Source organism: Dermacentor andersoni, chromosome 2, assembly GCF_023375885.2.
Source record: "Dermacentor andersoni chromosome 2, qqDerAnde1_hic_scaffold, whole genome shotgun sequence".
Lineage (NCBI taxonomy): Eukaryota > Metazoa > Arthropoda > Arachnida > Ixodida > Ixodidae > Dermacentor > Dermacentor andersoni.
In genome coordinates, this window is record NC_092815.1 from 240,736,725 (window position 1) to 240,880,903 (window position 144,179).

Below are 144,179 nucleotides of genomic sequence, written 5' to 3' on the forward strand. Positions count from 1 at the left end.
TCACGCCTTTTTTGAATGTGCTTTTTACCGTCCCCTTTCCGTTTCAGTGAACTTTCTTTCTCTTTCTTTATTATTATCATCATAGGTGTTACAGTGCATACGCAAAAGTCTTTTGGATCCAATAGCCGTAGGCTAGCTGATGGGTCCGGATATGCGAAATATAATAGACATTCCGTACAAGCCTAGGGTGATCAATACAAAGGACGAATGCAACACATTTGCGCATTAAAAACAGAAGAAAAATTTTTACAGCATGCATAAACATTATCACCAGTTACATAAATTATCAAACCGCCAAGAACAGAACGCCAAGCAAGGACACAGACACCAAATCAGGAGTTTATAGCTAATAAATAGTACTTTGCCGAAATTTTGTGTTTCTTTTGTTTTGGAGGATATGTTATTCCATGTCTTAACTCCAACAAATTCGAGTAGTCTTTTGCCATAATCATTATGTACCAAAGGCAGCTTGAAATGGTTGAAAAACGTTATGATGGAAAAAATATGGCCACAGGGAAAGGATGATTACATTTCACAACAGTGTTTCCGTAGGTAGCTGTTTTATACTCACGCATAAGATCGGTTGGCAATATGTTCAGTTGAGTGAACAGCGGCCTGTTAGCTGCATCAGTTCTCGAGTGCGCCATGATTCTTAATGCCTGCTTTTGTATGCGACCAAATGGAGCATAACAGAATGAAGCTTCAATGCAGCCGGGCCCCCGTCGCTGTAGTGTAGATGTTAAATTGCCGGGCTCCGTCAGTGCAGTGCAGATGTTAAAGTGCCGGACCCCGTCACTGTAGTCACTACCTTTCGCAAAAGTCAAATTGATGTTGCATGACATGGCGCTGGGCCGCCATTGCGCATATTTTCCGCCATAATTTGTGGTGTGACGATCCGCGCAAATTTTGCTAATGAGTGGCCATACGCATTGGCGGCTCAGAGCCATGCGTGTCGCCGCATTTTCCCCGTCATTTGTGGTCAGGAAAATATTTTGTTAATAACGCGTGCTTATAGCATTTGCATCGCTCTCGGCTAAAGTTGAAATTTGTGCATTGAGGTATCATTTTCTTTTTAAAAAGAGCCTTTATTATAAACATAAAAATATTACAAAACCTCTGCGACTTGCGCTTTTCACAGCAGAATTCGTAATGTAATCAAGATTGATGGCGTCACATCGTCAGAAGTTAGAACAAAGGCGCCTTTTTAATTTATAAAAAGAAATGTACGCAAGGCGGCCCCTTGCACTTTCCTCACGCGGTGCGAGTAAGCAGCGAAGTGAACAAGAGATGGCAGCACCGGTGCATGTGTCGCACTGGGGTGCGCCAACGCTATGGGTAATATTCGGCTTCTTCTCAGCCAGCCGTGTCGGCCGGCTGAGTCACTTGCGTTTCACTAGATAGTGATACCGTGGCCTAGAACGTGCGCTCACGCTGTCTAAAGGTAGGAAATGGTGTTAGGCTGCTGAGCACGAGGTCGCGGGATCGGATCCCGGCCACGGCGGCCGCATTTCGATGGGGGCGAAAATATCCGTGTACTTCGATTTAGGTGCACGTTAAAGAACCCCAGGTGGTCGAAATTTCTGGAGTCCCCCACTACGGCGTGCCTCATAATCAGAAAGTGGTTTTGGCACGTAAAACCCCATACTTTTTTTTTAAAGGTAGGAAGCAAGCGCGCTGGCGCCAATATACGATGACTCATTCCGTTTCTCGGGGACACGCATCCTGGCTAATGAAGGAGACAATGGCTTGTACGCAGCAGACGACAAAAGTGTCAAGCGTTTACGGCGGAATAGTCGTGCGCCTTGAGTTAGCTGCTTTATTTTTACTGATGAGGAAAACTGTTTTGCTTTATCAAGAACGTTAGGTTCAGTGTCTGCATTACACTTTCTTAGTCGAAACGTCAAATTTGCGTCACGTTACGAAAGCAAGTCGGGGCCATCGGCGTCATTTTGTACGCGTCGCGCCTATGTCACGTCTCGAAGAAAATGGCGGAATGTCCTGAATAGAGTCGCTGGCTGAACCAACTCGCTCAGCGCTCCCGTAGACACTAGACCTAGAGTTCCCCCTTGTATGATTATTGTATGAAACTGCATGGTCAGCCAGCCTGCTTGTTCTGCTAAAATTTTCTGAAATGCTTGTGAAAGGTGTGGCGCCTCAATAGAAACATTGCAAGTGAATGAAGTTGTGACCTTTGCGGTGGATGAACATAAAGTTTGCATTAGATTACCTACATGCGACGAAAGTAAACACCATTGTGCGCATCGCCGCTGTGAACCATTGCGTTGGATCTGCTCAAATTATTTATTTGTCCTCCTTTTCTCTTTGGGTAAAGGGCATAGTCTTTGCCCGCTTCTCGTTTGCTTGCAGAGTTCATTCACTAGGCTTCTGACCAACCACGGTTCCGTAGTTGCCGCACGGAGCCGGGGAAAAAAGACGAAGCCGTTGTTCCTCGCGGGGTGCCACGCTCGGGCGCGAGAATTCGGGAACATCACTGCTACGCCTGGCTCTGCATCCCCGCTGCTTCTGCCGCCGCCTCTGTGAGTGTTTCTGGCCTCGCAATTGTCTGCGCATTCGTCGCGGCACGTTGTCATTGCCTTAGCGGTCGCGCGTCCTTGTCCTGAGTCGAGCCATGCACGTATCTCTTGCTTCGCTCATAAGCGGACAGCAACAACTGCATGCGCACTGTATAGGCAAGCCAGGGGCATGTATCCATGAAAGGCTCTTACGATACAATTGTCTGTGAGAGAAAATGTCAGCCAGTCCAGATGAAGCACTATCCGAAATAACATCTTTGTGAATTCGGCCTCAGTTTCTTAACAGAACATACTTGGGCGATGCAGCGAATCTGCGGAAGGCGAGAGAGCGAGAACTCGAGTTCCCCAAATTTTCAGCCTATAGCAAATTGCTAGTGATGGCTTTGGTGGCGACGGGTATGTTCAAGATGCACCTTGCTTCGAGAACAACAGTTGTGATCCGAAATGGAAACAGTGTACGATACTGTAAATAGCACCAAGCCGATCACATTACGTGTACCCTCCGAGTTAGTGAACAGGTTACGCATCCGTCGCTAAAGTACTTTATGATGCGAAAGCGTCGCGTTTTATTTCTTGTTTATATTCCCCGTCTCTCGGCCAAGTACACGATACTCTGACTACGGCGAAGGGGAGCTGCCGTCGCCTTTTTTTATGTCAGGAGGCAATGGGGCGGAAAGTGAGAGTGGCATAAAAGGAGAGGTGGCTCGACCTGGCACCACTCGCAGGTAGAAGTAGAAAAAAAAAGGGGTATTTTGGAAAGAATAGATAGTTGCAGGAAAAGTGGGAAACGTTAGGAGGGTGGGATGGAGATAAGAGGGTCACGTCATTACATGAATTAAAATATACCGCCGTGAGGATTGCTTCAAGTGGTCGTTTTAGGCATTTATTTTCGCCTGAATTTAGCCCCCCTGTAATTTCGTTGATCGGTGGTCAGACGCCGTCTGCCACGCGCCTATAGGCACTAGTGCAACCAACACAAGTAAGCTGGCACCCAGCAACATTCAATAAATATAATTTTCCTCTGCTACTTAATAAACCGGTGTATAATCTAAAAAAATGAACCGCCTCAAATAAAAAAAATTGTGCTCTCGATCGTAACTTACTGTTTTTGTGCATGAGTATAGCTTAATATATAAACTGACCCTTTCTAGTGTTGTTTTTTTATTAATCATGGGACATAATGACATGGTATTCACAACCCGTATGACCCTCAGCATGACGTATAATGTCGAAATACGTAATTTGCAGGGCCTTTTATAGTACAGATGCCTTATCTCATGCTATCACTTCGTTCAAGTATATATGTGCGTGCATCACCCACAGTACTCTGGGTTGGCCCCGACCTATGGAAGTAAATGGAGCACTGTGTTGCGTGGCAAAACGCGCTACAGCAATGGTAGTTATTGTCGAAATTCTTGTGACCTGGAAATGCTTATCCCACTAGACGCCTTATTACATTTTCCTCCCACAGCGCTGTGCATAAAGAAGAAGCCGTCCAAATTCCCGCAAGGCCGGCTTTCAAGCAATGGTGAGTGGACCACCAACTCTTCTTCTCAATTTTCCTCCGCGTTAGCTCTAATCTAGCATATACATGTGTGTCTGTTTGTGCTGCGTGCGTGCGTGTGCGTGTGTGTGCGCGCGCGCGCGCGCGCGCGCGTGTGTGTGTGTGTGTGTGTGTGTGTGTGTGTGTGTGTGTGTGTGTGTGTGTGTGTGTGTGTGTGTGTGTGTGTGTGTGTGTGTGTGTGTGTGTGTGTGTGTGTGTGTGTGTGTGTGTGTGTGTGTGTGTGTGTGTGTGTGTGTGTGTGTGTGTGTGTGTGTGAGAGAGAGAGAGAGAGAGAGAGAGAGAGAGAGAACAGGAACAACACCCGTGCATTGGGTCGGCACTTCTATTCTGAGGCTTCGTCGCACTCCCAGCGCCAGCTCAGGAGCTTCATTGCCGCTGTTCGTCGTTAGACTCGGCCAGGCTGCGACTGGTGATCCTCTGCAAGATGAACACACGGCGGTACTTTAGATTTATCGAATCACGCCGCTCTTAATATGCGACAGATGCACAGTAAAGCTGTTCCGCTTTCTTTTGTCTGTGCGCGAGTAAGAGGCCGGTGACCGTCCACGTCAAGTGTACTCACCCACGCCTTCGGTAATAATCAAAGGTCCCTCCTACTTTGAGCACGATTTGTTTGAAGAGGACGGTGTACCTCGCTGCGCCCACACCTCGTCGCCGATATTGTATCGCGGTCCCAGACTGCGCCAGCGGTTGTAGTACCGTTTCCGGGCCTGTTGGGCGTGTGCAATTCTCTTGCGCGCCACTGCTCGCAAGTCGGGGAGAAGCGTCTGTCGTGCAATGGTGCGTCCCAAATTTTACAAGCGGGTACAAGCCGAATGTAGCGCCTACTTTTGGTAGTTGGCGGTACACAAACTCTTATGGGGACATTCCTGTAGAGCTCTGCAACGCCGTGGTAACTGCTCATGCAGCCGCTCTAGGATGTTCATCCCAATCGGCTTCACCTGGCTTATTTTTACAATACGGCGCGAGTCGAGCTTGGATGATCTGGTTCGATCTCTCGATCAGACCGTTTGCTTGTGGATGATAGGTTGACGCGAAGTGGAGCTCAATTCCCGCTAGTCATAAATATGTATAGAGCTCGCGACTGCGGAAAGTGGTCGATCTATTGGACGTCAGCTTCTAGAGAGGCAGTGTGTCTTCATTCGAAGCGATGTCGTAAGAATCCTATGACGTAGCTGGCGCCAAGCAAAGGCACGGCCTCGACATCTATCAGCTTCGACAAGTAGTCCACAGCTACTACTTGTCGCTGTGTCCAACGTAAATGTGTCCAGCAGTAAAGCTGGTTCACGTCCGAACAAAAGGTACGAGGGAGGGTATCCAGCAGAGCCTTGGCGGGAGGAATTGTACGCGAACGTCACGTATGGCTGTGCAAGGTCCCAATCACGATGGTCAGCCGAGACTGAGAGCATTTCTCTCTGAGAGCATTTTTGTTAAAGCCCGATCCAAGCGCTCGGTGAGCCCGTTGATCTGGGGATGGGGATCTTGTTACGCCGAAGCACAGTAGGGAAACTATTTACAGGGCGCGTTTACACGAGTATATATAGTAAGCGCTGACCAACATGAAAGCCAGCCGGCATCAATCAAGGCACGTCGCGTCTTCAGATCCGCCAGAGGCCGCTTATGGGTACGTCCCACTAAATCCAAAGGTGCATATAATCTTCGAGTAGCGCGTAGCGTAACTCCGGCGGCAGAAGCGTCAGTCCGCTGCCACTGAGGACCCACAGAAGAGTAAGGATGGTAACGCTTGAGTCTGGAAACGTGGACGACATCGCTGGACAACGGAACAGAAGATGCAGTGGGACTGGCGGACGCAATGTCGTACCCGACGTCAGTCACTTTCGAAGGACGCAGTATGGGCCCGTGTAGCGAAGAAGGAGCTTTTAACAACGGCCCACACGTCTGGAGGGGGTCCAAAGTAGAACAAGGGCACCTGGAGGAAAACATCCGTCGCGGTTTGGCTGGACCTAAAGGTGCTTCTGATTGTCTTACGAAGCAGTAAGTATACTACGGGCCATTTGCCGCGCAGAGTCCACCCGTGCAATGGCGTCGCGTGCATATTCACTAGTCGAAGTTGCAGGGGAAGGAAGAAATGTGTCCAATGGTAAAGCTGGTTCCTGTCCGAACAAAAGGTACAAGGGAGGGTATCCAGCAGAGCCATGGCGGAAGGAATTGTACGCGACCGTCACGTATGGCAGTGCAAGGTCCCAATCACGGTGGTCAGCCGGCACGTACTCTGAGAGCATTTCTGTTAAGGCCCGATCCAAGCGCTCAGTGAGCCCTTTGAACTAGGGAGGGTATGTCACGGGGATACTGTGCTGCGCGGAGCAGCAGCGCAGGATATCGTCGATGGCTTTAGACAGCAAAGTACGGTCTCGGCCAGTCAGCAATTGACGTGGGGCATTCTGTGCTAAAATTACGTCACGGATGAGAAAGTCGGCCACGCCTGTATCCCAGCTGGTCGCCAGCGTTCGTGTCATTGCGTAGCGCGTCGCGTAATTGGTAGCGACGGCAATCCATTTTTTCCTGAAGCAGATGTAGGAGAGGGTCCGAGAATATCCAAACCGACCCGGTAGAAGGGCTCAGGTGCGATTTCAATGAGCTGATGATAGTCAGCAGGAAGAGTATAGGGTTTCTTTCGGCGTTGACACAGCTCGCAAGCGCTCACATAACGCAGCACTGAGCGGGCTAGGCCACGCCAACAGAAGCGATGGCGCACGCAGTCTTGTGTGCGAGTAACACCAAGGTGGCCGGTGGTTGAGGCGTCGTGAAGCTCAAGAAGTACTGTGGAGTGCAGGCGCGATGGGTATAACTACAAGAATATCAGGACCGTCAGAGTGCACGTTAAGCCTATATAACGTATCTTTCCGGGTGAACACTCCCACAGAGGCGTCGCTGGGAGATTCCAAGCGCTCGATTATTTCTCTTAAGTAGGCATCCTGACACTGTTCGTCCACAATGTTAAGCAATTGACTCACGAAAAGATGCAATCGAGGTATTCAGTGCACGAAGTGTCACATTTGGTCAGAGGGTAGCGGGTCAAGCAATCCGCATCTTTGGCAGATTCCTTGTCTTGTTCACGACTATGTATAGTGTACTATGGCAGGCTCAGAGCACATCGTGCGAGACTGCCTGTTGAATCTTTCAAAGAGGCGAGCCAACAGAGGACGTGGTTGTCGGAAACTCCTGTAAACGGTCTGCCGAACAGATAAGGACGAAATTTTGCAACTGCCTATACAAGACCGGAGCACTCACGTTCGCTAATTGAATAATTTCGCTCCGATGTGGACAGCAGCCTGCTGGCATAAGCGATGACACAGATCGCTCTGCGTTGACGTAGCGCCAAGACAGCGCCTATCGCGCAACAATTCGCGTCAGCGCGGACTTCGTTTTGGGCTCATGGGTCCAGATGGGCCAAAATGGGAGGCATTGTAAAGAGTGTGGTTAACTCGGAAAACGCCGCCGCTTGTGCAGGGCCCCAGGTAAAAGAGGCGTCTTTTTTAAGATGATGTGTGAGCGGTTTAGTAATCACTGCAAAATTCTTCACAAACCCGCGAAAATAGGAGCAGAGCCCCACAAAGCTGTGAACATCTTTGGCAGACTTAGTCACAATGAAATTCCTTTGGCGTATTCTCGAGTCGTATCGAGAAATTACCGACTTCGGTAATCGGCCTTTGAGCCATACGTCCGTTGTCGTCTGAGGGAAGCGTCATCGAGCAGGAAGTCAACAAGATGCTTGCAAAAGACATTATCGAGCCATCCTCTGGTGACTGGATTTCCCTTGCTGCTTTAGTTAAATATAAGGATGTATCCTGGCGCTTTTGTGTCGACTACCCCGCATCTTCAACAATTAAATGTTACGTGGAAGCACAGCAGGGGAACTATTTACAAAATGTATTTACAAGAGATAGCAGGCACTCGCCAACATGGAAGCCAGACAACATCACGCAAGGCACGTTTTCGTCCTCAGATCAGCCAATAGTCGCTTATTGGTACGTCCCACTAAATCCAAGGGTCGACATCTGTAGTGCAAGTAGCCTATATATATGCACTCAGACGTGGGTTTGTATCCCACCTACGGCCAGTAGTTTTAGTGCGAAAGCACTACTTCGCTCACTGGGCGTTCTGTCCGTGTCAGGCGGTGATGGTACACTTAATGGTAAGAAAGCTAAAATGTAACTATAGTACGTATGAGATCGGTGTAGAGTATAGGTAAAGGTCATAATGCGTTGAAAGTGGTTACTTAGACGTATATCCAGGTATACTAAATTGAGAGATCTGAAAAGCAAACTCGCAATGCGTTTGCCAGTAGGCATTTGCGTTGCCAACATTCGCCAGTGCGTTTTCCAGTTACCATGTCATTAATCATGTTATCCAGAAATCCGCAGAGTACAATAAGCATCTCTATATGGCTTTCATAGATTACGAAAACGCATTTGATCCAGTAGAGACACCAGCAGTCATAGAGACATTACGTGATCAAAGAGTACAGGACGCTTAGGTAGATATCTGCAGAGGTTCCACAGCTACCTTAATTCTACCTAAGGAAAGCAGGAGGATACCTATAAAGAAAGGGGTCAGACAGGGAGGCACAATCTCTCCAGTGTTATTGTTCACTGCGTGCTTGGAAGAAGTATTCAAGCTCATACGCGAAGAGCTCCAAGCGTGTGGCCTGCTCAGTCCTCCCGTTCTCCAGCCACAGCCTTCGGTTCCTGGCCTGGGCGACATCATCAAAGAGGAGCTGTCCTCCGTGACCTGCGCTGCGAGCTGTGGCCCTCCTTCACCATCCACCTCGTATGCTCAAGTTGCGGATATGCAATCAGCGTTCGTTCGGACAGCGCCTCCTGCTCCTGCTACTGCCTCCAACCATCTGGCGACTCTACCACCCCGTCCGCCTGCCACAGGATTTTACACTACCCGGTCTACGCCCCACCCCATTTGTTATTATTGAGGTATTCGCGGGCACATATCGCGTTTTTGCCGAAGACGACAACAGCACGAACGCCGTGGCTACGACATTTATGAGAGAGACCCGTTGCTTCCTCCGAGTCCTTACCAGCGCCTGCTCTTCCCACGCTCACCTTCTCCACCTCCCGAAGCGCCTCGCAACTACCATCCAGGGCGCCGCCGCTCGCCCTCCCCTCTCCGACGCTCGACATCACGCCCTGCAACCGGCCACCCGCACTCCTGACTACCGATCGGAAAACTAGATGGTGCAGTTTTTGGAGGGAAAGCTGCATGGCTCGCACAGACTGCAATTCCTCCAGCGTGCCCGGCCAATACTTTATTGGTGGGTGTAGGTGTACCAGTTCTAGCATTGGTTGATACGGGAGCAGCTATTTCTATTATACACGCTGGCTTGTGCTCTCGTCTACGGAAAGTTGCTACACCTTACAGTGGAGCTCTTCTTCGTGGTGCAAATATTGTTGTGATTCGGCCATCGGCGCAATACACCGTTAGAGTTTCGGTCGACTGGATACGCCACCATATCCAGTTCGCAGTGTTGACTTCCTGTGCTTACATGCTTATACTAGGGTGGGACTTTCTCTCTTGGGCGTCTGCTCTCATCTCGTGCCGTCAACGCCTCGTTAACTTGACAAAGACCGACAATTCCGATGACGTGCACGAACCACGCCTTCGCTTACGAACTGCTGACGATTGTATGGTGCCCCCTGGTCGCGAACAACTCCTTGCAGTTAACTCTGACATCACCGATGGTGACGTTTTAGTTGTACCGTCAGCCCGTTGCTCTGGCACCCAGCCTTGTTCGCTCCACCAACGGCAAGGCCACTTTGGCTGTACTCAACACAACCAATGAGCCAGTCCTGCTTTCCAAAGGCGCCGTTCTCATGTGCGTCTTGGACACTCAGCCTGTCTCTGTGCTTACCTCGACTACTGCTGTTTCACAACCACCCACAGCTATGGATCCGGCCCCTGCTTCTGATCTCGCTAGTACCATCAGCTCCGATCTAACGCCTCAGCAGACGGGCGAGTTACTGGCGTTGTTATCCAAGCATAAAGACTCCTTCGACGTCCACTCTCCTCTTCTGGGACAGACTTCTGCATGCGACGTTGCGAAGCTTGTGCATATCATCCCGCCGGTTAGACTCACTTACGCGGTCATAATTGTCCAGCCAGTCATCAACGTGGTCACTACGGAGGCCAGCGAACATGGTGGCATCGCGCTGCCGCGTGCTGACGGTCCATTAAGGAACGGCCGACGGAGCAGAGACGGTGACGCCAGAGGCTCCTGGAGGATCTTCTTGGGGCATCCTGGCGGAAAGGTGGAGCAAGCGGCGGCCTGAACGAAGCATCAGGGAAACTTGAAGGCGTAGAAGACCAAGGGATCGAAAGCAGCCTCCACCACTTGCGAGACAGCTGTTAAGCCTCAAGGGTTTATTTCGCAGGTCACGCACTGAAGACGATGACGCTCGCCATGATGATGAATATATACAGCTCAAGACGATGAAGCGGTAAAGTAATGCTCACAAAGCTATTAAACTCGGAGGGCTTATGTAGTAAGGATCGACGGCGAATATATCTGCAACCTTCGATTTGCGGATGACATTGTTCTATTTAGCAACGATGTAGACGAGTTACAAAAAATGATTGAGGACCCAAACAGAGAGAGTGTACGAGTAAGGTTGAAGATTAATATGCAGAAGACAAAGATAATGATGAATAGATTGGCAAAGGAACAATAGTTCAGGATCGCCAGTCAGCCTCTAGAGTCTGTGAAGGAGTATGTCTACTTAGGTCAACTAATCACGGCGAACCCTGATCCTGAGAAGGAAATTCATAGAAGAATAAAAATGGATTGAATCGCATACGGCGTACATTGTCAGCTCCTGACTGGAAGCTTACCTTTATCGTTGAAAAAGAAGGTGTACAATCACTGCATTTTACCGATGCTGACATATGGGGCAGAGACTTGGAGACCGACAAAGAAGCTTGCGATCAAGTTAAGGACCGCGCAAAGAGCGATGGTACGAAGGTTGCTAGGCATAACGTTAAGAGACAGAAAAAGAGCGGTTTGGATTAAAGAGCAAACGCGTATAGACGATGTTCTGATTGACATCAAGAGAAAAAAGTGGAGCTGCGCAGGTGATGTAATGCGTCGGTTAGATAACCGTTGGACCATTAGGGTTACAGAATGGGTTCCAAGAAAAGGGAAATGCAGTCGAGCATGGCAGAAGACTAGGTGGAGCGATGAAATTAGGAAATTCGCGGGCGCTAGTTGGAATCTGTTGGCGCAGGACAGGAGTAATTGGAGATCGCAGGCAGGGGCCTTCGTCCTGCAGTGGACATAAAACAAGATGATGATGATGATGGGTTCGAGCCAAGGCCACTGCGAGGAAGATTCGCAGTGAGAGCCAGAGACGTTACCTCAGCTCCACACCAGCAGAATTATCGACAAGGCGAAAGAGCGCCTAGCGGTTCGTGACGTCACAGGGGAGGGCTCGCCACTTGCATATAAAAGGACACGCTCGTTGGTATGCCTCGATTGCGTGTTGCAAAATGGATCCAGGAGCATCTACCTCGGCGGCGCCTGCGATGCCACGTGGTCGACCGCGAAAGTACGCCTCGGAAGAAGCACGCGCCCAGCGCAGCGCGGCTCGGCGTGCAATGCAAATGTCAGGCACTCACATTTCTAAAGTATGCATCCACGTGTTTTACGGACCATAAGATAATGTTTGTTGGCGTTGAACCTCCACCACCAGGAAAGACACCGGCACTTCGTTTGTCAATAAAGAAGAGATTGTGATGGTTCTGAATGTGTGTGTTTCCATTAAAATATTCGGCAGCCCGCAACGCTTCCGGGGTCTACTGCGAAAGCACTAAAGAGCACACATTTTAGGACTACACGGGGTACTACTTTGGGAAAGTGCATTAGGAAACACATTAGGAAAGTGCGTCATAATAGTTTCCCAAAGTAGTCCCCCGTGTAGTCCTACAATATGCTCACTTTAGTGCCTTCGCAGTAGACCTCGGAAGCGTTGCGGGCCCCCCAATTTTTTTTGTCGTCCATGGTCATTTTCATATATTTAAAATTTCTATATTTCAAATAAATAAACAATGAATTCCCCCTGTGTTTTTATGCGATTTTATGTGGGCTTCATGCTGTTGTGGCTTAATAATATATCGGGCCAATCGGTTCCCCTTCTTCTGGTTCCTCATATATCATCATCGTCATAGAAAGCGTATTTAGCGCCAGCGAACATGACAGTATGGCATGCCGAGTATGGCGTGGTTGCTTTTCGAAATTCAGCCGATTTATCCGTTCAGTGCTTTTTAGATAAGCTTAGTTACGTTCACTCGACGTGTACAGCATGGAATGACGAAATATTCATTCAAAAGCAGGGTGTCTGCATCGGTTCATGTTTGGCGCCTATATTAAGCGACATTTTTCTAGCCCACTATAACAAAAACCTGTCGCGTACCTTGTCGGAGCCCAGGGGAGTTAAAATTGTCAGGTACGTTGATGACTATCCAGTCCTTTTTGAACTAGACGCACGTTCTACTAAATTAACAATTATGGGGTTTTACATGCCAAAACCACTTTCCAATTATGAGGCACGCCATAGTGGAGTACTCCGGAAATTTCGACCACCTGGGGTTCTTTAACGTGCACCTAAATCAAAGTACCACGGGTGTTTTCGTATTTCGCCCCCATCGAAATGCAGCTGCCGTGGCTGGGATTAGATCCCGCGACCTCGTGCTTAGAAGCCCAACACCATAGCCGCTGAGCAACTACGGCGGGTTCACGTTCTACTGTAGGCAAGCATTACGAAGTTTTTTTCTGCTAGCCTTAGCCCACTTATTCTTACGCTTGAAGAGCCGACTGATAACGCGCTGCGTTTGTTAGATATTCAGCTCGAGCTCACGGAACGGCACACGTGTTGGGAGTATAAACCTAGGGCTAATAAGCCCCTGTTGGCGTATCGGTCCGCCCACTAGAAGCTCGTCAAGAGGAGCATTGCCAACTTGTGCTTTGGAAATGCATTAAAGAAATCTTGCCACCATAAGATCTATACGAGTCTTATGGATCAGTCGGGAAGGTTGTCAGCAGCAGGGTTTCCGGAGTCACTGCCGGTTTCGGTCGTAGAGGGGCTGCTAAAAATATGCGGGTCAGACAGCACAACTCGGGACGAGGCAAATCAACGGACGGAACGAAGAAAGTGCCCTATCTGCATAGTCCTGAGAAAATGGCTAGCCGGGTGGACACAAAAGTGGTCTTTTCCGCGCCAGAAAAACTTGCGAAATATGTCGGTTAACAGACCGGTACCGTAAGCCAGCAGTCGGATGCTCTACGATTCATCGTAAAGCACCACTGGGTCGCGTAGAAGCTGTTGTTTATGAGCTTCCGCTGTCCTCCGGCAAAAATATACATCGGACAGACAGGAAGGTGTCTTAATGACCGGTTACGAGAACATAGTATAAACGTGAGAAATAAGCGATACGGTCATCTGTCAACTCATTGTTAGGGATGCGGCTGTGCACCGGTGTACGGGTCCTGCCGTGTTCTTGCGAAGTACAAAAATAAAGATGTGCGAGAGATTACTGAGGCTCAGGCTATCTGTCGGAATAGTGATACGCGTGTTAGTGCCCCTTCGGTCGACTTGTTAGATAAGGAGACGGCTTTTTTGGACGGTTAAAATTTGGGTGAGGTGGCGCCACGGTGCATGGGCAGCTGTTTCCTGAAAATCAAGTTGTTGAAGTTAGTGCAATGTGGTGTCGTCTCCCTTCTGTCCTTGTTCGCTGGTGCTAAATATGATTTCCAAGTCAGTTTACCAACACGCCCAACGAATGGCAACGCATCATCATCAGCAGCTGCCTCTTCTTTTTCAATGTCCTCCGCAGCACGAAAGCCTCTCCCAGCAATCTCCAATTGGCCCTGTCTGTCTTGCGCGCTGATGCTAACTTGCGGCTACAAATTTCCTCATTTCATCACTCCACCTAATGTTCTGCTGTCCTCAACAGAGCTTCCCTTCCGTTAGCGCCCATTCTGTGACACTAATGGTCCAGCGGTCGTCTACTCTACGAATTACATGGCCAGCCCAGCTCCATTTCTTTCTCTTAATGTTAACTAGAATATCGGCTATCTCCCTTTTTCTCTCTGATCCCCACCGCTGTCTTCCTGTCTCTTAACGTTACGCCTAATAACTTCGTTCCATCGGTCTTTGCGCTGTCCTTACTTTGTTCTCGAGCTCCTTTGTTGACCTCAAGTTTCTTCTCCGTAAGTTAGCAGCCATAGTATGCAATAATTGTAAGCTTTTTCGTCTGAACGACAGTGGCAAGCTCCGAGTCAGGACTTAGTAATGCCTGACGTGCCAACCCATTTTTAATTCTTCTGTAAATATCTTTTTCATGGTCAGGGTCCCCTGTCAGTGCTAGATAAACATACTCCTGCACAGACTCTAGAGGCTAAATGGCAATCATGAATTTTTTTTTCCTTGGCAGGCTATTCAATATTTACCCTTTTCTTGAGCATATTGATCGTCAGACCCACTCGTGCACTTTCTATATTAAGGTCCTCAATTATTTTGTTCAGTTTGCCCCAGTGTTGCTGAACAGGCCAATGTCATCTGCGGACCGAATGTTGCCGAGATATTCGCCGTTGACCCTCCCTCCTAAGCGTTCCCAGTTTAATATCTTCAACACTTCTTCCAAGCACGCAGTGAACAGCATTGGAGAGATTGTGTTTCCTTGTCTGAACCGTATCTTTATAGATATATTCCAACTTTGCTTGCAGAAACTTAGGGTAGCTGGGAAATCTCTGTAGATATTTTCCAATATATTTACGTAAGTGTCCTGTACTCCTTGATTACGTAATGCCTCCATCACTGCTGGCATCTCTAGTGAATCAAACGCCTTTTCGTAATCTATGAAAGCCATATCGCGAGGCTGTGCCTTGCGGATTTTTCAGTTACCTTTTTGCTGACATATGGACGTAATTAACTGTAGAATATCCCTTCCTGAAACCAGCCTGTCCTATTGGTTGGCTAAAGTCAAATGGTGCCCTGATTCTATAAGAAATTAGCTTGGTGAATATGTTATACAAGACTGAAAGCGGGGTAACACGCCTGTAATGCTTCAATTCTTGAACGTCTCCCATGTGGATTAGTGTTGGCACTGTTGCGACTTTGGGATGGTCCCGTAGCGCTCGTCACCCGGTGCGTGACAGAGCGTTGCCAGCTCTCTAGTCGGTAGCGAAGACTCCGAGTCAGGCGTCGGTGAGAATAACAAAAGGGACTTTATACACTATATACAGGTCATTACACAGGACAAGATCGGACCGGCACTGGGGCCGAGAGCTAACAGCAAACGCGACTGTTCCCGCACGGCGACGTCCGGCGAGACTCCAACGCGCAACACATCTCACTCCACTCGATAGCGACACTCCGCTCACCGTGGTTCGGTGGATCCGTTTCTCCAGGCGGCAGCGTTGGGGCTTATAAAGCCCCGAGAAAGGATTGTCACTCAGACGGCCCAGTACAAAGCCGGCGCTCGACGATCGTCCGAGAGGTCCAACCAGCGACCGCGCTGGCCACCCGCTTCAAATTTGCCGCGCGCGGTGACCTCAAGGGGAAAGGAAATACGGCGCCGGGCTGTCTAGCACTTTGTTGCATGTTTGGACATGTCGCTCGCCGATGCTCCTCCACAGGACGCCGATGCCTGGCGGCGCAGCATCTTGACTTGTCAAGGGAGCGTTAGGGCGCTGTGCCTTTCGGCGCAACCCCGGGTTTGTCCAAAGGGCGTTCGCAGGATAAATTCTTCATCTTGGAGATTCAGAATCCGGGCTGGTTGTACGGGCACAACAGCATCCCCGCCATCAGATAAGGCGCCGGGAAGACGAGCTGCCTCCACGTGGCTCGGATGCCAGGCGCGCACGTTCGTCAGGCTCGTCCAAGTTCACGTCCAGTGTCCGGACGCCACGTAACTTCACGTGCTCAGGTCCCACTAGCCGGGACAGGAGTCCTGCTCACAGCGTTGTCGCCAAGGCACCTCCACCAGCTCCGCTCGGGTTGTTATGATACCCTTGCTTCTCGCCACTGGTCCTGGTTGGTCGTTCTGCAGCTTGCAAAACCGACCGGCAAAAGGCAACACCCAACACGAGCAAGTGCCCTCTGTCTCCCGTCAAACACCAGACAAGGCCATAATCCAAATAAACCTAACTAAATTGCTATCCCCTTTTTTGCTCCCGCTGCAACAAGAGGCAGGTGCACGATCTGATACACAAAGCTCAAACAACCGTTTTTCAAATTAACAACACACCAAAATATTAGGAACAACTAATAATCATCAATAATAATGAAAATAGAATGGTCCCCTTGAAATCACTTGGACCGAAAACATACTACTGAGGAAGCAAATGGGGTCCTTAAATTTTTTTTTTTTTCGGTGATATTTTCGAGGATTCAGAAGCTGCTCATATTTGCGACCCTGCTTATCCGTGTAGCGGCGGTACAATGAGCCAGATTCCTCGTAAAATGAAACACTCTTTTTTTTTCACTCCCCGTTTGACGCTCTTCAGATCGGCTATTGAACAGTCTTCCTGTCGCTCTCGAATCAGAGTTTCCCTTTCAAGTGCAGCCAGTTCCTGCCAGCTGGCGGAAACCGGAGCGAGTGTGGAGCCCGCGTCGCCTAACTGCGGCGTCGTGTCCATATCGCGGCTAGCACTGCACGTGTCCCTCCCAGTCACTTCCAGGACACGCTCGCCCAGGCCAGACTCCGAGCTCTGCCTCTCCCGTGCCTGTTCGCCACTCAAGTTACCTTGATCGGTCCGTGTGCCGCACCGCTGTTCGCGTACCGACGCAAAGTCAAGTTCCTTCGACAGCTGGCGCGCTTTGGATCGCGTGAGGGCCATGTACGCCACGTCGGCAAAGAATGATTTGCCCTGATCCTTCAGCAGCTGCTCCGAGCTATTTGAGAAGAGGTAGGAAAAGTGCTCCGGGAGGGTGGCAGACACAGCGGCTTCTGTGTTAAGTTTCCCAAACTCTCCTTCAATGATAACCGTTGCGATCGGTAAACAGACACTCTCCTCCTTGGCTTCAATGATAACCGTTGCGATCGGTAAACAGACACTCTCCTCCTTGGCCACTTGCCGAATCCAAGCGCACTCTCCCGTAAAATCACTCGAGGAGACGAAAGACGGGTGGACAACGTCCATAGCTGCTGCAGAGTCCCGAAGTGCTCGGCAATTCTTGCCGTTTACCTTAATTTCCTGCATATATGGCTCCAATAGTCCTATGTTCTTGTGAGTTTCCTGTATTGTTGCAAAAGCAACTTTTCTCTTGGCAGTTCGCAGCGATGTGCCTTTGCGTTTTGCAATTGTAGCAGGTTAACGGTTTCCATTTTTCAAAAGAACGCGTCGTATCGTTTCGCTGCTTGGGATCATCGTTATCATTCTGAGATGCATTCTGTCCTTCCCTTACAGTTTCTTTGGTAAGGCACTCGTCTTCCCGAAACTCGCGACACGTGATTTGCTTCCGTTCGTCGGGCTTCCCGGAAAAACCATCTCTCCTATCTGCTTTTTCTACGCGCACTGCGTTGCTGTGCAAGCTGCGGCGGCTGTAATACTCTTCCGCTAACTCTGCTGCCTTGTTTAGCTTAACCTCCTTTAGCCTGTCTTGCAGCCAGAGCCTGACATCCTCATCAATGCAACGGTAGAACTGCTCCAACGCGATGCATTCGACGATTTTGTCGCAGTCATCGTAAACCTCTCCCCCTTCAGCCATTCCACCAGGTCGGCTATTAGACGAAACGCAAAGTCAGTATTCGACTCCCTGCCCTTTTCTGCATACCGGAAACTCTGCCGGAAAGCTTAGGGCGACAATTTGTACTTCCGCAGTAGCGCTTCTTTCACATCACTGTAGCTCTCAAACGCCTCTTTCGATCAGCAAGTTATTACCTCGGATGCATCCCCAGGAAGCAAGGCTAACAGATTCTGTGCCCAGAGGGATCGCTCAATGCCATTCCGTTCGCACACGTGCTCAAATTGCACGAGGTATTTGGCCATATCCTCTTCGACGACAAAGGGTGGAAGTTGATCGCGTATTCTGGGACCGTTAGAAGTGAGACTAGGCGCCGGCGAGCTATTTCGGGTCTCCAACTCTTTCATTTTAAGCTCGTGCTCGCGACGTTCCTTCTCTTTCCTTTCCTCCTCGCTACGTTCCTTCTCCATCTGCTCCCGACGTTCATTATATCCGCCCAGGCCTCTCCGGCTTCCTCAGCCGTTACGTCCCCAGTCCTCATGACCTCAAGGATCGCATTCTTTCTTTTTGTTGAGCCCAACTCAACGCCCAACTCCTCACAAATTTGGAGAAGTTCCTTGACCTTGTACTTCTCCATCGTTCACGCTGTCCTCCTGCTGTTAACCCTTTTTGAATACACCTGCCGTACGCTACTATAACGCTACTAGTAAGACATCCGCAAGTATTTTACACACTGCCCTGTTTACCCCCTCAGCATCCCCTGGTTTTCAAACACTCTCACTAGGCTTGAAACACGCAAGGTTAACACAATGCAACACCAAATCCTTCCCTAAGCTACTATAACCTGTGTCAGAGAAAGTCTGGTGTTTGAGGTAAACTTCAGGCACTCACCGCGCCGAGGCAGCCGATGCCGGTCAACCCCGCAGCTGCCATCCATTGTTGCGACTTTGGCGTGGTCCCGTAGCGCTCGTAACCTTTTTCGTGACAGAGCGTTGCCAGCTCTCTAGTCGGTAGCGAACACTCCGAGTCAGGCGTCGATGAGCATAACAAAAGGGACTTTATACACTATATACAGGTCATTACACAGGACAAGATCGGACCGGCACTAGGGCCGAGAGCTAACAGCAAACGCGACTGTTCCCACACGGCGACGTCCGGCGAGACTCCAACGCGCAACACATCTCGCTCTACTCGATAGCGACACTCCGCTCACCGTGGTTCGGTGGATCCGGTTCTCCAGGCGGCAGCGTTGGGGCTCATAAAGCCCCGAGAAACGATTGTCACTAAAACGGCCCAATACAAAGCCGGCACTCGACGGTCGTCCGAGAGGTCCAACCAGCGACCGCGCTGGCCACCCGCTTCAAGTTTGCCCCACGCGGTGACCTCCAGGGGATAGGAAATACGGCGCCGGGCTGTCTAGCACTTTGTTGCACGTTTGGACATGTCGCTCGCCGATGCTCCTCCACAGGACGCCGCTGCCTGGCAGCGCAGCATCTTGACTTGTCAAGGGAGCGTTAGGGCGCTGTGCCTTTCGGCGCAGCCCCGGGTTTGTCGAACGGGCGTTCGCAGGATAAATTGTGCATCTTGTAGATTCGGAATCCGGGCTAGTTGTACTGGCACAACAGCATTCTGCCAGCTCTCTGGTACACTTGAAGTCGTGAGGCACTACGTATAAAATGACGCAGTAAACTATAGGCATTACACTGAGACAAGAAGTGCACAGGACGATGCTCGACTATCAATTGACTTCATTATTTACAGAAACCCGCAAGATTCACCATAAGAACATGCGCCAGCACAGGATGACACCGTACAACCACATGTTTTATTTTTCCGCATGCCATTGACACATGCTACACAAATAAGATTTCTAGGTATGAAAATTCCTTCTCAGTCAGGGTGAGCGAAGGTACACTAATACAAAGGCCATTGTGCGTTCTAATCTGAAAAGCTTCAAAAATTTTCCTCACGTTCGCGTTTCCCTTCGGCCAAGAATCGTTACCGACCTAAACGAGGCAACACAGGTGTGTGTGTGTAAGTGTGTAAGCTGAGGCATAGGCGGAAAGGTAACACTATATACAACGTTTCTCTCTTTCTCTTTCTATGTATATTTTTTTTCCATTTGGTCTATCTAGAATTGTGGTCTCACGTGCAACCAACCCAGAACGCCGAGTGACAGCGGCGCTGCGCGGTATCTCAACACTTGCATTAAACAAATTGTAAAGCAATTTGGTGATGATGAACATGTAGGTGCCCACTGAAGTGTGAGTGAATTCTTTCCTCGCCGAGACTTCGCATGAATCCGCCTGAACTGTGCCGCGAGCCGGCCCACGGTGTTCTTTAACGCGCAGAAAATACTAGACGGACATTTGAGTGCGGCGTGGCCGCTTCACTACATGAAAGCTTGTTGTTTGGCTAGGTGGTAAACGATGGTAAGAACAAAAACAGCGCGAGAAACGGGACAAGGAAGACAGACAAATGTTGTGTTTGTCTGTCTTCATTGTCCCGTTTCTCGGGCTGTTTCATTCTTTTCCACTGTCGGTTGGCACCCCGCCAGCTCTTTTCAATTCAATCAAGAGGGAAAGTCTCGGGAAAAAAGGGTGGAAAATTATTGGATAAAAATACGATAATTATCATAATGCTAGGAACTCGCATTTAAATTAAGCAACTGTGCGCCTAGTAACTGTAACTATAGCCCGCGCAAGGGAACATCCATAAACTGCACTTCGGTATAGCGCAGCGTGTCGCACAGGCATACGACACGTGCGATCAATCACACCGGACAACGTGTGGTCGTCCCAAGCAAAACTATCCAGCACACCTCCAGTCATGCACGCGTGCGTGCGTATTTTTTTAGCGCGAGGAACTGCCGCATTTCCTGGTTCTTTGGCCGTCGCAAATTGGTACTGCTCAGCCCGTCCGCGCGTTCGACGATTCAAACGCGACGCTCTGACCTCACGGCGGCCGGCGCCTTTCGCGCCATCGGTGGGCGCTGACCTCATGCATCGCGGTACACGATGACAGTGAGAACCTCTGCACTTGGTCTCCCGGTCATTAACGCTGCAACGCTCAGCGGTGGCGCGAAAAGGCGCCGGTCGCCATGCGGTGCGAACATTGAGTTTGAATCGTCATGCACTGTGCCAGGACCCGCCGTGGTTGCTCAGTGGCTATGGTGTTAGGCTGCTGAGCACGAGGTCGCGGGATCGAATCCCGGCCACGCCGCATTTCGATGGGGGCGAAATGCGAAAACACCCGTGTACTTAGATTTAGGTGCACGTTAAAGAACCCCAGGTGGTCGAAATTTCCGGAGTCCTCCACTATGGCGTGCGTCATAATCAGAAAGTGGTTTTGGCACGTAAAACCCCAAATTTAATTTTTTTTTATGCACTGTGCCAGAAGAAAGGCAACGCTGCTCGCAATGTTTGTTTTTGGCACCGACACTGCCCATGTCGAACGTGTGCAGTCGAGCGCGATTTGAAGGTTATCGTGCGAGGGTCGACCGGGAACGTGAACAGCGCCATGGCCCAGAATTCTCTGCCGAGGCGAGGGTGGTATCAGGCCAGCTTCCCTCACTCTTTTTGCTGTTCCTTCAGCAGCCGTCACTCCCTGCTGGGCTACCAATTTCCTTTTTTTTTTGGTTCTGCGAACAGGCAGTGATCGCGGTGCGCACGACGTAATCGTCGGTATTATCTGAAATTGGACGCTACGAAGCTGTATCTACCCTATGTAACGCCATTGCTGCTGAGCCAGGAAGAATGGGTGACCAAGAACATTAGCTTAAGCCCGCGATGCGTCCGTTATGTGCGGCCTCCCTCCACTTTCTTTTTCTTTTATTTTCGAAGGCTCCAACCAAGAAAAACGACGAAGGACGCGGAAAGTAAAAACGCCAGTTTGGATAAAATGCTCGATATCTCTATTATTTTTCCTAGCTTTCGCGCCGCCAATTGTACTACGACGAAATATTGTAGCCAGGTATGTCCTAAACATGTTAAAAATGAATATGTTTTATGTGCGGTCGTCGAGAACTGTCTGATTGTCCCGGCGCAGCACGATTTTCTTGTGTTTCTGACTACAGCACGATCCATCTTATTATCAGTGTTGCAAGGAGCGACCAGAGGATGAGTGCACCCGTTGGTTAAAAACGACAAACGGCAATCGTGGGAATGAACCTTGCGGTTGATATTCTCAGTTTCAACTTTTCCTGCAGTTGCTGTAACATTTGTCTGCGGAAGTTCGGAATCAACGACAGCGCAATGATTTTGCTTTTCGCGAATGCATCCTAATACATTGAAGAGTTCTATAAAGTTCCGAAATTCTTCGTGTGTGCGTGCGCGTGTGTGCGTGTGTGTGTGTGTGTGTGTGTGTGTGTGTGTGTGTGTGTGTGCGTGCGTGCGTGTGCGCGTGCGTGTGTGCGAGTGTGATAGATGTGGAATTGATGAACTATTAAGGCCCAAGGGATGACAATGTCAGGGCGTTCACTGTAATTACTGAAGAAGTCTTTCCGTTAGGTTAAAAAACAGTTAAGGACGCAGAATTCAAAAAAAAGTTACGGGGTTTTACGTGCCAATACCACTCTCTGATTATGAGGCACGCCGTAGTGGGGGACTCCGGAGATTTTGACCACCTGGGGTTCTTTTAACGTGCACCTAAATCTAAGTACACGGGTGTTATCGCATTTCGCCCCCATCGAAATGCGGCCGCCGTGGCCGGGATTCGATCCCGCGACCTCGTGCTCAGCAGCCCAACACCATAGCCACTGAGCAACCACGGCGGGTCAAGGACGCAGAATAATGATTTGTATAACTGCACTAAATATGGATAGATTTTATGCATAAATAAGAAAAATAGACCTAATTATGATGTTCCTTCCAAAGCTCTGTAGTTACACACGTGCGAAGCAGAGTGAAGTCATCACCGATGAAAGTATCCACATGTGCAAGCTGGTCTCTGAGGCCGAGATCAGACAATGCGGTCGGGATTAGAATGTGTGCTGGCGTTTGAATTCCGATAAACGCTAACCGTTTTCATATCTGTTCAGGCTGCTATGGTCTCTAAATGGTGCTGCGAATTTCAGTGATGGTTGTGTAAAGAATTATATCATTTTCGACGTCAGTGGCATCGTATAGGGAGAGGGCTAAGCAACGAAGTACCTCCGAATATGGCCGTGTCATCGATGCTTAGCCATTAATGTTCATTAGGCGCTAATTCATTTAAATCCTTCTTTTTGGCTTCCAAAGGAGACTAATGCTTCTTATGCATTATCCCAGGCTTAACCATTTGACCTCGGTCCTAATACTTTAACGCGGCGCCCATTCTTTCTTTCACGTCCTTCATCCTTTTCGGGATGGAAGCGAACAGAGATTCTGCCAGTTCTGGGTCCTGTCGGAGGACATTCCACTCCCTTTCAACGGCTGCCCACAGCGTGTCTGCGTCAGTGTTCGTCAAGGTGGAGCGAGCCAACCGTGCCTTCATTAAAGCCCAAACAATTTCGATTATGTTCAGGTCGGGGCTCTTTGGCGGCCAGAGGAGTTGCGCAATTCCAGACTTGTCCAGATTTTCCTGCACTGAGGATGCAGTGTGAACAGGGCAGCCGTCGTGTTGGAAATAAAAACACCCGTCAGGGAAAGGTCCATTCACGGCGAAAGGAAGGAGAACAGTGTCGACAATCTCCTAGTAGACTTAGGTCGTGAGCCTCCCTGGGATGCGGAAGAGCGGACCCAGACCGGTGTAGGTTATTGCACCCCAGACATTCACCGAGACACGCCCGCTTGCTGCCACATCGCGGACGTTTTCATCGTCATAGCTGCAATAAAATTGATGCATCGAATTTAATAACCAAAACACTCACAGGGCAGTTACCACTATATAATGAGAAACTGAGCGAAAGCTGCTAAGGTATTTGCAGCTCGTGATATACCGAGATGAACAATTTCAGAGCGACGTGTATATTTTCTAGCTAGAGGCTACAGATTTTAGGTTGGCACACATACTCGCACTTCGACTGAAACTCCGCCATGGTATGCCGGTCCTAAAGCCACGCTTGGTGCATGCTTGTGCGGTTACTCAATCTCTGTTGGCTGCAATAAACTTCATTACCCTGTCTTTCACTCTGGTAAATTAAAAAACGACACCGTACCAACTTTCCAAAATCTCCCTTATTTTGCAGCAAACACGAGTTAAGAGGAAGCTTTAGCTCGGGCCCAACTCCGACGCGGCCTATTCAAATACATGTAAAACGCAAAAACGTTTTTCTGAGATAGCCGCTGGACAGACTTTAATAAAATTTGTTGCATTTGAGAGAGAAAGTTCTAGTGACTGTTGGAAGTGGAATTTCGATTTAGGGCCTGAACTTTGTTAAAAAGATTTTGAAATATTCGACCATTTGAAAAAAAATAGAACCACGAAGTTTATAAATTCATAGCTCTGCATCAAGAACAGATATCGCGGTTCTGTAAACAGCATCCATGAGATCATTCAAAGCGCACGAATTGGATATGTCATTTTACATCTTACGTGAATTTGTTACGTTGGCTACAAGGTTTCTACAAAAGCTGTATTTGCATATTACTAAATTTTTTTTATATTCATGTGTAACATATAAATTTTCTCCGCTTTAGATGTACTATTAGATGCAATTCACAGAATTTTATTACCCTTTTTCGTTGTTTAGTTACAGAGTTGTAAACTTGATAGTTTCGTCTATTGAAAATTTTTGATTTTTGCCAATTTTTAATAAAAAATTGACGACCTAACTCAAAAATACGAAACCAACAGTCACTAGATTTTAAGTTGTTCTTTTAAATGCAACAAACCTCGTCTAATTTCGTGCAGTGGTTACCGAGAAAAACGAATTCTCCTTTTACATGTATTTAGATAGGAGTACCCGAGCTAAAGCTTCCTCTTAAGAGGAAGCTTTAGCTCGGGTGTACATGTATTGCTTCCTCTTAAGAGGAAGCAATACATGTAAAAGGAGAATTCGTTTTTCTCGGTTTCTCGGAAGGCAAGACAACCAATGGTCATTAAGGGATGGGTAACGGGCTGGACTTTAAGGGAAGGAAAGCGTAGCAGGCGGCAGCAGAAAGTTAGGTGGAAAGCTAGGTGCGAAATGATATGCAAGAAAAGTAAATCTCACCGGCAGCCATCGACTCTCCAAACACGGAGTCGCATTTTCCAGCAGGTAGCGAATGTCGCTTCGTCACTAAACATGACGTGTTGCCAGTCCTCAGAGCTCCATGTCTCGTGCCGATGCGCAAATTCTAGACGCTTCCTGCGATGTTCGCTGGTCAAAAGTGGCTTTCTCGCAGCCACGCGACTTTTAAGACTCGCAGCGTTAAGTCTCTTTCGGGTGGACGAAAGGCTTAGGCGAAGGCCAAGTTCTACTTTGGTTTTCTTCGCTGTCATGAATGGATCGTTGACGGCGGCAGCTATTATCAGAGCGTCTTCCTTCTCAGTTGTTCCTCTAGGCCTCCTTTGATGCGGGGCATCTTCCAAGCGGTTCTCCCGGTGAAACGCTCGAAGAATGCGGTTTACTGTCTTCTGAGGACGGTTCACCTGCCGGGATATCTCTCGCTGGGACATGAACTTTCCGAATGAAACAATTTCTTGGCGCTCCCCTGCCGTAAGTCGTCCTGGCATTTTTCTTGCGACAAGTGGTCTGGGATCGCATCGATCATTGCAGCAGTTATATACCCTTATGAAAAAAATGTTTTGCCGAAATTTATTCGTAAACAAAGGCGATATGACGAGGCGATGCTGCGTTGATATATTTTTTCTAACTTCAAAGTCGTTGAAATCAAGAAGGGCCAAGCACTGGCTTTACCAGATCTTTCCCACCAATTGTGTTATCGCCCGCGAAGATACGAGGTAACCAAGTCCACACTTATCGCAACAAATGGAAAGCTTAGAATAGAGAGAAAGGGCGGTGAGTTTGTCGCGGGGGTGATGGTTTTTGTATGGAACAGCGAACGAGGGAGAGAAGAGTGCGAAATCATGATTTTTCCTGTTCCAAAACCGGCCGCCAGGTGCCTGGAGTGCTAGGCTGGTCGACGCTCGCGCGATAACCTTCAAATCACGCTCGATTGTACTACACGCTATATACGCAGTCGAACGATGTGTGGATCCGGACTCACGGACGATGTGCTTGGGAAGCCTGCCGCTGTGGCGTGTATTTGCCGAAAATCGTGAATAGGAACTTTCTGTATACGCAGCCCGAAAACGTATCTAGTCGCGAGCAAAAGCCGTTCAAGTGCTGACTTCACAATTGTGTACGCCAAAGCCGCATCAAAAGGAAAAGTATAGATGAAATGGAGGACATTTAAAACATGTCGCACGCGTCTTAAAACTCTTGCGATTGAATCTGTGATGCAAGTTTGAATTGGTTTAGTAAGTCGAGTTATAAGGTAGGTAGCTCGCCGTTTGCTCTCGATGTCTCTATGACGCCATGTAGTGGGTTCACTCGTTTATTTGTTTTTCCTAATCTGGAATACTTATTGAAGTGCCTGCACATGATGGGCTCCCGTAGATAGTCATTGCACGGAGTTTACATTCTGTACGCTTGACCAACTCACTGAAGAATTTAGAATTCCTAATGCCTTTTAGAGCTGCACGCTTGCTCGTGATTCTGAAATGAAAGAAACGTGGTTAAACTGAATTTTCAACGGTCAGATTTAATTTGCGCTTGTAATGGCTAGCAAGCGCGGCATCTGTGATTCTTCTTTCCGGCACAGCCGTGCAAGCTGGCATATTGTCTAGCACTGCACGGTCGAGCAGTCACGTGTTCAGCACGGCGCTCACCCGCAGGCCACGCCACCGCCCCTGACGCACCCGCACGAGTCAGAGCCGAAGCTGGTCAAGACACCCGACGCGCACATCTCGAACGGGGCCTCCAAGGAGGGCATCCCCGACTACGAGGACTCGCAGCACAGCGCGCACGTGAGTTGCAGCCGACCTGCTGCGCAGTTCGGAGATTTTTATTTATTTATATTATTATTTATTTATTTATGTCAGATACCCTCATAGCCCACAGGGCAGTATTGAGGGTAGTGGTACACAGATTTAAATAAATTTGTTACAAAAGGAGACAACTATATATATATATATATGTATATATACCAGAACAAACACATAATTCACAACCCGGAACATGAAGTGAGTTCAAAATTTTACAATTACCGAGAAACGCTAAATCACATAAAGAAAAGTTGCAAATTGCAAAGCGCCACCATTCGCACAAATATGAACACAGCAAATCTGGGAAAAAATACATAAGAATGCGCATGATTACGAGGAAGAAGGAAATGGAACCAAAGCTATGGCAAGCAATAATGTGTTGCTAATTTCTTAAATTCATCAAAGTCATTCGAAAGTGCCATATCCCGTGGTAGCTGGTTCCAGTCCGACGATGTTTTTGGAATGAATGAATTCCTGCAGGATGTTGTACGGCACTGTGAAACACCAACTTTGCATGGATGATCTAAGCGGGATGAAACATACGTTGGCGGCGTGAGTAATGTATCTTTAAGGGTGGAATTCACGTGGTAAATTTTAAAAAAACAGGCACAGGCGTGATATTTTCCTGCGCATTGAGAGAGGGGTTAGTGACAACGCGTTTTTCATTTCAGTGACACTGGACAAACGATCATAGTTACGGAAGATGAAACGTGCTGCTCTGTTCTGTAGGGATTCGAGGGCGTCGATAAGAGAGTTAGTGAAAGGGTCCCATAGTGAGTTACCATATTCTAATTTGGAGTGGACAGGCGATTTGTACAGAAGTTTAACAGGTGTCGGGGCTAAGGAAAAATTCCGTTTCAGATATCCAAGCATGCGGTTAACGGACGCGATCATAGAAATGATATGTGCCTTCCAAGCTAGGTTTGACGTTATAATGACGCCGAAGTATTTGTGAGATGTTACCGGTGTTAGCAGGGAAAAACAAATAGTGTGAGGAGCGGGGAACGGATTGACGCGACGCGAAAAACGCATTACTTTGCATTTAGTCTCGTTAAGGGTCACCTTCCATTGGGAACACCAGTAGCTAAGTCTTCCTGGAGTAGTGAAGTGTCATTAGTATTTTTTATTTCCCGGTAAACCACACAGTAATCCGCAAAAAGTCGCACTGTGGATGCTACGTTGTTAGGCGAGTCATTAATATATACCAGAAAGAGCAAGGGACCGATAACAGAACCTTGTGCGACGCCTGAGGTCACAGAAACCGATGATGAGTTAATGCCGTTAGCGTGCACGTACTGGAACCGGTTCGACAAAAAGCCTTCAATCCATCGTAGTACATTTTTGTCGATGTTAAGTTAACTTAGTCTGTGAAGAAGCAAGCTGTGGGAGACTTCGTCGAATGCTTTGGAAAAATCTAAATAGATGCAGTTAACCTCACTGCCACGATCACGTATGAAGTTAATATCATTTGTAAAATTTATTAGCTGTGTTTCACAAGAAAAGTGCTTTCTAAAACCATGCTGTGCACGAGTAAAAAAGGATGATGACTCAAGAAAGTTCGCTGGGGATGACAAGATAACATGTTACATTATCTCGCAAGGATTGCTGGTTAGTGATACTGGCCGATAGTTGAGGGATAGGTGCTTGTCGCCTGATTTATGGAGTGGAACCACCTTAGCCAATTTCCAGTCGTCTGGGAGGTCACAAGTTTGAAGAGAGTGCTCAAATATTTTCGATAGTATGACGGAAGCATATACTTTAGTGTTTTTCAGGATTTTAGTGCTGATATCATGGGACCACATGAAGAGGATAACTTTAAACCATCTATCATACTTATAATGCCTTCAAAGTCAAAACGAATGGGATCCATTGGAAATATGATATCGGGAGTATAGTCTGGTAGTGATGCGCTAAAAGGGACAGAAAATGCATTAGCAAAAGTCTCATTAAGTACATTAGCACTCTCACTGTTAAGGATGGGATTTGATTGAGTATCCAGGAGAGATTGATGGCTGATCTGACCCATTAACAACGTTCCAGAATTTTTTAGTATCAGTTAAAAGAAATGATTTCAGTGTGACATTAAAGAAATGTTGTTTAGCATCCTTTAACAATTTTTATAAGTGCCAACTGCGGCTCTTAGAGCTGACGAATGCTCCGATTTTCCGGACGACCTTGCCCTGACATATAACCGCCTTTTTCTGTTCCCGAGGCGTTTTAAGGAACGAGTGAACCATGGGGACCTACTACGATTAGTCGTGATGATCTTACGAGGGACGTGCAATTCGATTATTTCATGCAATTTTTTTTAAACATGCTCCAGTTGTCGTTAACGTATCGTTCAGCGCATGCCAGGACGAAATCGTCGTGGAAAAGCTGGAGGCCATCATTAATTCAAGAAAAATTTGCTTTAGCATAATTGTGAATGGTTTTCGTTTTAGTTGGCGTTTTATTCGACGGTAAATGCAACGTGATGTGCAGTAAACGATCATCACTTAATCCTGGCAAGTATTTTACCTCGGAAACAAAATCTGGGGCGCTCGTTAGCAAAAGGTCTAATACGTTAGAACTGGTAGCTGTCGTCCTTGTCGGCTGGGTAGCCATTTGTGTTAGCGAGAAGAAAGAGCAGAGGGCTGAAATACTTGCCGCGTCAAAAGATCCGTCACCGTCTACTGCAGGGCTAGACCAGTAATTATTCGGGAAATTGAAGTCACCAAAAATAAAAATAGGACGATCAGGAAACATTGTTTGAATTATGTTCAGAATATCATGAAGGTCGTTAGAAAAGCCGACGGGCGTAGATGGTGAGCGATAGCATGCACAGAATAAAAGAGCCTTATTGTTAATTGTAAGCTGTACACACTTGAACTCCAGTGTAGTATCAACACCAACTTCAAAGCATTCTAGATTGTCGGAGACAGTGATTAATACACCACCGCCGCGACCAAAAGAACGGTCACAGCGAAATACACGGTAATACTTTTCCATTGAAAATATTTCATGGTTATGCACAGTTTCATTGAGCCAAGTTTCTGTTAGTACAATGATGTCAGCCGCTGTAGTATCAGCCGTGCAAGATAAGCTTTCACGATTGCCAATGACACTGCTTATATTAGTAAAAAGAACTGAGACGTTATGAGGTGCCTGCGCAGGTCGGTGCTCATGTTCATTGAGCTATCTCGGAGACAAAGGACCAGAGTTAGTTACAACACGTTTTTCATCTTTTTTTTTAACGCTGTCAGTTATGGGGCAGTAGGTATAGCATTTTTTCTTCAGAATGAGCTTGTTAAAACGAAGACTAAACGGTTCACCGGGCTCAGTTTGCTTTGCGAATTCAGGAAGCTTTTTCCGTGAATTCCTGTTGTCCGGGGCAAAATCTTCACTAATCGAGAAATCGGACTCCTTTAGCTTACTTTTTGCGCCCATCACCCGTTCTTTAATTTGCAGTGCGTGAATTTCACAATTATTGGTCGCATTTTCGCAGTTACAGCCTTACCGATCCTGTGCGCGCGTTCAATGTCCAGTTCGGCTAAAGTTAAGGACATGTTCTCTTGAACAATACCTCTTATTTTTTTTCTCAGATTCTGCCGATCTTTCATTGGGTCCGTCTGAAACATTATAAAACACGATATTGTTTCTACGAGACCTATCCTCAAGGTCATTTAAACGGATTTCGAGTATCCCATTTTGCGCTAGTGCTCTTTCAGCATTTTCCCTCACTATGGTCGTGTCATACCGAACTGCGTCGAGCAACTGCAGTTTATTTTCAACAGCGTTAAGCGGGCTGAGATTTCTGTAATATTTTTACTCAGTTCCCTCTGATTTGCTGAAAAGCTTTGCAGGGAATCAAATATGCGCGCCTGTCCTTGTTCGATATTGGCGGTACGGTCCCGAAGATCATGAAGCAGTGTTAAACCTGGACTGTCATCACCTGAAGCTTTCGCGAATTTATTAGAATTCGGCCCGGGATTCAGCTAGACATCCGCTGACAGCAACATTTTCATCACGCGGAAACACTCATGCACATGGTTCAAAAGCAGTTGTGGGCATGGGAACACGACAAGGAACGCGTTATCTGAGCGTTTAGATGTGTAACAAACCTGAAACGGGCAGAAGCGGAATATATTTGTCAGCCGCATTGTAGCGTTGTTCCCATGCCCACTAACCACCGACCCATCGCGATATGCACTCGTTCCATCTGACCACGTCCTGGACACGGTGGCTTCATCGGACTTGTCCCGCCATGCAGTGCGTGCAAGCGGAAGAGCTCGACCATTTGCCCCTGTAGCTGCACCGCGTTCGCTGAAGTACGTCAAGGGCCGTTTGATGAGTGCCACGTATGCATTTGACCTTTCTGTCGACAGCGTGGAAACCCTCCTCGGGCCGCGCGGAACCGCTCGAGTACGAGATAATGCACATTGTAGCCTGGTCAACTTCGTTGATCGGTCAGGATTGACGTTGTGTGTAATATTGGCGAGGTGTAGCCCGATACGCCGATCGCAAGGAAGCGAGCGAAGCGGGGCTTGCTGCTTTCCGCATTTCTACTAAGCGCGTCCAGTGATCGCAGAGCAACCAATACCAGCGGAGCTGTCAGCACTATCTCCCTCCCTCGCTTCTCCTTGCCCACACTGCTGACCGATAGGCTTCAGCTATGCGTCACGCAATTATACGGTGCGGTCAGCATGGATTTCCTGTTCTCTTTCAATCAATCCCCCTCTATCTCTCTCTCCTCAGAGAGTGTCCTACAAATACTACAAGAGAGAACTCTGGTGTTGAGATCAATAAGCTGCTACAGAACTGAACGACAGTACATAGATTTGTCTAATATGCATGTTTGTTGCTCCAAACGTTTTTTGCGGCGTAATTTATTGCGCCTCATCTTTAAAAATTTTCAAGAATTGTTTTCTTTGTAGATGCATGAAGTTTCTGTGCAGAAACATATTCACTTCGAAGTCTTATCTTTGTAACGAAATATTTTATTGAAAGTGATCAATTTGCGATGTCGCAAAGCCATTTGAAGCCGGAGTGACAAAAGTTACGCAAATCTGTGTGTTTTTCCACACACGAGACATTAATCGTTAACTAGCAAAAAAAGACAAAAGACGTGCGACGAGAATCGAGAGTACAAAAGCCACGACTCTAGCACTCAGGACACGATACTAGCGTCGTATCATCTTGGCTTCTTGTCCTTGTCCCACGTCTATTTGACGCTGCTTATAACAATGTCTGAAATCTGGAATACGCACCAACCAGACTGATTGATTCCCATGATGGCGGATACTTCCACCTCCCGTAGACACATAGACCTACACCACGAGGCTATACGTCTCGAAAATAGCTGGCGCTGTCGTCGGCGGTGATTCCCATGATGGCGGAACCGACATACTTGCAACTTCCGTACACAATAGAGAGCTTCACCACAAGACTACGTCACGAAAATACGCGTGCGCTGTCGTCGGCTTGGTTTTCGCACGGTATACACTCCGCCGTCGAGCCGCCGCTCTTATCTCAGTAGCCGCTGGGTTTGGCGGGTGTGTAGACGGTCCCTTGTGCGCGGTTCGTCTTCTGTATATGACAACGAAGAAAACTCTATATATATGCCGACGAACTGCGTTGCGCCAAAATACGCAAAAGGCTCAAGCTTTCACAGGTTTCCTGTTGTTAAATACCGTCGCAAGCAATGGGCCGCCGCTGTAGAAATCGATAATTGGATTCCGATACCAGATCATCCATTACGCGTCAAACATTTCATAACAGTTCAGCTTCTCTGTTGCGTTCTCACTTGCGTGGCGTGGCCAACGACGATAATTGGGATCGTTAATAGCGTGTCAATACAATTTCATGCCGCACTGTGGGAATGCTAGATTAGGACTAGCCTTGAATGCAGGTCGAGCACGTCATATTAAAACTAAAATTTATTATTAGGTGCTCAAAGAATTGCGCCGCCTGCAGCGTAGATGGCCTAGCAAATAAACGTTCACATACGCAGGCAACACGGTCACAGTTGCGTTAATTACAGTGCGGACATCATAAACGCTCCTAAACGTGTTACCGAATTTCCGCGCGCGAGATAAGATGCGGTCGTTTCAAGCGATACATTTCACTGAGAAGTGGAATGGGTTTACCTCAAGAAAGCAGAATGTGCAATTTACTCAAAGCCTAGTGTTCACTGTCTATTCCTTGTAACCACTACACAGTAATGACAAAAATAAGTTGCGTTCGCAAATGTTATGCCGTGACTGAATGGGATACTACGAGATTCGTAGTTTGTTTCTCCGGTGTTCTCGGTGAGCTAAACAAGGCATCTTGTTTATTTCTAGGGGAAATTAGGGGCCTGGTATGGATAAGGTGCCGGCAATGCTCCAAATGGGTGGATTAAATGTGCATCTTCAAGTAGAATAGGTATGCAAGTGGTCCATAGCGTAATTAGTCTGTTTTACGAGCGGTGTAAGACTTAGACGGCTGCGCTTGCATAATTACAATAACAACTGAGATAAAATTCTGCGAACATAAGAGGAACAATGCGCCAAGTTTACGTGCGATGGTAAATGCGCGTTGATCAAATACAGCATCAAAAGCTTGTGAACAAGTGTTCGAAATTATCACGCTACTGCTATTGTCCCAAGATAGTTTAAGATACTTTATGCTTTGAAGGAATAGGCAGCATTTCAAGCGGAATGTGTCGCAGAGCTTGAATATATCTGGGTCACTGAGAAGGGTTACGAATAATCATTGTACCCTAATTTTTTTGTTCTTACTTTGTCATGCGTGACATATTCATTTCGGCTGGTGTACTCACTGAACTAAAGAAGGCAGCTTCGTTAGGTTTGGTAACTGTAAGGATAAATTAACGGGTGGTGTGGAGGTGAAGTTCAATATAGACGGCTTTCGTAATAAATTACGTATGCAAGCACTCCAGCGTGCTTGAGCGTGTCTAACGAGAGCGGAAGAATTGAGCCTACTGCTCTGGCAGCACTACAAAAGCCGCCAAGACCAAATTTAGCGAAAATTGGTGGTGCCCAATGGAAACTTCCTGTGCGAAGTGGTTGGATCAAATACAGCCTTTGTAAACTATTCTTATTCAAGCATTAGAGCGTGTGATATGGCCGCTATCAACTATGTTTCCCAGTATCTCGACATAGCTGTAATTTACAACAGGTTCATATTTTGTGGAACGTAGAGGGGGGCCATTGTAACTGCAATGTGTGACAAAATTTTTATGTTCCTGGTCCGGCTAAAAGCGTAAATAATAATGAGTCGTCGTTTTTCTTTCCTTATTTTCATTTGTCACAACAACTTCCGTCTTTGTTTCGGCGATGTCCTCCATGAACTAAAGAATACATTTTCTTTATATTTGGCGAAAATAAAAGGCTGGTTATCACCAATATGTAGGCAAACTTGAAAGATAGAGAATTATGATATTTTTAGTATATTACGCATGTAAGCTATTCGGAGCTTTACGAATGTAATTTGCGAACAATGAATTTACCCAATTGCCCTTGAATAACTATGAACTCAACAGATATCAAATCTAGTGGAAATTGAGTGCGTAGGAAGGGTACGCGGGGGGGGGGGGGGGCGTTATAAAGCACTAAAGCACCGCATACCTTCCTCAGCAATTGTAGTGCTGGTTTACGACCACAGTCGCAGGGCCGGGATGGCGAGTGCATTTGTGTGTGTGTGTGCGTGTGCGTGTGCGTGTGCGTGTGTGTGTGCGTGTGTGTGTGCGTGTGCGTGTGCGTGTGTGTGTGCGTGTGCGTGTGCGTGCGTGCGTGCGTGTGTGTGTGTGTGTGTGTGTGTGTGTGTGTGTGTGCGTGTGTGTGTTTGTGTTTGTGTGTTTGTGTTTGTGTGTTTGTGTGTGTGTGTATGTGTTTGTGTTTGTGTGTGTGTGTGAACATTACAAGTAATTTATGTTGATTTCACGTCGTTGCGTATAACCTCGACAGTACTATTGCCTAAACTAGCGATACATTTATGTTGTACACTTAAACAGCAAGTACAATTCTTTGTTCAATTATTTAAATTCTTTGTAGCAAATGTGCCTTTTTATGTACGCTGTACTGCTGCTACTGGGCGCGATCCGAGACCACTGTGGGTGCACTCATTGCCTCGTGCCCCTGTATCATCTTGAGATGTTATATAGTTAAAAGAGATAAATGCAAATTAAGCTCATTTTTCGGGCCCTCATAGTTCACCATGTGTTATTGATAAATAGGTCCCTGTCGGTTAAATATACATGTAACAGAAGCATTTCGCTTATTGCAATAGTAATTGGCTATATATATATATATATATATATATATATATATATATATATATATATATATATATATATATATATATATTGCTACGGAACAGTATTTGCGATCACGAAGAGGCGAGCAGTGGGAAGACGACGACCACGATTAGAGGTTAGCGCGGGCTGTTGCCTCTTGGCCAAGTGCGGCGTATTTCCCTGTAAATATACTTGTATATAGCTTTTCGTCTGTGTCTTCCTACATAACATATCTGGTGGAGGTGGGCTTTCCCTGTACCTCATCACGGAGCTTCGCAGTGGACGGTACGTCGAGCCTTCCTTCATGGCTCCCGGCGACGACAACTCGACTCCGCCGGCTCCGACACCTGCTGCCACGACCTACATCACTTTCCCCGCTCCCCGTGATCCTGGCGTATTCTCGGCCAAAGATGGGGAAGACGTCGAGGACTGGATCAGCCTGTACGAACACATCAGCCGCAATAACAGTTGGGACGCTACTATCATGCCCGCCAACGTAGTCTTTTACCTCGGTGGCACACCTCGAGTTTGGTTTCGAACTCACGAAGATGAGCTCACCAGTTGGGATTCGCTTAAGCAAAAGCTCCGAGACTTGTTCGGCAACCCCTACGGTCAACAACTTCCCGCGCAGAAGGCGCTTTCCAGCCGTGTGCAGACGTCAACAGAGCCCTATATCACGTACATTCAGAACGTCTTGGCTCTGTGCCGCAAAGTTGACGCAAACATGACTGAGTCAGACAAGGTTTCCCACATCCTCAAAGGCATTGCCGATTACGCCTTCAACTGGCTCGTTTTCAACAACGTGGCGGCGCTGGATGCAGTTATAGAAGAGTGTCGCCGCCTGGAACTCGCTAAAAACCGAAGTATCGACCAGCAGTTTGCCCGTCTGGCCAACACCCCAGCGACATCTTCCTGTGCCGACGCTCCTCGTCCCAACAACACTGGCGATGTTACCAGTATCGTCCGGCGTGAGATCGAGGCCGCCTATCCGGCTGCCTTCGACTCCAGCCCCACCAACGCACCTGCAGTCACGGTTTCCCTGATCCAGGCAGTTGTCCGCCAGGAGTTCGAAAACATTGGTCTTCACACCATCTGCTCGGCCCATCGCCCTGATACCCACCCGACTTCTTCGATTCTGCCCCGTCCCGCATCTTCATACTCACCACGTTTCCGTAACCCATCTGAATGGCGCACTGCTGACGACAAGCCCATTTGTTTTCACTGCCATTGAATCGGGCACATTTCTCAGCACTGTCGCAGTCGTTGGAGTTCCCTGAGCCGGTCTACTTATACTGGCTACTCTCGCTCCCTAGTTGGCACTTCTCGTCCCTATGCCGCACGCTCAGATAATGCCACCACTGATTCTCCTGCGCCTAACCGCCCCTATTCTCGTTCGCCTTCGCACCAAAGACGACAATCTCGCTCTCCCCAGCCCCGTCACTCCTATTCGCCGACTCCCTTCGGACGCCGCTCCCAGCCGAAAAACTAGATGATGCAGCGCCCCGAGGTGACACTGCATTGCTCCTTACGCCGCCAAATCCTCTACTTACGTTGCCCTCTCATCTGAACCTTCTTGACGTGCAAGTCGACGGTGCTTCTGTGTCTGCTCTTATCGACACCGGGGCGCATTTGTCTGTAATGAGCGCTGACCTTCGTAACTGGCTCAAGAAAATTATCATGCTTGCCACGACGCCTGTTGTCCATGTCGCCGATGACGGAACAGCCCCCGTAATTGGTACGTATGCCACCCGCGTCTCCTTCGCTGATCGCTCCACTATCGTGCTATTCACAGTCATCGCCCACTGTCCCCACGACATCCTCCTCGGCTTAGACTTCCTCTCCGCACATTCTGCTCTCATCGATTGTTCCGCCAGTACTCTCCGCCTTGACCTGCCTGTTCTGGATCCCCCTGAACCACACACCAGTCGCCTTAGCTCCGTCGACTTCGTTCGCTTGCCACCTTCGTCACTGACTCGCGTTGGCTTAGTGTCATCCCCACCCATCCCCGACGGTCACTACATCGCGGCTCCTATGCAAGACGTCCTCCTTACACACGGGAGCACAGTACCTGATACAGTTTTATCTATTACGGCGAATTGCGTCTGCCTGCCAGTGGTCAATTTTGGCTTGACGACACAAGTGCTGCCACGCGGCATGTCTCTGGCCCAGCTTTGCTCATTCGAGGATCACTCAGTGGCATCTATTGCAGTAGAGGACAATTCAGCCGATCCTCCTCTACCATCGCAGTCGGCAACTTGTACCATCGCCGACTTGCAGAAAATGATTGCGCCCGACATGCCGTCCGAGCACTCTCGTGAGCTCTACCGCGTTCTGTTTTCCTATCACGATATTTTTTTACTTTAACGATCGTCCTCTGGCCCAAATTACATCTGTTAAACATCGCATTAATACCGGCAATGCCCCTCCTATTCATCGCCGCCCGTATCGAGTGTCACCGGCTGAGCGTCAAGTTACTCACGCCGAAGTTCGCAAATTGCTTGCCAAGAACATATTGAACCGTCATGTAGTCCATGGGCGTCACCTGTTGTACTGGTAAAAGGGAACGATGGCTCATGGCGCTTGTGCGTGGATTATCGGCACCTTAACAGGGTTAAAAAAAGGACGTGTATCCCCTACCTCGGATTGGTGACGCCCTTGACTGCATCCACGGTGCTCGCTATTTCTCCGCTATTGACCTTCGCTCCGGCTACTGGCAGATTGCCGTGGACAATCTCGACCACGAGAAGACTGCTTTTGTAACACCCGACGGTCTTTATCAATTCATAGTGATGCCATTCGGCCTATGTAACGCTCATGCCACTTTTGAACGCATGATGGACTCCCTTCTTCACGGTTTCAAATGGTCCACGTGCCTGTGCTACTTGGACGACGTTATAGTATTCTCCCTAACGCTCGCTACCCACCTCGAGCGCCCCTCAGCTGTGCTGGACGTTTTTCGTCGAGCCGGTCTGCAACTCAACGCATCAAACTGCCAATTCGGCCGTCGCCAGATTACCGTCCTTGGACATCTTGTTGACGCGAACGGAGTGCAACCGGTCCCAGGCAAGATCCATGCTGTTACGCACTTCCCTGTTCCGATGTGTGTCGAGGATGTGCGCAGCTTCATCGGCCTTTGTTCGTACTTCCGCCGTTTCGTGAAAAATTTCGCGGCCATAGCACGACCACTAACCGAGCTTTTGAAGAAAGACGCCCCTTTCCAGTGGAGCGATAACGAGGCCTCTGCATTCTCGAACCTGATCGACCTTCTCACAACGCCTCCCGTTCTTGCCCATTTCGATCCTTTTGCGCCTACCGAAGTCCGTACTGATGCCAGCGGTCACGGAATTGGCGCAGTACTGGCACAACGCCAGCGCGGCCACGACCGTGTTATCGCTTACGCCAGCAGGCTCCTCTCACCCACGGAGCGCAACTATTCCATCACTGAGCGTGAGTGTCTGGCCCTAGTTTGGGCGGTTGCGAAATTCTGCCTACACTTCTATGGTCGACCCTCTTCCGTTGTCACAGACCATCACGCGCTTTGCTGGTTATGCTTACTGAAAGATCCTACAGGAAGACTTGGTCACTGGGCCTTACGCCTCCAAGAATATTTGTATTCTGTCATCCACTAATCTGGCCCTCTACACAAGGACGCTGACTGCCTATCTCTCTACCCGGTCGATGAGCCTGCCGACGCCGACATTATTACCGCCAACGGCATTTTCTCTGTGTCTGCCTTCGCTAACATCGCTGATGAGCAGTACCGAGACCTATCCTTGCGAGCACTCATCGAGCGTCTGCGCTCTACACCTACCGACGCATCCGTTCGCCGATATGTCCTCCAGGGCGGCATTCTGTATCGAAGGAACTTCCTCCCTGACGGCTCTGATCTTCTTGTCGTGCCAAAACATCTACGACAGACTGCGCCCTTTGAGATGCATGACGCACCCACTGCAGGGCATCTTGGGGCAACCCGCACGTACGACCGCGTCCGCCGCCGCTTCTATTGGCCTGGTCTCGCTCGCTCCGTCTGACGCTATGTTGCTGCCTGTCATCCCTGCCAGCGTCAGAAAACACCTCAGGTGCTACCTGCCGGTCATCTCCAGCCGATCACCGCCCCTGTGGAACCGTTCTTTCGTGTTGGATTAAACCTCCTCGGTCCCTGTCCCATGTCATCCTCCGGGAACAAATGAGTAGCCATCGCAACTGATTACGCCACCCGATACGCTATCACGCGGACTCTCCCTACCAGTTGCGCCACTGACGTCGCGGACTTTCTCTTGCGTGACATTATCTTGCTTCATGGCGCCCCGCGACAGCTGCTTGCTGACCGTGGTCGTAACTTGCTCTCGAAAGTTATCGCCAACATTGTGCGTTCCTGCTCCATTCAACAGAAGCGGACTACCTCATACCATCCTCAAACCAATGGCCTGGCAGAGCGGTTAAACCGTACTCTTACCGATATGCTGTCCAAGTTCGTTTCCAAGGACCACCACGACTGGGACATTGCCCTTCCTTATGTCACATTTGCGTACAATTCTTCCCGGCACGACACCGCCGCATTTTCTTTATTTTATTGACTGTACGGCCGGAACCGACCTTGCCCCTAGACACGGCACTTCCTCCTGCTGTGGTCTCAGCAAGCGAGTATGCGCGCGACGCCATCGCCCTCGCCGGCCATGCACGCCAGCTTGCCCGTACTCGATTGACGGCCTCGCAATCCACTCAGCAGCGTCAGTACAACGCCCGCCACCGTGACGTACAGTTTTCGCCTGGTGCGCTCGTGCTCCAAGGTCGCCCTCTCGTCACGTCGGACTTTCAGAGAAGCTCCTTTCGCGATACACAGGGCCCTAACGCATGCTGCGCCAGGTGACGCCTGTGACGTACGATGCTCCTGTGCGTTCAACCTCGTCCTCTACTCTGGCATCTAGTGATGTTGTGCAAGTCAGTAGGCTCAAGGCCTACTACACTGCTTCCGACTCCGGCGTTTAGTCGCCCCGGGACGGCGCTTTTGCCGCCAGGGGTAGTGCTACGGAACAGTATTTGCGATGACAAAGAGGCGAGCAGTGTGAAGACGACGACGACGACGATTAGAGGCTAGCGCGGGCTGTTGCTTCTTGGCCAAATGCGGCGTATTTCCCTGTAAATATACTTGTATATAGCTTTTCGTCTGCGTCTTCCTGCGTGTGTATATATATATATATATATATATATATATATATATATATATATACATATAGAGAGAGAGAGAGAGCGAAAGGTTTGACCGTCGGCGACATGCCTCCCCCCCCCCCCCCCCCCCACATACACGCTCTAGAAATAGTTGGTACGCCACTGCATGTCTTTTACTGCCGCAGCACATCAGAAAAAGCTATGAAGGCCTGTCAGTACAGTTATTAGGCATATCGGTATCGGTGCTCATCCTGTGACAGGAGGCCGCGGGTTTAATTAAGGAATACATGCTGTGTCCCGTGACAATTGCCCCTTCCAACGCTTGTTCAGCTTCACCGCAATAATTTGCGCATGCTTCACCGCGTAATATTTGTGTTGTGAGGCGAAGCTGACTTTCGGCCACCGGCATTATGCAACGCGTCGTGCTTCCATGCTTCGAAGCCAATCGCGAGGACCACGAAGGCGGAGTCGGTGCCATTGCTGACAGCGGAGAATTCTTTCAATGAAAAACACTGCACAGAACGGCAAGAAGCTTAATAGCGAACGCAGAAGCAGCTAGGCCTAGCGTTGCTGCGGTGGTGGCTGCCGTGGTGGCTACGGCTACTAGCGGTACAGCGTGCGAGAGCGCCGGTTCGAGGAGCGACGAGGTAATCAAAACGGCGGTGGTGGTGGTGGTAGTTTTATTAATGCCGTTTCGGACTTGCCATGACGGCAAAAAGTCCGAAAAGTCGGATGGCGAAGGGTTCTTGCATTCGAAATTTCAGACGTTATTATACATAGGCTCTATGGGGTACGTGGTGGTGCCGCGAAGCTGTCCGAATTATTGGGCGTACGGACAGTCGGTCGTTGACTAAACACTGGCAACTGCTCCTACTCAAGCCAGCTTTACCGCGACTTTCGTTCCCTTTCAATATAATTACGGCTAATTTTCCCTGATAGAAGCGCAAATTCCCTGAGTTTTCCCTGAGTTTTTCCAGACTATTGAAAATCCCTGAGAGTTCCCGGTTTTTCCGGTTTTCCCGGTTTTTCCGGTTGGTAGACACCCTGGTTACATACAAGTGTTTTTCTGCGCGTGAAAGAAGGCCGCAAATGCACGCGAAATTGCCGTGCGACTGACCGCTCGAGGCACCTTCCGTGTATTCGCAACCACAATGCTTACGCATACTTAGACAACTCCCAGAAGAATTTCTACGTTATTATCTCTCTTTTGGAGAGGCTTGTCTCTCGACTCGACATTTAGTCTTTGTTGTGTTTTGCTTAATTCCGGCATCGAAGGGTACTGCACGCACCGCGGTAAAGCAGTAGCTATAGCGTTGAGCTGCAGGACTTGAGGTCGCGAGTTCGATCCCGGTTGCGGCGGCAGCATATCGATGAGGGCGAAAACGCTTGCGTGCTCAAATTTCGTTATCCCACGTGGTAAAGATTATTCTGGAGCCCCCCCACCACGGCGCGCTTCATAAGCAGGTCCTGGTAGTGGCAGGCAAAATCCCTAGATTACTTATTAATGGCGCGAGTTCTTCAAACACTACATTTCAGTCTATTGGAGACCACGTTCCTGATGAGATGCAATCACTTCTCCCCTTCGTGGACAGAGCAGGCGCAAGGCTACGACTCCCTGGAAGAGTACGAGAGCTACTTCTCCAAAATCGTCATCTCGAACAGCGAAGAGACCAGGGCGTCAATAAGCGAGGTAAGCGGCGTGGCAACACCGACGAACCGTTATTCAATGGCGGTAGTTCACCAAGGAACGCAACTCTAAAAATGCGTCGAGTGTGTTCGTAGCGACTTATGGGCCTTTGCACCGCCCGCTCAAGTGCACGGCCCCCGGGACCGGTACCACTCCTGACGACGGCCTGCAGCGTTTTGCGTACCTCTACGCGACCGGTCGAAATGCTGGGCGGAAACACTGTCCACGGTAGTTCAGCATAGGATAGCAAGACAGACACTACCACGTAATATGTGACCCCTCGACTGCTCTAGAGTTATTCAGTTGAGTAAATCAATTTCTGTCGACAAGTAACTATCGACAAATTGTCCCTGTCTTCAGTGAACCACATGAGCGAGATAATTGAAATAATGCTAGCATAATACTGTACTATATACAAAAAATGTCCGCGAATTGATTTGGGACTGCATTAAGAACAAATCAAAACGACTTTAGAAGAGGACATTGAGCAATCGATTGCATCTATGTTATTTATTCCGTGGTTGGCACATGTGTAGAATACAGCCCCCACATATGTGACCGCCAATTGTTACAGAAAGGTATTTGATTCAGCAGAAATGACAGCTTTCGTTGGGACATTGTCAGGTATTCCTCAGCTACCGTAAATCTTGACAAGAAGAAGACTGCAAAAATACCTGTTAAGGAAGGATGTTAGGGTAGCGGAGACAGTTTAACTGTTGTTATTTGCAAGAACAATTTGGTGCTAGACTACGAATGCTAAAATATACTGACTAAGGAGGAATATATCCCCGCAAGCCGTGGTTTTCAGGTGATAGTATCGTCTGAAATGAGTGAACTGGCAAAGCCCATTACTACATCTGAAATACAGCTTACAATCATTGTGGCTTATCTTTGTCCCCCGACAATAGACGCACGTGCATTATCGGTGCGACATAACATTCTTGATAAGTCACTAGCGAGAGCAGAGTTTCCCAGGAAAAGGAAACGGAAGCAAGATAGATCAAGAATATTATTGTAGGACAAAGTATGGCACAAAATGTGTAAACTGCTTTTAGTGCATTGACACTCATAAGAATCCACACATATCGACCAATACGCAAAACGTCTGCGTAAGACCCAAACACTATTTGCATCCTTAAATTTAAAAGTAGGTTAAGGGGATTATAAGATTCTTGTAGGAAAAATAATGTTCAATAGGGAAAACGAGTTCTTTGGCAGTCAATATCTCGAAGCAGTTAAAGAGCAAGTATATTTAAGCATCTAGGCAAAGCAGCCCCTCATGTAATGCCAATGAGGTCTATGGAATAACAATATTTTAAAATATGCCTTAGAATCCATGTGGCAGGCATCCCTAAGTGACGAAAGGCTTGAGTGTATGCTGCTATTACTAACCTATGTAGCCGAAACTTGCAGGACAAGGAAAAAAAAGAAAGCTTCAAGAAATGCGAAGGACGTACCACAAGCGATGGAATAGATAATGGTGGCCGTATCGTTAAGCAACAAGACGACGACAGTGCGCATTGGAGTGCTAACATATTTTAGTTTATATTACTCAAGCGATGAAGAGTAGCTAGGCATATACGCGTAATTGGTCCAACAGATAACGATAAATTTATTAAACTAAGAGTGTAAATTTATTAACTAAAGGCGGGTGCCAATAGAAAAGTATTTGCGAGCGGTAGCAGACAGATGGTACGATGATATTAAAAAAAATTAAATTATGGGGTTTTACGTGCCAAAACCACTTTCTGATTATGAGGCACGCCGTAGTGGAGCACTCCGGAAATTTTGACCACCTGGGGTTCTTTAACGTGCACCTAAATCTAAGTACACGGGTGTTTTCGCATTTCGCCCCCATCGGAATGCGGCCGCCGTGACCGGGATTCGATCCCGCGGCCTCGTGCTCAGCAGCCTAACACCATAGCCACTGAGCAACCACGGCGGGTGTACGATGATATTAAAATGTTCGCAGGCATAGGTTACGTTCTATTGATAGAAAACAGGAGCATTCGCGGTTCTCTTCTCCGTTCTGTGGATTTAGAACGATTGATGTTACGACTTTAAGACGTAAGAGGTGCTCAGGGAATGTTTCAGGACATCCCGTAAAATTCAATAAAACGGAAAGCCCCATGCCTCACCTGCACAGTTGAACACAGCCGACCGCAAATTCCCTGCGCGCACAGCGCTGACACTGCAGGGACGGAATCCTTCCTCAAGGACGCATTCGATCGCGCGCAGGACAACAAAGTTGGCGACGAGGAGGCCGAGCGGCTGGTGCCCATCGACCGGCTGCGCGAGCTGCTGGACCCGGGCGTGCTGACCGGCTCGGTGTACCCGTCTCACGTGCGCGAACTGCGCCTGCTCAGCGAGGAGGCGCACCGCTGGCTGTCGCGACGCACCATCGGAGGACCACTGGGCCTGGACCTGGGCTGCGGACCCATGGTGCAGTTTCCGCTGCTGCTCGCCGACGGACACGTCGACTCCCTGGTCGTCGCCCACTTCCTGGACCAGACGCGCTCCTTGCTCCAGACTTGGCTGCGGGACGACCGCGACAACGCGCTCAACCTCAACGGCATGCTCGGCGCCACCGCGCAACTCGTCGGCAAGACGTGAGGGCCGCCTCCTCGTCTGTCCTGCGCGTATGCAAGCGGCGGCCTGCCGACCAGCGCCCGTATTCGCAAAAAAAAAAAACAAGCTCTTACGATGGAAGTAATCGTCAGAGAAAGCACAGCCCAATCCTGTTGCTAGGCATGTCATTAGCGAAGGCGGACGATCAATGGCAAAGCGCACTTACGAACCAAAATCTTCGCAAATTCAACCTCACAATTTTGAGCGCTTGCAGTGGCATCTGTATTTTGCCGGTGACAGCGGGAAGCAGTGTTACGAACGGCCGCGATCACCGCGATAGCGCTTAGCCCATTCTTATCGCATGGTCGGCGCCGCTATCCGGTCACCATCAGCTGTCACGTTATCAAACTCTCAGTCCCTGCGCGGGACGCGCCCACAGAGGCTGACTGGCGCGGAGATTATGTACGCTTGCTCTAAACTTGAGTGCGAGAGTACAAAACGAGACCCCTTGCATAGACCTCATCGTGGTCGCCATCTTCGGGTACTAGAACGTCTAGAAACTGCGAAAACAAAAACGTGACAACGCGACAAGTGGGCCTCACGCCGTGTCACAAATCGATAACAGTGGTAGCCTGGTAACGAACTGCAGCTACGAAAACGCCAAACAACGTTCGGGATCCACTGATGTCATCGTAGCTGTCATGTTTGGGTATGAGCACGGTGAGATGCTGCGCGCGTGAGATTACGTGAAAAATATCCATTAGCCTGAAAATGCTAACTATTCGTAATAGCGCTAAATAAGATACGGACAGAAGCACAGAATTGTCTGAAAGGAGGGAGACATGGCGTTACGCTTATAGCCGGTCGTCTATAATGCTTTCAAAGTCTTTTTTTTTTCTAGCCGCAGTTGTTTCTTCTTTAAAAAGTGCCTCGTAGTAGTTCAGAAGCTTACGTTCTCATACAACGCTGCTATGAGGTCTTCATAATAGCGAAAGTCATTTTGCAATTCCAGGCGCTCTTTCGGGTTTACACGCATCTTGCCACTTAAAGGAGAAAATGACAGTTTGAGGAGACAAACAGAGCTGGCACCGCCGATGATGCTTGGAGACCGCACGCTGGGCACGGATGGATGGACGCTACGAGCATCCCCTCCGAAATGTGAGGGGGGGAGGGGGCACCAAGCTCCTTTTAACGCGAGAGCGTTAAGGAGCTCGTGTCGCAGAATAGCCGGTGTCGTCGGTGTCGGCGTCCGCGACGTTGGCCGTGAGCGAAAAATCCCGGCAGGCAATTCATAAATAAAAACAACTTGTCACATGGGCTGCGTGGGAATCAAACCAGGGTCTCCGGAGTGTGAGGCGGAAACGCTACCACTCAGCCACGAGTTCGATGCTTCAAAGCGGTACAAAAGCGCCTCTAGTGAATGCGGTGTTGTCTTAGAAACGTGCCGTATAAAGTTATACTGCGGTGTCTATCGGTAATTATGAGCATGTAACTTACAGAAGTTGCAGTTACACGAGTAGCGAAGTACGTTTCCGCTACATTTCTTCTGCGCTTTCCGCACACGCAGAGCCATCTTGCGGCAAACACAGGAGACCCCCTCCTCTCAATGTACGGCGCTGCCCCGACAGGTGGCGCGCCACGCGCGCATTGGGGCTGTGCGGGGACCGGTGCGAGGCGCGTCGCGGCCCCGACTCCCTCTCCCCTGACGACGCTTCGCCGTGCTCTCTCACGGGTTGCAGAATCAAGCGTCCTTCCTTTCTTTAGATCACTATCTATATATATCTCTGCCCGTGCCGATCACGACGTTTGGCTGGCGTAGATCGTTTCCCCCTCCGAGACACCGAGTTCTTTGGTTCGTTCCGCTTGCTCAGGCGCACGTTTCGTTGCCGCGCCGAACGCTGCGTTGCTCGACGCTCACAAAGTGATTGGTGGGTGCAAAGTCCGATGCCGGGCGCCTCGTAAGTGATCGCTGCGCTGTAGCGCATTGTCTTACACCCCTTGGCGGGTCGACGGGAACGCTGTCGCGTTTCACTCTTGAAGGCGAAGCTTAAGCGTCCTCCAATTTTTTGTTCTTATTGATACAAAAGCGTCAAATGCCCTTTGAGCGACAAAGCCGCCGTCTGTCGTCGGGAGCAGCGAAACGGCGCCTAAATTCCCATTGGCTGCGGAGTCACGTCGCGAGCGCGCCCGGATAGTGCACAGCGGACGAAAAGGGAACATGTGCTGCCGCAATAGCGCGCCAGCTGTTGCGTAAGGGTAGAAGGCATCGCCGCGACGCCAAGTAACCATCTCTGTCTCTCTCACGCCCACTTGGCTTAGCTGCTGAACGCGCCTGCCGGCCTTGGTGGTCGCTGCTGCTTCCTTGGCCTCCCGTCGCGCAGGTTATCGGGGGCACATGCGGCGTTGGCACCGCAGCTACTGCTGCTTGCTGGCTCGAGCAGCACGCACCGCCATCGTACATTACTCGCCGCGCAAAACTCGAAGGACCGCCCAGCGGTTTTCAATTGGACAACAAAGGTTTCGCATTCACAACTCATAAGAAGTGCTTAAAAAATTCTTTGCATCAAAATTTCTGAACCGTTAAAAGGGCACCTTGTTCACGTACACCTTCGTTGTTCGTTGTCTCCCTATTTTCTCCCACGAAACCGTCAATCGCATTTTACTAATCTCTGCCGCGGACATGTTTAATTTCCCTCAACACAAGAGCTTCAAGGAGGCCAGCAGAGCCAAAACCGAAAGGCGGGTAGATATTGTCACACTCTGATAAAATTCGTTGCATCGTTTCCCTAGCTTTACCACAGCAAGCACGTGCTTCTTCAGTGTACCTCGCTTTTAACCACGCGTTCTAAGACATCCTGGTGTGGCTTTGAAAAGAGCTTCCCTTGAGTTTTCATTAATTGTTTCTTTTTTTGACTACGCGTTTACATCTTAAATAGTTACTCAAAGCCGCTTTGTTTTCTATTGCCGCCACCCAGGAGGGTGTATCACCTTCTCTGACTTTGCATTTAGCGTTCCTTGTTGCCATGTTGCTTAATAAACCAGTCGCACACTTGCTGATAAGCTTCCTAGTTCTTTTCCTCCACTGCGAGTCAATATTTTCCCTGTACAAATACTTTAGCAATCTCGCAATATTTCCCTCTTTACCTTATAAATAATTATACTTTGTCGTCAACTGTATGGTATTCGCGTATATTGTAAGCTTTTTTTTTTCTTCTGCTTTCAACAAAGCTTCCTTACTTTTCGGTCGTAGTTCCGGTCCCCACGGGCTGCGCGATCTGAAGGCCGCCCACGGTACCACGGCAACAAGACGTGTGGCCGTTCGCCAATGCAAAGAAGAAGCGGTTTATCATTATTATTGAATAATGGCGTAATCATGTGAAGACACGAGAACCGAAGCCGCCTTTTGGGCAAGGGTACGACATTCCGAACATGGCGTTCGAGATAGCGCGCGCGCCGGCAGGTATTGCTCCGGCTGTCCCATTCGACGCGCTCCTCGGCAAAAGAGTAATCGCGTGCGCACACCCGGCTAGCCCGAGGTGGCGCTGTTAGCCGAGAGCTCACAATAGGGAGTCAGAAAATTTAGTTCTGGGAATTCGTAATGGTTTCCTCTTTCTTTTTTTTAACCTAGCTAGGACATTAGGCAGTATAATAGCAAGAGCTTGGTGGCGCAACCCACTGCCCCGTTCCAAAGGGGACGCTCCTAACAACCATCCATCCATCCCTCCATTCATCTGAAAGTCAGAGAGGCTGAGATAATCTCATGGGTGGTGGCAATGGAAAAGAAACCTGCCATGAGTAAGTACTCAAGAGTAGTTACTCTTAAGAGGAAAAAAGGAAATCAGGAACGAAACAATTTATGATAACTCAAAAGGTAATCTCATTACTTTTCGAAGCGAGATCAGGAAGCCTTAGAACACGCACCTATAAAGCGAGATATAATAAGAAAGATGAAGCGTGTGCTTGCTCCTGTAAAGCTAGGGAAACAATGGAGCATGTTTTATTAGAATGTGAAGATATCTGCCCCGCGGTCGATTTAGGCATCTTCGGCGTCCTTGAAGCCCTAGGGTTCAGCGAGAGCACGGGGAAAGTAAATATGCCTGCAATAGAGATTAGTAAGAGGTGATTGGAAGATTGGTGGAAGAAAAATAGGGAAATGACAAGCAACGCAGGAGCATAAAAACAGTTTCCAGTAGGGGTTCAGAAAGTTTGGTTATGGGAATTCCATCGTGGTTTATCTTCCTATTCTTTTTTTTTCTTTTTTAACATAGGTAGGACATTAGGCAATAAAGTTAAGAGAGCGTGGTGACGCAACCCACCACCCCGTTCTAAAGGGAACGCTCATAACATCCATCCATCCATCCATCTGGCGCCCGTGGAGGCAGCCGTAGATGGCAAACAGCGCGAGATATCAACGCGCGCATTGCCTGTCCTTTCACTTGTTGCCAAGATTTTCACAAGATATATCCCAGGCAAATTATCAGCTCTGGCTCGAGCGCGTTGCTGTCTCAACCGGTTAGTCCTTTTGTGCTTTTATTTTCTTTTGTCTTCCTACATACTTATCCGTTGATATTGCAGTATCTAGCTATAGTCCGTACTTATGTTTGTTCGTTTTTGGATAAACAAATCATGTGTGGGTTAACACACCCTCCGTGCTGGTAGCTCACCGTAGATGGCAGAGTTTGATGATTGCCTGCTCAGTGAATTTTTATTGCGATAGCAATTATATGGACGCTCCAGGCGCATTTCTTCCGTCGCCGTGAGGTTCCGTATAAGTGAAAGCGTGTGAGGGTGAGCCGGCGAATGCGGTTAAATCTCGCATGCGCGAGCGAGGAACGCGGCCCGGGTGCGTGCTTTCTCCTGTGGCGCGCGAGGCAGGGAGGGGGGAGGCGAAGGAGGAGGGGCGTTCTTCTCTGCTGGCTGCTACGGTGTGTCGATGTCCTCCTCGCCCGCCGCTCCGTACAGAGTGGAGACAATCGCGGCGTCTACTGCGGCGTTGGCCACGCGAATCGCGGATGTCGTAGTAGAAGTCTTTGGCGAACGCCATAGGGACGGTTGCCGGCGATCGCGTGTCTTGAAAGCGGTCTGCCACGTGGCTAAAGTGCGCGCCCGCGCGAGCCTCCTCTTCAAAGCGACCTGCTATTTTTGAAGATTGGGCGTAGTGCCGGTAGCTTCGCATGCGCTGTGCTTTCAACGTTTCGTACGCGTTGAAGCGACAGATGCACGGAGGTCAGTTTGCTCGCGGCTGCTGCCGTGATTCCTAACTCCAACCTTTTCACAGACAGTCTTCGCTGTCATCGAGCGACGTGTGTTCATGTTTACCTGTGCGCACGTGACAACGTGCTGGTTAATTTAGTTAAAATACTTTGACGGGCTAGTTGGTTTGAATCCATAATAGAATGTGTAAGCACGACTGAACAAGGACGTACAAAGAAGCAGACATACAAAGACAGCGCTGTCTCCGTGTGTCTGTTTCTTTCTGAGTTCTCGTTGAGTCACGCTTACTCATTCTATCATTGTTAATTTAGTTAGTAAGCGAATGTTTACAAGTTTATATGCGGCCGATAAAACTCCTATCCTTACTTCGTACTGCTATATACTAATTGGCTTTCGCAATCGGTGCTTCGCCTTCTGGGCGGAACTGCGAATTTTTTTGTTGCACTTGTAATTGGTGCGTTTGAGCCATTAATACGGCAATTTTTGCGCTTGTACGTTTTGAAGGTGCGCCGAAAAAAGACCAAGGTCGGTCGGTTGGCCAACGGGACGACAATGGCAAGCGTTGACGAGAGCTCGTCGTCGAACCTGGCCTCAACAATAGCCCAAATCGTTCGTGAAGAGTTGCTCTGACGCGAACAAGTTCCTTTATCCGCGCGACTTTTTGCAAGTACCTGCTCATCGCAGGACGCCGCAGTCTCACGGCCAACTTCTACCTGGCAATAGGTGAACGCCGCGTACGTCGACTTCTACACGGAATCTCCACGTATAATGGCGCCATTGTCAGCGAAGTCCGACTACCAACCCCGCTCTAGGTTTCACCCGCCAATATCGACGACCCTCAAGTGGTTACGACACGGAGACCGGTGTCGCTTTTCCGCGCGTGTATCGACCTCCGCCTTCCCCCTGTATGTTAGCCCTGTGGTGCACCAGGCCACATCGCACGGTTCTGCGAACACCGACAGTCACCTCGGCATGAGCAGCCCGCCGTGCGCCCTCGGCGCCGTGACACACCCCCCGGTGCTAGGTGGCCAATCCACACGACATCCGGCAATATTTTATGGTAATGAAGCTTCAGGAATACTTCACCGGCATCCAACCAGAGTTTGGCACCACCGCCGGCGCCTGAATCATGTCGTTCCCCATCGCCACGGCGGCGCTCAGCGTCGCCATATCCGCAAAACTAACCCGCGCGGCCGATGGGGGTGAGGTCGCTGGAAATTTGTCGTTTTTACGTTAAGGAACAAGGTGCATGTAGTTTATTGATGGGGCACCTACAAGGACTTAGGTGGACACGGGAGCAAATATTTCATTTAAAAATGTATTTAACAGAGCGCTACGCCACAAAGGGATGTCTGGTTGGGATTAAGCAGGACTGTTCTTTGTAGTGGGTGGCGAATCATTGCATCCTGTTGGTGTGTGTACTGTCGATGTATCCTTGGGCGGTGAGCTTTTTACTATCAAATTCGTAATTATTTCCCGGTGCATGCATGACCCAATTTTAGGCGTTGACTTTTTGAAGCAGTGTGGCGCTAGAGTTGACTGTCAAAGTGAGCAGTTGTCAGTGCGCCGCAACGTTCCGTCCGGACTTCTGGAGGACAGCAGCCTCTGCCACGAAAGTACTTTTCGTGTCTTCGGAGATACCATCGTGCCAACCATGTCAGTTGTCTGCGTTCCAGTTGTTTGCTCCAGCACCACACACTCTTTTTGATGCCAGTGTGGTACCCATTCGGCCATTTCATTGGCCTGTGCAAATAACCAACATCGTAATCCCACACTGCCTACTGCGAGTGGAGCACGGACGTGTTGGTTTGGGGACTGTGAATTACTCCAAGAAGCCCGCGATATTCTCTGGCAGCTCGAAACACGCTTTATTCCGAGAATATACACATTTTACAGCGGCTTCACTGACAGATGCAGATGCACTAGGCAAGGCGGGGATCTGCACACTCCCGTGTTCTTCGCATGGTCAAGAAGTCACTCAGTACCAGTGAGCGCCGTGCCCTGGTCAATGTTCTGTCAACGGCGTGTGTTCGACTTTTCGCAGAATGCCAAAGTGCCTTCGATTCCTGCATCCCCCACACGTCACAGAATCAAGAGAGGTACTGCGTATACGATAAGACAAAAGCCTTACCAAATCTCACGAGCCAAACGCAAGATAATCAATGAATAAGTTGGCGAAATCCTTCAAAAGGCAGCAATTCAGGAGTCGGGCAGCCCTTGGCTGCTCCAGTGATACTCGTCAAAAAGAAAGACGGAACATGGCGATTTTGCTTGGTCTTGGCTTGTAGCGCGAAGTGAACACGGACACAGAAAGGAACAGACAGGACGAGTGGTTGGATCATAGACGCCTAAATGCGGTCAATCAAAAGAGCGTCTGTCCCCATCCGCGCATTGACGACGCCATTGACTGACTCCATTCAGCCTTGTACTTTTCCTCAGTTGGCTTGCGCTCAGGTTACCATGGCAGATCCCGATGAACCCGGTGGACAAAAATAAAACGGCATTTGTGACTCTAAGAGTTCAATGTAATGCCGTTCGGTCTGTTCAATGGCCCCGCAACCTTTAAGCGCTTTATGGATGTGATTCTGCGTAGCCTAAATTGGGAGATTTGCATGTGCTGCCTCGATGACATTCTGATTTTCGGTTGCACACTTAGCGAAGACAGACAGCGCATCGATGCTGTCTCCAGCTGTATCGAGAACGCTGGACTGATTCTGAGCTCGAAGTGTCATTTTGGTGAGCGCAAAGCGTTGGAATTAGTTAATCTTGTGGATAACGATGAAATCTGACCTGATCCAGAGAATAATAAAGTCGTCGAAGCGCTTCAAGCACCATGGTCTGTGAAGGAGCTGCGCACGTTCATGGGACTGTATACTTTCGCTGCTTTAGACGTCGGCCTGCTGACGTTTCTTACCTGTTCACATGCTCTCTACGAAAAGATGTACTCTTTAATTGGACTGCCGAGTATGACACCCCTTTTTGACCGCTTAAACTTCTTTTGAAGTCACAACCTGAACTCTGACACTTTGACCCTTCCACACCAACAGAAATTCACACAGATTCTAGTATGTGAGCATGAGTGCTGAACTGGCCCAACGCTCAGGTGGCAGAGATCATTCTATTTCTTGCGCCAGCCGCTAACTAAGCAAGCCAAAGCGTAATTACGCCGTGACCGAACAAAGGAATGGCTTGCCATAAGGTTTGCAGTTAAGAGGTTTCGTTCATGCTCATACGGCGTACACTTCCAAGTTATGGAACACCACTCAAGAAGCCCGCGAAACAACCCTATGTTTGCTTGTGAACTTGTGTGATCCATCTGTTCGACTTGCGGCTGGGCTCTTAGACTGCAAGAGTACGATTTCACTGTATCGTATAAGACCGGCTGGCACCATGCTGACGTTGACTGCCTTTCCAGGATGCCACTTGGTTCCACGGACTGCGATGCTGACAACCTTGATCACTACATCACTTTATCCCGTAGGGGCGCCTGCGACAGCAGGCGTTTGGTGTGTTGCGACACCACGTACCCGAGCACATGAGGGTCGGACCCTCCCGCGTGTAGCCGTGCGTGGCTTAGCCGTGTCTGGGGAAAGGGGGATCTTGGGGGTTGAGCCGATGCCGGGTGTTCGGACCTTTAAGTCCCCCGGCGGAGGTAACACACATCTTTGGCGTCTGTTTCACATAGACGGCACCTCCAGACTGACCCATCTGGGGAAAATCAGCAGTCGCCTTTTCCTGTCCTCCTCTCCGATCTTCGTCTTTCTCTCTCGCCTTTTTCATCTTTCCTGTCTTCACTTCTCCTCACTTCCGAATTTTCCGGCGGCAAGGGTTAACCTTTTGTGGCTAGCCAGCCTTGGTTAAGCTGTATTTAGCTATAGCAGCGATGTACGGCTGGCACTGGCAGGGTTTGTCTGTCACGTCCTGTCTTCTGTCACGTCCCCCTGTTGGGCTCCACGCTGGGTGGTCGGCATCGCGGCCGAAAACCCCATCTATACTTATGGAAAACGCTTTTCCTAAACTCCTCGATCGCCCTTAGAAACGAGGGTGCGCCGAAGATGTCTCAGTTTTTCGGACGCCAAGTCCACAATTTCCCTCGTTTCGATGTAATTCACTCAGAAAAACCAGACAAACCAGTGCGAAGAATATCACCATTCCTTGTTTGAAAGTCTGTGATTGAAGTTTTTGGTCCAGGATATAAAGCGGTGATCTCCCCTTGGAGCTCCGCGATCAGAAGCAATATGAGAAACTGCCGAAACAAGTATCATTTGGGGAGACCCAAGTAATAGTAACCCCGCACCGTACGATGAACACAACCCGCGGCGTTGTCTCAGACGATCACTTGCTGGAGCTCACTGAGCCTGAACTCTTGGGAGGCTTCAGTGAACAGAACGTTATCAATGTCAAAAGAATTAGGATGAGGCGGAAGAGCAAATAAATCCAAACCAAGCATCTAATAATCACCTTCGGTTCAAGTGTCCTGCCCGAGTCAATCAAGGCCGGGTACATCAAGCTCCGTGTTTGGCCATATGTGTCAAATCCCCTCAGATGTTTCAAATGCCAACGTTTCGGCCTCAGTTCACAGAGCTGCCGAGGCAGCCAAGCTTGTGCGAAATGCAGTGCCTATGAACACACCTCTGAAGGTTGCGAGAACTCTCTCCATTGTGTAAACTGTGAAGGGGAGCACGCCGCATAATCGCGGTCGTGCCCATCCTGAAAAAAAAGTAAATCGTAACAATTAAGTAAAGGAAAACAAAAGTTTCAAGGAGGTACGCAGGCGGGTATCCTACCTGCGCAAGAACACATTTGCCGTTGTGACGCGTCAGGGGGCGGCGACACAACGGCATCCGGCGGCTTTCCGGCCCACACCCAGTGAGTCGGCGGTGACGCCATCCGCCCCCTCCCCCCCGGCGGCTACAACTTGTGCTGTTCCGCCACCCCAGAAGAAGGGACCATAGACCTCCGGGCAGGTGACCTCAAAGGTCTCGTCCAACGTGCCGAGGCCTTCGCGTCAAACACAGCACTCGGAAGAGCACGTGTCCAGCGCCTCGCAAGAGGCGATGGACACAAGAACCAGCCAGACGGCGCTACCAGCGCCTAAGGAACGGCGAGCCTCTCGATCGCTCCAAAAAAGACAAAACTCGCGTCACGGTGCCTGGAAAGTGCCCATGAGCTAATCCTCGTCTCTTAAAACACAGCACTAAACACATGTAGCACAATGGACACACGAATACTACAATGGAATGTTAGAGGACTTCATAACCTTGACGATATTAGAGAAATCCTACAAAAACATAATTCAAAGTTGCTGTGGGCTCAAGAGACATCTAAATCGCACACAAACAAACTTTCTTCGTCAGTACACCATCTTCTGAAAGGACCGTGACGAGGCTGACACCTCGTGCGGCGGTGTAGCAATCCTTGAAGACAAATCTGTAGCTTGTCGCCACGTAGCCTTCAGACAACCCTTGAGGCAGTGTTAGTTAAAGGGGTTCTTTTCAATAAGCTAACTGTTCCATATATATACCCCCAAACTATCACCTCCAAAAAACAGATTTCTATAACCGCATAAGTCAACCCCCGGAACCCCAGATACTTGTGGGTGATTTTAACGCACACATGTTATGGGGAGACGCGCGATGCGACGCAAGAGGTCGACTCATTAAAGGTTTCGTCCTTACATCTGGTGCCTGCCTATTTAGTAACAAGGAGCCAACATATTACAGCATCCAACACAACTCATATTCATCCATAGACCTAGCAATAGGCTCTGCTTCTCTTCTGCCTCATCTGGAATGGGATGTGATCAATAATCCTTTTGGAAGTGACGGCACCCCTAAACTTTAAACTTAATAACGCAGCATGACAAACCTCCCCGTGCTCCCATTTGGAAATTAGCATCGGCTGACTGGCAGCATTTTAAAGAATCAACTCATCTATGACCCAATTTTATAAAAAAATTTAGTATAGATGATGCTGTCGCATATTTTACCGCTTTTATTGTTGATGCTGCTGAAAAGTTTATCCGGCAAATGAATGGGACTTCACTTAAAAGACGTGTTAACTGTCGGAATGCAGACTATAGAGATGCGCGAAAGAGGCAGAATAAGGCAAGGGGCATATTGTGCAGATCGCCGAATACAGAAAATCTAATTGAATTTAAACACATAAAATCGCAGGGACGGCGGATACGACGTCAGGCGAAGAGAGTGGGCTGGACGAGGTTCCTTTCAGGTATAAGTTCGGACACACATGAGGCGAAAGTCTAGAATGGTGCAAGGAGGCTAAAAGGGCAGCAAATAAATCCGTTGCCTCTGGTGAACGATCAAGGGAATACCTTACAAGAGCAGGCAGACACCCTAGGGGATCACTTTGAGCGTGTGTCAAGCTCAATCCACTACTAACAATCCTTCATGAAGTACAGACAAATAGAAAAATGTAAGGCAATTGAGCAGAAATCCCCACAAAACGCTCCATATGACCGTCCTTTCTGCATTGCCGAGCTGAGAGCTGCTTTGACCGTATGCAAGAGCTCTGCACCGGGACCTGATAGAATAATGTACGACATGATTAAGAACGCACACACTGATACACAACTGACACTAATTGCACTTTTCAACACTATTTGCGCTGCTGGATATCTTCCACCCGCATGGAAGGAAACGCTCGTGGTCCCCGTTTTGACACAAGGTAATGATCCTTCGTCAGCGGCAAGCTAGCATCCGATAGCTCTCGCGAGTTGCCTTTGTAAGCTGTTTGAGAAACTGATTAGCCGGCGACTCATACATATTGTTAGGAAGAGTTGCGAAGAAATGGTTTTATTTATAGGAGAATTGGACGATGATCGTAGCGTGATCGTAGCGCAGCCCGGCCTCTTTCTCCTCGTTCTCTTCGTCTTCTCTTCTCTCTTCTTGTCCGCGCCTTTCGTATCCGTTACATTTCCCCGCAAGCAGACGAAGCCCGTGGGGCGAGTCAGGATGTACAAGCAGGGTAGAAAGGCTTCAGGCGAACAATATGAGTCAGCTGAGTTCTGCTTGATCGCCGACCATTGTACAGGAGGCGAGCTATGACGTAAGTGGGTTCGCTCAGGCGGTCCACAACTACAAATGGGCCTGAATATTGTGACAAGAACTTTTGGCACAATTCACGCTTGCGTCGCGGTGTCCAAAGAAGGACAAAGTCACCTTTTTCCAACGATGCTTGTACGTGACGGTCGTCGTATCGCTCTTTCGAGCGACTTTGCGAGGCCAGAGTACGAAGACGAGCTATTCGACGGGCTTCTTCGGCGAGACACAATGTCTTCGATACAGAATCTTCACTGTGCAGTACGAAGGGTAAGGAAGTGTCCAGAGGGGCTTCGCGGTAACCTTGCATACAGGAGATGAAATGGGCTATTGTTCGTGGTTTCGTGTTTCGCCGTGTTGTAGGCGTAAGTGATGAACGGAAGCACGTCATCCCAGTTCTTATGATTGGAGGAGACGTACATGGCAAGCATGTTGGTCAGCGTTATATTCGTCCTTTCAACGAGGCCATTGGTCTGTGGATGATACGGCGTGGAATGACGGAACTGTGAAGTGCACAAACGAAGTAACTCTTCAATGGCATCAGCAGTGAACTGGCGACCACGGTCGCTGATGATGACACGTGGTGGGCCATGACGAAGGACCACGGAACGCAGCAGGAAGACCGCCACGCAAGCAGCGGTGGAAGACGGTATGGCTGCAGTTTCTGCATACCGTGTAAGATGGTCTACGCAGACAAATATCCAACGGTTCTTGTTGTTAGATAACGGGAATGGACCCAAAAGGTCAATGCCTACTTGCTCGAACGGCGTACTGGGCGGTGTCAATGGCCGAAGGGGACCCGGCGCTGCGGGGGTCGGTCGCTTGTGACGTTGGCATGTTTCACAACTAGCGACATAGCGCTTGGTTGTTTCGTACATCTTGGGCCAGTAAAAGCGTTCCTGCGTGGGATGCAGCGTTCGTACGAAGCCGAAATGGCCAGATGTCACATCGTCATGCATGGCGCGTAGAACGGAGGAGCGGAGACTCTCGGGGACAACAAGCAGAAAACGCGCTTCATGCCCGGAGTAATTAGTTCTGTAGAGCAATTTATCACGGACAGTAAAGCGACCGCTGCCTTTAGAAGTACAGGCGGCGACAAAAAGCGGATCGAGGGTAACATCATTCCGTTGTTCTCGCTGAAAGTCTGCCGCGTCAGGGAACGTAGAAGTAACAGCAGCGAGACAGTCGTCAAAATTCTCAGCATCGCAGTCGGTAGTCGCAAGAGGAAACCGAGAGATGCAGTCTGCGTCAGCGTGACGACGGTCACTCTTGTACGATACCACAAAGTCGTATTCCTGGAGGCGCAGCGCCCAACGTGCGAGGCGACCAGAGGGATCACGCAAACCAACCAGCCAGCACAAAGAATGATGGTCGGTGATAATCTTGAATGGTCTATCGTAAAAATAACACCAAAACTTTTGTATGGCGAAAACGGCTGCTAGGCATTCCTGTTCCGTAACCGTATAATTGCGTTCAGATTTGCTCAGGCAACGACTGGCATATGCGACAACATGTTCTGCGCCACTGTCACGTTGTACAAGCATCACTCCTATCCCGATTCCACTAGCATCAGTGTGAACTTCAGTCGGGCAAGATGGATCGAAGTGACGCAAGAGAGGTGCTGACGTTAGTATAAACTTCAGTTGAGAGAATGATGCGTCAGACTCTGGTGTCCAATTGAAGGATGCATTTTGTCGCAAAATACTTGTCAATGGGTAAACGATGTCGGCAAACCGGGGAACAAAATGACGAAAATACGAACATAGGCCAATGAATGAGCGGAGTTCTCGTGCTGACTGCGGTGGTTTGAAGGAGCTCACCGCTTCAATCTTACGAGGATCGGGTCTGACGCCATCCTTGTCGACTAAGTGTCCCAGGACCAGAGTTTGACGTTCGCCGAACCGACACTTTTTTGAGTTTAGAACCAGTCCAGCTTACTCAAGGCAGTCGAGAACGACGCTGAGGCGTTCGTTATGTTCTTCAAACGTGCGGCCAAATATTACATTATCGAGGTAACACATACATATCTCCCACTTTGGACCACGTAGTACTGTGTCCATGAATCTTTCAAAGGTGGCAGGAGCATTGCAAAGTCCAAAAGGCATAGCATTAAATTCGAATAGGCCATCTGGAGTCACGAAAGCAGTCTTTTCCTTGTCGGCAGGGTCCATAGGTATTTGCCAATACCCCGATCGCAAATCAAGTGTTGAGAAGTAAGAAGCAGCGTGTAAGCAATCAATGACGTCATCGATTCGCGGTAGTGGATAGACATCCTTCTTCGTCACTGCGTTTAGATGTCTGTAATCCACGCAGAATCTCCAGGAGCCATCTTTCTTTCGGACCAGGATTACTGGGGCTGCCCATGGACTAGACGACTCTTGAACGACACCTTTGTTCATCATCTCCTTGACTTGCTCTGCAATAACTTTGCGCTCGGACGATGACACTCGGTAGGGCTTCTGGCGGATAGGGTGTGCTGAGCCGGTATCCATTCTGTGACGAGCTCGGGACGACGGTAAATGAAGGGGTGCATCTCCATGCGTGAAGTCAAATGCAGCCTCATGCCTGGCAAGGACCTGTACTAGTGCTTACCGTTCCGATGTACCGAGAGCCTTGCTGATCATGCCAAGCATTAGCTCTTCAGAATGGCGATTATCGCAAGGAGAGCAAGCTTTAGAGACGTCCGTAGTTAGTTCCGCTATTGAGCTACATGCGGCTTTATCGAAGAGAGCTATTTTCATACCGCGAGGAAGGACAACTGGCGTGGCGCCCACAATGTGGCGACTCCTTTCGTCATGCACACGACAGAGCAGGGCACAAGTATATCTTTTTTGGCACAGTTTATGCGGAGAGGTCTAACTACAAGGTCAACACAATCAGTATCAACAGTAGTTGCCGAAACACGAACGGGCGTCAGGCGCCACGATGGTGCAATCACTTCATCAAGAACACTGAGTGTGTCTGTGTCCCTGTCTTCACCACCCGAGCTTTGTTCAGAATGTGCTGATATTAATAACTTGTTCAATGATATTTCGCCACAACCACAGTCCACGGAAGCGCCGCACTGTTCAAGAAAATCGATACCAAGAATAACATCGTGCGAACAACGAGAAAGAACAAGGAATTCCGACACAAACACTTTCCCAGCCAACAAAACATTCACAGCACAAACACCAAGGGGATGAAGCCAATCGCCGCCTACTCCACGAAAGGTAATACCGTCGTTCCAAGAAAACATAACTTTGTGGCCTAGGCGGTTTTTGAAAGCGAGGCTCATCACAGACACAGTCGCCCCAGTATGAACTAACGCCATGGTCGGTATTCCGTCAATCGAGACTTCACTTTGTTTTTGTACATCACAACAGGCAGAGGTATTTCTTGCAAAGACCGTCCGGCGACCATACCTCCATTGGCCGCGGATGCTAGTTTCCCGGCGGCGGTGAGGAAGAACGGCGCCGAGGGGACGGAGAGCGACGGGGACGGCTATTTGGTGGCGTCAAACTCCGCTCAGATGCTGGCGAATCGCTGCGCCTGGTCTCGTGTGAGAAGTGATCCCTTGGAAGCAAATCGGTCGTCCGCAGGTCATATGAAGTACGGGTTCTGGGTGGCGAGAACATCGGTGGTGTCCTACGTGATTGACGGGCTTGGCGACAATACCGAGCTATATGGCCTGTGGAACCGCAGTTGTAACACACGGGAGGGTCGCGGTTCACAGCGTCTTCCTCGAAACGAATGGTAGACGGCTGCGGGCGGCGAGAAAGTTCGTGGTCATGTGGATAACGTGCCTCTGCTGCTTGCTGAAATCCGTTATATCTTTCATAAGCCTTGTCGTTGTAGTAGGGTCGGTGCTGTTCTTGTCACGGCCTGACAGAAGTCGCAGGGCCTGGGGGGTAAAAACGCGGCTGCTCTCGTTGTGGCCGAGCGTCATAAGTAGGGCCTCTGTCGTAGAGACGTGGCTGCTGTCGGGGCGCGAGTTCATAATCCTCAGTGCCCCTTGCCGCAGGATACGGGGAGACGGATGCCACGTTTGGCTCAAAATCTGGTGGTAGGCGGAAGCTATGAGTGCCTGGATGTGTCACTTGCGCGTGCAGGCTGAGTTCTTCCCGAACTATTTGTCGGATCGTTGATGCAAGATACAGGGGCTGGTTGCTGTCCACGCTTGCAACTGTCGTTACATTGGCTAGCCTGCCAAACTTCAGCGTTATGCGCCTCGTCTTTAGTTGCTCGAAAGTGCGACAGTGCCGAATGATGTCAGCGACGGAAGCCAGGCTGTCTTTTGCAATGAGGAAATTGTAAACATCCTCGGCAATTCCTTTTAGGATGTGCCCGACTTTGTCTTCCTCGGACATTCCAGAGTCCACCATCCTACACAGTTTTATTACTGCCTCAATGTAGGTCGTGCAGGTTTCGCCTGGTACTTGCGCACGTTGTAGTAGCGTATGTTCTGCCCTTTTCTTTTTCGTCGCGGAGTCGCCGAATCGCTCTTTGATTTCCGAAACAAATCTTCCCCATGTTGTGAACGTTTCCTCGTGGTTGTCGAACCACAACAACGCAGTATGCGTTAGAAAGAATACGACGTTAGAAAGCTGAGAAGCGATGTTCCACCTGTTGGCGGCACTCACCCGGTGATAATGGATGAGCCATTCCTCGACGTCTTCGTCCGATCTTCCGGCGAAGGGACGCGCATCTCTCAGTTGCAGAACACAACTTGTCGGGGCAGCAGTTGGAATGGGCCGTTGATCGTCTGGGTCGTGGCACATGTTCAGCTCCGGTGAATTCGGTGGGAGTCCAGCAAGACGACGGCTCCGTTGAAGAACTTGTGGTTCAGCCTCCGTCTTCGTGTGTCGATTACCCCGCACCTCCACCACAACTGTTACGAAGAGTTGCGAAGAAATGGTTTTATTTGCAGGAGAATTGGACGATGATCGTAGCGTGATCGTAGCGCAGCCTGGCCTCTCTAACTCCTCTTCGTCTTCTCTTCTCTCTTGTCCGCGCCTTTCGTATCCGTTACAATATCCTTGAAATGAACAAAATACTTGATCCCTATCAGTGTAGCTTTAGGGAGGGTCGGTCCACAACCGATGATCTCGTGCGCATTGAGGGAAATATTCGAGACGCATTTCTACATAAACAGCTTTTCTTATCGATATTCCTCTATATGGAGAAGGTGTACAACACAACGCGGCATTACGGGATCTTGCGAGACTTGTCGGGAATGGGCATCCATGGCAATATGCTAAACCTGATAGAAAGCCATCTGTCCATCGCACCTTCGGCGATGTACTCTCACGCCCATTTACACGTTAAAGTACTGTACCCCAGGGAGGCGTGCTCAGCTGCGCACTCTTTATCGTTAAGATGAACACACTCCGCGCTTCATTACGACCAGCTATATTCCGTCTACGTATACGGCATACAAATAGGTTTTGAATCCTGTAACGTTGCAGTGTGCGAGAGACAAGTACAGCAGGGCTTGAACAAGATATCTAAGTGGGCAGACGAAAATGGGTTTAAAGTCAACCCCCACAAAAGTTCTTGTGTTCTCTTTAAAGAAAGAGAGACCTGGTTCCAGACCCATGCATGGAACTGAATGGACAACAAATACTTGTCAACAAAGCGCGCAAATTTCTAGGTATAAAATATCCTAGAATCCCACGTATAAAATATCTCAAAGCGAAATGGCTAAAAACAATGAACTTACTGAAAATACTATCTCACACAACATTGAGTAGCTACAGAAATAGAATAATGAATATTTACAAGGGCCTCGTTCAGTCACTGTTAGGCTATGGTGCCATAGTATACAACTCTGCCACCCCGAGCGCACTAAAGATGCTGGATCCCGTCCACCACCTGAATGAATGAAACCAAGTTTAATCTACATTAGAATGCGCCGAGGGCGCATTCTCATGGCCGTATGGCCTCAGGCGCTTTCAGAACTAGCCCCATTGAAAGCTTACATGTAGAATCCAATGAGGGTCACTCCATCTGCTGAGATTATACATCAGCTTTACATATTTCCTTAAAGTGCACTCTAATCTTGAACATCCGTGTTGTGAAACTATTAACGATTCGGCATGCACTGCCCTTTACCACAATCGACCCTCAGTGAGATGGCCTTTCTCACTCCGTGTGAGGGCGCTTAGCGTGGAAATGGATGTCCCACTCTTCGAACACCGCTTAATGCCTCCAGCGAAGCCGCTACTGCCTTGGGATTGGCAGGTGAAAGAATGTGACATATCTTTTGTAAGAGTTACAAAATATGCACCAGAGCGCGAAATTCTAATGCATTTCCATGAACTCCAATCGAAGTACTGTTGTTCGTAATTCTACACCGATGACATCAAAATCGCATGTTGGCGTGTCTTACGCGGCTGTTGGTTCCTCTTTCTCTAAAGCAGGTGTACTGAACCCCCATACAAGCATCTTTACTGCAGAAGCCTATGCATTACTGTCTGCGGTTAACACATAAAGAAATTAAAACTAGAGAAAGCGATGCTATTCACGGACTCGTTAAGTGTTGTAAAAGCCCTAATGTCCTTAAGAAAACGCAAAAATAATCTTTTTCTTGAGCTTTACTCTTTCTTGTGCAATAGCTGTTCGTCTAGTAGACATGTGACAATATGCTGAGTCCCTGGTCATAGATGCATCGAGGGTAATGTGCCGGCAAACCAAATGACCACATCCAATTACACCTCAAGCTTCCGATTCCACCACTGCTACTCCTGTCACAGACATCAAGCCTTTTTTGCAAACGAAACTGCGAAGCCACTGACAACGCATGTGGGACAATGAAACAAATATTAAGCTCCACTTGATTAAGCCAAAGTTAGGTTTCTGGCCCTCCGTTACAAAAACAAGACGGACTGATGTCCTATTCTGTCGACTCAGAATAGGGCACACATATGGTACTCACAATTTTCTACTTAGTGGCAACGAACCTCCTACCTATGGTAGATGCGGTGAGAGGCTCACCATCCTCCAAGTCCTCGTGGAGTGTCGGGAAGCCAAAAGAGAAAGGAGGAAAAATTTTCCACTAGCATACAGGTATTGTCTCCCTCTCCATCCTGGTATGTTTCTTGGTGAAGAACTCCTTTTTACCACCAAAGCATTCCTAGGTTTGTTGAAGGATGTGGTCTTGTATGTTAATAGCCTAATAGTATCGTAGCGCATCCTCTCTCCAGAGGATGCTGCTGTGAAAGTAGTAATTGTACAGCACACGCCTTCAGGTCCTTGCACTTCAAGGGCTCTGTTACTGCAGTAGTGCTTTTTTCGAATTTTTATCCTGTGAGCAATTTCAGCACATTGTATTCTTTCACAATGCATCTTTCGCTTCCTTGGCACGCTTCACAATCATTGTCATTGTTTTATTACATGTAGCTCTTACGCACTTTACAGTGACCGTCTTTTAGGCCCCTTTACAGCCCTGCCACATCCATTGCTCGTTGTAATTTATCGCTTCACTTTGATCTCATAATCATCGGCCTCGCGCTCTTTGGTCATACTTGGTCCTTGCGCCGCTAATCACAATATTCATCATCATCATACCTCGCTTCCTGACACATGTTTTTCCCGATAGCATCCGTTCAAGGCTGAGCAGCTGAAGGATCCGAGTTTGCAGCCGCGCTTTTCCACCACACGAAATTTGCACTAGCACGACATTTATGTGTTGCCGATGGCTTATTATACAAAAAGAACTGCAACTAAGGCAGCGCTTCTGCTAGTGGTTCCGAAAAGCCTCCGCTCTTCTGTTATACGTATCATGCGCGATGACCCTACCTCAGACCACTCGGGACAGTGCGGACTCTGTGCCGGGCTAAAGAACGCTTTTATTGGCCGTAAATGCGGCACATCACCGAAAAGTACGTCGCCAGCTGCACGACGTGTCAGCGTCGCAAACGTCGAAACAAAGCGCCCACCGGTCAACTTCAACCTGTGCTGAGTCCAAGCGCCCTTTTTGAGCTGGTTGGCATCGATCTTCTGGGCCCTTTTTCGCGACCCTCCGCGGGTAACCGTTGGATGGTCGTGTGCGTCGACCACCATACCCGTTACTGCGAGACGGCAGCCATACACTCGCCACTGCTGCCGCGGTCTTTCTTTTCTTGCTTCACTCCATCATCCTTCGGCTTGGGCCGCCTCAAGTGATAAACAGCGATATTAGGCGCCAGTTAATCGCAGATTTTGTGGAAGAGATACTAGGCTTGTGCACTTCCACCTTCCGACACTCGACTCTATACCATCCCCAAACAAGTGGACTTACAGAACCTGCCAACCGAACGCTTACCAACATACCTGTAATATATGCCGCGCCGGATCATAGAAATTGTGATGACGTTCTGCTGTTTATGGCGTACGCTTTCAGCACTGCGAGGGACGAGACGACTTGTAACAGCCCCTTCTTTATTAAATGCGAAGCAGTTCTTGGCGAGCATTTGGCACTTTGACAGTGTGTATCTTGCCGCCTACGTCTTGGTGCTCTCATGGTCGTTTCGTTAACTTATTATGCACCACAGTTGGCGCAGTATGACAAGAATGTATGAAGAACATAAATGATAGGTCATGACATGAATCTCATGACATGCGTGTCATATAGGTCACGAAACAGCCGCCTACGTCTTGGTATGTACCAATGTTGGCATAGTATGACAAGAATGTATTGTCGCGAAGAGAGTATACCGTGGGCGCCTTTTTTTCCTTTCCGCGAATGTCGTGGGTTCGTCAACGCGGGGGAAGCCTCTGTGCGGCAGTGACCGCAACGGCGCCTCGGGCATGTGCTCCTGTCCGGCCGAAGCCGCCGTGCCTGATCGCCACTTCGTGCACGTGTCGCGCCCTCTTCTCACCTCGGCTCTATCGGGCGGCAGAAATTGATTAGTTATGGGCAGATTGACTGTATGTGCGGGATGTTTTCACGGCCATTTATGGCCTCTTAAACTCTGGCCCTTATTGGACCCTGTCGGCCTGCCTGATTGGTAGCAGGAGGCCATTACTGGAGAAGCCTTCGCCTTCCGCCGGTCCGCGGGTCCCTTGAATGCTTTAGAAACTCAAGGTTCTGAGCAATTTTTGAGGAAAGCAAGCAGACAGCAGTACACGGCGCCACTTCACCACGGTATATCATGCAGGCCGGTCAGGCAGACCGCTAACGATCGGTACGACATCGTTTTGTATTTGATGTGTGTAGAGTATTAATCTAAATGACAAGTTAATGAACCTAGTTATTTCGAATGGTACTTCTCGTCGTTTTTGAGACTGTGGATCTGCGCTTGCCCCTGCCGGAGTTCGTTCGTCAGAACACTAACAGCGGCGTCACTTCGCTACAGTATGACGAACATAAATGACATGTCGTGACATGAATGTCATGGCACACGTGTCATGTAGGTCACGAAACAGACGCCTACGACTTGGTGCTCTCATGGTTGTTTTGTTCGCATAACATAAAATAACTAACATAACATAACTTCGCATAACATCGATTCCCACAGGTCGTGGGTTCTGCCGGCTGTTTCTGTATGCATTCTATAGCTGAGACACTCTGTCGTAATGAAGAGGCTCGTTGGCTTGCACGTCTACGCATGGTCGCTTCGCAGGATACATCAGTGACAAGATGCGACAACCGCCACCGTTACCTATGCCGCTGGTGACTTAATAGGTGTGGGTTGTCGACCAGCGCACGGAAGCACAAAGCTTTTGGCACACTGTGATGGCCCTTTCGTCACCGCCTGAGCGAGGTGAACTGTACCACAGCGCGCCTGACCGCCAACGGCCGACATTCTGCCCGGATTCAAGTAATGCATGTCGCCAGGCTCAAACCATACACCCGGCGCGAGGCCACCTGACTCGCCAAGCAGGCTTTATCTGCTCGAGGAGCAATCTAAAGACACGTTTGTGCACACGAATAAGAGATGAAGGAGCGGTGGAAGAGAAGGAATTGACGCGGACTTTGTTTTTCGTCTGGTGACCCCGCCCCGCCCAATGCGTTGGCGCGAAGTCTACTAAATAAACGCAATCCGCATTGTAAGAATGTCTTTGAGATGCAACCACGTCATGTGTGATAGGTAACGGCTCTGTTCTCTTTATGCGATTACGAGACGATAAAAGAACGCTGCCTTAATTATAAGGAAAACAAATATACGCCAAACGCGCAATTACTTTATTAAAGCGAAAAGCCTTCTTCAAGCATTCGGCAATTGCTTACGTTAATAATCGTTGTCGCGAAAGTTGGTGCACAAATTTTGGTTCCCCTAAGAAACCCTAAATACAGCACTTACGTTATTTTACGCTTGTATGGAATCCGCGGAACAATCACTTTCTCTCATAATATGAGTCGTATGAACCCTTCTTCAACTTTGTCTATCTGTTCTAGTATTTCGCGTAATAAGCTAACAAAACAACGTTGCCAGTGGACTCCCTCTTGCACATTGAAAGCCATGTAAAATTGCCTCAAGTGGCGAAAGACACCAAAGCTACGTCACACAGGTGCGCCACTCGTAAAGCCAAGCAATGCGCCTTACTAGAAGTGAAATATTTCGTCGACTCCAAATGCAACGTCAACCTGCTTCTCTGCGCTCGCTTTTCCCTGACCGCTCGCGCACAACGCATGTTCGATATTCTGCACTAGCGTTGAGCTGCGCGCAGTCTCGCAGGGCAACGCTGGTGAGCCCGACGCCCGGCCGCTTCTGGGTGGGGAACGTGCAAGACAAGCGCTTACGCGTAGGCTCCCCCTATGCATCGGGGCTCCCACGCACGCACTGCTCTCGAGTTGCGGGGCGCCTTCGTCTACAAATGCCAACGTGGTTTTTTGAGGCGCACGTGCTGTCACACGAGAGTGCTTTGGGGCGTCCGGACGCCGTGCAACCGTTTGTCGCCGGAATACGTGTCGTGTCTCTTGTTGAGGCGCGCCGAATAGACAAGAACGGCACCGCGAGCGGCACTGCTTCGCCGGCGTTGTAGCTATAGTGCCTGCTATTGAGGCGATGGCAGGAGGGCTTCGAGAAAGGCTTCGAGGTTGTCGAAGTAAACAGGGAAGTGAGAAGGTGTGGTGGTTTTAAACGAGACGGGATCCACTTCAATTACAGGCTGGCACGAGAAGTGGGCTGGCGACTTGGTGGTCGCGCTGTTGCGTTTTTAGGGGGCCCGCGGGCGCTCAGGAGGCCACAGTAGGTAGTAATGAAGAATGTCCGCTAGGGGAACCTCAGAAGAGCATCACCGTTGATAACAGAAAAAGGAGGAAAGCAAGAAAGAGAGCTAGCCATGCAATAGGCTACATAAATATGCAGGGCGGCAGACGAAAGGAAAAGTGGGCAGAGATTCAGGAGCAGTTAAATAGCGAACAAATACGGCTGTATGCGGTTGCAGAAACGCACCTTAGAGACTCAGAAGAGCCGCCAGTTGTTGAGAATTATGTTTGTGAAGGGTGCAACAGAACTAAGTCGGAAAGAAAGGGAGCGGGAGTCGCAATGCTCACCCATCAGGGAGCCAAATGGAAAAGAGTAAATTCAGAATGACAAGAGCATCTTCGGTTATAAGGTACAATGAGGGGGAAGAAAACTTGGCTGGGCGTTACGTATTTGTGGACCGGAAATAATTGCACAGAGAAGAATAAAGAGTTAGTGGAATGCATAAGCGCTGATATTAAGGGTTTCGGGAATGGTGCTGAAATTGTCCTATTAGGTGACATGAATGCCCACATACAGGATTTAGATGGCTATACCGACAACAACGGGAAGTCAATGCTGGACCTTTGTGAATAACATAACCTCGTGATCGTGAATACAGGGCCTAAGTGTGAAGGACAGATCACGTGGGAAGTGGGAAACCGGCAATCGACCATTGATTACTGTCTGATGACAGAAGGAATTCATGATAAGTTGAGAGAAATGGTCATCGATAAGGAAGGGTTTAGCAGCATAGTGAGTGACCATAAACGCATCATTTTGAAAATGGGATATGTAGTTGGGAAAGAGAGCAAGGAGTGCAAAATGGCCAGTCCAAGTTTGAACGCTGAACAAATAGCAAATATAGTCACTAGAGTCGAGGAAGAACTTGGCAAATGGCCAAGTAAAGAGTGGGAATATGGTGAGCTTCCAAGTGTAATAACGACAGAAATACGGAAAGAGAAACAACATGTGCGGTGGAAAAGAAAAAAGAAACTGAAAAGCTGGTGGAACAGGGAGATAGGAGAAGTGATCGCCGAACGACAGAAAGCATCTCGAGAGCACAGGCAGGTAAAAGTGCAGTTGCCGCAGGATGAAGTAACCAGTAAATTGGAAATATACCGGGAGAAAAAGTCTATATTGTTCAAATACTGGTGCAAGCAAAATTAAAAGGTGAAAGTGAACGTTGGTTGTCAGAAATACGTGAGAAAAAGAAGGCCGCACCTAGAATATTTTGGGAACACATAAAATTGTCAGGCAGGAACTCAACAACAATACAAAAACATATCCCAGACGAAGAAGAAAACAGACTGGAAGGAGAAGCGGCAATAAATTACATCCGAAAAATAACAGCCGAATCTTTCCAAGGCGATGACGAGGTTGTGTTTGAAGAAAAAGGAGCATGAAAGAGACCGAAGTGGAAAAGGAGCTGTTGCTGACAAATTTCGACTGGAAGAAAGCGGAAGAGAAAATTCCCAAGCGCACAGCCACACGGCTATACGAGGTTCCCGTTAGACTGATTAATGAACTAGGACCAAAAAGTAAGGAAGCTCTGATGAAAGCAGTGGAAAGAACTTTAAAAGATAGACGAATACCAGACAGTTGGCGACAAATTAGAATTAATTTAATTTATAAAGGTAAGGGCGAGAAACATAAATTCACTCGTATAGACCGTTGACCATTACATCGGTAATAAGCAGGCTAGCAATGCAGGCAATCAAATTAAAGCTTCAAGCATGGGCAGAGAATAATGGCATTTTGGGAGAGCTTCAGAATCGCTTCAGAATAGGTAGGCGTTTAGATGATAACTTGCTTGTTCTTACTCAGTGTATTCAAATATCAAAAGTAGAAAACAGACCGTTGTATGTGGCCTTTTTAGACATTACAGGAGCCTATGACAACGTAGACCGCAACATTTTGTGGGATATTCTGGAAGGCGAAGGCTTAGGTCACGATTGTCTGCAGCTTTTGAGAGAGATTTACCTAGAAAACACCGTTTGCGTTGAATGGGAAGGGATGAGCAGCCAGGACAAAGTTCGTATCAACAAGGGACTGAGGCAGGGGTGCCCTTTATTCCCGCTGCTGTTTATGATGTACATGGTGAGGATGGAGAGGGCGCTAGAAGGAAGTAATATCGGGTTTAATCTCTCATACAAACAGTCGGGAACAGTAGTAGAGCAGCAGCTCCCAGGTTTATTTTTTGCGGACGACATTGTGTTGCTAGCTAACAAGCAAAGTGATTTGCAACGTCTGGCTAATATCTGTGGACAGGAAGGCACCAATTTAGGTTTGAAATTTAGTGTTAGAAAATCAGGTGTTATGGTATTCAATGAAAACAGTGAGCAGACAGTGGAGATACAGGGCCAAGAAATACCTCGGGTAACAGAATATAAATGCCTTGGTATATGGATAAACGAAGGCAATAGATATATGGAAACAAAGGGAAAAAACGTAACAGTAAAGGGGACGAGAAATGCAGCCATAATGAAGCACAGAGCGCTATAGGGATACAATAGGTACGAGGTCCTCCGAGGTATGTGGAAAGGTGTAATGGTTCCAGGACTTACTTTTGAAAATGCGGTTGTTTGCTTTAAATCAGGGGTGCAATCAGGACTCGATGGGTACCAAAGGTCAGTGCGTCGCCTCACATTGGGCGCTCACGGGAAGACTACAAATGAAGCTGTGCAGGGTGATATGGGGTGGACTAGTTTTGAAGTGACGGAAGCTCGCAGTAAAATTGAGTATGAACAACGGCTGAGGAATATGGAAGAAAGTGAATGGGCTGCGAGAGTGTTCAGGTATCTGTACAGGGAAAGCACTGATTCACAGTGGAGGAAAAGAACTAGGAAGCATAGCAGCAAGTATGCGGCCTGTAGGGTGGGCAACACAGCAACAAAGAAGGTCAAGCGGAAAGTCAGAGAGGCTGAAATTATCTTATGGGTGGCGGCAATGGAAAAGAAACCTGCCATGAGTAACTACTTAAGAGGAAAAAAAGAAATCAGGAAAGAAACAATTTATGATAACTCAAAGGGTAGCTCATTACTTTTCGAAGCGAGATCGGGATGCTTTAGAACACGCACCTATAAAGCGAGATATAAGAAGGAAGAAGAAGCATATGCTTGCTGCGGTAAAGCTAGGGAAACTATGGAGCATGTTTTATTAGAATGTGAAGACGTCTACCCAGCGGTCGATTTAGGCACCACTGGCCTCCTTGAAGCCCTTCGGTTCAGCAGGAGCAGTGGTAAAGTAAACATGTCCGCAATAGGCATTAGTAAGAGGCGACTGGAGGATTGGTGGAAGAAAAGTGGGGAAACGACAAAAGACGGAGACGTACAGACGTTCTCTCCTCACTACCCATTCTCGCCCGCTTCGACCCTGATGCCCCTACAGAATTGCGTACAGATACCAGCGGTCATGGCGTAGGTGCCGTCTTAGCCCAGCGTCAGCGTGGCCAGGATCGCGTTACTGCTTATGCAAGCCGCCTCCTCACACCATCGGAGCGCAACTATTCCATTACGGAACGAGAATGCCTTGCTGTAGTCTGGGCGGTTGCGAAGTTCCGTCCTTACCTCTACGGTGGCCCTTTTTCCGTAGTCACTGACCATCATGCTCTCTGCTGGCTCTCATCCCTAAAAGATCCTACAGGCCGGCTTGGTCGATGGGCTTTGAGACTACAAGAATTTTCGTATTCTGTGGTCTACAAGTCTGGCCGCCTGCACCAAGACGCTGACAGCCTGTCGCGTTACCCTGTTGACGACCCTGACTCCTCCAATATTACCGGTGCTGCTTGTGTATTCTCTGTGTCGCAGCTGCTTCATTTCGCCGGCGAGCAACGTCGTGACGCCAACATCAGAAGACTCATCGACCGTTTTGAACAATCTCCGGCCGACGCCACACTACGCCTCTTCGTCCTCCGCGACGGTACTCTGTACCGTCGTAACCTTCATCCGGACGGCTCTGAGTTCCTACTTGTCATACCTAAACACCTCCGCTCAACCGTTCTAGAAGAGCTCCACGACGCACCAACGGCATGACACCTCGGCGTATCTCGAACCTATGACCGTGTACGTCGCCGCTTGTGAAGTTTGCCAACGACGCAAGAAGCCTTCCCAGCTCCCCGCTGGTTACCTGCAGCCGCTCGGCATCCCTGCCGAGCCCTTCCATCGTGTTGGCTTAGACCTTCTCGGCCCATTTCCGGAATCTACATCAGGAAACAAGTGGGTTGCAGTCGTGGCTGACTACGCTGCCCGCTACGCCGTAACCCGCGCTCTTCCGACCAGTTGCGCAACTGACGTTGCGTACTTCCTTCTACATGATATCATTTTGATCCATGGTGCTCCGCGTCAATTGCTAACAGACCGTGGCCGTACGTTTTTGCTGAAAGTCATTGACGACATAATGCGGGCCTGCTCCATTCAGCATAAATTTACTACCTCCTACCACCCTCAAACGAACGGCCTCACTGAGCGTTTGAACCGCACCCTTACAGACATGCTATCCAAATACGTTTCAGGCGACCACCGTGACTGGGACCGGGCTCTTCCCTACATTACCTTTGCATACAACTCTTCCCGTCTCGAAACTGCCGGCTTTTCGCCGTTTTACCTCTTGTATAGCCGCGAACCGACGCTACTACTAGACACCATGCTTCCGTCCACCACAGCTTCAACTAGCGCTTATGCCCGTGATGCAATCACCCGTGCTGACCATGCTTGTCAACTTGCGCGCGTTCGCCTACAAGTCTCTCAAGACAAACGGAAGCGACGCTACGACCTCCGTCACCGCGATGTTCATTTTGCGCCCGGTACCCTCGTGCTGCTTTGATCACCATCGCGTAAAGTTGGCCTTTGTGAGAAACTGCTTTCCTGTTATACCGGCCCATATCGCGCGCTCCGCCAAGTGACCGATGTCACCTATGAAATTGTTTTAGCCACGCCCACTACGTCCTCCGGTGTGACAACCAGTGACATTGTGCACGTCACCCGACTCAAGCCCTACAACTCTCCACGTGCCTTGGATATTTAAAAGCACCGTGACGGCGCTTTTGCCCCCGGGGGGTAGTATTACGATATTATCGGTAGATACCCGAGAGACGAGCCGCCGCGAGAACGACGACGAAGTGGGTCTGTGCCCTTGGCGCGAGTGAATGTCGGCCTGGCGCTCTGGCTCCAGTCCAGTGTAAATAGCCTGTAAATCGCCTCTTTCGTCTGTGTCTTTCTACATGTAACAATATAAAAACCTTCATACACTCACGAGTGATCAATGAACTAGCTCGCTTCGTTTGCCAGCTGTTTACTTCGTTCAGCGCACCGCAGTAATCCATGTCTGTCGTCTGCTTTTTTCTTACCATTTTCTTGTGAATCGGCAGAATTTCACTAGTGGCATCAACCCTTTCGTGTTTACATTGCTGCCGTGGCAGTTAACAACACAATTAACAACACAAGTTAACAAGCCAGAGCATGCAAAAGTGAGAACGCTTTTGAAAAGAGTCCCGTGTTTTAATCCACATTAGTTTAGGCAGGGGAAGACAAAGTATAAACACCTTATTAGCAACAGTTAAATAAGACAGAACACACCACAAAGTTTACTTATTTTGCGGCGTTTCCCTTCCGCGTCTGGGGAAACGCGAAACCGTCGCACGTAGAAGCTGCGTCGATTCAGCGCCTGTTCCGAGCAACCTAAAGCACTGCCAAACGCTGCCGGACTACATGGCACGGTAACACATGTACAGCAGCCTCGCGCCCGTAGCCTTCCCTTCAAAGCCACGGAAAGTTTTCCGCCAGTATAATTCTGCGGTTTTTATGCGAAGCATACTACTAGAGCTCAACCCAGCTCCTCAGGCGCGGCGGTGTCGCCTTCAATGACCTTTGACCCCATGCCATACCACGTGACACCGTGACAGAGGAGGAACGGGGCTCCAACTCGCGCCGTCGCCTTCAAGGCTGACCACGTGACACCGTGACGTCACGACAGAGGAGAAACGGGGCTCGAACTCGCGCCGTCGCTCGCGGCGTCGCGGCGGTATATAAGCAGCTGCGCTTGTTTCTAGGTGGCTTTGGGTCAACTCTTGCAAGACGGGCTGGGTGGGAATCGAACCAGGGTCTCCGGAGTGTGAGACGGAGACGCCACCACTGAGCCACGAGTACGATGCTTCAAAGCGGTACAAAAGCGCCTCTAGTGAATGCGGTGTTGCCTTAGAAACGAGCTGTTTCTAAGGCTCAGGCATGCGTCGCTTGCTCAGGCGCACGTTTGGTTGCCACGCCGAACGCTGCGTTGCTCGACGCTCACCGCGTCCAATGCGCGGCGCGTAGTCGCTGCGCCGTAGCCCATTGTCTTACACCCCTTGGCGGGTCGACGGGAACGCTATCGCGTTCCACTCTTGAAGTAACGCATGAGTTGTTTCTTCGTCTAGCCGAACCAAATATAGCCAAGCAACAGCAGTTCACCAGGCTAAACAGTGGTTCAACAACTAAAATAAAGGCCAGTATGCTTCGCATCCTGGGCTTAACCTTAGCTAAGCCACAGCCATTTTTTTTACTTCCCCATCTGGGCGAACGCGAAACCATCGCACACCGAAGCTGCACAGATTCGGCGTGTTTTCCGAAAAGTGAAAAAACACTGTTGCACTGTTTGGCGCAGTAGCACATGTGCAGAACCTGCGCCCCCGTAGGTTTCCCTTCATTGCCACCGAAAGTTGCTCTTCGAAGCTGATTGTAGAAATAAACTCTCGCGGACTTCGCCCTGGGTGCTCCGCCCGCCTATCTTCCGCCTACAACACGTGGCGCCCGCCCAAGTCATGCCTGCCAACTGCCAACAGACGATGCCATTGCCTACGCAATATGGCGGTGCTCATAAAAAAAAGTCTATAGAGGATCAGCTACCACTGAGTAGGCCATAAATACGATCGCTTGGCGCAAACAAGAAGGACAGCAGAGAATAAGGGGAGCGCCACCTGGCGCGGATTCGCGCGCTCATTGGTGCAATGCTATGGCCATAGGAGAGGGCAGCAGAGCGCTAAGCTATACTCGGCCACTGCTAGCGGTCTCGGCATCCTAGCCGCTGTTTCCCGGCCGGCACCACGGCTCCGCCTTCAGGCGCCTTCTTATTTTCCTGGATGACACGGGGCTGTCGTGTAAATTGTGAATGCGCTGCATGGCCACCGCTCACAGCGGTACATAACGGTACCGGGCTCTGCAATCGCCTCGACCTTCTCTCTTCTCTTTCTTCTTTATGTCCACTTCTCCAAGGCGCTGAGTCGTGCTCTCTAAAGGGCTGCAGAATATAGTACCTCTTCCTCTTCACAATCACACACACTCTCTCTCTCTTTCCACAGCTGTTCCTTCTCTAGCGCGGCAAACATGCCTCGACCAAAGCAGATTTACATATTTATGTAGGTAAATATATATTGTGAATAAAGCGGCTTTATATGGGTGATCCCATTTCACCCTTCCATAGTATTGTAGCGAAGTGACATGCTGTTAGAGATCTGACGCATCAGCTCACCGGGGAGGCGAAGATGAAGGGGGATGAGCTCCGGCAGGGACAAGTCCAGATCCGTAGGTACGATGACGACGAGAAGTAGCATTCGAACATGTAGGTTTATTACGTTGGCATTTAGACTTATACTCATCATCATCATCATCATCAGCCTGGTTACGCCCACTGCAGGGCAAAGGCCTCTCCCATACTTCTCCAACTACCCCGGTCATGTACTAATTGTGGCCATGTTGTCCCTGCAAACTTCTTGATCTCATCCGCCCACCTAACTTTCTGCCGCCCCCTGCTACGCTTCCCTTCCCTTGGAATCCAGTCCGCAACCCTTAATGACCATCGGTTATCTTCCCTCCACATTACATGTCCTGCCCATGCCCATTTCTTTTTCTTGATTTCAACTAAGATGTCATTACCTCGCGTTTGTTCCCTCACCCAATCTGCTCGTTTCTTATCCCTTAACGTTACACCCATCATTCTTCTTTCCAGAGCTCGTTGCGTCGTCCTCAATTTAAGTAGAACCCTTTTCGTAAGCCTCCAGGTGTCTGCCCCGTACGTGGGTGCTGGTAAGACACAGCTGTTAGACACTTTTCTCTTCAGGGATAATGGCAACTTGCTGTTCATGATCTGAGAATGCCTGCCAAACGCACTCCAGCCCATTCTTATTCTTCTGATTATTTCAGTCTCATGATCCGGATCCGCGGTCACCACCTGCCCTAAGTAGATATATTCCCTTACCACTTCCAGTGCCTCGCTACCTATCGTAAACTGCTGTTCTCGTCCGAGACTGTTAAACATTACCTTAGTTTTCTGCAGATTATTTGTTAGACCCCCCCCCTTCTGCTTTGCTTCTCCAGGTCAGTGAGCATGGACTGCAATTGGTCCCCTGAGTTACTAAGCAAGGCAATATCATCAGCGAATCGCAAGTTACTAAGGTATTCTCCATTAACTCTTAACCCCAATTCTTCCCAATCCAGGTCTCTGAATACCTCCTGTAAACACGCTGTGAATAGCATTGGAGAGATCGTATCTCCCTGCCTGACGCCTTTCTTTATTGGGATTTTGTTGCTTTCTTTATGGAGGACTACGGTGGCTGTGGAGCCGCTATAAATATCTTTCAGTATTTTTACATACGGCTCGTCTACACCCTGATTACGTAATGCCTCCATGACTGCTGAGGTTTGGACAGAATCAAACGCTTTCTCGTAATCAATGAAAACTATATATAAGGGTTGGTTGTATTCCGCACATTTCTCTATCACCTGATTGATAGTGTGAATATGGTCTATTCTTGAGTAGCCTTTACGGAATCCTACCTGGTCCTTTGCTTGACAGAAGTCTGAGGTGTTCCTGAGTCTGTTTGGGATTACCTTAGTAAATACTTTGTAGACAACGGACAGTAAGCTGATCGGTCTATAATTTTTGAAGTCTTTCGCGTCCCCTTTCTTATGGATTATGATTAGGTTAGCGTGACCAAGAAATCTTTCGACATCCATATATACATTTTTTTCATTTTCGAGTTTAAGCGCGGCAACATCATAACGATTACATAAGTACGAGGCATTTAGCGCATGCGTGATCGGAGGCCGTCTTTCGCTTCAAGCTTGAACCTGGATGAGCTGTTTCTCGGTGCGGCCGCTAGGGGGTGAGCACTTAGTTGGAGTTTTCAATTGCTTGCATTTTCTGTTAGCCTACTTACCTGTAAAACAATTCCAGGTTAATCACGCATCCTTGTACAATGCCGCTCTCCGTCATGTCGCCGGTCTAGTCGAATGTTTCTGCAACGACAGTGCAGGAAGCAAAAGCTAACCTTTTACAGCGAGGCTGCAGATGAATAGGATCCCCGGATTTCTTCGTCTCCGTAGCCAAAAACTCGACCATTCACAGCGGGAGGCGCGCGCCGCTGAGTTACTTGCAGCACCACCAGGTGGAGCGCACATCCGCGGCTGCGCCGGTCGTGGGGGTGAGAGAAAAAAAGAACCAGAAAGCTCGCATTCCTGCACAGCGTTCGCCACTAGCGTTTGCCGGTAAATATGACGATTGCGTAAGCTGCAGTTGCCAGGAAGCGGCAACTGTAGCATAGGAAGTAGGGAGTGGCATCACTACACTTTCACATGTAAAAGAAGAACGCGCCTAGCAACTTATTTCATTTGTGTTGTGATAGCGCCATGGAAAGGCCACGCATAGTTAGGACTTCCGAAGAGCAGCGCGAATACGATCAGCGACGCGATCAATGGCAACGTCAATATGCACAACGGCGTTGTGCTCAACACTCAGCACTCGGCAGGACCCAGTTCAAGGATGCGGCACATTGGTCTATCGGATCAGATGATATTACAGCTTTGCTGGGCAACCACTTCATTGCGTGGACATAAAGAAATTCAACAAGAGAGGACACTCGGCGAAAACCGGCAGCAGGAAACACGTCACGCCTAGTGTTAGTCCCATCCGTTCGTTGACGCTAGCATCGGAAAAAAGATTGTGAAATTAACTTACAATTTTTTGTTATTCTTTCCCGCTAAAACCAAAAAGTTTTGCGTATAAATGAACTGATACTTTGCCGCTTATTTTTCTTGCGTTACCTGGCAACAAGCTAACGGCACGCCAGGCGTCACAGATGCTTGCGTCATGTGCCAGACAGGCCCCCGAAGCCAGCGAGGCTGGTTGCGCATGTGAAGTTCGCCTGTTCAGCGACCTGTCTCTTTTGGATGTAGCGTGTTTGTTGGGCTCCTGCCGTATTCTTGCGTTCCTTCTGCACTTTGATACGGCACCACTGCACTCTTGGACAACGGCAAGGTGAGAACTTTTGTTTGACAGTCTGCAACGCATTTCAAACAATTTTGGCTTTTACGGCACGGAACCAAGGCTTGTGACGCAGTTAGCAAAAAACAGCTAGGCCGTCCTGGCATAGTTAATTTGAGTTAATGACTCGTACTGGGAGATGTTTGCGACGCTTTCTATGAGCACAACATTATTTTAACTTATTTCGGTAGTTTTTTGACACGCTCGCCGCACTTGGCTTTGTGAGGCAGTTAGCGAAAAGCAGCTCGGCCGTGTGCGGCAGTTGGTTTCACGTCTACTGAATCTTATTGGGACTAGTTCGTGACGCATTCTGTGACCCCCAGAATTATTGCAATTTCATTACTTTTGGGGATACTTTTGAGGCACGCTCGCCGCTCCTGAAGTTGTGACGCAGCAAAAATCAAGCCGGCCGTGGTGACAGTTCAGCGTCTACTGAATCTTAGTGAGACAAATTTGTGACGCTTTCTTTGGCCCCGCGACATATACCTTCTTTCGGTACTCGCGCTTGTCGAAGACGCGACGAGCGATTGCCAAGAGCGCCGCCAGAACGCGCAAAAGATAACGCCGAGGAACACAAAAACCAAAAACTAGAAAATTCTGTCTTCTGAACGACTGATAACAGGCTTTGCACCCACGCATTTCTCTCGAGTGCGAGTAGAAGGCATTCTGCGAGCGTCTAGCGTGGTCTGGCTGAGAGCCTGTGTTGTGGTCACCTTTGAATATGTAGCGTACTATCGCGTCGGCTGAGGCCAAGTTGTTTTCTAAACGCGCAGTCGCCCGTGCATTTGTGCTCCTAAAGTGCAGAAAATAATTCCCGTAAATGGGGGAATGCTTGGCAATCAGATGTTTTCTTCATAATTTATAGTAGGGCTTGGAATGAGCAGAGTATTTTCGACACCGTGTATGTAAAAGCGAATTGCTTTTATTTGTAACGTCACGCATTCACCACTTTCGCACGTTTCCCCTCACACGCAGTATACCTATAAGGTCTAAATACCATAATCACACATACTTGTAATTTACTTTTTTTTTTCAGCTGATGCCGTCCGGTGGAGCTTCGTACGGGAAGTACTGTTGCTTACTTGGTGCCACGTCGTTGGACGAATGCACAAAAAGCCTGGAACGAGTATTTATGTAGAGCGAAATAAACATTTTCTCATTTGCAAGGCGTTTTGCGTCTACGTTAAGAAATTGCACGTGGCACTGATTCGATGGAGGCTTGTAAAGATTGTTGGCAATAATTTTAATTAAGTAAGCGATTCTGCACTGAGATCGCGCTCGATGGAGCAGCAGAAGCAAAAAAATTTTTTTTAAAAAAAACGACTCCGAGTAGCGCAGTCGGCGTAGCGCGTGACAGCTAGCGTTCAAAAAACGCGCGCCCAAAACCGAAACCGGGAGGAGTTAATCCCACCTGCTTGGTGCGCTACTGTCAATTCGGTCGCTGGGTTCTATGAAAGTGTCCGCTCTTGTTGAATGCCTTTCTCTATGGCGTGGATTGGAGTGCACTTTCTTTCTCTGCGACAAAATAAACGCTGTGGCAGACCGCAAGAAATCCTGTGATGATCGGCTTCGTATTTGTATTATAATCAGTAGTAAACTTTTCCTGATGGCTCCCGTTGTCATTGAGGTATTGGAGTTGGCCAGGGTCCACGCTTACCCAATTACTAGGATATGCCAAAATGCACAAGTTTGCGGATAACATTCCACGGTGTGCACGGCGAAAGCAAACCTCGGTGTTCAACGTAGTGCACTATTAAAATAATTTAGGGAACAAAATTGCAGATCCCATGCATTGTGAGAATCTGTTTTGCAACTACCTGGCTATCCAGCACTGTTTGGGGTTCCGCCACGTGATAACAGGCGGACGAACGTGTTCCTGTACATCAAGTAGTAATGTGTGTGCGACGACAGCAACGCCGTCGACGATCGTATATCGGCAATGACATTATTTCTACGCCGGCCGTTCGACGCGAGCCTACGATATGGCGATTGTTAGGGTCTACATAGCTAGCGGACGAGCGTACGCGTGAGAGAGACGTTTTGTAACGCCAGCTCCGACTACGTGTTATAACATCGTACGTACTGTCGGCCAAAAAAGTAAACGGACCACGGCTTAGGTGGCCGGAGCGGCTGCGGGGCCACACCGGGGCGCTGCTATCTCGCTCCGCGCGCTGACGACGAGAGTGCTCCGAGCATGGTGGCTCCGAGTGACGCCAGACTTCGCACTCGCTCTCACGCGGTTACTTACGGTTACTCGTCACGCTTGATAAATTTCTAGTGAGCCGTTCGGTTGCTCTGCTGCTGACGGTAGCGACGAAGGGGACCATGCATCGCCGGTAGCCTAGCACATAGCGCTTTCGCACAGTAGCGGACGGCCGCGGGGCATCAAACCGCGGCACTGAGAAGGAACGAAGACCCGTTCTGATTGTTTTGCTTACATTCACCTTGTCGTTCAAATTAGTGCATGTCGCCGGCGTCCACCGCTGCTCAATTTGGCCGCAACGGCGGCTACAGTGACGCGCGCACTTTCATGCCAGCACGATAAGTTACGTAATGTGGAAAGTTGGGCTAGTTGGCGATTAATCATCATACCTTGCCGGTGAAGCAGCGCACTGACACGCACACAGTGAAGACACAAGAAACGCAGACGACACACGCAGCGAGTGTCGTCTTTTCTTGTGTGTCTTCACTGTGTCCGTGTCAGTGCGCTGCTTCACTGGCAAAGTTAGCGATAAGTTACAGGCGTCAAGCTTTACTGTGGGTATAGTTTTTCTGTCGAGATTACTTCTCCGGCATTGTCTCCCGCAGTTGGTTTAATATTCATATCAGCGACGCCTCTGAAAACTGCTTTGATTACCTACTACAATGCGTAGGCCGTTATGTAACGTTACAAAAGTACCATCAGGAAAAGATGAGTGAAAGACGAATTTAATAAACTAGTTAGTCGTGAAAGTCGGAAGCATTCCATAGCTTGAAGGGGGCTTCACTGTGATGAAAAGTTCCCGTCGACCGCGATGACTTGGCTTTGTCGCCTTGACATCGAGTCATAGAGCGCCGCCGCTTTAGCTTAGGACATCCGCGCAGCGCTTCCCACTCTGCAACATATCGCGCCGGCGTGAAAGACCGCGCGTCACCGTAGCTGCCATTGCGCCTGCTTGCGTGATGTTGCCTAAAACCGAGCAGCGGTGGACGCCGGCGGCATGCACTAATATGAAAGATAAGGTAAATATAAGCAAAACAATCATAACGGGCCTTCGTTCCTTCTCAGTGCTGCGGTTTGATGCCGCGCGGCCATCCGCTACTGTGCACTGTGCGACAGCGCCATGCACTAGGCTACCGGCGATGCACGGTCCCCTTCGTCGCGACTATAAGCAGAAGAACAACCGAACGGAGCACTAGAAACATAGAATAAAGAACAACTTTAGAGAAGGGAAACTGTACCTTCCAGAGTGGTTCGAAAATAAGAAGCGGCAGCGCATGGAACTTAGTGGGGGGCCCGACAGATGGCGCTACTTAAACAGGAAGCGGAAATGTCTTTTTTTTTTAGTACAACATTCAATATGGCCGCTTTTTTACTGGTGCCGTACGCTGGGTACGCGCCGTGCTCGCCTCGCTGGCTTTGCGGCATGCCTCAGCTGCCGCGTTTTAATGGCCAGGAGACTAAAGAGCCTCTACTGACGCCCATACAAACAAGCCACAAGTGAGTGAACAGGACGTGCGACTTTATTGGCAGAAGAAAAGCAGTGCACCTTCTCATACAAGATCAGAAATAAAATTTGCATGTCGAGATGCGCTGAAACCATTAACGCGAGCTCGTAAACTGCTCACTTAAGTCGCCGCACATGGCGATCTGGTAACGAGCGACAATCAGTAGTGCAAGCAAATTGGGCAGTGCACCACCTGTTTGCATTAACAGTCGCCGTAACTTACATTGCGAAGCTATCGGGTGACGCAAGGCATCTGCTGCCGCAACCAACACAGCGACATGGACTAAACGGCATTTTAGCGTTCCCGCCTTTCCAACCTGCGCGTTTCTTTTTGTTCTTTCGGGGGCCGCTAATGTGTAACTCATAGTTGGTGCCCCACATTCTCAATGTGGGCATCACCATTTTGCAGCCACTTTTGCAGGCCTTTCCACCTATGTGGCTATCAACTTCGGACCATGTAATAACGTGTGCTGTCTCCGCTCACGCCACATCACGGCCGATGAAGGCCCACAAGCATAATTTGCCGGCGGCTGCAGCAAGAAATGTCGAATGGGGAGAGCACCAATTACGGTGCATGCAAATTGGGAGTCTTTGTCGCTGTGTGGACTGCAGGAGCAGATGGTTACCTCGGGAGACTGTTGCCCATGCAGCTAACCAGGTCGCCACATCGAAGAAACATAACACGGCGACCATTATCAAATTAGACTCTGCATTCAATCACCGCATAAGGTTCAGACAATACACTGTACATTGGCTAAGATTCATATGACAACAGTGGGCATTCACGCACTACAAATTGCATACAGCTTATTCAGCTATCCGACTTCAGGCACAGTGCTTGCCTACGTCGCACATGGCTGGTGGTCTAGTAACGAGTGACAACCAGCAGCACAAGCAGATTGGTCAGTGCCCCACCTGTTTACACTGACAGTCACCGTAACTTGTACTGCGAATCAATCTGGTGACGCAGGTACCTGCTGCCATAGCCAACACAGTGACATGAACTACCCGGCATCCTAGTGTTACCTCCTTTCCTACATGCACGTTTCTTTTTGTTCTTTCGGTGGCCACTAATGTGTTGCTCACACTTGGTGCCCCACCTGCTCTCAATATGGATGTGGTCTGTTTTGTGGGAATCGCCATTTCGCAGCCACTTTTACAGGCCTTTCCACCCATGTGGATATCAACTTCATACACTTCAAACCATGTAATCATGTATGATAGTCTCTGTTCACGCCAAATCATGGCCAAAGAAGGCCACAAGCACGCTTTACCCATGGCTGCAGCAGGAAAGGACAAACAGGGAGCACCAATCACACTACATGTAAACAGGGAGTTTGTGTCACTGTGTGGACTGCAGGAGCAGGTGCTTTACCTCGAGAGGCCATTGGCCAATACAACTGAACAGGCTGCCACATCCCAGAAATGTAACACGGCAACCATGGCCAAGTGGGACAACATTGAAACAAGATTATGCAATCAAATCACTTCAGCATACTCTAACATAATGCTCAATCTATACATTGGCACTATGCATTGGCTACGATCTACATGACAACAGTGAGCATACACGCACACGGGTTGCTTGCGGCACATTCAACCGTCCGACTGTAGGTATAGTGCTTGCCTTCGTCGCACACTGCAGTCTAGTAACAAGCAACAACCAGCAGCGCAAGCAGATTGGACAGTGTGTCCCACATGTTTGCACCGACAGTCGGCGTTGAATATGAGCAGCTTGCATTGCGAAGCAATCGGGTGACGCAAGCATCTGCTGCCACAGCCAACAGTGACATGGAGTGCCCGGCATTTTAGCGTTACCGCCTTTCCAACCTGCATGTTTCTTTTTGTTCTTTTACATGCCACTAATGTGTAACTCACACTTGGTCCCCCACATTCTCTATATATGGGCATGGTCGGTTTTGTGAACATCACTATTTTGCAGTCACTTTTGCAGGCCTTTCCACACATGTGGATATCAACTTCATGCACTTAGAACCATGTAATTATGTATGAGAGTCTCCGTTGACGCCAAATCATAGCCGAGGAAGACCACAAGCAAAATTTGCACACGGCAGCAGCAGGAAAGGACGGAACGGGGAGCACCAACCACGGTGTGCGTGTAAATTCGCAGTCTATGTCACTGTGCGGACTGTAGGAGCAGGCGCTTGCCTCGAGAGACTGTTTCCCAATGCAACTGACCAGGCTCCCACATATGAGAAACGTAACACGGTGACAAGTACCAAGTCGGACAGTGCCGAAACCAGATTCTGCAATCAATCACTTCAATGTAGCTTGCACAAAAACACAGGCTGTCGAACAAGAATAGCAATCCTGAATGAGACTAGGAATTCAATATGGGAATGAGAAAGCTTGCATTCAAGAAAGAAGCCACTCTACCTTGCAAGCATTGAAAGCCAAAAACATTAACAAAAGTTAAATGCTACAAGACACACGCCAATGCTGCATCAGCTATTTCAGGAGAGGAATTGCACATGGCAACATACGCTAGAAAGAAATGCTACACATATGTTATGCTACTAGACAGTGACTGGCATTAAGTATGAGCAACGAATCGGTTGACCTTTATTGTTTGTATGAAGAATAGGAATGATCTCTAACAAAAGTGTGGAATGAAAAAGCTTGCATTCATTGAAACAAAATTATACTTGGCAAGAACTGGCAAGGCCAGGAAGCTCACTAAGGAAGGGCAAGCTGACAGAACACTCTTAGCCAGCGTCATCTGTGCTTGTTCAGAGGTTGCAGGTACATCTGAAGACAAATAATTTTTGTTGTTGAGGTACCTGGATGACTCAGCCAATATCCGTGCTGGTGGAATGATGGCGTAGGCTCTTTTCACTCTTGAAACAGTCGTCCGTAGACTTGATATCTCATCCAAATAATTCTGGAATGGCTTCTTTGTTCGTGGTCTTGCGAATGCAGCTCCAGCCCCTTCCTGTTGGTGTAGATGGGGGCTCCCGTGATGATCAAGATGTACTTGGCACAGACTCTGTTGGGGCAGAACAATGGCACATGAGATACAGCAGAGATTATCCAAACTCATGTAGTGTTTTCTTTTATGTTCGAACTAATTATGCTGAACTGTAAACATAAACAAATGTTCATATCATCTGCTACAAACAACTGCCATGTATCTCAAGACTAGCAAGCCAATACAGCATATATCAAGCATATTTATTTCTGAACCAGATGTTGTTTACCTTGTAGTAGCAGCCAAAGTCCACACAATGACCTTGTTGTAGCAGGCAGCAGCTTTTGTTTAGGGCATGAAGTGTGTTGCTTTATACTGGTGCCATCCTCATTACTGCATGTCTGGAACAGAAATTTTGACTGCATCAGAAATCGAATAAGCACAATTTTGCAATATAAAATGTGTAAAGGTGCGACATATACATTGCAATGGTTTGTGACTACAGAACACATGCAAATGTACACTGTTTGTTCTAGGGTGCTTAAGCAGCATGGTAAATAAATATGGTTACTCTCCGTAAAATTGATGTCTGCGTAACTACAATGCATGTCAACAGCTTAAATATTATTAAGATCACAAATAAGTACATTTGTGCGCTCGTTTATACACTAGAAGAGATCACACTGCTGATTTCACAAGCAAATAGATGAAAGACATGAAGCTATTAGAAATGATGCATTCTTTTTGTGCATGAACGTGACGCACTGCTTCACTACTGCAAAAATAGATGTCCTGAGGTAAGCCAAACTGAACAGCAAGAACATTTGGAACCAACAGGTACGAAATATGGGTGAATTATCATGTGTGCAACAGTTTAATACATTAAATTCAGTACTTTAGCTTCAGTTTATCAAAAGGTTATTCAGTTCTGTGAACGAAAGAAGTTGCCGGCGGACTCGAAAAAAAAAATATATTGATAAGGCAACTCAGTCACTTATGGCTACGGCTACAACGAGATGAAAAATGTGACGCGCGTTCCGATATCGTTTCTCTTTCGTGGATGTGTGTATAATGATGGCCTCGCAACTGAAAGTTTATTTCGGAAACAGCAACGGAGGCTCCTGACTGCCCTTATGCAATGCAGCATCTAGTTCGTTAAGTTAACGAGACGAATAAATTACATAGCGATTGAAGCAGTGACGTTAAACGACTCACCGGTATTGCTGTCCCCAGTTGCAGCAGGACCCGGCTCCCATTTCGATGCAGACGTGTTCCACATGGCTCACGACTGAAACCTAGCTTTCAGGCTTACACCCCAAATTAAATAACGCGAGACATCGAAGCGCAGTAAACTGGTGTTAGCACAATATAACCAACCAATGTACGAACCAAGGAATCCGTACCTGCCGCGCACGCGAACATACCGGTAAAAACCATAGAATAAAGAACAACTTTAAAAACTTTAAATCCAGGCCAGAGGTCACGTGGGAGGTCAATGATGCTGAACGCTATTTTGCGTTTGAAATGACAAAAAACAACAAAGTTGGTAATGAAAAGTACAATGTAAAATTAGTAATTATAATTTTGTAGTCTTTATCATGCAATAAAAACGCTTCGTTTACTGTTGAAGAAAGTTTGTAGGTTAAAATTGCGCTTACTACGGCGCCTCTAGCGGGAGATAATGTGCTCAACGGGGAACTTTTTTAATTGGTGTACTATGCCTGTTTCTTTAGCAGCGCCGCGCGGTCGATTTTTTCGCCCTCTGTGGCCATTTGTTGAACTTGAGTGTGCTACCCCTGCTAGAAATCTATCAAGCGTGATGAGGTACCGCGTGAGAGTAAGGGCGAAGCCTGGCGTCACTCGGAGCACTCTCGCCATCAGCGCGCCGAGCGAGATAGTAGCGCCCCGCTGTGGCCCCGCAGCCGCTCCGGCCACCTAAGCCGTGGTCCGTTTACTTTTCTGGCCGATAGTACATATGGATATTTCATTTTCTGTAAGTGAAAACGACGATGGCATTTGTACTTGGGGTACGTGCTGCAAGTACTCCACTGTTCCTGAACGAATGTGCAAAGACTTCACTCTTTCTCTGTCGCGTTTATATGGGGATGGACAAAGGAACGAACAAGCCGGACAAACCTATTACGGTGTGTCCGCGATGGGCGGCTTCGTTTTATCGCATATATTGCTGAGGCAGTTTATTAACCGTTTTTGGTGCCTTCGAGATGTTCAGGATCCTTTCCCGCCGCACACTTTATCAGGTACGTCTGGCCATTGCTTTGCCCGAGCTTGTCGTCTCTTCCAATAGAATGGAAGGTCGAGAACAGTGTTACTTGCAGGAGGCTGCTGAATCGCGTCGGTTCCTGTTGGCACAATGTTCGATTTAATATTTAAGCACAGTGTCCCGGAAAAAAAAGTTATGCATGGATTTATGCGACGTTGTTCTTCCAATTTCGTTGTACCCGACTCAATTATCTGGGGGAGCGTGCCGTAAAGTGTTGATACGTGTACAAGGCATGCCTGTGCGTCTAGGGTGACACCTTTCTTCTTTATATTACATTCTGGCGTCTTTCCAGTTAAAGCGCATGGCTGCGTGAAAATAAGTTCTTGTGTCCATGAGGTGGCCACTGTTTCTTGTTCCGCAAACGTACCAGAAACGATTGAGCACGTGTTCCTGGAATGCTGAGATGGTGTGTTCTTTTGGGACCTCCTGCAAAAGACCTTTAAGAAATATTGCCTTTTTGGTGCACAGGAATAAACAGGGCTTAAAGTCTCCCTTCACCCTTCAACAGAGTGTAAGGCGGCGAACAGTATATATATATATATATATATATATATATATATATATATATATATATATATATATATATATATATATATATATATATATATATATATATATATATATATATGGCAATAAAAGCAGGCTGGGTCCGTTGGTGTAGCGTCAAAAAAAACAATAAATGAAAACGACGTACGTGGAAACAAGTTCTTTACTGTCTAACGTTACGATTGGCGCGCTAGCCGAAACGTTAGCCAATAAAGAACGCGTTTCCACGTACGTCATATATATGTATACACATGCATATATGTATATGTATATATATATACATATATGCATGAGAAGAAGGGAAACGAAGGGTCTCGAATCTGTTATGGAAACTTTGTTACGTATGACACAATCTTAAAAATGTGTCATAAAATTGTGCCATTGCTTGGATCATTCATAATTCTAGCATTGCAATCAAATAAATAATCATGACCTACTTGTTAGAACACCCGGTTTCTGTGTTCGACGGCAGAGGTTCGATCCCCACATCGGTTACAGATTATTTTATTTGTCTTAAAGCAAGGCGAGACAGGAACCTACCCATATACATACTTCAATTTGCCAAGAATGAGGCAAAGAAAGCTTCACTAAAAAATACGAGCAACACCTGTTGCGCCCCCTGCGGTCCAAGGGGGTGACTACGCTTTGGTGCTGATGACGTGGACCTCGCCTGCCAATACGGCCATACACCTCTACTTTGTCCTTGTTTTTGCGAAATCCTATTTATTGGAGAGCTTTAGATTAGGGGACGCAAGCGGCTTGCGTACGCAAGAACTAGGGGTGACGGTGCTGTGCATGCGTACGGTACTGTACGGTACTGCATGCGCAGACTCAGATGTAGGGGTCTGCGCATGCGTATTACCGTGGCCCCTAGTTCTTGCGTACGAAAGCCGCTTGCTTCCCTAATCCAAAGCTCTCTATCGCCTCGTCATGTAATGGGAAATGGCGGGAATCGTGGCGATATGCCGGCGTTCGGCCTGAACACTCACTAAGATACTGCGGGCCGGTAGGGCGAACTGTGTGCAACCGTGGCAGAAGCCCCCACACTTCAGAGAGGGCGCGTGTTCGCAGGCCCGCTCAGCTGAAGGAGCAGCTCCGTTGCCGCGTGTCGGACGTGGTGTCGTGCGACCTGTTCAACCGCGAGCAGGGCAAGTTTCTGCCTGAGAAGCATGACCGCGAAGGCGCCTACGACGTGGTCGTCACTTCCATGCTGCTCGAGGCCGTCATCCAGGACCTGGACACCTACGCCAGGGTCATCAAGAGGCACAGTTCCTTCTTTCTCACTCTCGAAGGGACGCTGCAGAATGCGGGCATAGTAAATAAGAAGATGTGAATTATTGATAAACGCTGCCTGGCACCAGCTGCATGGCTGGTACCTGGCCTAGGATGCATACAGTTTATGTCTAAGTAGACAGCGGTACGCTAAGTTTACATAATGTACAATGCACGCAGCTGCATTTGCGCCAGGCTGTAAAGAGCGTTCAAAGCGCCATTGTAACATTTTCGTTTCAATAGAGCGGCAAATGAAAGCGATGTTGTGCGAGGCCCGCGTTATTGAACTTCGCCGCACCTGCGTTGATATCGCACGCATACAGCGGCGTGTTTGTCTGCGTCGAGCACGTGAGTTTTCCTCCGCACCACATTCAAGAGTTACTAAAGCTGTACCTGACAGGTATTTTCAGACACGTTGCGACACGTTGCCACGATGTGTTCTGATATTTCTACCATGTTTTAATTATACTGTCGACTTTTCCGTCTGTTCACCTCGTTTCCTCCACACTGCTAATCGATGTTCAAAGTCACTCGCGCGCTATACAGTTACGGTGAAGTCAAGCAGGCATTCCTCATCTCATTCAACCTATCTATGACTCTCTATTCTTAATTATAGCATGAAACGATATCCCGCTGTAAAGAAAACGAAGTGACCGTAAGCTATCGTGTCGTGGTTCCAACAAGCTGGCACTGTCCAGTATGTTTCTCAACATCGATTAGTAGGTTCATGTTAGCGCTAGTTGAGTCGTGTTACGAAGGAACACGTGAGTGAATCAACGAGAGAAGGGCTTGGTTTGTGCTTACGGATTTGAGACCCGAATTGTTCGGACGCTTCAGGCACATTCACACCGTCATCGCGGCCCCACCACCGCTATTCTGTCCCGCCAGTGATGGTGCGTGCGCGGAAGGCTAGATGGTCTACAGATTTGCGGACTCTATTTGGCTACCCGCCGCGGTTTCTTAGTGGCCACGGTGTTGGGCTGCTGAGCACGAGGTCGCGGGATCGAATCCCGACCACGGCGGCCGCATTTCGATGGCGGCGAAATGCGAAAACACCCGCGGGTACTTCGATTTAGGTTAAAGAACCCCATGTGGTCCGAACTTCCAGAGTCCCCCATTACGGCGTGCCTCATAATCACATCGTGGTTTTGCCACGTAAAACCCAATAATTATTATTGACTCTATTTCGCTGCAAGAACGACGCAGCGAAGTGGATGCAAGATCAGCGCCCCGCTCAGTCGGCTCGCAGGTGGAGCCGGCCAAGCGTAATTCTGCCTTTCACTACTGGCACGAAGGCTTTGCGCACGCACGCTACAAGCACATTAACGCTCCTGCTGAGCTGTGCTGTGCATATACTGGTCCGAGCTCAACGGCTAGTAAATGTAAAGTTGTTTAATATTTCACTGGGGTTATTATTAACTTCGGCGCTTTTCCTTCTGCCTCATCTCGTGCGCCATCGATGCGCGACTCCTGCAGCGGCCCCTGGCGACGCTCCACATAACGCCAGCGTTGTGAGACGCCTGGTAGTTGCCAGGGCGCTGCTCCTATACTGCACAGCAGCAGTTGCCCTGCCTGCTGCGTCGCGCCCACGTGTCACGCTCGCGTATGGTTACGACACTGTCGGACAAGTTCAAGCCTAGCGTCAAGCCTTGCTCCGCCCTTTCGGCAATACTACAATTTTTTTAAATTTACTGGTAGGTATAACCCACTGGCGCATCGTAACGACTGTTTAAGGAAACTGCGCGACAGAATATCCATCGTCCCAAACATTATCTGTCAAACAGCGTAGCAGCTTCCGAACTTGTACGCCTTGATACTTATTTTTTGAACTTAGACCTAGAGTCCGTAAACACTCTTGATGCTGATTGGAAGGCTTGGTCATTGTTGCTCGGCTTCTAGACGATTAATCCCACTCGCAAGCTAAGATATATGACGTTTCTAATAGCGAAATGCGTATGCAGTTGTTACGCGGTAACAAAACAGTAACAGAACTACACGGTGACAAGAAACCTACGACATACAGCGCTACAACTGCTTTAATGAAATTCGCAATTAAGGATACCTCACGCACTTGCTAGTTCTTATGTCCGTGCCGGTATCAAACCTCTTTGATCGCAACTTGGATCACTAGGTAGTCCATGGTACATGACAGAACATCGGGCTTCTGTTGCGGGAACTGCGTTGGAAAGCAACCGCCGGACCAACTATAGTCACTGCGTGTGTACGCTGGGTATGTGTCATTCTTCAATGACAAAGACAAATCCTTCAAAATTTATCCGGTACTGGGTGGTATCAAACCCACGTCGTACACATATTTGGGAGCCCACGGCAAAACCAGAAATGAGGCAGTGCAGGGTGACATGAGCAGGGCCTCGTTTGAAGTCAGAGAAACTCAAAGCGAAATTAATTTTGAAGAAAGATTCAGAAACATGGATCAAAGTAAATGGCCGGCTAAACTGCACAAGTATCTGTACCTAAAAAGCGTGGATGCAGAATGGAGGATTAGGTCCAGAAAGTTGGCAACCAAGTTCAGGGTAACCGAAAGGGTAAATAGGCAACCAGGAATTATCAGAAAGAAAGTGAGAAAAACAGAGATATTGAATTGGATGCAAAGAATGGAAACAACAACGACCATAGAGATTTACAAGAATGAGAAGAAAGAAATTAGAAGGGAAAATATGTACGATAACACAAAGGGCAGTTTCTTGCTATTTGAGGCTCCAGCTGGTTGCCTAAGGACAAAAACATAGCGGAGCAAATATTCGCAATTAGATTAGGCATGTGCATGCGGCAGAAAAAATGCGGTGACCACTCCGCACATGCTAATTGAATACGAAGGAATCCACTCAGTGAGACCAGTCCGTCACGTATAACTTCCAGAAGCGCTTGGATTTAAAGTAGACGGAAGTATCAACCAGTCAGCAGTCAAGATAAGCAAGAGACGTTTAGAGTATTGCTGAAAAAAAAAAGCAGGAAAGATACATACGACAGGATCACAACGGGCATAGGCAGCGGTACAAACTATATAGAGAAGATTAAAAAGAGGTATACAAGAATACTAACACAGAATCTCTAGCACAGATGCACGTCGACTTTACACTCACGGTTTTCCTGTATAAATTATAGGTTATGGTTTTGATTTGTTTCCCTTGCTATATGTACCGCAAACGCGATCACATTTATCCATATACGTCAAGCCTGTTTCACAAATCTTTCAGTTGCGAGCAAGCGCCTTGTCAGCTGTCGGTTCTTGCTGTTTAGTCTTCCTGGTACGCTTCAAGGAACCAGGAAGGGCCAAGGGCCAGGATGAACAACCAGCCCGGTTTTCAATCCTGCCATAACATTGCTTCAAAGCTTTTCGCAGTACCGTCGACCGTCATCCTCAAACGGTTTCTACCGATTTTTTCTGTTATTATTTTCAATATTAGATAATGCATGCTACACTAAGAGGTACGAAATCTATGCGCAATAGCACAAGCCAGGGCATAGAGTACGATAACTATAGGGTGACAAGTAAGCAAGCCCCCTCCTTTTCACACCCTGGACAACATCGGGTGTTGGCACGCCGCGGTGTGCAGGGTTCACGGCCTGCTGCGTCGCCAAGGCCACGTGATGATGAGCGGCGTGCTGGGCATGACCTACTGGGACATGAAGGCGGGCAAGTTCAACTGCGTCACCCTCACCAAGGAGAACGTGGAGAAGGTGCTGCGCGACGCCGGCTTCATGGACCTCGAGTGGACCATCGTGGACCGCGAGTACTTCCACTCGGTCAGCGACTACACAAAGTCCTTCCTGGTGCTCGCCCGCAAGCCCTGAGCTCCCGCCCAGGACCACAATAAATCGCTATCCTCGTAGTCACAGCGATCGGCTTGCAGTTTCTCTGGCATGCGATGTACTCCATGGTACATGACAGAAAATGGGCTGCTTCTGCTGAAGGAACCGCGTTCGAAACCAACCGTCGGACCAACATGGGTCATTGCGTGTGTACGTTGGGTATGTGCCACTCTCCAACGACAAAAAAAGTCCTTCAATATTTATCCGGTGCTACGCGGTATCGAAACCGCTGTGCTGTGGCCAGCAGTCATAGAAAGGACTAGAGGCAGAGCTGCTGCTTTTGCTTTTGCAGAAGAAAAAATTCAACGAAGATTACGATACTCCCTAATGCGAAATTTTAGTGCCGTTCTATACGTTTTTTTATTTATTTCGTGATATATTAAGGCAAAGAATTTGACAGAGGCATGTAGCGGAGCCGGCAATTGTCGTATATCTGATCTGCGGGTCAAGCGCGTCGGCTTTTGTAGATGACTCTTCAGAGGTTCCAGTGTAATCGCTGGTGCCGCGTGGCTTCCAAAAAGTGCTAGACAATTCGTATCACGCATGAAATCAATTACAAAGCAATTGCAAACTATGACAATTCAAACAAGCACGAACGAGACCAAACCAAGCAAAAGCAAACAAGCGCGAGCAAACGATACGAAACGAGAGATACGAGTACGCATCGAGCGGTCGGGTAGGTCCGCATGACACCAGTTTCCCGCGCGCACGTCACTGAAGGGACCACTCTCATTGTTCTCCGCCGTTCGCGGCTCGCGTCTTTCATTTATCGCTCCGCGTTCGCTCTTTGATCTTTCGCTGTGTTCGTTCGCTCGATTACGCTGCCGCCGCCGCTCGCCGCAGGAAGGGGCGTCTAAGAGCTGCGCTCTAAAATGAAAACATGGATTAACTTAGCATGTCTGAAGCGTTACATACAGGATGTTTATATTTCTAGCTGCAACGTTTTCTTTTCTTAAATTGTACAGTAATAAAACTCATGATGAGCTTATCATTATACCATCGTGTGGCCTGATTGGCAGCCTTTGATATGAGGCAATTTCCGTAGTTATGTATGTGATTTAAAAGAGTTGCGTTAATATATTTTAATCCAAAGAATTATTCTGCGAGTCCAGCCACTTTCTGGCGGCCAAGCCTATCTCGCCGTTTTCGTGGACCGATCACGGTTATAATGCAGTCTAAAATTATGTGCCACATTGGCTAATGGTATGTGCTACAGCATATATGCCACTAGGTTTCAGTCTGCTTTGAATCTTGTATCTTGCCATTACAAACACTATCTTATAAATATCAGCAAAACAACTTTAATCTCTACAGTTGCGCCAGCCAAACATGTTGAGTCGACCAACTGCAGTAGAGTTGGCTGAAATCATCGTGTTAGGTGACAACGCATTCGAACAGTCTTAATGCCGGTTCTTGACGTTATGTATCCAAACGATGAAAATTTCAATAATCAAGCTCTTGTTAGAGCTGCAGAGAGAGAGAGAGCAACTTTAGTGAAAATGCCTGCAGAGTCGGTTAGGCTCCCTCCACGCAGGGAGGACAAGCTTTTACCGCGACGCGGCCACTACGTCAGTCTCGTGCATTGTGCTCCTCGAGGTCTTGGTTCCTCGCTACTTCCGCGGGTCCGAGAGGGCCGTCGCCCCCTTCCTGGGGGTGCTGCCCCCCTTCTCCTCGGTTTCGCGCGGTCACTGCCTCTCTAGAGCTGCCGAGACCTGCTGGACGGCCTTGAGTTGTGTCTCTTGGTCATAGCTCCTCGTTGCAGCCTCTAGCTGCGGCGGGATCGTCGTCTTCTCGCTGGCTTCTCGCGGATTTATGCTACAGTCCCAAAGGATGTGAGCCGCGGTGGCTCTCTTCTTCGCGCACAGTCTACACATGTCACTCGCGTACACGCTCGGACACACGTGCTTAGCTATCACCGGGGTGAGCAGGGACCCCGTCTGTAACTGCCTATATAACACTGCCTCCTTCCGGGTAAGCCCGGGGTGAGGTGGCAGCATAGTCTGTCTGTTCAGTCTGTACCACTTCACTATTTCGTTGAAGGTGGTCATCTTGTCCTTGGCACTGCACCGCCACCAACACTCCGAGTCGGCCGTGCTTGCAGCTGCGCGGTTGGTTAGTCCTCACGCGGCCGAGTTGGCCGTCTCGTTGTGGTCCACGTTCCCGCGTTCCGACACGTCACTGCCCATGTGGGCCGGAAACGACATGGGCAGTGACTCGCGGATTTATGCTATTTTTTCCCTCTAACTGGTGCAGAAATAATAAACTCTTAAGTGCTTCCAAAACTATGGCATGAAGTTATAAACTAGAAACATGTCATGTGCAATTGCCGTGAACCCTTCGGGATGCTCCACTGCCCAGGGTCGATGAAATGGTGCATACTTCGATAAAACGCTAAACTTGGCACGCAAAAAAAAATTTGACTTGCCATCCTCGTCCTGCGAAAGTGGATGTTCAGCGAAGCTGTTGAAAACTGCCCACTTAAACTGCTGACGCGTGTATGCCATGCTTTATTGCTCCATTCCTCCTCCGCGGCGCACTGTTCAACCGCATGGTAATGCGCACATGCGGACTTCTTTGTGTTTGCTGGGATTCCACGGCAATGCGACCAGCGGCTATCCATAGCGGTGCTGCAACAACAATAAAATCGGTTGCTAGGCTGGTTCTTTTATATATGAAAATCTTGTGACGTCACTCCCCACGCTGCTAGATGCCGTCAGCGCGGCAGCTTTTGCCAGAAAACGTACGCGGGGAGCGCTGCGCGCTTCGCATTGTTAGTGGAAGCGCCTTATCACCAATTATGTGGTCTGGATGCTTATTTTGTGCTTGTTCTTTATTGAAACGAATGATGTGCTGCTGTGCTGTATGCTGTATGCGTGATGCAAAATGTATGCACTTTTCGCTTCAATCGCTGAAGGTTTTTTGTTATCTCTGAGCACTATGCCGCGAAAAATCCTGACGAATCAGAGGCTAGCCGCTTCGCTGTAATATCTGAAACAAGGTATACCTTCCCGTTCTTGGTATCGTTTGTTGTATATCGCATGACTTCCACTCCCCTGTTGCCTTTCTGAAGTTAATTGTATTCAACTTTGTGGCTTACACTACTAGAGTATGCCTCTGGTTTGGGGTGGACCATGCAAATCTAATGCTGACCTCATTGAACGTGTTCAAAATAAATTTATATCTATCTTCAAGCACCGATATTGCCGTTCTGGTGACCATAGTTCCATCTTTTCAAATATACCTCAACTCATAACTCTAAAATCAAAACGTAATAAATCAGGCGTTTAGTTCCTGTATAAGGTGCCCCATCGTATTATAATTTGCCTGAAGCTTCTTGATCATGTGCAATTTTTCTTGCCGCAACAATATACCAGGCAACATTCGGCATTCTCTGCCTGTCCTTGTTGCATTAAAGATTGTCTTGTGGCACGACTGCAAAATAACATGTAATACGCATTCTGCCTATATTGACATATTTCAGAGTTCATTTCCTGTGTTTTGTATAAATGTCGAAAATCATGTTATATGAATAACTCCCCTTTACGCACGCCTCCTCCCCTTTCTGTTTCCCTATTTGTTTCTCCATCTCGCATTGATTTGTTCTCCACATTTATTAAAAATACTTTCAGGGTTCAAAGGCACTACAGAAAAGAATGGGGGAATATGCCAAGACGTGCAGCCAACAAAAAAAATAATACAAGGCATATTGTAAAGTGATATTGAACTCGTAGTCATCAATTATGCTGGCGATTGTGCAAGGATGGTGGTTCCATGCGACGCTTGTTCTAGGAATAAAAGAGTCAGTACAAAATTTTGTGCAAGACGGTAGACCCACCTTGACGCGATGATCCTTGAACATATATAATGAGGTGTATGAAAGAGAACGTCCTTCAAATCGTTGTTACAATAATAGATTTTATGAAAAAGGTTAAGGCGACATAACTTTCGACGCAACGAAAGGTCATACAAGTTTAGGGTTTTCGCCATGGATGTGACACTGGAATGGCGTAAATAATTCAATAAGTTTAAACGTGCTGCGCGATTCTGAATGACTTCAAGAGTTTGAATGAGCATAGCCCGAGTAGGATCCCATGTGGCGCACGCGTGCTCTAAGTTAGAACGTACCAAGGTTTGTAAAGTGTTAACTTCAGGGACGATGGTCATTAAAAAAGTTTCGACGCAGTTAACCAAGCATGCGATTCGCGTTGCCGGTTACGTATTCGACATGCGTATTCCACCAAAGATTAGAAGAAATGTAAGCACCAAGGTATTTGTAACTGTGAACAGATGGTAGTGGAATATTGTCACGTGGTGGTGACGTTCAATAACACAGTAGCAATACTGTGAACGACAAAACTAACTTTTATTGGGCGAACCTGTGCCCACAAAACAGGCTACACTTATAGCACAACGATAGTGGCGAACACGCTCGGCGATCGTCGAAAATCTGACCAGCGGGTCAAGCGCGTCGGCTTTTATACAACAGTCGTCGAATGTTCCAGACTAATCGTTGGGACCCGCATGCCTTCCACAAAGTTCTACAACATTCGAGTCCCGCGATGAAATCAGATAATACAAGGTTCAGCGACAACAGACAGCGGATAGAAGCATCGATAACTTTCCAGAAACTTCGGATACATGCAGACGCGTCCCGCGCTGTGCGATAACGTTTGTTAGGCGGCGAAACGTGGTTGCCCGTTAAATATAAGTACACGTGTCAATACCCCCCTCTTAAAAAAAGCATCGACCCGATGCTGCATACAAATGAAAGCAATAAAGAAAAACACCCGTAGCAAAGAAAACAAAAATAAGGAAGTTCGTCAGCGTCCGTAAAAGGGTTTCAGACGCACCACGTGGACCACTTCAGATCGTGTGCGGCGCCGCTGTGAATGCGAAATTCCGTCTGGCACGACCTCATAGTCCAGTGCGCCAATACGTCGGATGATCTTGTACGGTCCGAAATAGCGACGCAAAAGCTTCTCACTCAGTCCTCGTCGGCGTATAGGGGTCCAAACCCAAACACGGTCACCGGGTTGGTACTCTACGAAGCGTCGTCGGAGGTTGCAGTGTCGGCTGTCGGTCCTCTGCTGGCTCTTGATTCGCAGGCGGGCGAGCTGTCGGGCTTCTTCGGCGCGCTGGAGATAGCTAGCGACGTCAACATTCTCTTCGTCAGTTACGTGCGGCAGCATGGCGTCAAGCGTCGTCGTCGGGTTCCTGCCGTAAACCAGCTTAAACGGCGTGATCTGTGTTGTTTCTTGCACCGCCGTGTTGTACGCAAAGGTTACGTATGGCAGGAACGCGTCACACGTCTTGTCTTCGACGTCGACGTACATTGCTAGGATGTCGGCGAGGGTCTTGTTCAGGCGCTCCGTGAGACCATTCGTCTGCGGATGGTAGGCAGTTGTCCTCCTATGGCTTGTCTGGCTGTACTGCAGAATGGCTTGGGTGAGCTCTGCTGTAAAAGCCGTTCCTCTGTCGGTGATGAGGACTTCTGGGGCACCATGTTGCAGCAGGATGTTCTCGACGAAAAATTTCGCCACTTCGGCTGCGCTGCCTTTTGGTAGAACTTTAGTTTCAGCAAAGCGGGTGAGATAGTCCGTCGCCACGACGATCCACTTATTCCCGGATGTTGATATCGGAAACGGCCCCAACAAATCCATCCCAATCTGCTGGAATGGTCGGCGAGGAGGTTCGATCGGCTGTAGTAATCCTGCTCGCCTTGTCGGTGGTGTCTTGCGTCGTTGACAGTCTCGGCATGTCTTGATGTAACGGGCGACTTCGGCGGTCAGACGCGGCCAGTAATACCTTTCCTGTATTCTCGACAGCGTCCGGGAGAATCCGAGGTGCCCAGCGGTTGGATCGTCGTGTAGGGCGTGCAGTATTTCTGGACGCAGCGCTGACGGTACAACAGGAAGGTAGCTGGCGCGGACTGGTGAGAAGTTCTTCCTCACGAGCAGGTTGTTTTGTAACGTGAACGACGACAACCCGCGCTTAAATGCCCTAGGGACAACGTCGGTGTTCCCTTCCAAATACTCGACGAGGCATTTTAGCTCCGGGTCTGCTCGTTGCTGTTTAGTGAAGTCTTCCGCGCTTATTATACCAAGGAAGGTGTCGTCGTCCTCGTCGTCTTGCGGCGGGGGATCGATGGGGGCGCGCGATAAGCAGTCGGCGTCGGAGTGTTTTCTTCCGGACTTGTATATTACCGTGACGTCATATTCTTGTAGTCTGAGGCTCCACCGCGCCAGCCGTCCTGAAGGGTCTTTTAAGTTAGCTAGCCAACACAATGCGTGATGGTCACTGACGACTTTGAATGGCCTGCCATAAAGGTAAGGGCGGAATTTAGCTATAGCCCAAATGATGGCGAGGCATTCCTTTTCAGTCGTAGAATAGTTGCTTTCCGCTTTTGACAGCGACCGGCTAGCATACGATATCACCCTTTCAAGTCCTTCTTTCCTCTGGACTAGGACGGCACCGAGGCCTAGGCTACTGGCGTCAGTGTGGATTTCGGTATCGGCGTCCTCGTCGAAGTGTGCAAGTAGCGGCGGCGACTGCATGCGTCGTTTGAGTTCTTGAAATGCCTTGGCCTGCGGCGTTTCCCACTTGAACGCGACATCACATTTGGTTAGATGCGTTAGCGGCTCCGCGATGCGTGAGAAGTCCTTGACAAAGCGCCTATAGTAGGCACACATGCCAAGGAATCTGCGCACTGCCTTCTTGTCGGTTGGCTGCGGGAACTTTGCGATGGCAGCTGTCTTCTGTGGGTCGGGGCGTACTCCTGATTTGCTGATCACGTGGCCTAGGAACAAAAGCTCATCGTAAGCGAAGCGGCACTTTTCCGGCTTCAGAGTGAGCCCTGATGACTTGATGGCTTCTAACACTGTCGCAAGCCGCCTAAGGTGATCGTCGAAATTTCCGGCGAAGACAACAACGTCATCCAGGTAAACAAGGCACGTCTGCCACTTCAGTCCGGCTAACACCGTGTCCATGACGCGCTGAAACGTTGCAGGCGCCGAGCACAGTCCGAATGGCATGACCTTGAACTCGGTAGAGGCCGTCTGGCGTGATGAAGGCAGTCTTTTCGCGATCTCTCTCGTCGACTTCTATTTGCCAGTAGCCAGACTTGAGGTCCATCGACGAGAAGTATTTAGCGTTGCAGAGCCGATTCAATGCGTCGTCTATCCGTGGAAGGGGGTACACATCCTTCTTCGTGATCTTGTTCAGTCGACGATAATCGACGCAGAAGCGTAGGGTTCCGTCCTTTTTCTTTACCAGGACTACAGGAGAGGCCCACGGGCTTTTCGACGGCTGGATGATGTCGTCGCGCAGCATTTCGTCGACTTGTTGCCTAATAGCTTCACGTTCTCGCGTCGAAACTCGGTAAGGGCTCTGGCGGAGTGGTCGAGCGCTCTCTTCGGTTATTATGCGATGCTTTGCAACTGGTGTTTGTCGAATCCTCGACGTCGAAAAGCAGTCTTTGTATCGTCGGAGAAGACTTCTGATCTGTTGCTGCTTACTCATAGGAAGACTTGGATTCACGTCGAAGTCTGGTACGGGGACAATGCTCAGCCGGGTAGATACGGCTGAATCCGAGAGGACAAAGGCATTGCTGGTTTCCACAATTTCCTCGATGTATGCGATTGTCGTGCCCTTGTTGATGTGCTTGAACTCTTTGCTGAAGTTGGTTAGCATAACTTCCACTTGCCCTCCGTGGAGTCGAGCGATCCCTCTTGCGACGCAAATTTCACGGTCGAGCAGTAGATGTTGGTCGCCCTCGATGACGCCTTCTACGCCAGCGGGTGTTTCAGTGCCGACGAAAATAATAATGCTGCGGCGCGGCGGGATGCTCACTTGATCTTCGAGCACACACAAGGCGTGGTGACTACGACAGCTCTCCGGCGGTATCGCTTGATCTTGTGACAGCGTTATCGATTTCGACTTCAGGTCGATGACTGCGCCATGTTGATTCAGGAAGTCCATGCCGAGAATGACGTCTCGTGAACGCTGTTGGAGGACAACGAAGGTGGCAGGGTAAGTCCGGTCATGAACGGTAATTCTTGCCGTGCAGATCCCAGTCGGCGTAATCAGGTGTCCTCCAGCGGTCCGAATTTGAGGGCCTTCCTATGCAGTCTTAACTTTCCTCAACTGGGCGGCGATGGGTCCACTCATGACGGAGTAATCGGCTTCTGTGTCTACTAAGGTGGTGACTGCGTGGCCGTCGAGAAGCACGTCGAGGTCGGTGGTTCTTTGTCTTGCGTTGCAGTTAGGTCTCGGCGTCAGATCACGGCTGCGTCGTGTTGAACTGAAGCTGGAACGTCGCGTCGTCAAGTCGTCTTTTGTCGGTGTTGTCTTTGCTTGCTGACTTCGTCGGGACGGCGGCGTGTCGTCATTAGGTCGTCGAGATGGTTTCTTCGTCGTCTTCGTCGGCGGCGAAGGATCTTCGTCAGTTCGACGAACAGCAACCGCACCTCCATCGGTTGCTGCTTTTAGTTTTCCGGATACGGGCTCGCTGACCGGCCCCGGGCTGGGCCAGTGTATGGTCGGCGCTGCGGCGACAGGTAGCGGCCTGGTGATGGCGAACGCGACGGTCGTCGAGAGCTCCACTGAGTAGCGGCGAGGTATTCGGCGATATCGCGAGGGCGTTCACCTCGCTGCGGGCGCGGAGCATTGACGGCGAAACCTCGCAGTCCCATCTCCCGGTAAGGGCATCGGCGATACACATGGCCGGCTTCTCCGCAGTGATAGCAGAGCGGACGGTGGTCGGGGGCTCGCCAAATGTCTGTCTTCCTCGGGTAGCTGCGCTGGGCGACGGGTGGGCGTGCTGGCGGCGGCGGCAGCGGCGGACGACGGAATTGCGTCAAAAAAAATTAAATTATGGGGTTTTACTAGCCAAAACCACTTTCTGATTATGAGGCACGCCGTAGTGGAGGACTCCGGAAATTTCGACCACCTGGGGTTCTTTAACGTGCACCTAAATCTAAGTACACGGGTGTTTTCGCATTTCGCCCCCATCGAAATGTGGCCGCCGTGGCCGGGATTCGATCCCGCGACCTCGTGCTCAGCAGCCCAACACCATAGCCACTGAGCAACCACGGCGGGTGACGGAATTGCGTCGTTGCAGGGCCCTGGCGTGGTCGCGGAGGGGGACCTTGACGGCGTGCGACGGCGGCGTAGGTCATCGCTTCTGGCTGGGGCTGCGTTAATTGAGGTTGCACCTCTGGAACCCCAAGCGATCGCTGAACCTCATCTTTCACGATGTCAGCGATCGAAGCTACTTGAGGCTGCGACGAAGGCAGGACCTTGCGCAGTTCTTCGCGCACAATGGCCCTGATGGTCTCTTGAAGGTCGTCCGAACCCAGTCCTTGGATGGCATACTGCGGCGTGTGCCCCTGGCGGTTATATTGCCGGGTGCGCATCTCCAGAGTTTTCTCGATCATCGATGCCTCTGCAGAAAACTCAGCCAAAGTCTTCGCTGGGTTACGAATAAGTCCGGCGAAAAAGTCTTGCTTGACGCCGCGCATCAAGAAGCGAACTTTTTTCTCCCCCGACATTTCCGGGTCGGCGTGCCGGAAAAGACGGGCCATCTCCTCCGTGAAGATCGCGATCCTCTCGTTTGGCAGCTGCACTCTGGTTTCTAGTAGAGCTTGGGCTCGCTTTTTTCGCACGACGCTTGTAAACGTGTTCAAGAAGCCGCTTCGGAAAAGGTCCCACGTCGTTAAGGTGGCTTCCCGATTCTCTAACCACGTCCTGGCGGAGTCTTCCAATGCGAAATAGGCATGCCGCAGCTTGTCGTCGCTGTCCCAATTGTTAAACTTAGCGACCCTCTCATACGTCTCCAGCCAGCTTTCCGGGTCCTCAAATGTGGAACCGCGGAACGTCGGTGGCTCCCTGGGCTGCTGCACAACTATTGGGGCTGCTCCGGCTGCCATTGGGGCTGTCTTCTTGGTCGTCTCTGGACGAACTTCTCTGACGCTCTTCTTGGTCGTCTCTGGTAGAATTCAGTGTTCCGGGGGCAGCTGCTGTAGCCGGCGGCTTGCTCGATGTTCCGGGACGGCGCTGGTGTTGTCTTTGCGGTCCGGGCTTGAATTACGGCTTGTCGGGGGCGTCCGGTACATGAACGTAAAGCACCTCCACCAGATGTCACGTGGTGGTGACGTTCAATAACACAGTAGCAATACTGTGAACGACAAAACTAACTTTTATTGGGCGAACCTGTGCCCACAAAACAGGCTACACTTATAGCACAACGATAGTGGCGAACACGCTCGGCGATCGTCGAAAATCTGATCAGCGGGTCAAGCGCGTCGGCTTTTATACAACAGTCGTCGAATGTTCCAGACTAATCGTTGGGACCCGCATGCCTTCCACAAAGTTCTACAACATTCGAGTCACGCGATGAAATCAGATAATACAAGGTTCGGCGACAACAGACAGCGGATAGAAGCATCGATAACTTTCCAGAAACTTCGGATACATGCAGACGCGTCCAACGCTGTGCGATAACATTTGTTAGGCGGCGAAACGTGGTTGCCCGTTAAATATAAGTACACGTGTCAATATTATTGAGGGAGTAAGTACGCGGACAACGATTAGTGCTGTGGCGAGAAACTTGCATGCTTTTACATTTAGTTGTATTAAGTGTCATGAGCCATTTACTGCACCATTCAAATACCTTATCTAGATGGTGAAGAAAGGCAAGTAGGAAGATCATTAGTACAAATGAATAAAAGCGGAGGGCCCAAAACGGTCCGTTTTAGGCCCTCTTTCGGGACACCAGATGGTACGGCAGAATTACGTGAACAAAAGTCATTAGCCGTCACATACTGACTACGGTTAAAAATTCCTTATTCCATGCAAGTACATTGGAGTCTATGATAAGTTGATTAAGCTTGAAGATAAATAGATCGTGTGAGACGGAGTCAAATGCTTTAGCAAAATCTAAATATATGCATTCAGTATCAAAGTCATGATCCGCGTTAATAAACAAGTCGTTGGTAAAACATAGCGATTGCATTTCGCACGAAACTCCTTTAGGAATCCATGCTGATAAACACTGAAGAAGGAATTGGACACAAGGAATTCAATCAGGTGCGAGTATATTATATGTTCTAGGATTTTTACTGGAATGGATGTTAATGACATCGGATGGTAATTAGAGGGGGGATATACATCACCAGATTTATGCACAGAGACCACCTTCTGTATCTTCCAATCAGAGGGCAATGTAGACATTGTAATGACTGTTAAAAAGCTTTGACAATATCAATGAAGAATAACCTTGTGTATTCTACAGCATTTTTGATGAGATACAATCTGCGTCAGTTGAAGAAGACACTTTTAAGTGGACAATCAGCTTTTCGACACCAATTGCATCAATAGCGATGAAATCCATTGGTAAGCGGTTGGTTTTTGGTATATGCAGAAACACTGTGGTGGTGCTCTTAGAAAAATGAGTTACAAACACATTGTTCAGAACATTGCAGCATTCGCTTTGAACGACTGGAACATTAGACTGTATTAATTGATGTGTGTCCTTTTAGCACGGGTAATAAAGCTCCAAAATTTACGGGGGTTAGAACGCAGTAGCAAAGGAAGAGTTTTATCAAAGAATTCCTTCTGGCCTGGCTTTTGAAAGCGCAGTACAGAATTCTCGGTTAAATTTTTGATAGCAAAACCGGTGGTCTCTTCTGGCTGTTGATTTTGCGCGTCGCAAATCAGCTTATTTTTCTGGCGCATGCACTTTAATGTGTTATTAAGCCATGGAAAGCGAGTACTTGATGAAACTTTTCTTTTAGGCACAAAACGATCAATTAGATACAAGAGTTTGTTTTTATAAAGCAACCAACCGATCGCTGCTCAAAACCGGCGAACAACCGATCAACAAAGACCTGCAATTCCCTGTTCATTCAAGTAACATCTGCTTTACCGTAGTTTTGGATGACCCTAGCTCTTTTTTTTTTTCTTTTTGGAACCTCTGCTCGTAGAATGGAGTGGTCGCTAATTCCCGGTGAATGAGTCAAGCAGGAAGCTAAGTCTGGTGTAGTGGTATGTATTAGGTCTAGAATAATAGCGAAAGTGGGAGTTATTCGAGTGGGAAGGTGAACGAGCTAAGTTGATGTTCTCACAAAAAGTTAAAAATTATTTACTTTCAGTTGCCTTGGGTTTTAAGGAAACCGAATCTCTTTCCCACCTGATGTCAGGAAAATTGAAGTTGCGAAGTACGAAGAGGGGCCATTTGGGGTATTTGACGAACGGCTGATTGACAATAATGTGCAGTTCATTACAGAAGAACAGCGATGCAGTTGGTGGTCGATAACAGACACGATAACGCGAGAATCAATGAGCATGCGCACGGACACAAACTCAAGTGAGGATAGAATTGGAATGACATGAGAAGCAAGACTATCAGCAACCGCCAGCAGAACACCACCACCAGACTGATAATCACGATCACATCGGTAAAATTTGTAGCACTTCTCACAGTCCAAAATTTCTTCATTTTTAAATTTATAGAAAGTCAAGTCTCCGTCAGACCAACAATCAGTAGAGCAGGAATCAATAGCAGAAGACAATTCAACGCGTTTATTCAGAATACTCCGTACATTGGAAAGAAAAACAGAGGCGTTTTGTGCGCAGAATCTAGGCAGACATAGCTATGATGCACTGGAAGTGCCAGCACGTGCAGATACAGTGCCTGCGCTATCATGCGTATCTGTTGATCATGGTAAAGTAATTTCGCGTACGCTGTCGCTTACTGCGCAGTAAACGAACATTTTTTTATTCATGATTAGTTTATTCATGCGAAGAGAGTACGGCTTCCCGGCTACTTTTGAAAAATCTGTTAGTTTCCTCCTTGAGTTTCGCGAAGCTCTGCAATAATCTTCGCTAGCTGACAAACCAGTCCTCTAGAGCTTATATTTCTTCACCCAGATTGCATCCCTGACTTTAGAATACGACAACTTGATAATTGGTCGAGTCTTTTTATCGGTGTAGGATCCTAACCTAGCTGTGCGCTCGGGAAACTTCCGAGTCGGAAATGTGTGTTTTAAGGTGACGAGACAAAACATATTGAACAAGGCCTTCTGACTGAGTCCATGTCTCAGTCGGGCAGTTCAGTATTCCAAAGAACAATAGGTTATCTCGTCTGGATCTGTCTTCAAGATCGTCCAGTCGAGAACTGAGTGCCTGGCCTTCCATTTCGACAGCTTCGGTGATTAGACGTGGTGCATCAATCAGAATTGCATGCAGAACCGCGTCGAATGATTCAACCGCGGATAAACTCCTGTTAAGTTGGCGACGGTTTGTACTAAGGCCTCCTGTTTTGTCATTATTAGAGACTTTTAGCGTGTCCGCTATTCCGTCAAACCGGGGCGGTTTGGGCGGATTACCGGATGATCGGGCGCGTAAACGTGAGCGGCCGGAGCGGTGCAGCCGCCTGGTGTTGCAGAGCTCAACCAGATAAACACAGAGCTAAAATTGCAGTAACCTACTTTATTCTGCTTCGCTGCTGGTGCAACTTTTCGCCAGCGGCGTAATTGTGTTCACAATTACTCCGCTGTCGAAAACTTACACCCCAGCTAAGAAGAATATAGTGATTGGCTCTGTGTTTAGGTGGTTGAGCATTGCACCGCCAGCTGGCGCCACCAATCTGACCGCTCACGTTTACGCCCCCGACCATCCGCCCAAACCGCCCCGGTTTGCCGGAATAGCGGACACGCTAAAAGTCTCTGTTAGGTCGTCAAGAGCTTCCATGACTTCAAGGTGACGGTGGTCAACTCTTTCTGAAAGTTTAGTGATAGCATCAAGTATTTCTTTATTAGTAGGACCAGGGTTTAGTTCAATGTCACCGCACCATATTATAAGCTTTGTAACAAATACGCATTCGCACAAGAACTCAATGAGTACACTTGGGCACGGTAGTAACAGCAGGCAGGCATTAGAGACTTTTAGCGTGTCCGGTATTCGGGCAAGCGTGGGCGGTTTTCCGGTTTAGCGGGGGCGTCAACGTGAGCGGCCAGATTGGTGGCGCCAGCTGGTGGCGCAAAGCTCAACCACACAAGCACAGAGCTAATTACTATATTCTGCTTAGCTGCTGGCGTAAATTTTCGACAGTGGCGTAATCGTGTTCACAATTACGCCGCTGCCAAATATTTGCACGAGTGGCGAAGCAGGATATGGTGAGTTACTGCAGTTTTAGCCATGCGTTTGTCTGGTTGAGCTCTACAACACCAGGCGGCTTCACCGCTCACGTTTACGCCCCGACCATCCGGTAATCCGCCCAAACCGCTCCCGTTTACCGGAATAGCGTACAAGCTGAAAGTCTCTAGTCTCTATTGCTAGTCCGCCTACAATTAAGAGAAAGGGGTTTACTACCCTGCACAAAAAAAATCAGGTTTTTGAGCGACTGCATGGCTGCCGCTCCACCGTGCCTGCTCACTATGTCTTCTTTGTGCATTTCGTTTCGCGTATCACCTATTAGAGAATTTTAGTGCGTCCGGTTTTCCAGCAAGCCCGGGCGGTTTGCTGGTTCAGCGGGGGGCGTAAGCGTGAGCGGCCAGATTGGTGGCGCCAGCTGCTGGTGCAAAGTTGAACTACACATAGACAATTACTATATTCTGCTTAGCTGCTGGTACAAATTTTTGACAGCGGCGTAATCGTGTTCACAATTACGCCGCTACCGTAAATGTGCGCCAGCAGCGAAGCAGAGTATAGTAGGTTACTGCAATTTTAGCACTGTTTTTCTGGCTGATCTCTGCGCCAACAGGCGGCTGTACCGCTCCTGCCGCTCACGCTTACGCCCCCGCCCAACCGACAATCCACCCAAACCAGCCCCGTTTGCAGGAATAGCGGACAAGCTAAAAGTCCCTATTAAGTGCACAAGTAAGGGGGCTCCGTAGTTGTTCCTGGGCACTATAACAAACATTATATATGAAAGTCGGTCGGTCGGTCGGTCATTCTATCATTTTCCCCCTTTCACTTCTGTAGTAGTTCTTTACGTATGCTTCACCACCAGGCCTTACACGGAGGGTTCCTGCTAGAGTTTTAGCTTGTCCGGTATTCGGGTAAATGCAGGTGGACTGGGCGTTGGGGCGGAGGCGCATACATGAGCTGCCTGTATGGTGCAGCAACCTGGTGGCGCCGAGCTCAAACAGAGAAAAACAGCTAATGTTGCAGTAACCAAGTGTTTTCTACTTTTCTGCAGGTGTTAATTTTCGGCAGCAACGCGATTAGGCTACTGCCAAAATTGAGGTGAGACACCACATACCATACCATACATAACAGGGTGAGCAGACATTCATAGAAGCAGCAAATGTCAAAGGCGCAGCATCCACGATTAGCAAATGCCATGAACAGAGTACTGCAAGCATATCTGTGTTGTTCCACATTCAAAAATCAAGCCGCATGTGATCAGACATTTCCGAAGTGCTTGCGCCCAAGATAGGTGCTTGGTTGAGGTGCACTGTGCACTTGGATGGTATGAACAGACAATATATAATTCATCAGACATTGTAAGAAAAGTAATTTATGCAGAGTACCATTATATAGCAGTTCACAAGACAATGCTGCTGGGTCAACTTTTCACCGTTGTTCGTGTTAACTTAGTGTTGTGGCAATACATCTTTGAGACACAGACTAGTAGACGGATCTCGTTTTTATTTTTTCATTCAAACAATATACGGTGTTGGGCTCGAGTGATGAGACCTAAGACCCAGTGGCTACAGTGTGACAAATGAGCATGCTTTAGACTGGGACAACATACACCTATAAACAGATGTACACACATACATAGCAGTGACAGTTAAACATTTACATCTCTCTAGCTCTGTCATCTTTTAACTTGATCATTCATCGTTGGAGCCTATTGGGCGGGCTCGCGTTGAGATACAGAACATGCCTGAGACTTATGGTTGAGAATCGCCCAATGGGCAGACTGCGGAGAAGCGATTGTAGATGCACTGATCCATACAAGTAACTTGAGTACGAGTAATGTACCCTTTTGAAATACTTTTACATGTGAAAGGGACCTAGATGGATCAAAAAGTTCATTTACATACATTAGTGAAAGAAGCCCATATAGAACACATCTCGCATGACACTTCACATTCATTTGGAATGCTTTCTTACAGAATACAGTACTTGGTAGTAGTCTTCAACTTCTGTATACATGGAAGAGAGCACTTCACATTTGACAAACGCTGATGTTCAGACCTCCCCAATGACTGGCTCACAACAGAAACTACTGCTCACTTTGTAGTCTCTCGAGTGAAAACATGTATCGGACATTTCAGTGAGAAGTAACGTGAGTGCAAGTAATGTACCCTTTTGCATTCCTTTACAGTATACACTAAAATTTCTGCAAGAAACATTCTGGGTCCATCTTTATATTACGCCATACACTTTATAAAAACATAAATTTCCTTATAATTACATTCTATTAGCGGCGAGAATTTGGAGTGGTACCCTCTTGCGAGTGACGTCACGGCCAGGACGCCGCTCGCTCCGACTCGCTCGGCTGCCGCTCGCGTTCGTTCCCTTCGTGCGTGCTTGGAGTATTGGTGGATCGAGTCGTACATACAGAAGGTTATTTGGGATTATTTCTGCTGCCGTGCCTGAACCACAGTTTCTTCTTCGAAACCGCGTGAGTCATGAAAATTTGCGACTTGGATATCGCAAGCTATGTATAGCGCTGAAGGGGTTTACTGGTATTGCAATACATATACGCGCCGTGTCTGTTCATAAATTTTGTTTAAAAAGAATGTCTGCCAGTTCAACACGTGGAGTTATTTATGATGCTCCTCTAAACACTTAACGTTCCCTTATTACTTAAGCATGAGAGACGTACCATTTTACATGGAAAAAATACCTTGATATTTGGTGTCAACATTATAAATCCGTGTTAGAAGGGCACTGCCCAGCGAAGCTTTCATCATGATTATTATTACTCTGGTGAGTCATTATAGTGAACTGTGATAGTTGTATTAAGGCTTAAAAGGAACAGATAGGCGCGCATTTTGTGTGAGAAGGTTTGATACTACTTTCGCCGTTCTCTGAAATAGGCACCCAGAAACGCATTGGGTGTTAACACGATGGCGCATCGTGTATAGTAAATATATATTTCACGAATACCATAACAGCAATCACATGAAAGAAAATTTCGTGGTTAAGATCGAGAAGCCATCAAATGCAAGCGATGGAATGTGTCATAGCGGCCCTCAGCAGCTTTTATCGACGATATGGCGCACCCCTCCCACAACGGAAGCAACCGACTGTCGTTATGGCGAGGTGCGCACTGTTCGCGAAACCCAGCAGTTCACTACAACTTCGAATTGAAACCATGAAGTAGCTCTTTACAGCTCCAATTACAATGCCTATAGCACACTCGAGGCACTACAGCGCAGCTTAGGCTGCGTTGAAATGGAAAATGCAAACACATTCCGCCTCACCATGTCTCGATCCTGCGCTGTTTATTAATACAAACTAAAAACTATTTGCTTCGTCAGTGCACAAAAGAGAACCTCCCATACTCGCCTCATAAAGAAGACGCCACAAGCGTCACATGAATACTTGAATTCCACTGGAGAACAATGATATCTTCAATATGTGCCACACTATTAATGAATAGGGCTTCGGCGTCTTGCTTGCTGCAGCGAAACGGTCCAAAAGGCTTATTTCACTCAAATATTTGAGCCGAGCAGCCTGTGTCAGTTCTCCAAACGGATTCATAATGTCTGTTTCTCAAGCAAGAATCACCAGTAAATTGCTCAAGTGAGTTGAACGTGTAGCACGGGAAGGGAATAAATATTGGTACATTTCTTTCCGTGTGCTGCAAACAGCTGTAAGCCTCAATAAGCTTTACTTCAAGTTACCGCAACTTAAGTTCAACCGGTGAAGAACGGCCTAATCTTAAGAACCAGTTAAAAACGCAAGTGGTGCTGGCCGAATCTTAACCACAGTCGTACTTAAGTCCTCGTGTTACCGCCGAACGCTTCTGTGAAGAAATAGAAAAATTCGATATCATACCGTGAACTATTCGTCGTGAGCAAACATGTTTTAGCGGATTAAAATCAAGATAGGTGTTCGAGAAGTCATATATAGCCAGCGTTTAATTGTGACACGCATATTGCACCATGGTGGTCATGGAATCTTAACTGGATGCTTATGTGCTGTACTTTTGCTTGTACGCTTTTATTATTCACGTGAGCTATCACTGCAAAGTGTAGATCCGCGCATGAAGAACTCATAATGGGATGGTCTGAGCTCTCTCGGATGGCACTATAGCGTTGCTTTCGAGAAATATATTGTCGTCTAGGAAATAAGCTCCTTGATTATATTTTCGCGAACAAAGACGTCGTAAAATATATATTTGAGAGGCCCGTCATAAGTATACAAGCATTGGGAACGAGAGCGAACAAGCGGAAACACTGCAGAACTCGCCCGGACACCGCCCGAACTGCAGCAGATGACAGGCAGGAGTCCGTGCCCTGAGGTCACGCGAGCTACGCTCGCAGCGCCCTTCTAGGTCGTTCTCGGGGCTAATAGCACTTTTCTACTTCAAGAAGGCATGGACATTGACAAAGCATTATTGAAAAACAGAGGAAGGAAATTATTTTTGAAGTAGTCCTTGAACAAGTTTTGAAGGCAATGGAATTCCGGCTGGCTCTGCCTTCTGGATATGACTGACGTTGAGTTGACGTCCTTAGCAAGAACACTGTGAATACCTCGGTGAGAAACTCTGCGGTTCCAGAGATGATCGCAGTAGCCCAGTCTCACTAAGTAATACAGAGCATTGCACATCACTGAATAGAGGCACACTGTGCCCTCCAACAGTTGCATCACTCACAGCACTGAAGACTGGCCGAAGGGGTGCCACTGACGGCACAATGTGCATCTACAGAGACGAATGTGGGCAACATTGTAAAGCGAGTTTGTGCCTTCAGGAGTCTCTGAGGTGGTTAGTGACGCACAAGTAGGCTCAGGAGGTGATGGTCATGTCTCATATTGCCTTGCAGGCCGACGAGGAGATAAAGTAGGACCTTGTGTATGTGAAGACGCTTGTTAAGCTGGCCAGCGTGTTGACACTAGCAGGTGCAAGGTCTCAACCACGGCAAGATAAAGATGTATGAGGTTCGATCCCCAATACTGACAGGCAACCACCAGTTATACAGCGGGTGCAAGATATCTCCTGGCCTGGTGCTTGTTTTCTCTGGAGTGAAATGCTTGGCAAATTAGTTCTTGAGCCCCCTCCCTCCTTGTGTAAAGAAAAAGGGCCACAATGGGCTTTACCACACAAGGCGCATTTCAGTCACTTGAGGATCGATGATCCGTTGAGGCGTCGAGGAGTAGGCGGAAAAATCTTTAAGTCATGACTGGATGCAGTACTTGACTGCAGTGAACTGTACCCTGGTCTACGTTGATTGAAATGGATCTATATGTATGTCCGTGGAGCACTGCTTCAAATACTAAGGTCGCACTCCTGCTCGGGAGTGCGATCACATCAAGATCGTGACTGCATCGGGGCAACGCATCCCCGAAGTTCCCAAGGACAGGGTCCTGGGCCTGCTGATAAACACGAGCGGTCGCAACGACGAGGCCATCAACAAGCTTACCACGAAGGCAATGGACACCATCCGGCTCATACACCGAGTCTCGACACGACGGGCGGGCATGCGTGAAGACAGTCTCGTGCGTCTTGTCCAGTCGTTCGTTATCAGTCACATCGCCTACGTTGCGGCCTACCTCAACTGGCAGGTCACTGACAGGACCAAGATCAACACTCTGATCAGACGGGCTTACAAGACGGCGCTGGGCTTAATGGAGGCCACGAGTACGGCTCGGCTCCTGCAGCTCGGCGTCCATAACACCCTAGAATAAATAGCCGAGGCACAGCTCACCACGCAAATGGAGCGCCTCCCTACTACCAAGACGGGCCGCAGTTTACTGACGTCCCTGGGTTACAAACCGCAAGTTCCCAGCCAGCAACCGTGCGAGATCAACGAGGAGGCGCGGGCCCGCATCCACGTGGACCCCATCCCGAAGAACATGCACCCAGAGCACAACCAAGAACGGCGGCAGGCACGGGCCAAGGCCTAGCTCACCGAACACGCCCAAGTCCCGCACGCCCGGTACGTGGAGGCAGCGGAATACAAGCGGGAAGGCTTCACGGCTGTGGTCGTTGCTGCGGCTACCGGCACCAAGACAACGGCAGCGAGCGTGTGGTGCACGGACGCCACAGACGCCGAGGAAGTTGCCATCGTTCTGGCGATCTCCGAGGCCGAGTGTCGCACCGTGCTCACTGACTCGAGGAACGCCGTGCGCAACTTTGCCAAGGGGCGAGTATGCGCGCCGGCGGCCGCCATCATTGACAAGCTCCAGCTCCAAGACCGCGGTAGCACCATCCGTATCAAGTGGTTCCCGGCGCACGCCGGTGAGTGTGCATCCTCACCGAACCACAACGAGACGTCCCGTTCGGCGGCGCGAGCGCTTACCCTCCGCGCCTCTGAGAGTTGACCGTTTCGCGTGGTGGTTCGAAACCAAGGACCGAGTGACCAGTTATGGCGAAGTTACCAAGTGTTACCGCTTAGCTCGACGAACAATGACGCATCCCCACCCGGAGAGGAGAAGGCCTTCATCTTAAGGCAGATACAGACCAGGTAACTCCGCGCCCCGGCAGCGCTACACGTGCTTCACCCAGAACTCTATCCGAGTGGTATGTGCGGTGTTTGTGCACTGAATACGGCAGACCAATCACACATCATGTGGGACTGTGCCAGGTTCCCGACCGAAGTTACCTCCAGGACACACCCGCACCCGCCCGAACTTCAAAGTGAAGTGCAGTCTACAGACAAGGACCCTCAACCATGGGCCGTCTAGCAGGCCCGGGGTGCGCTCGAACAGCACGAGCCTCACGACCCACCACAAACGGGTCGAACTGGAGTAATGCAGAGTAGGTCGACGCTTGGCCAACGTCACGACGCTTTAAACCTTCGGTTGCTGGCATTTTAATAAAGTTATTCCTGTCCTACCCTATGCTGCTAAAGATATGTCAGAGTCAGAAGTTGTTTTATTTAGTCATAAAATGAATTTCAAAAATTTCTGTATATGTATACAGAAGGAGGTCCCATAGTCAGAGACTGAACCTTTAAAGCAGCAAGCACCAGTAGCGAAATCAATAAGATACTTCGCAGGAAAAAAAGGAAACAAAGAGCAGCAAACAAAGGAACCAAAAGTCACAATTAGACAGGGTAAAAGCAAAGGTAATTCAACACTCCTACGCAGTTGCCGGATGGTTGCATGGTGAAAATACTTAAATTAAACAGAAAAAGAAAACATAAAGAAGTCGCATCCATTTTGAGCACTACAAAAGAGCCCCTGATGAGAAGCTTCATCAAGAAAAGGTTGTGGACAGGTAGGTGTGATAGGGAGCGGGACAACAAAAAGAAATAACCACACTTATGCAGAATATGGAATGGGTGTAAGGAAAGCTTTCAGTTCTTTTTTGAATTTGCCAATTGGTTGAGAGCTTTTGATTGCCAGTGGTATGGTATTCCAGAGACGCATTCCGTTCAAGTATACCATTTGTTTGCCATAGTTGGTATGAACAGAGGGTAAAATGAAATTCTGATTATGTGCAAACCTTGTCAAGTTAGTATTCACTAAGTTGGATTGAGGAATGATGAACAGAGGAAGCTGATTGTTGATTTCCTTGAATAGTAATATACCTATAGATTGTATTTGAAAGTGTTATCAACCGTTACGATGTTGGCATGTAAGAGTGCTTTCGCGTCACTGCGATAGGAACTACGGGTAAGTATTCTGATGGATTGATTTTGTAAAGTTTTAAGGGAGACAAGGTGGCTGCTGTAGGTATTGCCCCAAGGTGTAATACAGTAATTATTATTGGAATGAATAAAAGCGTAGTAGAACGAAAGTAAAGTAGGTTGAGAAAATATATCACGAGATTGAATTAAAACACGTATGCCACAAGCCATTTTTTTTTCGCAGGTGAGCAACATGCGAATCAAATTTCAAATGAAAGTCCACTTGAACTCCCAAAAACGTAGCCTTTTCGTCTGTTTTAATTGCAACTTGATTTTAAAATACCGGCGGCCGATATAATTATGCACACACTGATGAGAATGAAAGAAAGCGAACTTCGTTTTAGTGGGATTAATTTGCAATTAATTATGGAAGCACGAAGCCACCAGGCTTGCCAGGTCATTATTTAGTCTGTGTGTCAGAGATAGGAGGCATTTATCAGTGTTAACAATTCTTGTGTAATCTGCATAAGGTAAGCACTCTGAAGTAGTAAGAGAAGTTGACGAATAATTTATGTAAATTATGAAAAAAAGTACGTGGGCCGAGAATGGAACTTTGGGGTACTCCTATATTTGTTACTCTAGGTCTAGATTTATAGTTTAACAGACTAACAACGTTACTTCTGTTAAGTAATTTTTTATTTATGAGAGTGTGGGACCAGTTATGCCTATTACATCAAGCTTCATAAGAAGAATGTGGTGGTTGATAGTGTCAAATGCTTTGGTGAAATCTACAAATACCGAACCTGCGTAGTAGCCACCAATTGCTTTCTTTAAAGATAACAAAGCGAGGTCAGTAGAATATGCTTCACGAAAGCCAAATTGGGAAGGTGGTAGAATTCGAAATTTATTGAGGTAGTTCGTAAGGCGAATTTCAAGTAATTTTTCAAATATTTTACTGAAGAAGGGTAGTATGCAAATGGGTCGATAGTTGGTTGTTAGCGTGCATTCACCATTTTTAAGAGCGGGAACGACTTTACCTCTTTTCAGTTCTACAGGAAAGATGCCAGATTTGAAAGCTGGGTTGATAATGGTTGCCAGAATATCAGAAACAGCATGCGCAATCATTTTTATGTGGGCAGGTGAATACCATCAAGACCAGCACTTGTTCTCAGGTTGCGAATGACGTCATGAACTTCATGACATGTCGGAAATAAGAAGAAGGATTGTGACAAACGATGTGATCCACATCTTCTAGTTGTGCTCTTCTGGCATGACAACTGCTCTTGCGTTATGAATGATGTACTCGTGAGCTCAGAGACCTTCAGTTGTGCAACATGCAACATTAATAGAATCAACAGTTCGACCGACAAAGCTAAAGCCATTGATCAAAGGTTCAGCCTGGTACAAGAGGGCTAAAAAACCTGCACTAAAGAGGCACAGATGCGCATGTGGGTGGAGTCGCAACATTCTGGAAGGCATGCATCAGCCACTCTGTAGTCGAAGTGAAACGGGGCAGAGGACACAAAAGACAGCAGGGAGTACACCTTTGGAGTGTGTGTTAGCCATAGTGTAGTCGAGGTGAGACGTAACAGCAGGCATAGTCAAGCAGCAGTGAGGACACCTGGGGAGCGTGCGTCAGTCACCGTGTAGTCGAGGTGAGACACCAGTGGACGCAGTCAAGCAGCAGCAATGAGGACACCTGGGAGGCGTTCGTCAGTCATCGTGTAGTCTAGGTGAGACATGGCAGCGGGCACAGTCAAGCAGCCGCAGTGAGGACACGTGAGGAGCGTGCGTCAGCTATCGTATAGTATGCCAGCTCACTGAAATGGCTCAGTGTCAGAGAGCTCCGATTCATTCGTGTTGTTACCGCTTCCCAGGGTGATGATGATTGGCTCCATCATGTCACTAAACCCACGCAACTCCCAGAAGTGTGTTTCAACGCCATTCACATGCTGCACAGCCTTGGCCCAGTTCTCTCGTGTGACAATCTCCAGTTCAGCAAGGAAAAGGTTGTGCACATCTTTGGTCTTGAATCTGGTGTTCATCGCTGCCACTCCATTCTTAATCTGTGCCCAAATGAGTTCTATGGAGTTACAATAACAGCGATATGGGGAATGCCTAAGGACATTAAATCCAGCACATTCAGCAGCCGCATCAACCCGGTAATTGATAAATGTAGTCTTTACGGTGGCCACAGTGTCAAGCAGCTGCTTCTTGGTCATGGCGGCATGGCACGCAATCGCCTTCGAGCCCACCCAGTCTTGGATCTCTGCCCTCCGCCATGACAGCGACGGGATTTTCTCCACGCGCCTGGAGTGGTAAGACGCATTGTCCATGACAATGACGCGTCGCGGTGGCAGCCCAAGGACGACCGAGATGAACCACGTCTCGAAACGGTTGCCGTCCATTTCCTTGTGGTAGTCACCTGTTTTCTTCCCTTGAAACACATTCAGGCAACCATCAACAAATCTGTCCTCACTAACAACATTAGTCGCGATCAGCCGCTGTCCTTTTCCGAACGGCTGCTTGACCCCTGTTGTTAAGCCGCGCAAGTACGCGTCGTGTGACGACTTGACTGTCTTATCAGCCCAGACTTTACTCATTGTGTGGCCAGCAGTGACCCACGTGTCATCAAGATTGAATATATTGCGCCCTTCTTCCCTGTACCGAGACTCAGTCGGCCGAAGTGAACGGACGTGTCGTCGGCGCGCTCCGCAACCACCGAGACTACGCGACCTTCACCGACCGCCCTTGACCGCCCTTGCCCGGGCCGCTTTCGCCGGGTGTCATATGGGAAGCGGCTTTCTCGCCGTTTCCCACCAACCGCGTTTTCTTCCCGGGACTTTTTTGCCGCTCCCCGCGCCTCTACAGCTCTCAAGCAGTTCCAACGCGGCTGCCCCTGCCGGGGCCATAGCTGCCTTGGCATGTTTTCTACACCATGAACCAAGAGCGCCAAGCGGCCAGCTCTTCCGAGGCCCATGCTCTAAACGGGCGTGCAAAGGGCCTCGTCCAATTCACCGCTCTGTTTTGATGGAGCATTTATCTACCGCAACGTCATTTTCCAACGAGCAGAAGACGCAATCGGCGACGGAGAACGCCGCCGCGCGTTCCTCGACAACAACGAAGACGCCCGAGGGGGATACCGCGGGAGTGGCCGCCGATCCCATCGTCGCCAATTTTCCCTCCCAACAACGAGAGGTAGACACTCCGACCGGGAAAAGGATGGAGGAAGATGCTACCCCGAACATTTACGACGACAAAACTGACGACGACACAGGTGGCTGTTGGAAGACAGTCATACATAAGCGACGCCTCCGTCAAACACACGCTAAGACGCAACACTCCGAGAACCTCTTGGGCATTCCGGACGCCTCCCAGCCTACCGTACGCAAGCGCAGTCGGAATCAGAACCGCCTCAACTTCCTTTGCACGCTGAAAAGATAATTCTGCGGCCTCACGGAGGACTTTGCCTCGATGAGTGGACGCGCCCAGAACTCGCCAGTGCTCTATGGAGTGCAGCCGGCTTGACCACCGACGATCGTCAGAACATCATATTCCGACTGCGACCACAGCAGAACTTGGCAATCATCAGCACACCCCAGTCACACGTAGCCGACGCATTGTACAAGGTGAGGGAGCTGAACCTTGGTCAGCGGGTCTATCCCATCACAACGTATTTTGCGGCCCCAGACAACTCGTGCAAGGGACTTGTTCCTGGTCTTTTGCCCGGTACACCGTCTTCCAAGCTAGTAGATGAGCTTTTGGCTCCTGGAACTCAAATACTTCAAGCACGAACGATGGGTCAAACCAACGTTGCGTTAGTAACATTTGAAGGACTTAAAGTGCCTCGCTACGTGCGTTTCTATGGTGCAGAACTCCGCTGCTACCCCCATCGACGCCGCCAACTTGTCTGCAAGATATGTCACAAGCTCGGCCATTGGGCTGACTACTGTCCTACGCCGCATGTGGTCATTTGCGCGACGCGCGGGACTGACAACCCCACCCCATCACATCCGTGCACCCCACACTGCAGATCCTGTGACGGGACCCACCCTACAGCGGATCCAAACTGCCCGCGGCGTGCTAGGCAGACACTGAACTAAGCTTGGTTGCGGAAAGCTCTCGAGAAAGAGCAGCGTGAACTTCAACCCTCCAGCGACCCGACCACTACCACAGATACGGCGGAGACCCGAACGTCGCGCGCCCCAACGAAGGAGACCAAACAAGACCGGTCGGAGACCCGTTCGAGATCCCGTCGCAAGCTCCGGACCCGCTCCAAGTCTCGGTCCCGATCCCGCGAGGCGTCGGTGCGCCTCCCAGAGAGGCGCCCTCCTTCCCCATCTTCCCAACAACCCTACAAGAAGGCCCTGCAGACCAACGCCTCAGCCAAGGTGACCCTGGTCCCTTCAGGGGCGCAGCGGACCCCGGAGAAGAAAACAGCAACGGAGGCGCCTCGGGAGGTAGGTCGGGCGGAGGGTCCCCCACAGCTCGCTCCGCCCCGTAAATCTCTCCCTACCCCTATATTACCAATTCGTTATCAAATCCCGATCCTTTAATAGAAATAGCCCGCCTACGTCGTGACATGGAGGCGCGCTGTGAGCGCCTGCAAAAACAAATGGACGCGCTGGTGGCAGACATGAGCACTAGTATGCAGGCGGCTCTGGACAGGATAGAACGCCAATTGGAAGCCCTTCAAATAGGGATTACGGAGCAAGTGAAATCATGTATAGAGCGCACTTTCGCACGCATGCAAGTTCCTGAGCTTAGCGGTAACAACGAAAGCGCGCTTTCCGACCAAGGCTCTCGGCCGCAACCTTCAAATGTGGGCACCCGGCGCCCGCATCCCTATGCACGACCGCCTGCTTCCTCTCGCGATGATGATGGCGCCGCGTAACGCAGAGCAACTAGTGGTGTGGCTGCGGAATTGTAGGGGATTCCGCCGAAAACAAGGTTCCCTACAGCAGTATATCGCCACATCCACGAACCCTCCCGATGTCATCCTCTTACAGGAAGTGAATTGCACCCCTTCTTTATCCGGCTACAACACGCTCTCGGGTGTCTCTCCTGTTGTGGGAGCCTTAGTTTCGAAACATGTTACATGTCGCATGCATACCACTAACATTGACATTCCTCACCAAATATTGGAAATAATTACGCAAGGTAAACGCAGCGAGAGTCTGTTTATACTCAATGCATACAGTTCCCCCCGTTCGCGAACGCACTGTTTTCAGCACCTACTAACAGAATTTGGTAGGTTTGGACGGGTTTGTGTGGTGGCCGGCGACTTTAACGATCCGCATACTGCATGGGGTTACGTTAAATCGCAGGCTAAAGGGACCCGCTTATGGAATGCCATCTGTAACATGAGATGCACACTGCTTACCGACCCAGAGCACCCCACTCGGATGGGCAACAGCGTATCTCGCGACACCTGCCCTGACCTTATCTTCGTGCGCAATACTGGCCCAGTCGTTGCGCACGGGCCTTTAGAGGAGCACCTTGGTAGTGACCACTACATTGTGGCGACCACCTTGTCATTACGGGGTGCGCGCAGGCCCGAGCGAAATGTGCGTATAACGGATTGGGCGAAATTCAGGGAACGTCGCCAGGACCCACCTGAGCGCCAAGGGTACGAACGCTGGCTTGACTTTCTCGCACAAGATCTAGAGGCCACCACGAGCACACTGTGCACCACAACCGAGACACCAGACATAGACCCGCATTTACTTCATCTTTGGAACGCCCGCAGAGGGTTGACACGACGATGGAAACGACAACGCCTCAACCGAAAACTTAGGAAACGTATAGATCAAATTACATGGGAATCTCAGGAGTATGCCGAGATCCTTACGAGGAATAACTGGCGAGGATTTTGCGATCGCCTCTCAAGCACATTGAGCACAGCAAAAATGTGGTCGATTCTTCGATCACTCACAGATCCCACCACAACAAAGGGAAAAACATTTCAACAGCTGCACATCCTAATGCACGAGTACAGGGACGATGTCTCGACACTCTTCAGAAAGCTAGAGAAGCATTTCATACCCACAGGCCCGCCGCCGCAGTACCCTGACTATCCTTATGTAGGTGAGGCGAACGAATTGCTCGATGCAGACATCACATCTGACGAGGTGCGGGTGGTCCTACAAGACCTACGCCGCAACACGGCACCGGGAGCCGACCACATACGATTCGCCACCCTTCGTAACCTCAGTGACGCGGATATTAACCACCTCACCCATATCTTCAATGATTGCTGGCGCAAGGGCATGCTTCCCCAAGCATGGCGACACGCCGACATCACACTGATCCCCAAACCGGGCAAGCCTGTTAAGGTTGAAGACTTACGACCCATCTCCCTAACATCCTGCATTGGTAAGCTCATGGAGCATGTACTCTTGCAGCGTCTGCAGCCCTTCCTCGAAGAAAAATCATTCTTTTCTAACTCACAATTCGGATAACGGGCTCATCTGTCTGCCAAAGATGTGCTTTTAGAATTGCGGGAGGAAGTCATACGACCCCCGTCGTCCGCCCAAACGAGAGCACTCATCGCCTTAGACCTAAAAGGGGCATTCGATAATGTTGAACATGACCTCATCCTTCGCAATGTTGCACAATTACACTGTGGAATACGTATGTACAACTATATCCGCGCATTTCTTCGAGATCGCACAGCCACCGTAGGAATGGGACCGCATCGATCCGGTGCGATTCACCTTGCAGGACGTGGGACATCCCAGGGCTCAGTTTTTTCCCCTACTCTATTCAATATCGCGCTCGCAGGGCTCCCCCGGCTACTCGACCAGATCCCTGATGTCGCCCACGCTATTTATGCGGACGACATGACTATCTGGTCGACACGGGGTTCCGACGGAGCCATCCAGGACCGACTGCAGCAAGCAGTCGATACAGTTTCCGAGTATACGCGAGAAAATGCGGCTTAAGATGTGCTCCGGAAAATTCGGAGCTCATAATCATTCGCTCCCGGAGCCGTTCCTCTACTCCCCCTATCACTGTGCACGTGGATGGCACACCGATACCACAGGTTAATCGTGCTCGTATCCTCGGCCTACACGTCCAAGCGGATGGCAGGTCAAACTACACTGTTTCCCTTTTATCCAGACAGATTGAGCAAATTCTGGCCATGATCCGGAGGGTCTCCAACAGGCGCTCGGGCCTTCGAGAAGAGGACCTGCTGCGCTTGGTGGAGGCATGCGTGATCAGCCGCCTTACATACCATCTCCCATTTCAGCGGTTGAACCAAGCGCAACAACTTCGCATAGACGCAATGATTCGCAAAGCGACGAAGCTGGCCCATGGCCTCCCGAATTATACTTCCACAGGCTGTCTCCTTAACTTAGGGACACATAACACACTAGGCGAGCTGCTAGAGGCACATTGTGTCAGCCATCGCCAGCGCCTCCTACACACTCCTACTGGCCGCCATCTTCTCACACGGCTAGGATACTCTGTCCCACCCCTTGAGTCTGAAACCCGTCCAACGATCTTGTCGTCAGCGATACGCCAAGCACTAAGTATTCATCCATTACCACGTAATATGCACCCCGAGCATGACAAAGGGCGGCGCAAAGCCCGTGTACGATACATTCGCTGCATGCTTGCGAACATCCCGGAAACACATACTTTATACACGGACACATCACGCACTCAAGAGTGCTATACCTCGGTAGTTTTGGATGGCACCGTATCCCTGAGAGATTCTGCTGCAATGCGCGGAACAAATGCCGCTGACGGAGAAATTCTCGATGTTGCTCTTGCAATTCGATACGCCATCCGTGTTCCTGAGGAAGTGTATATATTGACGGACTCGCAACAGGCATGGCGGGCGTTCCTATCAGGACATGGCATCCCGAGAGCGGCGCACCAAATTCTCAAACAGATCCCGCAAAATACACCAACCACACCTCCCCGCATCCACTTACTCTGGACCCTTGGTCATACCTCGCTGCCGGGTAACGAACGCGCACATGCGGTTGCCCGAGAAATTTCCCTCCGGGCGACTCGGCGTGGTGAGGCGACTAGTTCAGAGTGGGGGGATCCCTTGCTCCGTTACAAAGACATACTCCGTCATTATGCACGGATTCGTCGCACCCACGCCGCACCACCGCCGTCCTTCTCGCGGGAGGAGGCAGTGGCATTACGCCAGTTACAAACCGCAACTTTTCCAAATCTTGTCTCTCTCAATAAATTCTACCCACACTGTTATGCAGATCGTTGCCCTGGCTGTGGCAGCTCGCCTAGAATCTTCCACGTCACGATTGAGTGCACTGCAAACCTCTTTCCTCCCTTGCCAACTCTCCTTTACCCTCTACGCAACAAAGAGCTGTGGGACGATGCCCTCCGCGACGGACCTCCCGAGGTCCTCCGAGCTGTGATACAACGGGCTCGAAACATCGCCGGAATCATCTTAGAGACCGTGGACTGAGGGTTCCTCCCACACTGCTCTCGTCATTCAAATATTATTAATAAAGATGTTTTACTCTCTCTCTCTCTCTCTCTCTCTCTCCCTGTACCGAGCAATCTCGTAAGGATACTTGTGCTCGCACCGCAACAAGTCTTCACGCTAGATGAGCGAGGAGTTCCTTCCACGTTTCTCGCTCTTCCAGCCCGTGTCCACGAGGAGGCGGCGGATGGTCCACGGCTGGAGGGTCGGCAGATCAACTGTGGTTGCAGATGCTAATTCCGCAACGATATTCTGCACGCCTGGGATCTCATTGCGGCGGAAAAATTCGTGAACGCAGTTTCTTAGTGCGGTTAGTGTCAAGCTGTCCTAAGTATGTAGGCCCCTCTTACAGCCTTGATCTCTAGGCCGCTTCCGTGGAGGCGTCCGTATTTCTCCGTCTATGTTTTTCGCAGTGCGCCTGGCATCAAAAATTTTGCGTAAGCTCACACCGGTGAATTCGCTCACCCGCTCACAGATCTGCAGGATCGCAACATTCGGTTGCTGTTTTCGTAGCTTCATATACACATTCAGGAAGATTTGCTCAGCGCCACTGCAGAGGGCATTCCCACTACTGTTTCTCTTGAACACGTAGCCTGGCAAGCCTGAAGCACACCTGATGGCGCAGTCGATGAGCCGAGCTCGATGAAGCAGGAATGGCAAATGCATAATCGTGCTCAGCGAGAAACGCTTCCGCAGGAGACACGTCCATGTTGGGAACTGGAGTATGTCTAACTAAGCCCCGGTTACTTCAAACTCTGGTCTTTGCTTCGAGATGTTGACAAATTAGACGTCGCCCTGCCATCTGCTAGCCACCTGGGTAGCTCAGATGGTAGAGCGGCTGCCCCGGAAAGGCGGTGGTCCCGGATTCGAGTCCCGGACGAGGAAGAATTTTTCTTCAACTGTGAGGCTTTTGTTTCGAGGAATCCGTATGGGTTTCCTTCGTATAGCCTCTCGCTACGTTCGGGTGGATGTCTCATTTTCCCTTTGTTAATTACTTCTCTCCACCTTGCGGGTTTCCGCAGAATTATTACGTCAAACTCTTGCCTTTGCTTCGAGTTCTTGAGAAATTAGACTTGATCATGGTTAATATTGATAGAACCAGGCACGCTGTTCGCAATTTAAGTAGAGATTATAATTTTAAAATGGGGGGGGGGGGGGGGGGGGCAAAGAAAATCTCGAAGGCCAGTAAGTGGCGAGGCCTGACAATGAAATATTGGTACTTCGGATGTAGCCTGTGAGATTACTGTAATTTGGCTGGTATTAAAGGGATGCTACCGGTTACCACAAAGTCAAGTTAAAGTGGTAAAGCAATGCTCTAGAACGTCTAAGGCGTCAATATAATCACGAACAGAGCTTTAGTAACCGAGAAATTCAGGTAAATGCATGACACTATTTGAGACCCCCCAGCGACATTCCGGCACTAGCCCGATGACGACGGCACTCCTCATCATAATTTATGTCACCGGTACTCAACTACTCGTATTGAAAAGACCATGTCATTAGATTATAAGACGGAAGAAAATGCTACTTGTCTACTTCTATTCGATTCTAAGAAAAAATAACATTTGACGTTACCCTTGAGTAGTATGTGTGGTCGAAAGGTTTCGTTTTCGCTCGACTCTGCGCGCTCGACTCTGCGCCGCGCGCGCTTTGGAGTTTCAGTTGTTTCGTTATCGCGTCGTGCTGCGCTGGTTCTGCTGGCTCGCGAAACTTGCATTTGGAACAAGCAGCGAGAATGCCACGTCCATGTGATGTCGTGGGATGCGCGAACGGTCCGCGGAACTTGGTCAAGGGCAAGTGCAGCGGCGAATTAACGTTACTTATCACTGTGTGCACTCCTAAGTTCTCCTGGAGCACTACTAAGCACTCCTGGAGTTCCCAACAAGTGAACCTAAGTGCCGTACCTATGCCACAGCGCGTTGGCAAAGAGCCGAGAAATCGCATAGTGTGCTCGCTGAACTTTCGTCCAGAGGATTACGAGTTCAACGCCGGCTTACTGAAGTCGTGTGGAGTACCTTTCAAAACAATACTTTCCCGTAGCGCTGTTCCGTCGGTCTTGCCGGCATTATCCGAAGCGCAAGAACAACTGCAGGTCGCAGACGGGGCGGTGAGCGCGGCATTTGGTTTTCACGAAGGAAGAGCTACAAATGTGCGAATATGTACAGCCATGACATAGAGTTGGCGTCGTAGTAGTACGCAACGACGCCGGCAGCGCGAGCACTCAGCAGCAGGTCACGTTCATCAGTGCTTATTAAATCGCTGAAGTCGAGCCCAGCATCGCGAGCCAATGTGTCGCTGTCAGGCTCGTCCATTGCAACTAGCGTCGAAGTTGGCGTCATAAAATGAAGAACCAGCTTATCGTCGCGCACTTTCCCTTTCGCTAGCCACCATAGTTCCGTTTTCGCGTTGCTGTCGGCTCCGTCTTGGCTCTGTTTCTGGCCGCGCGTTTGCGTTTTGCGCAGAACAGCCGTAGCGCCGTCTGCGGGCGCCGTTTTACTCACCAATGGCGCAACTTCACTATGAGACCATGACGTCACCACACCTCCATCAAAAGGCAGGTGATTTGAACTGTGCTAGAGGTACGCGGACGCTTCAGAACGCATTTTCTCCTAAAGGGACCCTGAAACGATTTTCTACAAACGTACTGAGTTGTTAGAGTAAGTCCTTCTGATAATTAATTGACGCATCTAAGCGCTCCACGTAAAGCGTGTAATTTATTACAAGGTTTCAAAAATGCACATCGCTGCCGATCGAAGCACACTGCGCGTCGGAATCTTAAGCCGCCCCTACCCATATGACGCAAATCACCCATATGACGTCAGTGGGGCGAGCTATCCGATTGGCTGACCAGGGCGCTTGATCGATAATTTTTCCAACTTTATAGTAAACAAATGATGTTTGCAATAGTTGGAATGCTAGTTAATTCGTTTTCATAAAAAGAAAGTAACATAAAGAGAATGCACAAGAACATTTTTTCAGTACACTTAAGCACTTCCGGCACATATCAAGCGTCGTCTGCTTGTGTTACGGCGTGCTCCGTCTTTGACGAGAGCTCCGCCGTCAGTGTCGGTCGGCCTTTTCGCGAGCGCTATGATTCGACTGCGTTGCGTTGTGGTCTGCAAACGTAGCGACTGGCAATATGTCAAGCTGCGACATCGTGTCCCTCTGCAAGGCAGCAGACAAGTCAACTGGCTGTAGTGCATCGGACTGCCGCTATCCGATCGACGCCAGGATTTGCGTGTTTGCGCCCGTCACTTTACACCGGAAGATTACTAACGCCATAGCGTTTTGCGAGTCCAGTATTAGGGCAAACGCAAGCGCAAGGGGACTGGGCCTGGTGGCTTGAATGTGCCGTTTGACGGGATGAGCAGAAGCGCAAACGTGAATGGTATGCACGGTGCAGCCACCTGGTGGCATAGAGCTCAACCATACACAGTAACAGTAACGAAATGTATTCTTCGCTGCTGGTGTAAATTTTTCGCAGGAGTGTAATCATCAACACGTTGTTCTTGTGAATGTTTTACACTTGGTTAGAGAAATATTAGCTCTTTCTATGGCTGGTTAAGCTCTGCGCCACGGGTGGCTGGACCGTGCAGACTGATCAGGCATGCTCACGTACGTCTACGCTAAAGTTCCTTCATCAGCTTGAGTTTATGCCTCCATCGTTCCGTCAAAACGTTGAGCTAGTGTGTGGTTACCGGAACACCAGATACGTGCGGCGCTGCGACAGAATGCTCGCAACGCACGCTGATTCGTTAGCTCTCGCTTGTAAAGCCCCTGAAACTTCGTAAAGTAGTGCCACTCTCCTCCTCCGCCTTCACTCCTCCTCGTTTCTCCTCTCTTTCACACTCCCTCCTCGACCGTGGCGCCGCCTACGTTGCTCGAGCGCAGCAGACGATCTTTCGCAGAGTGAATGCACGCATAGCAAGGCAGTGCGCTTTAGGCGCTCGCGTTGGCTTTCCAGCTCCGCGTAACTTCGTATACAGGATAGAATTCCTATTCGGACGGTTACACAAATTCAGTGACGGCAGCTTTTGTTTCATTTTTTGATAACTATTTCTTAAAAAAGTATCTGAAGGAGTGTTAACGCTGTGCGTTGACGACTGCGAATGTAGCGCGCCCTATTAGGTACGCAACATTTGTCAAGGGCGTGTCGCAAGATCTTGTTGCGAATGGTTGTACATAACACGTTTACCATCGAATGACAACCTCTTGGCTTCCAGCAAGCCCTCAGCCTAAAGAATCCGCGCCACCCTTACCATGTGAATTCGCGGCGCGTATCAGCTATGACGTACAAAGGCTGACGGAGATCACTGCTCTGGAGGTTCGAAAGTGTTTTACAAGCTACAGTGCCGCCAACGTGCGTGCTTGCCAATCTAAGCGCGCGCAAAGCCTCAGAGGTGGGCGCTGGTGCTATTATGTTTCTCGTGTCTCAACGCCGACAGAAATACCGCGGCCGATCATCGAGTCGGGACTGTGCGTACACAAGAAAATAAAATGAGTTTTTAGCATTCATGCGCGAAGCGGGAGCGCGATAACAATGCTTGAACCAATCTCAAACAAGGCCACTGTGGCCTTCAGTAATTTTTTCAGGTTATTGACTTATCGCGAATAACACTTCATCATGCGTTGGTTCGTCCGTTTACTAAGTGACGTACTTGTCGCGAACCGAGTTGCACTGAGGTGCATGCATTGACGACGGTTGCACTCCCTTCGAAGTAACATTTGCGAGACATGACTTTATTAGTGAAGTCATGATCGCGCAAAAAATCCCCCCGCCATGACGCGGCCGAAATTGCGGCAAGTGAAATGATGTTTTATCCATAGGTTAAAATGATATGAAACGGCATTCGAGTTGCAAGTTAACAGTTTATTTTCACATAGATGCATTACAGATTTGCCTTTGCAGTCACAAGTCCGTGTGCACCATTTATTGTCTCATTGTGTAAATAAACCCACCAGCCTAAAAGTCCTACAGCAAGCGCGTCTCAATTAGGCATAGTGACTGTAGAAACTAATAGTGGCATAGACGAGCAAGCGAACGACTATATGAGCGCGCGAACTAAGCGAGCGAGCAAACGACTAAACGAGCGTGCGAACGAACGAGCAAACGACTAAGCACGAACGACGACTAAACCAGCCAGGGAACGGGCGGGCGACCGCACGTTTTCTTTACGACTTTAAAGCTCACGCGAATTAGCACATGCGTCTCAATTACCTATGATGCAGTCGCTCGACGACGAACGCACCGCGTAACACGGTTTCGGGAGAGCACGCACGCTTTTCATCGGTGCCTCTGTATCGCAAATCCACCGGGCGACCGCCAACGAGGAACACGAACAAATATGGCAAACAAAGCTAGTCTATCTAAAGAAGGCTAGTAAGTAACCACAAAAGGCAGAGAGTTGCTCTCCAGCGACGCTTTCATGATCGAGACTGAAATTTTATCAAAAGGACTGCGCTGAATCTTAAAAAATTTCGTAATCACGTTATCGCACGCAACCTCGCGTGCCCGCGAACTCAAGCCGGTTGGCGTTCAGAACGATTAAGCGCACCAAATATGACTGACACGATCACGTAGTGCGCATATAAGCGAAGCAGACGTTGCGTAAAAATCATGTTAAAGCGTGCGTACAAATGACAACATGCACAGTGAACTGTGCAATATACTACTACGTTATTGCCCGCAGCACAATACGCAAGCCTGGCACATACAATACTCTGAGAGAGCCACAACTTACATCACATAGTCGCGCGGAGGAAGTTGGTCGGAAGTTCTCCCTCCCGATTCGGTGAAGCCATGTCTTTCTTCTTAAACCGCTGCGCTTACCGGACGGTATCGCGAACATATTCTTGCCTTTGCTAATACTATATTGGCATCCAAACGCGCAGCAGGACATGGTAACAGAAAATGACGTGAAGCGACGAAGCTCTTGCCACAAAACATCCGTCAAGGCGTTCACAAGATCAAAACAACACAGAATAGGAACGGAAGGAATGCCGCCAACAAGCGCCGCTTCTCGAGCAAAGATGGCACTGAAGCGCGACTGTAAACAAACGGAGCCGGCGCAAGGGGCCACGTGATGCCGTTAGGCCAATAGCGACGCGGCGTCGGCTTCGGGCAGAGCGCTCGAGGAGGGGGCGGCATTCTTCAAAGCGTGGCAGTACTTTACGAAGTTTAAGGGGCTTTACTCGCTTGGGGTCGACGGCCAAGCGGCACGCGGAGAGGTTTCGCGTGGGCGGGCTCCAAAACAACCGGAAGTGGACGATGTGACGTCGCATCGTGACGCAGAACCAGTGAAGGGGACGTGACAAAATAACAAGAGGCTTGTTTGAATTGCCTTTGAAGAGCAATAACTTTATTATAATTTTTCACTTTGAAAAATAAATGACCACAGGAATTTGTTTTATCCGCCTCGCAACCGAACCGAAGAAATTTATAGTTGAAAATGCTAACCAGTGTTTTTATACTCACCGGTGCACACACCCAGAGGCTGCAAAGTTAAGCCGCTTTCTTGGGTATTTTCCAAACCGGCTGTGCTCGGTTCCAGCGACGAGTTTTCACGCTAGCTAGCATATTTTCTTCAAGCAACACGTCATTACAGGGCCAGACGCGGCAAATCACTGACGACGGAAGCCAAGTATGTAGCCATTATGCCACTGAAACGCCGCGGCTGATAATATTCACCGTCTTTAAACACGTTCGCCTGGTAGCCGCTATCGAATGTCGGACGCATAAACTGGCTGAGCTATTATTGTGGTCTAAATAAAACGAACCTTCGTGATGATGTACAAAGGAAACAACCACCCCGTTTCCAAATAAAACCACCGTAGAATTTTAATCGATAAACGGCACGGACTGCAATCGATACCAGTGGGCTGCTGCTTATCACACGTCAGTGAGGTCTCAAAACCTGTATGCAAGTGATAAAGCCCAGGCTTCAATAACATAAGTCCAACAAAAACAATTGTCTGCTTATTTTGCAAAAAAAAAAAAAACTACACGTTAACTATGTTTGACGGTTGCTATATGTACATTTATGCATCAAATATTTAGCCGCGTTGAGCACCCCTAGCAGAAAAATACAAATTAAAGCATGCGACTATGGACCAAATTACAGCAGCTCCACTTGCGCGCTTATGCACGAGATATTCATTTGAGGGATCGCTAGCCGTTCGTGCGCAGGTGTGAGTAAGAGCGGGCGCGAGAGAGAAAATCTGGGTGCTTTTGCTCCTTGAATATATATGACTCTGCGCTATAGTGCCTATATTCGTGTAGTATATTCTAGGCACTATATCTGCGCAAAAGCCCCCAGATTTTCTCTCGCGCCCGCTCATACTCGCGCCTGCGCACAAATGGCTGGCGATCCCTCAAATGAACGTCTCGTCGCTTACGCTGGATCTATGGATGGATGTTATGAGCGTCCCCTTCGGAAGGAGGCGATGGGTTGCGCCACCAAGCTCTTGCTATTATACTTCCTAATGTCCTACCTATGTTGAACAAAAAATAAAGAAAAAAAGCTATATGAACTTCCACAACCAAACTTTCTATACATAACTTGCACGCACGTCACTTCCGGCAGCTTCCGTGACCGCGTCCGCCATTGCCGAGTACCAACCGAACCGGCAGCCGTACGGACGACTGTGTTTGCGTCTTTCCGTAGTCCTTGCTTTATTCGAAATAATGCCTATATGCGCAATATATGGTTGCCGAACAAGAAGCAAGAGTGCTAAGAGGCCCAGCTGCACTGGCTCGAGCGTAGGATTACACAGTTTGCCTAAAATAATAACTCGGCAGTGTGAGAGAACGAGGATTCTCTCCGAAAAGCGCAGGAGCCTCTGGCTTGCTCGTATTAATAGGAGCGACTTGAAGAACCTAGAAAACGTCCGTGTCTGCGGTCGCCACTTCATCACAGGTAAGGAAAAGGCACACCCGCATGCATTTACACACTGATATAGGCAAGCCATGTCGCTGATTGCGATGCACGCACGCAGTAGATCTCGTCCACTGTTTACGTACGCGGATCTTTCTCTCGCTTCTGTTACTGTACGCTGCACGCCAGGAATTCCTGATTGCTGTTTACGTACGAATTTCGCTTTTTTCGCTGCACGCCAGCAGTTCTTGAGTGCCGTTTACGTACGCTGCTCACTTTTTCTGCTCATTCTTAAAACGCTGCCTGTGCAACGTCGTGATGTGCCGTATAAAAACATGGGTGCTTTCGTGTCGGTAGCTCGAAGTCTCGCCACCCTATGTGATCATTACATTGGGAGGCTTCGCGATGGCTCTAAATATTTGCAGGCAAGCCTTCCAAGTTGATGGATGAGGAAAACCCTGACTGGGCACCAATGCAGCATCTGGGTTACGGAAGTGAAAGACCTTTGACCAACGAAGCGAGGTTCCAGCGATAGAAGAAGCGCAGCCAAAAAAATAAAGAAAAGGATGCTGTCGAAGCCAGCGTAGCAGCGCAACAGTCTCCCGCGGGTATCGAGTTTCCCGAAAGCGGTGCAAGCTCGGAAAATGAGGCAGAATGTCGAATGGAGCTTCCAGTTTCTACTGTGGACTCAGAACCACGCAGACGTAAGTTTGCAACAAAATTTTGTGATACTGCCTACTGTGAATCACTTGAAATTTGGTTTACATTTTTTTCTTCTTTTGCAGGTGATATTGGTGTGCAGACAGATTTAACGGGGCACAACATCCAAGCACTTAAGGCAGACAACAAGAGACTTACTTCTGAATTGTGCACCTTAAAAAAGCAAAAAGAATTGCTTGAAGTTACAGAAGAATCTCTGCGTCAAGATGACGCCAAAGTTGCCTTTTACTCGGGAATGATAAACTATTCGGTCTTGCATGCTATATTCAAACTGGTCGAGTCGGGTGTAAAACATACGCCGCAAAATGGGTTGCCAAAGTTTCAAGAGTTCATTATTTTCTTAATGAAACTTAAGTTCAACTTTCCGCACCAGGATCTTGCCTACAGGTTTCACATTTCATGTGCTACCGTCAGCAGAATTTTGGAGAAGTGGCTGGATGCTGCCTTTTCAAGGCTGAGGTCACAAATTGTGTGGCCGTCACGAAATGATATACAAAGGACAATGCCACAAGCGTTTTTTGAATCATTTCGCTCAAAAGTGGCAGTCATAATTGACTGCTTTGAAATCACAATTGAAAGACCATCATCCTTGCAGCCAAGAAGCGAGACATGGTCAAACTATAAGAACAGCAACACTGCCAAGTTTTTAATTGGCATCTGTCCACAAGGTGTAAAAACATACATTTCTGAAGGTTGGGGAGGCAGAGCTAGTGATAAGCACATAACCGCACATTGTGGCATTTTGGAATATTTGTCACAAGGGGATGTTGTTTTAGCTGACAGAGGTTTTGACATTGCAGACACTTTAGGGTTGTACTGTGCTAAACTCCATATCCCTGCTTTCACTAGAGGCCAGAAACAACTTACTGCGCTGGATGTAGAAAACACAAGAAAACTGGCCAATGTTCGCATTCATGTAGAACGGGTGATAGGGCTTGTGCGGAACAAATATTTGATAATGAAAGCAGTCCAGCCAATTCACTACGTGGCTAGCAAGGCAGGACACGCATTTACACCACTTGATAAGATTGTAACAGTTTGCTGTGCCCTCATCAACCTTTGTCCATCGGTAGTTCCTGCAAATCCAAAACTGCCCTCGTGAACAGCCTTGCGGACATTCTTGCTGTTTACAAGTATGGTTGTATGGGCTTGGGCTAGTTGGTTACATACAGCAATGGGGGTCATAGCACAAAGAATGTGGTGCATCGCCTTGCCATATCGTGTGGGAAGGTTTACATAGGGCAGTCGGAGAGATGCCTGAATGATAAGTTAAAATAACATAACCAAAAATTGAACCGATGTAGGGATGGTCATGTGTCTGTGCATTGGGGTGATTGTGGGTGTAAACCCTTGTTTAAGAGTGCTCTGTTTTGTATAGGAATGTAGATGAAGTTATATGAGATGTGTTGAAGCTGCATTGATAGCGAGGGCCGCTGATACCTGCATCAGTTCCCCTTCGGTTGCTCTGACGACAAGCAAATTTGCGTTCCTGGAAGCGGCTGGTTTTCATGTGTGGTGATTGGGCCGTATCGGTGTGCGGACCTACAAATACATGTTTTTCTGGGAATAAATACCCAGTTGAAAGTTAGCGCTCATCCTTGTTGTCTCGCTCCCATCCGTGTCTTCTGACCCCCATTGCCATTCTTTGCTGATTGCGCATTTTCATTTGTGATTTCACTGAGTGATTGCTTCCATTGTTCTCCCATTGCATTGTAAATAATTGCATGTTGCACAGTAGACAGTTTGCGAAGTTTTACTCAAGGCATTCTTTTACAAGTATGAACTTTTCACAAGTGCTTTTACATTCGCACAAGTATTCACTCAAGCACTTGGTGTGTGCCTACACACATGCATCTTCAAACAAACATGTGCTTGTAGATATGTGCTGAATCTGATCTGCAGTGTGTGGTCACAACATGTGCATATTCTCCCTGTAGTTTACTTGTGACACAGCTTCTCTTTTCATAGTCCATTTTCTGATTCCTGTACGTTGACAATAAAGTCTGCACTTTTGCTGCTTGCTTATCAATGAACATTTTGTCGTTTGAATGATCTTTATGTGTGTGTACTTGTTTGTCCACTTAGTTGCAAGTGCCTTCGCACCCCAAATAAGTTTTGACTGCGTTCTTGAGTACAATTAGTCTTTTTACTCTCTGCAATACCATATTGATTGTTTTAGTATTAACCACTCCTGTCCTGACTGCAAAATGGTAGCTTGCAGTATTGTGTAAATAATAACAGTAAGCTTATAAATAACTTCTTATTCTGAAACTTTTTCAATTTCAGCAAAAGAAAGCTAAAATTATGGGTATTGGACATAAATATGGCATACCAGTTCATATTGGTGCATTTACACACTTAAAGCTATTCTTCATTTAGCAATAGTTGTTTACGTGGATCTAGCTGTACATGCAAAATTCACAGTGTGTAGTCTTGATGTTTGTTGCTGTATACATAACGGGCAACAAGGCTTCACTTCACTAAGCTATCCTGTGTTTACACTTGTCGCTGTACTGGCCGCTTCAGGTGTAGTCTTGACAACGTTTGACAAGCAGCTGAATGGTGCTGCAGCTCTGTTGGGGTTTGTAGCTTTCTGTTGGCTATTTCCAGTGGCACAGTCCTCACAAAACCACTGTTTCTGTTTTGGAGCCCTCTTAATACCAAGACAAACATAGTGAAACCAGCCATACTTGCAATTTTGGCCTTCGCATGCCAGCATTTTGCCAGATTCAGGCTGCTTTCTGTACTTTTCCTGGTGAAATACTGTGCAAGCAGTTCTGGCATGATCACTTGTGTAAAAAATTTCTTTGTAGAGGACAGCATGGAGCTCAAAAAGGTATTGTCCTTGGCCACCCTTTCTATGTACACTGACAATGGGGTCCAAACAACAAAATCGCAATATGTTGTCTCGCATACCGCCATTTGTGTTTGCACTTGAAAGTAGTATGGATGCGTTCGTTTCAATGTCAGCTTTCCATTCACATTCTCTAGACAAAAATTTGGGTCATTGCTCGCCTCTTGTATTCCTCTCCTGGCCAGTGTGTACGGGCATTTAACCTCAACAACGCCTTTGCCGCAGCATGTGCAACTGATAAAAGCATCTGGTGTCGCTGCAAGGTATGGGTGCTGTGTGCTCAAGTAAACTCCCGGCTTTAAGAGTTCAAAGTCACTATGATGCCGCTTCATTTCAGACATGTAGCTCGTGATTGCGTCACACTCGTGCTCCAATCCCCATGTTGTTGATGTGCAGGTGAACTGCTGCTGCTCAGGATAACATATTTTTTTCAAGAGACTTATAGAAGGCTTTTTCAAGCTCGTCGAGCATACACTTTTTGTCACAGAAGCAGTGATTCTGCCAGCACGGTACACAAACCACTTTGGACAACTTGACTGTCCTCTTGTGGCACTTTCGACGTGGTCCACCATTTCTTGACTGATGTGAAGCTCACTAAGGAAGTCCTCACCCCGTTTAATCAGTGTTTCCAAGTCCTCGGACCGAGCTTCTGCAAAGGAGAGATCACGCAGAACACGTGGTTCTAGCATTCTTGGTTTCCCAAACATAGCGCTGTACCTTGGGTGGACCATGAAGACAGCTGGTGTAGCTCCAGCATCAGCAAGACGTGAATGGAACAGTTGTATTGACTCTTCAGTAGGAGCTAGTGGCAGGGCTTGTGGGAGGCACGTTGATGTGATTTCAACACCTTGCTGCAGGTGAATCGAGTCCATTTTTCTCTTCCTCATCTTGGATGACGAGAAATCTATGTCTCTTAGGCGCTTGGGCTGTGTGCCAGAGCAATTGGCTGGGAGCCAGGCATTTTTTCTTCCTGTGCATGTTCTCGTTTCTCTTAAGCGCACTGATGTCTCTACAGCAAATAGCACAGCACCAATGTGCGAGCATGCTTCCCCTGCACCTGCCATGCAGGTGCAGTGCGCTGTTATGATGCTGCCATCTGTGTTTGCTAAGCACCACACTTTCAGGTCTGGCTCCCGAAGCCGCTGAGAATGGCTGACCTGAAAAAGAAATGTTGCTTAGAATTAGTTTTCGAAAGTTTTGTTTGGTTAATGACGCTATCGCGAAGCTTTATATTGGCGCGTACAACGGTTGCGGCATCTAAACGTGCAACCTGGACTTTACTCTTGGGCACCTAAGAAAAGCCGCACCACGTTTACATTTAACTGCTCTGTGCACAAAGACTGTACAGAAATAGCTAGTGCGGCAAATCGGCTGCGTCTGAATGGAATCGTAGAATAAAAACGAGATATTTCGCTGTCGTCTGCGCTTCCTCGTGCACAAAAATGTATTTTCATTCGCTGTTGCCTTACCTCGCCGAGTACGATGACGCGCTCCGACTGGAGCCGCATTGCTGCAATGTTCCGCACCCAGCCGCTGGTGAAGTAGTTGTGTGCATCCAGCGATTTATACACCTTCATCTGCTGCAAGGTGACGTAGCTGGTTGACAAAACCAGGTAATTGATTATGTCCACCTGCGTTGTAGCTGGCAGCAGCTCCACATCTGCAGTCGCATCCGCGCCGACTCTCAGTGTGTAAGGGTCCACGCCATCGCAGAGTTTGGTCTTCGTCTCGTATCGTGCCCGCGTAGCGCCGACAAGACCTTCGTAGTACGCAGGGCAAAACTCCGAACACTTTCCTCTTAGCACCGCCACGCTTCAACCGTCGTACACGCCTGTCACAGACGCGTTGTACTTCACAGGCAAATAGCAAGCGATCCAAACGTGGTACCGAGCAATGGCGGGCGGTCGGTGCAGACGACGGAGGTGACGTCACGTGAAAGATATGTATTGTGAACTTTGCTTTTGTACGTCGCCGTTTTCTGTCGCTTCCTTACTTTTCTTCCACCAATCTTCCGATCGCCTCTTACTAATCTCTATTGCGCACATGTATACTTTTCACCTGCTCTCGCTGAACCCAAGGTAGAGTGTACTAGAATGGGGGAATGGGTCCAACGGAGGCCACAGCAAGCAGCGAGTGAAGCAAAAAACGTTGTACTTTGCGGCGGCGCTGCAGTCGCCTTCTTAATGTTCCTCCTCCTTCTTCTGACGTTCCGGCCAATCCGGTACCTCGGCAGCCCGGCGGAACCACGCCTACCGACGGCGGTTAGGGCGGAGCCGACAGCCTGTCGTCTACTCGGCGCGACGCCGTCTACTGAACACACCGTCGTGTTTGTGTTTGTTGTGGCAATTTTTGTTCCTAGTATGTGCGAAAAAAAGAATACAATAAAATTACTGCCTTTAGCATGAATTGAGGTTCCTCGCTTCCATGAAACGATGCCGTCTGAACGATGTTTACGCGCGCAGACGGCCTTCGCATATGTCTATAGTTTGTCTCGTAACTCGGCGACTTGGCAGAGTGTTCGAAGAATGAGAGGATGAACACACCTCGGCGAAAGAACTACTGTTGTTTAGTGGGTTGCGAAACCGTATACAGTAGATTGAAAGGTCAGGCTAAGTAAGCTATCGCTCTTCAGTGTCCCTAAAGACGAAGAAAGGCGACGCGCGCGGGAGCTCAATCTTCACCGCACCGATCGGCCCTTTGGAATTCACCGACTCCATTTGTGAGCTGAACTTTGATGCAAAGTACATACTAAGGCATTGTGTGCATATCATCGAAGGCCAAGGAGCGTCTACGCAGCCTGGAAAGCCTGCGCTTCGGTCTGATGCGGTACCCACAATATTTTGCCATATTTCCCGGAGCATCTCTACGAGCAGCCTACACGAAAGAGAACCGCCTCCTATGCAACAGATGAAGGCCAGTTATCAAAGATAACGCTCCCGCTCTCAGTTGAACCGTCATTCAGATTGGAGGCATGTGACAATGGAAACCTGCGCTAGCTCGAAGACATAGACAACCAATAAAATGCATCCTAATCCAAGCAAATATAAACAATGTGTTTTGCTTTATTCACCCAGGGGATCTGGAAAACCAACTACACCTCAGGCGTACGACGCATAAAAATAGGGAAGAAAACGGCTATCCCGTAAATATTTTCAAAACACACAATTAACCTACAAAAAAATTGTGCTGCGCGTAACGAATAATGTGACCCACATTCCCTCTAAATGTCAAATTGTTGCCGTTATTAGGGCATCGGGGAAATTTTGTTAGCATTCGATATATCGCCTTGAGAAACGAAGAAAACAGAGGTTTAACAATTTTTATTTGACCCCTAATTATGCCACACACTTCATTTATTCCTGTACCTCATCCCGTTACTGCACATGATGCCCATTTCTTCGGAATATGAGTTCTGCATTTCGTTATCTCATGACACAGTGAAACACGCACATAAGCTTTAAAAAGGAAAGCAAACTGCAAACGCGATCCATCTGACTGCGTGGCTCCCATTAATCCAGGCACGGTCCTCCACGAGCGCAACGGCAACGCTGCGCTAGACCGCGGCCGCACTCTCTTCGATCGGCACGCTCTGACTATGGTGGCTCTAGCCACCATACTCTGACGCTGCCGAACGGCGCCTCCGCGGTTTCCAGAAGTAAAGTCCCTTGATAATTTTAAAGTAGCGACACTCTTTGAACTCTGCCGCTGCCGCGCGACCTCCTCGCCTCCTCCTCGCCCCTTGCGCGTTCCCCCGCGGCAACCAGTTTTGCCCCCGTTTTTCTGCACGACGATTGGTCTCCCTGCCGTTGCCCTTGGAAACGCGCCGATCTTGAGTTTTGCTTGTGTTTTTCTTTTTCGTTCGCGCCATTTTCCTCCTGAGCACGGCTGGCTCGGCGCTTTAGCTCGGCGTAGCGAACGTTGTACGCTGTGTTTCCTGCTCTATGTGCTAGCGCTATGCCGGGCTGTTGCGCATATAACTGCAGCAAGAAGCCTGAAGATGGTTATGCCGCTTTTATGATACCACAATGAAAGCGTGACGGCTTGTGTAGGAAGCAGTGGCTGCATGACATTGGCCGAAAGAACTTTGTTCCGACAAAGAACAGCGTTGTTTGCGAGCTGATGAGTCTTTCTTATAGCTCGTAGCAAAGCATCCCGTAATGCGGCATTATTTTTTCATTCTTCCGGCCTGCTCACCAGCGTTTTTGTTGCGGTTGTCCTCAGTATGCTTAATATTCTGGGGCCGCTCCATCACTTCGCACGTCGCTAACTGTTGTTATTCAGTCTGAAGTGCAGTATTATTGATTCTGCTTTGCGCCCTTAAAAAATGTGTGGCAAGTATGCCCGTAGTATTGCAGGTGATGAGCGTTAACTAGTCAAAATGGAGCTTTCTTTAAGTTTTAAGGCGAAAGCCTTTAGATCTTTATGTTTCCAGGTCGCGTTGTAAACGAAGTATCACGTGACCCAAGGAAGGCCAGAGGGGACCCAAAGCATGTCCACCCCTGTATAAGAGAATGATTACCCAAGTTAATTAATGAATCATTAGTGGTTGACATAAGGTGGATTAGGGAGGATTAAGGTTGATTAGAGTGTATTAAAAAAGATTAAGGTGGATTAGAGTGCATTACGAAGGATTAAGATGCATGAATAAAGGTTAAGGTGCGTGGAGGAGGATTAAGTCGGATAATGGTGGATTAAGGTGAAGTGTTGATGAAAGGGTATTAAGGCCGATTGGGATGGATTAGGGTGCATGAACAAGGATTGGGGAGGATTAAGGTGGATAAAGGAAGATTAAGGTCGATTAAGGTGAATTGGGGTTGATAAAGGAGGATTAAGACCGATTTCGATGGACTAGGGTAGATTAATGTGGATTAGGGACCATGGAGCTGGATTAGGCTTGATAGAGGCGGATTAGGCTGTATTACGGTAGACTGGGACCATTAAGCAGGACTGAGTGGGATAAAAGTGCGTGAATAAGGATTAAGGTGGATGAAGGGGGATTAAGGCGGATTATGATGGATAACGGTTGATAAAGGAGGATTAAGACCGCATAGGGTAGGCTAAGTTGCATTGGGGGCGATGTAGGTTGATTAAGGTGGATTGGGAGTATTAAGGTGGATGAAGGAGCATTAAGATGGCTTAGGGTGGACTAAGGTGAATTGGGGTTCATTGAGTATTAAGACCGCTTAGTCTACTACAATCCTCCTAATGCACATTCATCGACCTCAATCCTCCTTCATTCACCTTAATCCACCGTAATCCATGAAAGTCCTCCTTAATGCACCCTAATCCACCTTCATCGACCTTAATCTACTCTAATCCTCCTTAATGCACTTTAATCCTCCTTGATCATCCGTAATGCTTCCTCATTAACTTTGATACACCCTAGCCTACCATAATCCTCTTTAATACACCTTAATTCCTCTTAATCCACCCTTATCCTTCTTTATGCACTCTAATCCACCATAATCCACTGTGATCGTCCTCAATGCACATCAACGCACCTTAATCCACCCTAATTAACCTCATCGACCTTAATGCAACCTAGTCCTCCTGTATGCACCTTAATCCACCTTCATTCACCCTAATGCACCTTCATCGACTTTAATCCACCTTAATCATCCTTAATATACGCGAATTCATCTTAATCCAATCACTAATCAATCATTACTTTGCTAATCATTAATCATCTCTTATACGCGGCTGCATATGCTTTGGTTCGCTTCCCGCCTTCCTTCGGTCACGTGATATTTTATGTAGCTCACAACGGGACCTTGAAACAGAGGTGTAAGGCTTTCGCTTAATAAGCCACACACAAAGGGATGTGTCACAAGCAATACTAGATCAGACGCACGAAGTAAAGCGTCTGATCGTGTGGCAGAAAAATTGTCAGGAGTATAGTACTCGCCTCAAAACTCCCTTTAAACCAGTATACCCCGCTCATGCGGCTTTAAGAAAAAACCAACCTCCTCATAAACGTTGCCTCCAGCATTATCGATGCTGCCATTAGCATTTCTCAAAATTTTCAACCCCACTGGGGCGCGCAACTGACCCAAAATAACACACCTCCATAGAATCCTGCGGCCCGTCCGCGGGAGCCGAGGAGGAATAGCGTGCCGTGCGCAGCCGGCGGGCGAGGAGAATCGAGGAGGAAAGCGCCGTGAGGAGGAGAGTGTCGCTACTTTCAAATTATCAAGGGGCTTTATCCAGAAGGCGACGGTGGCGCCATCTGGATTTTCAATTAAGTATGCCTCAGGGCGGAGCCCTCGTTGGACCCACTCTCCCAGTCTAGTACACTCTACCCCAGGGCTTCAAGGATGCAGAAAATCGACCTCTGGGCAGATGTCAAACGCGCCCCGGTGGATCTATCGCCCTCTGTGGCGATCGCTGGAACTTGAGAGCGTGCGGGGCCGCTTCGCGCGCTCGCTCCTACAGAACCAGAAGTCGACGACAGGACGTGCCATCAACGCAGAGCCGGTGAAGGCGGAGCTTAGCCCCGATCACTCGGCGAACAAGTTGAGGAGAAAATGCATGACTGTGGAGGAGGGTAACTTGTAATCGTCCGTAACTCTCTTAATATGAGACGTTTCACACAAATTGTGGTGCGAATGATTAACTTTAGCTGTACCCTCCGCGTCTACAAAATTTTTCCGAATCGTTTCAGGGGCCCTTTAAAATTGTAGTTGCTATAATATTAGACACTTGCGCTTTCTATGCTTCGGAAATCAAAAGCGCACGCGTGGCTATGACAACATGCTGAACTGCGTGTCACATGTAAAATCGTCGTTTCGTTTTCAATCCAATTGGTTTCGCGTTGAGTGTTTAACTGGTTTAACTCTTTGTGTACCGCGCCATTGGACATAGTTATCCCGCTAACGATAGTTTGAAACGCCGCTTTGTAAACTTTCCGCGCCGCTCACGGAGACACTGCGCTATTGTACTTGAATAAGAACTATATTTTTGTTTTGCAAGCAGTTCGCCTTTTTCCAACCAGGAGGTTATTTTTGAACGCTCTTTCATGTTTCGCGATCATCAAAGTAGAAACCTGGTAGAAAGGAAAAATGGCAGCCCGCTATGGGTTGTTTAAAACGCCGCTATGGTGGAGGAGAGCCACATTTTTGTTTTCTAAGCAGTTAGATTTTTTCACGCCAGGCGGTAATTTTTTAATGCGCTCCGAATTTCCGCGATCATCAAAGTATAAATCAAAGATGGCTGCCTCCAGGAGTGGTGCGTGCGCTTCGAAAGAACGCAGATGTCGCGATTCCCGTCAGTCTGCAGCTGACTTTATCGATGGATCGAGCAGCAGCGAGTCTCAGGATGCTGTCTATTCAACTTTGACTCTGATAGCGACGACGATGCAAACCAGCCCGGAACATGCGCGGCACGCCCTGCTATAGTGCATGTAGTTAAATTTTTGTAGTGGGATACCTGTTCAATGAAAAATTGATTTTTTCGGAGGTAATGCCCATTAGACGGTAATACATTTTGTATATGTCATAACTTTTATTACATATCTTTCTTCGAGGATACAAGCGTGTCTTTACAAACGTTGTTCAATCTTATCCCACAATATTGATTCTGGCAATTTGTCTTTTTTATGACATACATCTCGTTAATAAAACGTTATGTGCGAAAAGTGCATTCATTCTGCTTTTTGTTTATGTATTACGTAAAATATCTAGTGCAGCATTTCCTTCAGAAAAAAATCTGGCGTAACCAACAAAATACACCTATTTTCTCCATGGTATACGGAAAGAGTTAAAAACCAAAGCAGTTGGACAGGAAACAGTGGGAAACACGTAGCTATTACTGCAGAAATACTTAACACTCCGGAAAACATAAGTCGCAGGAACGTTGGCGAACTTTCTGGGTTTTTTTTTTTTTCATTCCACCCTCACGGCAGGGACCGCCGCTGCCGCGGAGGCGAGTGCCATCTGAATGGTGTTGCAAGGGACCAAGCGGGGCGCACCGCTTCTACTTGGCAGGAACGGCTCGTCCTCGTTTTTTCCCGTGTCCCCTGTCCCGCTTAGCACTGCACCACAAAGTCTCATGGAAAACCAACTAGCCCAAACCATCACCATCCTAATAAGACGTCGAACAGCAGCTGGAAAAAGGGTTTGTGTTCGAGGTTCTGCGTAACAAACATATGTTTTCTCGTATATTCAAATTACCATTCAACGCTACTATGTCTGCAGGTTGAGTGTAAGTCTTACTTTACGAATTTTCGGACGCGTTTTACTATGAGAAATTCAATGATACTTCATTCACGCATATGCACCAGCCGAAGGGCCTGCGGGGTTCGGGATCATTTTTCTCACACATACAACGGCGCCGACGCCGGATTTTCGGCGACACGGGGCCCTTAACGCTATCGCGTTAAAGTTCATCTGGCACACAAAGGAAAATGACAATAAAGCTTACCGTGAGAAACGCGGAGTAGGTCCAAAGCTGTGTCCAGCGCAATACTTCAACCAGACGCCTTCGCCATGGACACACTGGAGCGTGTCATCTACCCATGTTTGCCTTCTTTCATGCAGTCGCCACGATTGCCCGACTCCACTGCTCTCCGTTTCTGAGCATAGCCACGTCAGTACAGTGTGCTGTGAAACGCCCTCCACTCCCAGGCACATCCCGATGCCCGATGATCGGGTGTCGGGATAAGACGAAGATGAGACGACGTTGCTGGCATAAATGTTTGCATAGTGAAGCGCGGTGTAAATTTAAGTGCGTCAAGGATAAAAGTCATCGGCCCAGAGAACGATGCACTAAGGGGGGGGGGGGGGGGGGGGGCGCTTCGCGCACACACGCACAGCCGCGCTGCCGGCTCAAGCAGTTAAAACATAGCCTTCGAGATTTGTTTTTACTCGATGAGAGTCACCTCTGGAGAGTGAATTAAGGCGCCACTTATAGCCCAAACAATGCCAAATCGCAGATTTTCAGTAGCCCAAATATAGCCACGTAACCAACTCGCCCAAGTCGACGCCAAACATTTTTTTGTGTAGTCCAATTTGGCTATATATAGCTGTGGTGGAAACAAACTTGCTGTTTCGGTTGGGCCCAGGATTCTTTTAATGATGACACGGCAGACGGGAGCTTTTTACATGCAACACAGACTTTATTCAGACACGCTAGCACGATACACACGATTTACATACACGCAGACTAGAATTCGGAACTCGTTTGTCCTTCGATACATGTATAAGGATGTGCCTAGGACTCATGCACCACGCCTCGCCGGTGTGCGTCGTCGTTGCGGTGACCCTGACGGTTGTCGTTGCGTAGTGCGTCGCTGCGTGTTCTGACACTTGAAGACAGCTGGCGTGTTGCTTGCGACGGCCACGTCTTACGCCATCATCATCACGCCGCACCTTGTTGCGACGTGGAAGCAGGGGAACAGCAGGCCGGCAGAACACCACGCCATTGCTGTAGCTGGCCCGTAACGCCTGGCCTGTAACGCCTCGGCTGCTAGAACGTCGGGCTCGGTCGGCAGACAGGTAGTTCAAGCAGGTAGCAACAGCAGGTGCCCAGCAGGAAGCACGGCACCAGGCCGCTATACCAGCTAGCCGCTGGTGCACAGGAGAGCTCAGCCACGAGCGGGATCTCCGACTAGGTCTGCACGGTAGCAGGACACCTGGTCGCCAGTCATCGAGCTCGCTCGGCAGGCAGGTAGCTCAGACGTCTCGGTCCTCAGCAGGAACAGGAAGCGCTGTACCAGACCGCTATAACAGCAGGCCGCTGGTATGCAGGAGAGCCCAGCCACGAGCGGGATT

The 144,179-nt window shown here is 48.7% G+C and overlaps 3 protein-coding genes and 1 pseudogene across 4 annotated transcripts; 2 read left to right on the top strand and 2 right to left on the bottom strand.

The window, feature by feature from the left end:
* The first annotated feature begins 2,409 nt into the window (after window positions 1-2,409).
* Window positions 2,410-92,765, top strand: LOC126539730 (nicotinamide N-methyltransferase-like). 2 transcript variants are annotated; one of them, XM_055075686.2, is made up of 7 exons: window positions 2,411-2,537; window positions 4,006-4,062; window positions 26,610-26,741; window positions 41,801-41,893; window positions 44,129-44,499; window positions 88,711-88,902; window positions 92,490-92,765. In XM_055075686.2, exons 2-7 carry the CDS (start codon window positions 4,060-4,062, stop codon window positions 92,725-92,727), a joined length of 1,029 nt encoding a protein of 342 aa, XP_054931661.1. In that variant the 5' UTR covers window positions 2,411-2,537; window positions 4,006-4,059; the 3' UTR covers window positions 92,728-92,765. The 2 variants fall into 2 exon arrangements, with proteins under 2 accessions (XP_054931662.1, XP_054931661.1); XM_055075687.2 differs by lacking the exon at window positions 41,801-41,893 and having other exon boundaries at window positions 2,410-2,537.
* A 23,552-nt stretch (window positions 92,766-116,317) lies between these two features.
* Window positions 116,318-117,103, bottom strand: LOC126539729 (uncharacterized). The gene has a single exon (XM_050186576.1). The coding sequence runs from the start codon at window positions 117,101-117,103 to the stop codon at window positions 116,318-116,320; it is 786 nt and encodes a 261-aa protein (XP_050042533.1).
* Window positions 117,104-129,474: 12,371 nt separating this feature from the next.
* LOC140215888 (uncharacterized) lies at window positions 129,475-134,832 on the top strand (annotated as a pseudogene).
* A 195-nt stretch (window positions 134,833-135,027) lies between these two features.
* On the bottom strand, window positions 135,028-137,782 carry LOC126539728 (uncharacterized). Its single transcript, XM_072286233.1, has 4 exons — window positions 137,778-137,782; window positions 135,882-136,224; window positions 135,130-135,569; window positions 135,028-135,061 (listed from the first exon to the last, which is right to left on the bottom strand). Exons 1-4 carry the CDS (start codon window positions 137,780-137,782, stop codon window positions 135,028-135,030), a joined length of 822 nt encoding a protein of 273 aa, XP_072142334.1.
* Window positions 137,783-144,179: the final 6,397 nt, after the last annotated feature.

Bases quoted from the DNA above. Each gene is read 5' to 3' on its own strand.
- LOC126539730 (XM_055075686.2), top strand. The intron at 26,742-41,800 runs GTGAGTTGCAGC...TGGACAGAGCAG, and splicing joins ACTCGCAGCACAGCGCGCAC to GCGCAAGGCTACGACTCCCT. The intron at 41,894-44,128 runs GTAAGCGGCGTG...GATCGCGCGCAG, and splicing joins CCAGGGCGTCAATAAGCGAG to GACAACAAAGTTGGCGACGA.
- LOC126539729 (XM_050186576.1), bottom strand. From the start codon at position 117,103: ATGAGTAAAGTCTGGGCTGATAAGACAGTCAAGTCGTCACACGACGCG.
- LOC126539728 (XM_072286233.1), bottom strand. The intron at 135,570-135,881 runs GTAAGGCAACAG...TTTCTTTTTCAG, and splicing joins GCGTCATCGTACTCGGCGAG to GTCAGCCATTCTCAGCGGCT. The intron at 135,062-135,129 runs GTACAGCGCTAT...TCTCCTTTGCAG, and splicing joins GTCTTCATGGTCCACCCAAG to AAGCTCGGTCCGAGGACTTG.